The 141,681-nt window shown below is 40.7% G+C and overlaps 14 protein-coding genes and 2 long non-coding RNA genes across 22 annotated transcripts in view; 7 read left to right on the forward strand and 9 right to left on the reverse strand.

The window, feature by feature from the left end:
- Nucleotides 1–13,075: 13,075 nt before the first annotated feature.
- LOC134206470 (uncharacterized) lies at nt 13,076–13,753 on the reverse strand. Its single transcript, XM_062682190.1, has one exon. It carries the CDS (start codon nt 13,751–13,753, stop codon nt 13,076–13,078), a length of 678 nt encoding a protein of 225 aa, XP_062538174.1.
- Nucleotides 13,754–23,056: 9,303 nt separating this feature from the next.
- LOC134205002 (NADH dehydrogenase [ubiquinone] 1 alpha subcomplex subunit 6) lies at nt 23,057–24,885 on the reverse strand. Its single transcript, XM_062679852.1, has 3 exons — nt 24,667–24,885; nt 24,415–24,530; nt 23,057–23,292 (listed from the first exon to the last, which is right to left on the reverse strand). The coding sequence occupies exons 1-3, from the start codon at nt 24,794–24,796 to the stop codon at nt 23,164–23,166; spliced, it is 375 nt and encodes a 124-aa protein (XP_062535836.1). The 5' UTR covers nt 24,797–24,885; the 3' UTR covers nt 23,057–23,163.
- Nucleotides 24,886–25,015: 130 nt separating this feature from the next.
- LOC134205001 (oocyte zinc finger protein XlCOF6-like) lies at nt 25,016–33,360 on the forward strand. The gene is made up of 4 exons (XM_062679851.1): nt 25,016–25,063; nt 25,130–25,221; nt 31,452–32,823; nt 32,939–33,360. Exons 3-4 carry the CDS (start codon nt 31,453–31,455, stop codon nt 33,338–33,340), a joined length of 1,773 nt encoding a protein of 590 aa, XP_062535835.1. The 5' UTR covers nt 25,016–25,063; nt 25,130–25,221; nt 31,452; the 3' UTR covers nt 33,341–33,360.
- Nucleotides 33,361–43,140: 9,780 nt separating this feature from the next.
- Nucleotides 43,141–45,478, reverse strand: LOC134205727 (zinc finger protein 665-like). Its single transcript, XM_062681272.1, has 3 exons — nt 45,030–45,478; nt 44,019–44,600; nt 43,141–43,921 (listed from the first exon to the last, which is right to left on the reverse strand). The coding sequence occupies exons 1-3, from the start codon at nt 45,332–45,334 to the stop codon at nt 43,285–43,287; spliced, it is 1,524 nt and encodes a 507-aa protein (XP_062537256.1). The 5' UTR covers nt 45,335–45,478; the 3' UTR covers nt 43,141–43,284.
- Nucleotides 45,479–48,631: 3,153 nt separating this feature from the next.
- On the forward strand, nt 48,632–52,147 carry LOC134205003 (uncharacterized). 2 transcript variants are annotated; one of them, XM_062679854.1, is made up of 6 exons: nt 48,632–48,683; nt 48,965–49,045; nt 49,110–49,456; nt 50,113–51,393; nt 51,464–51,636; nt 51,691–52,147. In XM_062679854.1, exons 3-6 carry the CDS (start codon nt 49,111–49,113, stop codon nt 52,075–52,077), a joined length of 2,187 nt encoding a protein of 728 aa, XP_062535838.1. In that variant the 5' UTR covers nt 48,632–48,683; nt 48,965–49,045; nt 49,110; the 3' UTR covers nt 52,078–52,147. The 2 variants fall into 2 exon arrangements, with proteins under 2 accessions (XP_062535838.1, XP_062535837.1); XM_062679853.1 differs by lacking the exon at nt 48,632–48,683 and having other exon boundaries at nt 48,889–49,045.
- Nucleotides 52,148–52,339: 192 nt separating this feature from the next.
- On the reverse strand, nt 52,340–55,359 carry LOC134205005 (zinc finger protein 37-like). 2 transcript variants are annotated; one of them, XM_062679858.1, is made up of 3 exons: nt 54,915–55,021; nt 54,464–54,620; nt 52,340–54,154 (listed from the first exon to the last, which is right to left on the reverse strand). In XM_062679858.1, exon 3 carries the CDS (start codon nt 54,142–54,144, stop codon nt 52,417–52,419), a length of 1,728 nt encoding a protein of 575 aa, XP_062535842.1. In that variant the 5' UTR covers nt 54,145–54,154; nt 54,464–54,620; nt 54,915–55,021; the 3' UTR covers nt 52,340–52,416. The 2 variants fall into 2 exon arrangements, with proteins under 2 accessions (XP_062535842.1, XP_062535841.1); XM_062679857.1 differs by lacking the exon at nt 54,464–54,620 and having other exon boundaries at nt 54,915–55,359.
- Nucleotides 55,360–55,502: 143 nt separating this feature from the next.
- On the forward strand, nt 55,503–67,188 carry LOC134205004 (RUN domain-containing protein 1). Of its 2 annotated transcripts, none has more exons than XM_062679855.1 (4): nt 55,503–55,618; nt 61,088–63,037; nt 63,109–63,206; nt 64,203–67,188. In XM_062679855.1, the coding sequence occupies exons 2-4, from the start codon at nt 61,241–61,243 to the stop codon at nt 64,405–64,407; spliced, it is 2,100 nt and encodes a 699-aa protein (XP_062535839.1). In that variant the 5' UTR covers nt 55,503–55,618; nt 61,088–61,240; the 3' UTR covers nt 64,408–67,188. The 2 variants fall into 2 exon arrangements, with proteins under 2 accessions (XP_062535839.1, XP_062535840.1); XM_062679856.1 differs by lacking the exon at nt 55,503–55,618 and adding an exon at nt 58,950–59,189.
- Nucleotides 67,189–76,941: 9,753 nt separating this feature from the next.
- LOC134206471 (uncharacterized) lies at nt 76,942–77,829 on the reverse strand. The gene has a single exon (XM_062682191.1). The coding sequence runs from the start codon at nt 77,827–77,829 to the stop codon at nt 76,942–76,944; it is 888 nt and encodes a 295-aa protein (XP_062538175.1).
- A 1,533-nt stretch (nt 77,830–79,362) lies between these two features.
- LOC134205731 (zinc finger protein 75A-like) lies at nt 79,363–81,771 on the reverse strand. 2 transcript variants are annotated; one of them, XM_062681297.1, is made up of 4 exons: nt 81,613–81,771; nt 80,426–81,543; nt 80,190–80,290; nt 79,363–79,539 (listed from the first exon to the last, which is right to left on the reverse strand). In XM_062681297.1, the coding sequence occupies exons 2-3, from the start codon at nt 81,526–81,528 to the stop codon at nt 80,197–80,199; spliced, it is 1,197 nt and encodes a 398-aa protein (XP_062537281.1). In that variant the 5' UTR covers nt 81,529–81,543; nt 81,613–81,771; the 3' UTR covers nt 79,363–79,539; nt 80,190–80,196. The 2 variants fall into 2 exon arrangements, with proteins under 2 accessions (XP_062537281.1, XP_062537271.1); XM_062681287.1 differs by lacking the exon at nt 79,363–79,539 and having other exon boundaries at nt 80,016–80,290.
- Nucleotides 81,772–82,348: 577 nt separating this feature from the next.
- LOC134205008 (uncharacterized) lies at nt 82,349–93,820 on the forward strand. Of its 2 annotated transcripts, none has more exons than XM_062679860.1 (4): nt 82,349–82,738; nt 83,353–83,944; nt 84,014–84,765; nt 93,593–93,820. In XM_062679860.1, exons 1-4 carry the CDS (start codon nt 82,425–82,427, stop codon nt 93,672–93,674), a joined length of 1,740 nt encoding a protein of 579 aa, XP_062535844.1. In that variant the 5' UTR covers nt 82,349–82,424; the 3' UTR covers nt 93,675–93,820. The 2 variants fall into 2 exon arrangements, with proteins under 2 accessions (XP_062535844.1, XP_062535845.1); XM_062679861.1 differs by having other exon boundaries at nt 82,613–82,752.
- LOC134205007 (zinc finger and SCAN domain-containing protein 21-like) lies at nt 93,760–96,090 on the reverse strand. Its single transcript, XM_062679859.1, has 2 exons — nt 94,447–96,090; nt 93,760–94,286 (listed from the first exon to the last, which is right to left on the reverse strand). Exons 1-2 carry the CDS (start codon nt 95,958–95,960, stop codon nt 93,848–93,850), a joined length of 1,953 nt encoding a protein of 650 aa, XP_062535843.1. The 5' UTR covers nt 95,961–96,090; the 3' UTR covers nt 93,760–93,847.
- Nucleotides 96,091–111,292: 15,202 nt separating this feature from the next.
- On the forward strand, nt 111,293–112,998 carry LOC134205740 (uncharacterized). The gene is made up of 3 exons (XR_009978188.1): nt 111,293–111,370; nt 111,432–111,495; nt 112,828–112,998. It is a non-coding gene; the product is annotated as an uncharacterized LOC134205740 (long non-coding RNA).
- Nucleotides 112,999–117,823: 4,825 nt separating this feature from the next.
- Nucleotides 117,824–120,117, forward strand: LOC134205746 (zinc finger protein 60-like). Its single transcript, XM_062681314.1, has 3 exons — nt 117,824–118,077; nt 118,389–118,594; nt 118,671–120,117. Exons 1-3 carry the CDS (start codon nt 117,940–117,942, stop codon nt 120,046–120,048), a joined length of 1,722 nt encoding a protein of 573 aa, XP_062537298.1. The 5' UTR covers nt 117,824–117,939; the 3' UTR covers nt 120,049–120,117.
- An 8,799-nt stretch (nt 120,118–128,916) lies between these two features.
- On the forward strand, nt 128,917–138,335 carry LOC134205014 (zinc finger protein 700-like). 2 transcript variants are annotated; one of them, XM_062679868.1, is made up of 3 exons: nt 128,917–129,209; nt 134,081–134,283; nt 134,351–136,075. In XM_062679868.1, exons 1-3 carry the CDS (start codon nt 129,075–129,077, stop codon nt 135,663–135,665), a joined length of 1,653 nt encoding a protein of 550 aa, XP_062535852.1. In that variant the 5' UTR covers nt 128,917–129,074; the 3' UTR covers nt 135,666–136,075. The 2 variants fall into 2 exon arrangements, with proteins under 2 accessions (XP_062535852.1, XP_062535851.1); XM_062679867.1 differs by lacking the exons at nt 134,081–134,283; nt 134,351–136,075 and adding exons at nt 136,114–136,316; nt 136,376–138,335 and having other exon boundaries at nt 128,950–129,209.
- A 763-nt stretch (nt 138,336–139,098) lies between these two features.
- On the reverse strand, nt 139,099–141,117 carry LOC134205013 (zinc finger protein 37 homolog). The gene is made up of 3 exons (XM_062679866.1): nt 140,898–141,117; nt 140,630–140,826; nt 139,099–140,570 (listed from the first exon to the last, which is right to left on the reverse strand). Exons 1-3 carry the CDS (start codon nt 141,030–141,032, stop codon nt 139,190–139,192), a joined length of 1,713 nt encoding a protein of 570 aa, XP_062535850.1. The 5' UTR covers nt 141,033–141,117; the 3' UTR covers nt 139,099–139,189.
- A 72-nt stretch (nt 141,118–141,189) lies between these two features.
- LOC134205757 (uncharacterized) overlaps nt 141,190–141,681 on the reverse strand; it is a 1,219-nt gene continuing 727 nt past the window's right edge. The window contains exons 2-4 of the long non-coding RNA XR_009978191.1: nt 141,591–141,663; nt 141,460–141,532; nt 141,190–141,400 (exon numbers count right to left, since the gene is read on the reverse strand). This is a non-coding gene — a long non-coding RNA (uncharacterized LOC134205757). The remainder of the gene's footprint in view (nt 141,401–141,459; nt 141,533–141,590; nt 141,664–141,681) is intronic.

Raw genomic sequence — 141,681 nt, forward strand, 5'->3', positions numbered from 1 at the left:
AAATTGAAGAGAAACGAAGGCAAATAGAGGAAAAACGACAACTGTTAGAAGAAGAAGCGCAGCTGCGACTGCTGCAATTAGAAGAAGAGAAGGTATTACAGAAAAAGCAGAAGAAAATACGGCAAGATTCCTTGGCAAAGAGAAGCATACTGCTTCGACAAATTGCCGAAAGCAACGCAGGAAGCAAAAGTGGGTCGGTCGTTGATGTTCAGGATAACGTTTCATCCTGGTTAGAGGAACAAAACTTCACTGGAGGACCACCGGAGGGCGGTAAGGGTCGAGATGAAAAGGAGGACATCATCGATCAACATCAGTCCACTTTCCGTACCGGCCCAGTGAAAAAGATCGCGTACCCTGTAGCCAAACTGAGCCATCCTGTGGAGGCCCGGAGTTCAGTTGCTAGCTCCGTGCACGGACAAAACGCACCGATTGAAGACCCACCTTGCAGACGACTTGCATATCAACACACATTGGAAGCGGAACAGAAGGTTCATGAACCGTTGAGGATAAATAGCGTATCAGCTGAGCCAATGGCGCAAATTCCCGTAGTTCGGCCCAAAATAGTGCTTGGTGCAGAACATATTGCGGCACGGCAGGTGATGGGGAAAGAGCTTCCTACATTCAGCGGCAGCCCAGAAGACTGGCCTATCTTTATCAGCTGTTTCGAACAGTCGACAACTACGTGTGGGTACTCTGACGCGGAAAACTTGATTCGCCTGCAAAGATGTTTGAAAGGATCCGCTCTAGAAGCCGTGCGAAGCCGTTTGCTGTTACCTTCTGGCGTCCCCTCAGTAATCAATACATTACGCACCCTATACGGTCGTCCGGAGATACTCATTCGGTCATTATTGAGAAAAATTCAACATGCAGCCGCTCCGAAACACGACCGTCTGGAATCGGTTATGGAGTTTGGATTGGCTGTACAAAACTTAGTCGATCATCTGGAGGCAGCACATCAAGAAGACCATCTTGCGAATCCAGTCCTAATGCAGCAGTTTGTGGAAAAACTCCCGTGTCCTCTGAAGCCCACACTTCGAACATTTGGACTATTCATGTCGCAATTAGTTGTTGCGGCAAGTGAAGTGACGTACGACATTCCTGCGTTGTACGGGGCAGCTAAGGGCGAACGGTACAAAACGAGAGAAAAGGTACACATTCAAACCCATGCTGCAGAATCGGTGCCGATGCCGAGTGTCTCGCCCGGCCCGTCTTCATCAAACCGTAAGACTAACAAACCTTGCACAGTATGCGATCGTGAGGGTCATCGAGTTAGTGACTGTTTTAAATTCAAGTCGCTGAACGTCGATGAACGATGGAAAACCGTGCAACAAAAGGGGCTTTGCAGGACGTGTCTGAATAGCCACGGTAAGTGGCCTTGTAAATCATGGCAAGGATGTGGCGCGCCAGGTTGCCGAAATAAGCATCATACATTGCTCCACGCTCCGTCTCCTGTAACTCATTCGATCAATGCTTCTTCAAATGTTTCCATATCAGCACAAAGTACATACACTATGTTCCGCGTGCTACCTGTTGTTCTATACCACAAAAGGCAGGCCGTGTCGGTGTTTGCTTTCATCGACGAAGGATCGGAGCTCACGTTTCTCGACGAGAGCATTGCACAGCAACTAGGCGTAACGGGAGTCGTCGAGCCGTTAACATTGAAATGGACCGGAAACGTAACTCGACAGGAATCCAAGTCACAAAAAATACAGCTGGAGATAGCTGGGAAAGCTGGGTGTAGTGTTCGCTTTATAGAGCTCGCACTGTATGATAGATATACTGTGGTCTGAAAGAAGACAAAATATAAGCTTGTTGGGGCTCACACAGTGGGCAATTTGTCTCTACCTTCACAGTCTCTCCGGTACCAAGAGTTAGCGCAAATATTCCCACATTTGAGAGGTCTCCCATTACAAGATCATACGCTGATTCAACCGAAACTTTTGATTGGATTGGACAATCTGCAACTTGGCGTTCCTCTGAAGCTTCGTCAAGGTCGTGCGGGAGAACCTATCGCTGCAAAATGCCGACTCGGTTGGGGCATATACGGCGGCAAACAGGATGCCATTCACACTGAGACTGTCGCAAATTTCCATGTGGCTGAAGTCACTGATTCGGACCAGTTGATGAATGACCAGCTGCGGAACTTTTTCACGATGGAGAACATGGGATCGGAGGGCACTCAAGAGAAGCTAGAATCCGAAGAAGATAAGCGTGCAAACCGAATTCTTTCGGAAACAACGCGGCGGACAGCAGTGGGTTTCGAAACGGGACTTCTGTGGAAGACGGACTATGTTGAATTACCTGATAGCTACCCAATGGCGTTGCGTAGATTACAGTCGTTAGAGAAAAAATTACTCAAGCAACCGGAGATAAAGATTCGCGTTCAGGAGCAGATAGCGGAATACGAGCAAAAAGGATATGCTCATAGGATCTCTGATGCCGATCTGAGAACATCAGACCTCCGTCGAGTGAGGTACTTGCCACTGGGAATTGTACTCAATCCCAAGAAGCTGGGAAAAGTAAGGCTAATTTGGGGACGCTGCTGCCAAAGCAAATGGAGTCTCTCTCAATTCCCAGCTTCTGAAGGGCCCTGACCTACTAGCAGCGCTCCCTTCTGTCCTTAGTCAATTCCGCCACTATCCAATCGCCATTAGTGGCGATATAAGGGAAATGTTCCATCAGCTTAAAATGCGGCCTGATGATCAACAATCCTTGAGGTTCTTGTGGAGGGAAAAGCCAGTGGAAGATTATATGTCATGGGTGTCGCAACGTTTGAGGCAACATGCTCGCCTGCCTCGGCGCAATATGTGAAAAACAAAAACGCGTCTCAATTCTCCGATAATTATCCACGCGCTGCGATCGCCATTCAGAAGTACCATTACGTGGGTCTCCAGTAGCCTTGCGAGCAAAGGCGTAGGATTGCCAATCCGGAGATGGCGAGTTCGATTCTCGGTCCGGTCTAGGATGTTTTCGGGTTGGAAACATTCTCGACACCCTGGGCATAGTGTATCCATTGTACTTGCCACACAAGATACATACTCATGCAATGGCGGGCATAGAAAGCTTTCAATTAATAACTGAGGAAATGCTAATAGAATACTAAGTTGAAAAGCAGGCCAAGTTCCAGTTGGAATGTAGAGCCATTGAAGAAGAAGAAGAAGAAGATTACGTGGATGACTATCTGGATAGCTTTGCCACTATAGAAGAAGCTGTCCAGGTAGTACGTGATGTTAGGAAAATACATGCGGTTGGAGGATTCGAAATAAGGCATTTTCTATCCAACTCATCGGAGCTTTTGAACAACCTGGGAGAGCATTCTTCGAACTGCACTAAAGACATGTATCTGGAACGGGGACCGGTCACGGAATCAGTGCTTGGGATGCAGTGGTTGCCAGTCGAGGATACATTCACCTACTCCTTCGCGTTGAGAGATGATTTAAGGACTATCCTGGAGTTCCATCATTTCCCAACAAAACGTGAAGTCCTAAAAGTGCTAATGAGCCTGTTTGATCCGCTTGGCTTCATCGCCTTCTTCCTCATCCATGGGAAAGTGCTCATGCAAGATACCTGGGCTACGGGATGTGAATGAGACGAACAAATCAATGAAGTTTTATTCACCCGTTGGAAACAGTGGTCACAGGTTCTTCCTCAACCCGATGCCCTTCGCATTCCTGGAGCATTCCTTGTTGGAGCTAAGTCCAAAGTGGCCCCCTTGAAGACTCTGTCTATACCTAGGTTAGAGTTGAAGGCAGCGGTCCTTGGCGTTCGTTATTTGGAATCTATCGAAAAAATCCATTCCTTCAAAGTGCACCGACGAGTCATCTGGTGTGATTCCTCGACTGTATTAGCATGGATTAACTCCGAGCATCGCCGCTATAACAAATTTGTAGCAGTACGAATCGGCGAAATATTGACCACTACAGAGCAGAAAAATTGGCGCTGGATTCCCTCTAAGTTAAATGCAGCAGACCAAGCCACTAAGTGGAATGGCATACCTGTTTTTCAATCCAACAGTCAGTGGTTCCAAGGTCCTGGATTCCTATATGAAACAGAAGAAAAGTGGCCAAAGCAATCTACAATTACATGCACACAAGAAGAATTACGCCCGGGAAGCAATAATCCTAGCAGTCGTTTACTACATCATAGTTGTAGCCAGCCACTGATCGACGTCGAGCGTTTCAGTAAGTGGAAGAAACTACATCGTACCATGGGGTTCGTGTTGCGGTTCTTGAACAACGTGCGGCAGAAACAGCTCGGCAACCCACTCCATCTCGGAATATTGCAGCAAGATGAACTGAAAAGTGCTGAAAATGAAATTTGGAAATTGGCACAAAAGAATGTTACTCCCAAGAAGTCGAAATATTGAGCAAGACAAAAAGGGAGTTGTAGTGGTCAACATCCTACAGTGGGTAAGGCTAGTGTTATTTACAAAGTTTGGCCATACGCCGATGAACACGGTGTTTTGAGGATGCGTAGCAGAGTCGGTGCGGCAGAATATGCAAGTTTTGAAGCAAAATACCCGGTTATTCTACCGGGTAAGCATCGTATTACCTTCTTACTTGTCGACTGGTATCATCGGCAACTACGTCATAGCAATAGAGAAACCATCGTTAATGAAATGAGGCAACGCTTCGAAATTTCCAAACTCCGATCAATAATTCACAAAGTTGCCGATACTTGTATCGTGTGTCGAATTACAAAAGCAAAGCCATACCCCTGTCATGGCCCCGCTCCCAAAGTGCCGAACAACTCCTTTCCTAAAGCCGTTTACATCTGGCACGCCAACCAAGAAGCTTTAACGCCCAACCATTTTCTGTTGGGCAGTTCTTCTGGCGTAAAAATTCTTCCAATGGAGCCTATAAACTATATTGGTACTCTCAGAAGCAGTTGGAAGTTGGCGCAGAATATAACGGATAACTTTTGGAGAAGATGGGTCAAAGAATACATACCAGTCATCGCAAGAAGAACTAAGTGGTTCGAGAACGTCAGAAATCTACAAGTTGGGGACTTAGTGATGGTTGCAAGCGGGGCTTCTAGAAATCTATGGGTTCGTGGACGAATTGTGGCAGTTATCGCAGGAAAGGACGGTACCGTTCGCCAAGCAATGGTGAAGACATTGACAGGAGTACAGCGACGAGCAACAGTTAACTTGGCGTTGTTGGACGTCTTGGATGAAGCTAAACCTGGTCACGGATTTTCCGACACCCGGAATGGTCACCAAGGTTTACGGGAGGGAGAATGTGACGACAAACCCCTTGTTGCTGCGACGCTGTAGTACTCTCAGTCGAAGAAGAACATCCCTGTTCGCCGTTGACGTAGAATGTCATGTGAGAGGAGTCAGCGTGTTGACGATAGAGGAAAAAATCACGTTGTACAAAGTTGAGTTGGTTGTATATATAAACGTTTCTTTCTCGAATAGTTGAGTAACTAAAAGAGATTCAGACCCTAAAATTAACTGAACTTATTCTTTATCATTCTTAATCCTAGTAAGTAAAAAATCTATATGCACAGTGAACTGAAAAACATAAAAAAGTGTAAAACAATATCAAATTTATAACCTATTGTATTACTTAGGGAATAACATCATCTTAAGACTATTATCACAGACATATCTTTGGTTTGGTTTCGGCTACAAGCTGTAAGTGTACTATGTGCATTCTAAAACAGATTTCAACATCAGTTGTTTATAGGCAGGCAAACAGGCATCGCATCCATAGATCAAGAAACGAATCTCTATAATCGAAGGTTGTCACCAAAATATGTGAGTCATATGTTCATTCCTTATAAAAAACATGCTAAAATAAAATTTTTCATAGCTTTAAGCAATACACCTGTGTTTGCTGTGAGGAATTTGGCGCTCCCCACCCCCACAGTAGGCTTCCTCCATCCTCTCAAAGTTACGTGCCATGATATCAATGTCGTCGGCGAAACCAAATAACTGGACGGACTTCGTGAAAATCGTACCACTCGTGTCAATCCCTGCCCTTCGTATTACTCCCTCCAAAGCGATGTTGAATAGCAGACACGAAAGACCATCACCTTACCGTAACCCTCTACGCGTTTCGCGGTAGTTGCTACAATCCAGCTTATCGCCCTTTTTGTAGATGGGACACACGACACCTTCCATACACTCCTGCGGCAGAACCTCATCCTCCCAAACCTTGGTAATCACCCAGTGCAGCGCTCTAGCCAGTGCTTCACCATCGTGTTTAAACGGCTCTCCTGGTAGTTGGTCAACTCCAGAGGCTTTGTTGTTTTTCAGCCGGCCGATCTCCTCCTGGATTTCCTGGAGATTCGGAGCCGGAAGTCGCATGTCCTGCGCGCGTGCTCCTAGGTTCATTACCATACCGCCACCATTGTCTGTCATATCGCCATTCAGGTGCTCTTCGTAGTGCTGCCGCCACCTTTGGATCACCTCACGCTCGTTTGTAAGAAGGTTCCCGTTTATGTCCTTACACATATCGGGCTGTGACGCGTGGCCCTTACGTGAACGGTTCAACTTCTCATAGAACTTTCGTGCGTTATTAGCGCGGTACAGTTCCTCCGTCTCTTCACGGTCTCGATCTTCCTGCTGGCGCTTTTTCCTCCGGAAAATCGAGTTTTGTCTGTTCCGCGCCCGTTTGTATCGTGCCTCGTTCGCCCTCGTGCGGTGTTGCAGCAATCTCACCCATGCTGCATTCTTCTCCTCAACTAACTGCTCACATTCGCCGTCATACTAGTCGTTTCTCTGATCCGGAGCCACCGTGCCTAGTGCAGCGGTTGCGGTGCTTCCAATGGCGGATCGAATATTTCTCCAGTCATCTTCAAGAGACGCTGCGCCTAGCTGCTCTTCCGTTGGGAGTGCCACTTCCAGCTGCTGCGCGTAGTCTTGGGCTAGTCTACCGTCTTGTAGCCGCCCAATGTTAAGCCGCGGCGGACGACTCCGACGCGTGTTGATCACCGTCGAGAGTTTTGAGCGCAGACATATTGCGACGAGATAGTGGTCGGATTCAATATTTGCACTGCGGTAAGTGCGTACGTTCGTGATGTCGGAGAAATTTACCGTCGATTAGAACGTGGTCGATTTGGTTTTCCATTACTTGATTAGGTGATTTCCATGTGGCCTTGTGGATATTCTTGCGGGGGAAGAAAGTTCTTCGGACTACCATTCCGCGGGAGGCTGCAAAGTTTATGCATCGTTGGCCGTTGTCGTTCGATACGGTATGCAGACTATCCGGTCCGATGACCGGTCTATACATTTCCTCCCTTCCTACCTGAGCGTTCATGTCACCGATGACGATTTTAACGTCCCGCAGTGGGCATCCATCGTATGTCTGCTCCAGCTGCGCATAGAACGCTTCTTTCTCGTCGTCGGATCTCCCTTCGTGTGGGCAATGCACGTTGATGATGCTATAGTTGAAGAAACGGCCTTTTATCCTCAGCTTGCACATCCTTGCGTTGATTGGCTGCCACCCAATAACGCGTTGGCGCATCTTTCCCAGCACTATGAAGCCGGTTCCCAGCTCGTTGGTGGTGCCACAGCTTTGGTAGAAGGTAGTCGCTCGATGCCCGCTTTTCCACACTTTCTGTCCTGTCCAGCAGATTTCCTGCAGCGCTACGACATCGAAGTTGCGGGGATGTAATTCATCGTAGATTATCCTGTCGCAACCTGCGAAGCCTAGCGACTTGCAGTTCCATGTTCCAAGCTTCCAATCGTGATCCTTTATTCGTCGCCCAGGTCGTTGCCGATTGTATCGAGTCGTATTATCTTCTATGTCGTTCGTAATAGTTGTTTTTAAAGGCGGCTTATTGGGCCTGCGCAAACCTCCTGTCTCGTCGGAGGGCCGTCGTGTCAGGGCTGTTTAGCGTCCCACCTAACACCAGGACTTGGGCTTGTGCGCTTTGAGCGGCACACGGTCGCTTTGGCGGAGCCTACTTGCGGATACATGCAGCTTTTTATAGAGGTTTAACAGGGCCCACTGTCAAACCCCACCACATCCTAGGCAGGCGCCACAACTCGCAGATGGCCTGGGGAGGGATCGTCAAGCCCTTGGACATAGTCCCTGCTGCCCCCGCGCTTCAAGATGCAACCTAGAATTAACTGAAGATTCTGGTGTTTTATGATCGGTAGTGAAGATATGTTAGAAAAAAAATCAGTAGGGTTATGTATAAGACACGACCGCCGGACGTAAATTACGTAAAACAGTTTGGTACATTGAGGGCTATAGTGCCATGTGCCATTATGCATGACGATTATATGATAATTCATTTGATTAGCTATGTCATAGGTTTGAGTATAAGCATGAGCGTGATTGACTGCCCGTTATTGCCAGGCCAGCTGTAACTTCAAACAGAACCAACAGATGATATTTGGGATTAATATCACCTTCATATCATCACCAAAGTAATAAAATATCGCGAATCTCGAGACTGTTCTGCACAGGACGCGTACCAATTAATTAACTTTCCTGAGCGGTCCAATGTTACTTCAGTCGGTCGGGCAATCAGGATAGCTCTGAGCTTGAACAGGGACACTAACATGCCGGGGGAGAAGGACCAATTTCTTCAGTCCAATCAGGGAACTCAGGATGACGGCTTGATGCAACACTGCCTTTTGCTGCCTTTCTTCTTCACTACACAAAACCGTAGAACTTCGGAAACCACTATCTAAAAATTCTTTTTTTTTCAGCTGAAATCCGACTTTTACGGTGTGAAAATCAAACTAATTTTATTGATCTGCTCTACACAATGGTTGTTAAGGTATAATGAACATTTTTGTCCAGACGTCTTCATACCTCACTGATCTCCAACATTCTCCAGGGTAGCAACATAACTAGCATGTAACAGTATTATTTTCGAAGTTGGTCCTTTGGTCCGACAACGATGGCTCGGGGTGTTCGTATTGTCGCTGTTCGTACTTTTCCATCTGGTACATAATTAACCTTCTCTATAACACCTTCAGGCGGCTGCCTGGAATGACGGTTGTGAAGGCTTACTTTACGGCCTGAAGCCTCTGATCGCGAGATCGCATGCAACCACTTACACGAAACACTTTCTTGTTGTCGACCCTTGTGCCGGATAGAGATCCACTTGTACCACTTCTCCCTCCTTTCGTCCAAAAGAGTGGCCAGAACGAGGCTACACTATGTAGATTCTATGCGCATTCCCGTCTTTCTGCCTGGAAAGGACTGGGTAATGTCACCTCCATATGCATTAAGTTCGCGCTACCGGTGATAACCTACGGATTTCGGGATATGCACGACCGATACGAACACGTCAGGTACGTTTCGAGGATGGTTTATTACTGTTCTCTCCTACTCAATAATGGTAATATTTTAACTGCCTATCCTATTGTTCGCTGCTCTGCTATCTGCTGACCATCGGCCAGTGTGCTTTGAATGTATTCATTCCATATGCTGTAGGGGTTTAGAGCACTTTCAAATCTACTGTATGCAGAGGAGCGACATCCAATTTTTTTTTTACTATGGATATTGACATGTTTGCCTGTTCGTTCTTTTTTGGGTGATAAATTTATCCCCCAGTGTCAAATTACCCCAATACTGATTTATTTTGCAATAGTATGTGCGTGAATTTTGAATGTTTACGTTTTTAGAGGAGAATATAATGCGAAACGCCCATACCACTCAATAATGCAACATGATACAATCATGAGAAAATAAAGAAAAAATTTAACGAATTATCAATTAAAACACTTTTACACTTGATTCCATGCTTCAAACTTAAGAATTTTCGACTTATTTGCTCAATTATTTAGAATGCTAGTTGCTCAAGATACTGTCTATTCCTTTGTTCGTTTTATATCATTTTCACCCTCGCAATTATTTATGTTGCATTCAGTGCACTCGTATTGGTGATTCAGAAAAGATGTGACAAAGATGGCGTAGCTTGTCATCCCCGTGACTGTATGTGATGTAGGGTACAATTCTGTGTTATGGCTATTGTAGAGTTCAATTTATTGTTTAATTAAATTTTAGGTAGTTCATAGTTTGTAAGTTTATGATTTAAGTGTAAAATTATTGTGATTAGCCCAAACAATCCGGCCACCTAATTAATTTATTACATTTTTTCATACTGAGTATATTTTATTGATTTGTTTAGCAATCTGCTAAGAATGGATAAGTAGGACTAATGGCCTGTTATGAATGAGAAAGGTTTGAATTCAACAGTTACTTATTCGTTAATACTACCAGATAATATCGGAAAAAGGGCCATTTTCACCACCGGACGTACAACATTGTTGGACGATGCTGTTCGCAACGAGACTACCCTTACGATACCATCCGGTCTATGATGAACCTGCGTAATGCGATCAAGAGTCCACTGGGCGGGAGGAAGGTTGTCGTCCTTGATAATAGCAAGTCGGTCTAGCTGGACACTAACGGACGGTTTGATCCCCTTACTTGAGCTACCTTGGAGCTGTTGCAGGTACTCTGTGTCCCATCGTTTCCATTTCGATTGTAACATTTTGGAGACCAACTGCCATCGATTCAGTCTATTGTCGGGAATGTTTTTGTAATCAAGTTCGGGAACAGCTTGCAAGTTTTACCCGACTAAAAAGTGGCCTGGCGTTAGGGCTTCGATAGCTAAAGGATCGCTGGATAGTTCGGTGATTGGCCTATAATTAAGGCCCATTCTAACTTGCGCTATTAGTGTCAGCATTTCTTCTTGAGAAACGATCATATTGCCAACATCTTTGAGGAGATGATTCTTAGCAGATTTGAACGCCGCCTCCCACAATCCGCTGAAATGAGGGGCGCGTGGCGGTATAAATTTCCAAACAATTTCTGTGTTCGCGCACCAATCGAAGATTAATTTGCGGCTACTATCATCAGTTTTCAGCAGCGTGTAGAGTTCGTGTAGTTCATTTGCGGCGCCCTTGTAGTTGGAGGCATTGTCGGAATGGATCTCGCAAACCTTGCCACGCCGCGCGACAAAACGTTTGAGGGTAGCCAGGAATGCTGCAGTCGAAAGATCCCCGACAAGTTCCAGATGAACAGCCCTTGTCGAAAAACACACAAATACTGCAATGTATGCTTTAGTGGCCCTGGCTCGACGATGTGCTCCTCGTAGGTAAAATGGGCCGCAGTAATCGACCCCACAAACGGTAAATGGTCGAGATGGGGTTACTCGAGAGCATGGTAAGTCAGCTGTTTCTTGTTGCAGGAGGATAGGCTTCCTACGGAAGCAAGTATGACACTGCTGGTATACTTGACGAAGTAGATTTCTTCCGCCAAGCAGCCAAAACTTTTGTCTTATGGTGTTCATCATCAGCTGTGGCCCGGCATGCAAGAGGGTTCGATGGTAATAATCGGCTAACAAATGTGCCAACCGGTGCTTGCTGTTGATAATGATAGGATGCTTAACTGCTTCGGGAGCGCCAGAATATCGAATCCGGCCACCAACACGAATGAGACCATCCTTGGAGATTTCCGGCTTGATCCATTTCATGGGCGATGATTTGTCGACAGTTTGCTTGCTTTCCAGAGCCTTTAGCTCCATCGGGAACGCTTGACGTTGAGCAAGCCGACACAAACAAAGTTCTGCGTTGTGCAGCTCAGCGGCGGTCAAGTATGATGATAATACATGTGAAGACCTAGTTGACGCCGCACATGCCCCGCTTGGATGAGATCTGGCTGCAGCTGCATGGATAGCTCCTCTGTAGCGAAGAATGTACGCCACGGTTCGTCGCAGTCGGGTATAAGAAGAGTAACGATTGAATAGTAGCTCGCACAACGGGTCGCTTGGTGGTGTATGGGACACCATACATAATTTGCGTTCATCGATGAACGCTTCAGAAGAAGATGAAGCATCAACGGGTTGATTCGGCCAATGATCCTTGTCCAACTTTAGCCAAGAAGGTCCTGTCCACCAGCGTTCACGTTGAAGAAGTTCGACCGGCGTGAGACCACGAGATATGTCGTCAGCCGGATTTTCCTGTCCTGGAACGTGGTTCAATGGACAGTCAATTGTTGGATACACGGTTCCCGTCAAAAGTTTTCCAGCACGATCGTGGAGATTTAGGCCATTGAAGCATTGTCATGGAATCTACCCAGAAAAACACATTTGTTTTGACTTTGAGCGATGCAATTCATTTGGCATACAGCTAGATAGATAATCGCCCCGCAGAGTTCTAGGTGGGCTACACATAGCCGAGTCTTCAGAGGAGCAACCTTCGATTTGGCTGCCAGCGGTTGGATACACACATTGCGGTTGCTATCTTCGGAGCGCATATAGACGCATGCGCCATAGGCTTTCTCAGAAGCATTTGAGAAAAAGTGCAGCTGGAGACAGATTGTTCCGGCCACCGAAGCAAATCTGGGTATTCGAATTTCGCCACAAAGATTGAGGGTGGAGTGGAAAGCCTTCCAATCTTGCTGTAGGTTTTCGGGAAGGGGTTGATCCCAAGAATATGAATTTCCGTCGCTTGAAGATAGCGGCCACAGGCGCTTCATGTATTGCTTGGCAGAGGATACAACAGGCCCTACCAGGCTTAGTGGGTCGAAGATTTGAGCGATGTAGGATAAAACAATTCGTCGTGTAAGTACGGCCGCCGGAAGTGGAACTAAGATGTTGAACCTTAGGATGTCGGGGCATGGTTCCCAGACTAGACCAAGAGTGGTAACTGATTGGTTATCGGTGAGGTCGTAGAATGGCTGAACCCCGTGATTAACCCGCGATCTCAGCCAATACTTTTGGAGCATTCGACGCCCATTTTCAAAGTGGGAATCCCGCAGCACTAAACGTGTCACAGATTTTCCGGTTTACTTGAACGGCAGTTGCAACGTCTTTGGTGCCGCTTATGAAATCGTCGACATAAAAATCTTCAAGAACTGCAGCCTTTGCCAACGGTAGTCTCGCGCTTTCGTCTTTGGCAAGCTGTGGTACGAGTGGCTAAATACGGAGCGGAAGCAGTTCCGTAAGTAACCGTCTGTAGCTCAAAAGTGGAGATGGGTCTGATATGTTCTGCCGCCAAAGAATGCGTTGCAATCGTTGATCTTCAGGGTGGACCTTTATTTGGCGGTACATTTTTCAATGTCCGCAACGAGTGCTACAGGTTTGGTTCGAAAACGCAAAACTATGGATAGAGATCGTCCTGCACTACCGGACCCACAAGAAGAGTATCGTTGAGTGAGTAACCGGATGCAGTACGGCAGGAGGCGTCAAACACGACACGAGTTTTGGTCGTGGTGCTTGTAGTTTTAAACACCGCATGGTGTGGCAAGTAGCAGTGGTGGAGAGTTTCATTTGGTGTATCAGCTATCTTCCGCATATGCCCAAGTCGCAGGTACTCATCCATAAATTCATGATATGCAGCCTTAGCTGCATCTTCTCTTTGCAGTCGACGTTCGAGACTAAATAGACGTTTTTCGGCGATGCTTCTTGATTCACCAAGGCAGATAACTGGATCATTCGTCTTTGGAAGATGGACAACGTAACGGCCATCTGAGTCTCGCGTTGTAGTGGTTATATATAGCTCTTCGCAAAAGTTTTCTTCAGCAGTGTAGAGTGGGCTTGGCTGTACTGCTTCCAATTCCCAAAATTTGTCTAGAATAATCTCCAAGTTACGTTGAGTGATGGCGGTGTGACAAACTGGCGAGCAGGGTACCGTGGATCCGTACCAGCGACCAATAACAGCCCATCCAAAGACTGTCTCAAACAATACTGGCGATCCTTCACCAAGAAATATTCGTCCATTTTTCAAGTATTCATGAACAAGTTCGACACCCAGCAATAGGTCTATAGGGCCCGACATTATCGTTAAAAAGCAGGATCTGCTAGATCCACGTTCGAGGGAATTTTCCAGGAAGACACATCCACGTTTGTAGATGGGAGAGTTGCTGTTGGTTTTGAAGGACCAGGAATTCCAGCTCATTGGCAAATTCTTCGTTCTTCGAAAGGATGGTAGACACTACAGATTGTGTAACCGTCACAGTAGCTTCACCAATACCAGTGATAGGAATGCTGATTCTTTCGGATCGCAGGCAGAGGCGGCGGGAAAGTTTCTTCGATATGAAGTTCGATTGTGAGCCGGAATCGATCAAAGCGCGGGCGGAGTGCAGCTTTCCGAAGCGATCTTTGATCCAAAGTACAACCGTGGCGAGGAAAACAGTGCTAGGTGCACTTCGATGAGCTGGAACACTTATTTCCATTGACGGATTCCCCGATCCGTTCGGATTGTCTTGATGCACGGTAGCTTGACTGGTTTGCTGCACTACAGGATTGGAAATAGGCTTATTTTGGATGTGTGCTTGGTGAAGAACGAATGGTGCCGCTCATGGCAATGGCGGCAAGTGTGCTTCGAATCACAATTTCGTGCAAGGTGAGAAGATTCGAAGCAATTCCTACAAAGTCGCTTCTGGGAGATAAGTTCTAGACGTTGACTGACAGCCATCCCTTGAATGACGGACACTGAAACAACAAATGTTTCCCGGAGCACACGATGCACGTAGGAGAATTGGGACGAGCATTCGACGAAGTTGCTGTATTGGCAACCGCCCTTGATGAACAGGATTTCTTCAACGATTGAGGGCCGGCTATCTTGGCCGACACAGTTTGAGATCGATGTTGAATTTCGGAAGACACTGTTTGCAGAATGCGCACCCGTTGGTATAAAAACTCAATGCACGCGTCATATCCAATTTCGTTTGCACCAGCTGCATGCTCTTCCCAAGCTCGGAGGGTTGCTGGGTCAATTTTGTACGACAACATGCAAACCAGCGGGGTATCCCATGTCTCCACTGATTCTCCCAGCTTTGACAAGGCCTTCACGATGCGTTGAAATTCATCAACGAGGCTGTGGAGATCCTGGGCAGATTCTTTACGGATTGGTGGGAGGTCATGCAATGTCCGGTACAGCTGTTTTTTAAGAAAGCGTTTATCATCATAGCGTTTTAGAAGGGCTTCCCAGGTGGTGATGTAGTTTCCAGCTTCGATGTCCACCGTTTCGTAGGGCTTACGCGCTTCACCTTCTAATGACTGCAGCAAAAACTGAAGTTTTGCCACCAGTGGAATGTCAGTCACATCATGTACCATCGATCTGAATGTATCTCGAAAACTTAACCATCTTGAGTAATCCCCGTCAAACTTTGGCAAGTCAATTTTCGGGAGCCTCAAGTGGAAATTAGATGGCGCCGGAGCAGTATTTCCAGCGGTGTTGATCGTCGCGTTCATATCCACCACTTGCCTATTCATTAACCAGCCCTTTGCAGCACAGAACCGTGAGTGGAAATCCCGTCTTTCTTGGAGATGTTTCACAAGCGGTGCGTCACCGCAATCAAGCTTTTCCAGATCTCCTTGAATTTTCACAAAATCGCGATAAACTTGATCAACCAGATCTAACCAAACTGGCACTTGCGGGAAATCACGTTCTTCCTCATAATTTTCCACGAACGCTTCAATGGTTTCGAGCGACGAATCTAACGACCGGCGGGCAACCAGCTTGTCTTTAAGTTTTTTATCTTTCAGCTTCCTGGTGGCCATACTTGAGCGAAGTCACTATGCGAGTGACCGAACTCTTCTCTCTCGCAATAAAACGTGGTCCTTATGTTCGAACGATCAAACCGACACGATACAAAATGTCCTTTTCAATTCGGCCCACTGGATGCCAATTGCCACGAAACTACACTTTGTCTTTGTAAACTGCGAACACGCGGTTGCCCGTACAACACTATAGCTTGGGTACGCCGGCGTGGCATTGGTTGAGTACATTCACCGTTTGGCAACAACAAAGCCCACAATTTACGATTGTTCCCAAACTTGCCCAAACAATACACCGTTTTTCTTGGCTTGGTATGCCTTTGTAACCGCATATAAAGACGAACAGTTCACTTTTACACTGTACCGGAGTTTTCGTGCTTAACGTGGTCACCACTTTCTTCGACCTTCGGAATGTCCTTCACACCCGGTTCGAAGGACCAATGTCCAGGCGGCTGCCTGGAATGACGGTTGTGAAGGCTTACTTTACGGCCTGAAGCCTCTGATCGCGAGATCGCATGCAACCACGTACACGAAACATTTTCTTGTAGTCGACCTTCGTGCCGGATAGAGATCCACTTGTACCACTTCTCCCTTTTTTCGTCCAAAAGAGTGGCCAGAACGAGGCTACACTTTATAGATTCTATGAGCATTCCCGTTTTTCTGTCTGGAAAGGACTGGGTAATGCCAACTCCTCATGCACCGCGCTACCGGTGATAAACTACGGATTTCGGGATATGCACGACCGATACGAATGACACGTCAGGTACGTTTTGAGGATGGTTTATTACTACTCTCTCCTACTCAATAATAGTAATATTTTAACTGCCTATCCTATTGTTCGCTGCTCTGCTATCTGCTGACCATCGGCCAGTGTGCTTTGTATGTATTCATTCCATATGCTTTTAGAGCACTTTCAAATCTACTGCAGGTAATGTAGGGCACAATTCTGTGGTATGGCTATTGTAGAGTTCAATTTATTGTTAAATTCAATTTTAGGTAGTTCATAGTTATAAGTTTATGATTTAAGTGTAAAATTATTGTGTTTAGCCCAAACAGTCGGATTTAATATTCGTACTGCGGTAAATGCATACGTTCGTAATGTCGGAGAAGAATTTATCGTCGATTAGACGTGGTCGATTTAGTTTTCCGTTTCTTGATTAGGATATTTCCATGTGGCCTTGTGGGATATTCTTGCGGGGGAAGAAAGTGCTTCGGACTGCCATTCTGCGGTAGGCTGCAAAGTTTTTGCATCGTTGGCCGTTGTCGTTCAATGCGGTATGCAGACTATCCGGTCCGATGACCGGTCTATACATTTCCTCCCTTCCTACCTGAGCGTTCATGTCACCGATGACGATTTTAACGTCCCGCAGTGGGCATCCATCGTATGTCTGCTCCAGCTGCGCATAGAACGCTTCTTTCTCGTCGTCGGATCTCCCTTCGTGTGGGCAATGCACGTTGATGATGCTATAGTTGAAGAAACTGCCTTTATTCTCAGCTTGCACATCCTTGCGTTGATTGGCTGCCACCTAATTACGCGTTGGCGCATCTTTCCCAGCACTATTAAGCCGGTTCCCAGCTCGTTGGTGGTGCCACAGCTTTGGTAGAAGGTAGTCGCTCGATGCCCGCTTTTCCACACTTTCTGTCCTGTCCAGCAGATTTCCTGCAGCGCTACGACATCGAAGTTGCGGGGATGTAATTCATCGTAGATTATCCTGTCGCAACCTGCGAAGCCTAGCGACTTGCAGTTCCATGTTCCAAGCTTCCAATCGTGATCCTTTATTCGTCGCCTAGGTCGTTGCCGATTGTATCGAGTCGTATTATCTTCTATGTCGTTCGTAATACCGTGGACCCCCGGTAATATGACCGCTTTTAATCTGAACACTTTTTAATTTGAACCCCGTTCGTTTGAACATCGTTCAAATTAAAAATGGTTCAAACGTCATTTAACACGTGGAATCGAGAAAAGAAAAATGGAACATCGTGAAACGGAATGCATAATCAAAACAAACCAGCAAAGAGAGCGACCAGAAACCAGTTTTTCTGATGCAAATAGAGTAACCAGAAGTTCAAATTAAAAATGAACCCCGTTAATTTGAATGAGGTACCGTTCAAATTATCGGGGGTCCACGGTATAAGCATGAGCGTGATTGACTGCCCGTTATTGCCAGGCCAGCTGTAACTTCAAACAGAACCAACAGATGATATTTGGGATTAATATCACCTTCATATCATCACCAAAGTAATAAAATATCGCGAATCTCGAGACTGTTCTGCACAGGACGCGTACCAATTAATTAACTTTCCTGAGCGGTCCAATGTTACTTCAGTCGGTCGGGCAATCAGGATAGCTCTGAGCTTGAACAGGGACACTAACATGCCGGGGGAGAAGGACCAATTTCTTCAGTCCAATCAGGGAACTCAGGATGACGGCTTGATGCAACACTGCCTTTTGCTGCCTTTCTTCTTCACTACACAAAACCGTAGAACTTCGGAAACCACTATCTAAAAATTCTTTTTTTTTTCAGCTGAAATCAGACTTTTACGGTGTGAAAATCAAACTAATTTTATTGATCTGCTCTACACAGTGGTTGTTAAGGTATAATGAAAATTTTTGTCCAGACGTCTTCATACCTTACTGATCTCCAACATTCTCCAGGGTAGCAACATAACTAGCATGTAACAGTATTATTTTCGAAGTTGGTCCGTTGGTCTGACAACGATGGCTCGGGGTGTTCGTATTGTCGCTGTTCGTACTTTTCCATCTGGTACATAATTAACCTTCTCTATAACACCTTTAGGCCAACATCCACGATGAAGATTTTCGTCCACAATCAAAACCAAATGGGGGGTCCCGTGGCTTAGTCTGCTACAAATCCGCTTTATATGCGAATGGTCATGGATTTGGTTACCAGCCCCCCATTAACCTCTCGTCAATCACCAGAAGTGTAGCGGTACTACGGCGTAATGGGGAACGCGTCTGACCAACACAGCTACCTGAAGGCGACTGACAAACTAGATACATGGCAAATGGAACAAAGCATCAACGTGGACTCACGATATGGACGAACGAACGGACTATGATATGGACAATAGGTAATCTAAAAGTAGATTCTGTGTGGATTCTAAGAGTCGAGAATACCACAGTAGATCTCGGCACAGTAGCGGTCGTTGAACACAGAGTGCCTACTAAATAAATGAAGGAATAAAAAAAAACCCAGATTAATCCACCTAGCGGTGATGGTGCCTTTTTCGTGCATTATAAAAATAGTATTTTGGCCATTACTTGTGAGCCCATAGTTCGATCTGGCCAATTTTCAATAGGAAACACCGAAGTCGAAGAGCTCGTCACGGCACTGCGGCGACAGTGCGAAGTGGAGGCGTCCACCGCAGCCGTTCGGCTACGGAAAGGTCCGGCAGGGACACAGGTAGCATTGGTTCGGCTACCTGCAGCGGACGCCTCCAAGGTAGTCAAGTTAGGGAGCGTCAAGGTGGGGTGGTCGGTATGCCCTGTGGGCATATATGAGCAACCCGAAGTTTGCTTCAAGTGCCTGGAACCGGGGCACAAGCAATGGGACTGCAAAGGCCCTGACAGAAGCAAGCTCTGTCGACGCTGCAGATTGGAGGGACATAAGGCACAATGCTGCACGAACCCTCCCAACTGTTTGATCTGTTCCAGCAAAGCTGCGAACAGCAAGCACCCCATGGGGGGTTCGAAGTGCCCGGCGTTTAAGCGTGTTGCAAAATCACAGTGCAGGTAACGCAGCTAAACCTGAACCACGGGGATGCAGCCCAGCAACTGCTGTGTCAGACAGTTGCTGAATGGGGGACGGATATCGCCATCATAGCAGATCCTTACCGGGTACCCGCCAGGAACGGTAATTGGGTCACCGATGGGTCTAAAATGGCGGCGATATGGACAACGGGGAAATACCCAGTCCAAGAGTTGGTGTCTTCGACACACGAGGGCTTCGTCATTGCCAAAATCAACGGGGTCTTCTTCTGCAGCTGCTATGCGCCTCCTCGATGGTCGATCGAGCAGTTCGGTCGAATGCTATATTGTTTGACGGCTAACTTGATGGGGCGTAGGCCGGTAGTGATAGCGGGGGACTTCAACGCTTGGGCCGTGGAATGGGGAAGCCGATCCACGAATCAACGGGGGCAGATCCTGCTGGAATCACTGGCCATGTTGGATGTGGACTTGGCTAATGTCGGTACCAAAAGTACCTACAGCTGGAACGGTGCCGAGTCGATTATCGACGTTACGTTCTGGAGCCCTGGCCAAACGAGTAGTTCGAACTGGAGGGTAGATGATGGCTACACTCACAGCGACCACCTGGCGGTTCGCTACAGTATCGACTATACGACCAGCATTCAGCGGACGGAAGAAGGGGCGAGGCCTAGTCCTCGTATGTGGAAGACATCATACTTCGACGACGAGGTGTTTAAGGAAGCGCTCCGCCGCGAGCACAATACTCTCGGTCTGAGCGGCGAGCAGCTGGTAACAGTACTCTCGCATGCATGCGATGCCACCATGCCTAGGAAAGTCCACCCTAGGAATGGGAGACCACCGGCTTACTGGTGGACTCAAGCAATAATGGTGCTTTTCTCTTGCGTTAAGTTTGAGTTTCCCCAGGGTGTTGAGTTTTGCCATTGATCTATACACACAAAAAAATATTGCAGTCGAAACTACCATTCCGAGGGTTATTTTAAGAATATGCACCGACGATTTTCAGCAGATAACAAACCCGTTTGATTTTACCATGCGCGCAGTAAAAATCAACTGTGGCCCATGCGGAATGTTGTCATATGAACTGAAACAGTGGTGAATTTCTCTGAAACCATGGTAAAATTTACTGAAATTCCATGGTAGTTTTAAAAACAGAGCGTAGTCTACAAAATCAAGGCTCGCTCCTAGGTGGCAGCACTACATTGTTTATGTAGTATATGCCAACGCCATCACTTAGTGGAATTGAGTTTTTATGTCGGGCAGCCTGCGTTGGCGGCGCTGAGGTGCGATTTAAATCTTTACACACGTTTTTAACGAAATTTTGTTCGAGCATCCATGTCTGTTCTCTGTGGACAAAGCTATTGTCTTTAGATATATGCCAAGAAATCCGAAGTAAACTCTAGTATAGTTCTATAATAATCGAAAGAGAATGAAAGTCAAGAGAGCCTCTCTTTTGCACATACGACCTATTCTCAAAGCAATCTAGAATTATAATGAAGGGCCAAAAATGGGTGGGGTAGTTCCATAAACAGATACGAGTTTTGTCTGTTTCGCGCCCGTTTGTTTCGTTGCAGCAATCTCGCCCATTCTTCTCTTCTACTAACTGCTCAAATTCGCCGCCATACCAGTGTTTTTTTAATTTCCACATCATATCATTTGTTATAATTATATTTTTAATATTAAAGTGAATTTGTTTCAAATGTCATACATTTTATTTAATAATCCAAGAGATTATTATTAAGATAGATTAAATGCGTAACGCATACGAAGGGAGTTTGACGAATGGTTGGTCGATATGTGTAAAATCTATATTCGATGTGTAGGCAAATAACTTTTAGCGTGCATCCACACAAGATTTTGAGGGGACTGTGTGTAGTGTTCAGAATGCTGTTAATTTCTTCAACAGATGGCTCTGCTCAACGGTTTGCAAGTTTGATGATAATTTCGCCAATAGATGGACTGTACAATGCCATCTACCTGTGAAACTCAAATTGAGCTTTAGAAAATTTGAATTTCGCCACCTGTGAGAGAAATCATAATGAAGATATTATCATGCGGTGCTTAAGCCACAGCGTGACTGTCTCAAAAAGGTTACATTTTGAAAAAATAAACGCGAGTGCTGGAGTTCGCTCGAAATCATCATTGGAAATAAAGTGCAGGCACATGGACTGACGACTTCTTGGAGCCAATTGAAGGTTTTTTTACTTTCCTGGTGCTTTTCTCATGCGTTAAACAAAATCATCTAATATATGGAAAAAGTCGTCTAGTATATCGAAAACTCCAAAATAAGATTGTTATACCTATATTCTGAATGCTTGAAAAAAAAAATTTGTTCAGCAATGTATGCATTTTTTTTCGTTTGTTTGTTATGTGCACATTATGTGCACGCACTTTGAAGAGCAATACCGTGTACGCACCATACTTTGCGCAGTTAAGGAAATGCAAAATTGAATCAACTCGTACAACTTACAGAAAGTAGCTATTTGCCTGAAATAGTTTTCATGCTGTAGTATTATTATCATATTATTGTTTGAGAACTAAATTTGGTACAAAAATTTAAAATAAATAGTAAATTGAACTTCAAAGCAGACCCCTTATTATATGCCTAACTTTGCGCACATAACTTGGAAAATTTCTAACACGAAGCAAGCGTCTATTATACAATTTTTCATCTAAATTTTGTTTTTTCAGCTAATACGTCTATCACAATTCATGTTCATTGCCTTTGTAGGCATATTTGAGCGTATTTGAGAATATGAGGATGCCCAGCATTATTTTCTTATGATTTGACATACTTAGTCTGTTTTCACGTCTCTTGATGTATGTACACCCTCATCTATGTACATTGGCCACAGCAAACAAAAGTTCTTTTTTGCGTAAACCCTATTCCGACGAGGTATATCATAAATGTTGAAAATATCGAAGAAATACGAGTTGTGCGCAAAATTAGGTACACTGTATTGAAAAATTGTTCCTAACATTGCGCATCATATATTTTAACAAAAAATGTAAATAACAAACCAAATTCTCATGAGATGGCTTCAACAATATTATAATTATTGGGTCCATGTGTAATCAGTTGTCAGCGAATGTAAAAAAATACAAGAAATGCAGTTTTTCGGTTTGACCGTCACTTGTCATTCGTGCTAAGAACACGCCATTTTGGTCATTTTTACTGTTTTCAGTACAAGTTTCGACTATTAAAATGAAAAATGTGTCATTTAACAACGAAAAAATGCATGCACTGTTATGATAACATGTATATTGTGCTGACAAGTTATAATTTTATTTCGAAATTCAATTTAAACGCATTCTATTACAAAAATAACCGCAAAATGCGCAAAGTTAGGAGCTGCGCAAAGTTGGGTGCGTGCACGGTAGCAATTATCGGGGTCTTGCTTACATTTTTCGCACTAGAGGGTGTTGAGTTTTGCCCAAAACTTTTGATCTGTATCGAATAAATCGAACAATTCGGTGTCAATTTGTTCAAAAACAGTTTTTTTTTGTTTTCTATAAATTGTGTAAAATGGATATATGAAGTTTCACAAACAAATGATTCAGTTATGTCGTCTAACGCAACATGTTTCGAGCGATGCAACACGCTAAAGCTAGAACTTTTGTTTTGTCCTGTTGGCCAAATGTGTTTGTGGGCAAAAAAAACTGCGCCCTCAAAAAACATTTAATCGATTTGCTCGTAATAGTTTGCATTCGACGGGGAAGCTGGTTCCATTTTTCCCGTTAAGATAAATCGATCATAGTCGGTATCCCAGAAAATAGAATCATTTTCCTGTAGCTTCGCGAACTAACAAAATGGGCTTAGGTGACATGCTGCAAATAATGCAAAGTTGCACATTGTTTTTTGTCGTAGTACTTTTTTATTCCAACTAATCATATCACGTGCCACAAACCAACCTAGAGAGGTGTCGATTGTTTGATGTATTTACAACAGATTGCATTCTCTAGTTATGACCAGACAAGAATTTGGACAGGAAATCGGTTGGCTTAGGTTCGACGCTCTCCTTCCAGTAGCGCATGATGTGACCCTTCTGCTTCCAGATCGAAACCGATTCCTTAAGCTCCATTTGACCCTGAGAATTGGAAGAATGAACGACTATAATTACAAACATACAAGGTATATTGAGAACAAATGATTTTTTATTCAAATGTTTCCAAATGCAGTTAAGACTCATAGTTTTAATCGCATTCTAGAAATGTATAAGTACCACACTGCCGGTGGACGCATAATTCCCCCATGTATTAGGATTAGTATGATCAAGCGTCTTTGTTTAAATGGAAATTTGACCGTTTGAGTATTCTAATAACCTTTTCAGAAAACGCCATTTATTTATTTATTTATTATAATAATAATTTATTATTATTATTAAATAATAATAATAATTAATACGATAAATTTTATCGTGCATCTTTTTTTTTAATGAATTTTTAAAATTTTCTTTATCATGATATTTATTATCATAAACAGCGTAATTTGAATAGACTATAAGACTGAGAATGGAGGATGGAGGATGGAGAGATGCGTCCTCGAACCGTGTATTGTGGCGTCAAATTGTTGATTCAGTGTTACCGTGACCTGCCCTAATTCCGCGCATCGCCTAATAGCGTGATTTTTCATCAAAAATCAGAACCTGGCTATCACCGTATTATTTGTTGAAATGTTCAAACATATTATGCGCGGAATTAGGGCAGGTCACGGTATCTGTTTAGATGTAGACTAAATAAATGAATGAATAAGACTGAGAAAGCTACATCTACAATTCAACTGCCGGTATTTAACGGTTCTATAACATTCCCTAGAAAACAAATTGAAAAGAAATCATGTTCTTCTATATATCCTGGGGAATATTTGTTTGGTTTGGTATGGTTTTCTGGGGATTAGTATAGAATCGTTGTTAACAATTGTTAACTGTTCTAAATTAATTAACACTGGCGATAGACGCATAACTGACCCATACGTAGTTCCCAGCAAAAATGGAACATTTATGCGTCTACCGGCAGTGTACAGTCAAAATTATCCTCCCCTTTTTAATGGAAATGACATGAAAATCGAAAAAAAAAACATTTCATTCAGTTGAGATGAAAGATCCCATTACATCCCACCACTAAAAAACCCACTCAAACAAATTTAAAATCTTCCAAGATTAATTATCCTAGATTACTAAAATATTAATCCAAATTTTAAATACACCAACCTTAATAACAAGCATATCGATCACACGAATGTCCGTCACGTTCTTGTGCTTAAGGAACTCCTCCCGGAGTTTCTCGCGGCACTGCTCCACCGATTTAGGGATATCGTAATCCATCACTGAAATCAAACATAATATGACAGCATGATTGTTGGACGAAAACGGAGAACCACCTTCGGGCAAACCATTTTAAACTGCTAGCAGCTAGGCTGCTAGTGCTATGACATAACACACAATGTTCTCCAAGCAACTTACCGATGTAAGGAATCTGACGGTACCATGCCTTGTACAGGTTTAGCACACGTTTTCGGGCTTCTTCGCGGTCCACCGACAGAATCGGACGAACGTTCTGCACGGCACGGCGAACGGCTTCACGGCTGGCCATATTTTTCACAGGTTCTCTGGAACTTTTTCCCCCAAACGGAGCGCGATCGTCTACAACAGCAGAGCGCAGCTGTTTGTTTTGACAGATATAGATGTCAAAATATAATGTCTCGACTCAGCACGCAGTGGTGTTCAATAAAAATAGAAAAAATCGATTAAAAAAAGCTCGATCTGAAGAGGGGGTGACAATAAAACAAGAGTCGTTTAGGTTTCAGTGTAGGCTCGATATATTTGACACCTTAAAAATTATAAAGTTTACGTTCAAAGGGCAAAACTGGCAAGATGGACCAATCGTGGTCTTAGCCAGTCAAAAAGACAAACCCAAAGAAAAAAGGCAAAACTGCTATTTAAATTTAGCTTTTTCCGAACAAAAATAGCAGGTTAAAAGGTTTATCAAATTGCAACACTTAAATTATAAGGAAAAAGGTAAGAAAATCTAAAAGTCTTACAAATTTATACTTAAATCAATTTATGTTTTGCATATTTATTTATATTTATTTTTATTTGTTTTTAAACTGTGGAAAATACATTTTGTGTTTAGTTTTCTTGACTGAGATTTGGAAAACCCTTGCAACAGTATATAGTTCTATGCACAATTTGTTCAATTACATTCAACTTAATAATTTAGCTATGAAAGGAAAATGTTCTTATGAAAAAAAAAACCTTCGAATTTGATTTAGTTTAAGAAAAACAAAAAAGGGAAATGGAGTATTCTACTTATAAACTAATATCACAGCGAGCTAAACTGCCAGTTCTTGCAGTAGCGGGTTCGTTGACGATGAGCAGCTTAGGTTGAATTTAGGCAGCAGTCTCGTAAACCAATCGTTCAGTTGCTCGACTCCAGCAATCCTGTGGACGTCCACCGTTGGATGGGATGGTTCAAGATCCACTATCATCTTAAGCAGTCGGTTTTGCTTTACCTGTATTTTATTCCTGTGGCTTTGGGCGCAGTTATACCAGGCTGGAAATCCGTAGGTAATCGTTGGTCGGAATACGGTTTTGTACAACAAAAGTTTAATATTTTTGTCTAAGCGCGATCTTCTTTTCACGAGTGGATAGAGTGCTCTAGTGAGCTTGTTAAATTTCTTGATGCAGTTGTTGGTATGCAGTCCAAAAGTTAACTTTTGTCCAGTGTTAGTCCTAGATATACTGAACTTTCTGACCATGGAATGTCGATGTCTCCACATGTTATTTCATTCTGCGGCATATACCGAGGACTTCGCCGACGAGTAAAGAAAATTGCCTGACATTTAGCTGGATTGGTCTTGATTTTCCATTTACGCTGATATTCAAGAATAGCATTTTGAGCTCTCTGAAGTTTTTCGATGATCTCTTGTGGTTCCCGATGGGAAGCGAGGAATCCAGTATCATCGGCGAAGAAATAGTACTGGACCCCGTCAACCTTGACAATGTCCGCCGAAAAGATAAAGTTATACAATGTGGGGCTCAGTACAGAACCCTGGGGTACCTGAACGGTACACGTTTGTGTTCGGATGAACACCCTTTTACAGAGACTTCAAAGTTCTGTCCTTCAGGAAGCTCCGTATAATTTTTATGATTCGAACTGGGAAGTTTGCCTGGAGCATTTTATACAGAACCGCGTCATGCCACACCGAATCATAGGCTTTCTCCACGTCTAACAAAATAAGCCCAGTAGAGTATCCTTCCTCAAATCTTTGCCTCACTTCTTTTACCAGTCTTGCAGTTTGGTGATTAGTGGAGTGACCTTTTTGAAACCCAAATTGCTCATACGGTATGATGCGATTGGTATCCAGGTGACTTTCAATGCGAGTTAAAATGATACGCTCAAACAGTTTACTTATCGATGAGAGTAAACTGATTGGTCTGTAATTGGACGGTAAGGTGGCATCTTTGTTTGGCTTTGGAATTGCAACTATTACTGCATGTTTCCATTCTTGTGGAAAGTAACAGAGTTTGATACAAGCAGAAAATAGTTTGGAAATAAATACTCTTGCTTTCCGCGGAAGTTTCTTGAGCAGACAATTTCTAATTTTATCAATTCTGGAGCTTTTCTCGGCTTCAGTTTTCGAATTATTTTATCGACTTCTTTTGGTTGTACCAGCCAAGAGTTGTCGGTTGGTACAACTGATTGGTCAATCTGTACGATTGAGTCTTGCACGATAGCTGCAGTGATAGGATCATCAGCGAGCTGGTTGTCATGTGACTTTTCAAAATTTGAAGCTAGTAAGTTTGCTTTTCAGCAGGGGAAGCAATCAAGAACTCACCGCTGCGAAGAGGAGGGCTGTACTTACAGTGTTTTTAAAGCTTTCGTTATACGCCAGATCTTGTTGTCTCCTCGTTCTAAGGACAGTAATGTACTTTGGAATTTGCTGAAACGTGTCCGGGTACAGTCATAGCGAATTCGCTCGTTCAAAGAAGAAACAATCTCCTTCAGTATGGGATCCCTCGTTCTCATCCATTGACGTCGGCGACAATTGCGGAGTCGAATTAGTTGCTGAGTTTCATCTGATATGCGGGCAACTTCATATGGCTGATAGACGGCTACTGGAACGGCAGCTGCTTCGGCTTCAGTGATGGCGTTCTTAAGGTGAGTGAGGGCCGCATCTACTTCATTTTCGGTGTTTATATTGCATATCCGCGGATCTGTCAGGTTTATTTTTGCATTCATCACTCTCTGGAAGGTAATCCAATTAGCTCGGCTGTAGCAGCGAAAAGTGTTAATTTGCTCTTCAGTAAATTCAGTAAGTGTGACCTCAAATGAAACTGGCAGGTGATCCGAGGAAAGCTCATTGAGAGTCACTGGCTTGGTCATGTTGAGTATGTTATTTGATAACACTAGATCAAGGGTAGACGGACGCCCTCTACCATGAGAGAGGAATGTAGGAGTGTCCGGATAGTGCACGGTAAAACCACAGTGTGTAGCTTCTTGCAAAAGAAGATTTCCTGCTCTATTATTTGTGGCGCAATTCCACTGATTATGTCTGGTATTAAAATCACCAACAATGAGGAAGGGGTTGGAATGGTTGGAGAGAGCTCGGATGTCTTGACGGAAAGATGACCAGTCAGAACCTCGTCTGCTACCCGGAAAGTAAGCAGCAATGATGTTTAATTTGTGCTCGCCAAAGGGAATGGAAATACCGACCGTTTCGATTACTTTACTTTTTGTTCGCAGTTCCTGGAATCCAATTTCCCTTCGTATTGCTATTAGAACGCCGCCGCCTCTGTCGGCGTCGTTATTTGTGCCACGATCAAATCGGATGCAACAATAGTTTGGGTGTAGGAATGAAATGTTGGGACGTAGCCAGGTTTCTGTAACTACCGCTACATCTATATTGTGGCTTTGTAAAAAGTCAAAAAATTCTAGTTGCTTGTTTTGGATGGATCTACCATTCCAGTTGACCACACGTAGAGGGGACGAGTTAGGCATTATACACAAATTTGATTGCCAGCTCGTGGAGAGCTAGAAATTGCTGTTGTTTGCTGTTGCAACTTTGCAGACGCTGGAACATTTCTTCCGCCAAGCATAGAAATTCAGAAATGGTGAACAGCTGGGAAGTTGACTGTCCACTGATCTGTGGCCTAGGGCCTTCCAGAACTTGTGCGTAGGTGGCACGTCCGGTGTTTACTCGGTTGCTGCCCTGGGTAGTATTCGATGTGGCACCGGTAGATACACGTATCGGACCAGAGTACCTGTTCGACTTTTTAGCCACTCGTTGACGATGGAAATCCAGCTGTTTAATATAGTCTTTGCGACTTGGGCATCCATGGAAATTAGCCGTGTGGTTGCCACTACAGTTTGCACAGCGGACACGATCCCGGTCGTTACCTTCCTTCAAAGTGGCCTTGTTCGGAGGCTGCAATCTTTTGTGAAGTGTTTTTCTCCACATTTCACACACAGTGGGGCGACATTACAATTTCTCAGCCCATGCCCAAATTTTTGGCAGCGATGGCACTGCTCCACGTCATTAGGGCCGCCTAACAAAATATCTCCATTTCACTATCACGTTGAAAAGGGCCTTGACTCGTTGCAGCTCAGGTAACTTTACGGTGTTTTTTTCGAAGTAAAGTAGATACAGAACACTATCTTCGGGGCCGTGCTTCTTCTGTGAGAAGATCTTCAATTCCAGCGGTTGAATGTCAAACGAATTAAGCTCTGCTTTCAGCTCTGACAAATCATAAAGCGACAGACCAGATAGAATAATTCTAACTGGTTGTTTATTTGATGGAGTGTACGAAAAAAATTCCGTGTTAGAATCTTTCAAAGTTTTTATGACATCATCGAAACTGTTTTCTGCATTCACCGTAAGCTGGGTGCCAGACTTTACCGCTTTCATGTGGTAGCTGCTTTGTGGAATACTCGCCAAGTTGAATAATTCCCGAATGTGTTTGGTACCTTTGTTGATAATAGAAATCGGAGGTAGTCTGTTTCCCTTTGCTCTGTTAGACACTGTTTTCTGCTGCGTGTGTGCGTTGTTCGGTCCAGCGCTGTCTTCGTCCATGCAGGCTAGGGATTCATACACATTGTGCGTCTCGACCATCGGTTGTGTCAGCTGGCTAGAGCTGCTAGCGGAAGGTGGCAGGTTACCATTCGAGTACTTTCGTCGTTTTGCTTGGTCACGGTCTGCGTCGTTCATCGTTGAGGTTAGGGATGGCTGCGACGAATTAGATTTATCATAGGCCCGACGGATAACTATGTTGGATCCACCATCGGATACATTATTTGATCGCGCGCGATTATCTTTGTCCACTTTTATGGCTAAGATAGTTAAATTATCGATAAGTAAGTTTTCGAAGAAAAATTTGGTAAGCTTCCTAAGAAAACGTCTACTCTAGCTGAAATGACAGCTCGAACTGGGCATGTTTTGCATACGTTCGTAAATGAAAACAATTGCTTGACAGTGTAATCATTTGATGAAAAAGTGTCCAGAATACATACAATCAAACATAAATCTATTTACTTTTTAGTTATTTCTACATTTTCTGCTAAACGTAAACAAAAATATGAGTGGAAAAGTCTCGCTGAATGCTAGACATTCACCCAAAGACGAACTGCATCGTTCGAATCGTTTCCCCATTTGATTTTGCTGGTGTAAACGAGAATGCGCATTATCTTTCGTTCGAAGAGCGTTCGTACGTAAACAAGAATGAGGGTGGTTAAATCGAGACTTTTTCACTCATATTTTAATTTACGTTCGAATTCTCTTTCAAACGAAAGTTAATGCACATTCACGTTTACACTAGCCAAACCAAATGAGAGAATAATTCGAACAAATCGGATTCATTCGAAAGTATCGTCTTTCCGTAAACAGAATATGTACACGTGATTAAGTATGTTTAAATCTCACCAGGGATTTAGTCGATCCCTCAGCAAGTAACCCTGATATTCTTATCATCATCAAACTCCGCATTATATGAGCACATAGATGTTTGTAATAATGGATTCAATATTTTCGACACATACATTTCATGCGCCCACATGAATTGCATGCATACCTAAAATAAATCGCAGATTTTTGTGAAATTTCTCCGAAATCTCAGCAAAATTTCGGTAAATAAGTTTACAGATGTTCGATGGTTTTGTAAGTGGAACAAAAGAAAAAATCGGTTGAATAATTATCGAACAATTCTGCTGTTGAGATTTCAGTGAATTAAAGCAGTTGTGGCAGAGATAGCAGTTTTGCTGCAGTCCAATCTTATTGGTTTAAACCGATTAACTTATTCTGCGGCAAGTTGGACTTGCTGACAGTGATATCTAGTGTGATGTGAGCTGCAACATAAATACAATCATCCAACGATCAGGCTCATTGTAGTTTTTTGACAGCTGATCCGTTTTTCGAATTTATGTGATAAACCAAGTCGTCGAGGTAAAGTAAAATATACATTCGTAAGGTTCTCTAATCAGTTACACAAACATGGGTCCAGCTTGAGTTGTTGGAATCTCACACACTGGTAATAATCCTGTAGTATGTAACTAGTGGCGACATGTTGATGAATTCCTTGTCATTATCGATGCGAATGGCTTTCAATTTGCACCATGTATGTCTTTCTACAAGGTTGAACACATCTAGAAGCTTTGGACTTCCTCCTCCTTGCCTTATCGTCCGTGAACGACACGTGATCACCGACGGTGATGGTGACGTTATATCCGATTCCACAAATAGATGTTCCCAAGTGTTAAGCAGTGTTAAAGTCTTTTTCTTCTTATTGGCATTACATCCCCACACTGGGACAGAGCCGCCTCGCAGCTTAGTGTTCATTAAGCACTTCCACAGTTATTAACTGCGAGGTTTCTAAGCCAAGTTACCATTTTTGCATTCGTATATCATGAGGCTAACACGATGATACTTTTATGCCCAGGGAAGATGAGACAATTTCCAATCTGAAAATTGTCTAGACTGGCACCGGTAATCGAACCCAGCCACCCTCAAAATGGTCTTGCTTTGTAGCCGCGCGTCTTACCGCACGACTAAGGAGGGCCCCATAGCATAATAGCACACATCAAGCTGTTTCCGATTTCAGGTTGCTTAAACTCCACACCTGAAACCGGGCCACTTTTTAATTTGTCCAATATTTGCACGTTAAGGTGGCCCATCCGCCTATCACAGCCATCTATATTATCTAGTGGAGACGCTAGCGACAGTGCGGACTAATTTTTGTTTCTCTATATCTTCAAGGATGCCACGAGTATGCTTCATTCGAGGATGTCGAACCCACAAGGACTACTACGAACGCGGTGTAGCAATGTTCTCCTTCCCGAAGGAACCCAACAAAAGGGCGGCCTGGAACGAGGCTTGTTCACGGGAAGCGAACTATGAACCACCCGGATATGCGTGCATTTGTGAGAAGCACTTTGATCCCACTGCCGTGTTTCGTGCCAAAACCTCTGCTGGTAAAACCTTGAGAATGGATGTCGCTCCAACCCGGTTTCTCGATGGGTGGAAGCCGAGTGTAGATAAAAACTTGGAAGTCAATTTGTTAAGACCAGTTGTGGACAACGTGTTACTTGCAGAAGAACTTGATGAGGTTCCCCATGTGGAGGAAGTTCTAATCAAGGAAAATCCATATGTTGTGCCCGAAGTTCCAACTATTACAGCAAATATGTTTTGCCGAATGTGTGGTATAAAGCATGAAAAGAGTCACGAATACGATCTTAACGAGCTACAGAACGATCAAAACGATTCAATGTTTAAATTCTTCCTTCTTAATTATGATGAACTCTTACCAGCAAGAACGATTTGTCCAGAATGTCACGATCAAATTGATTCAATAATTCGTTTCTCCCAGAAGTGTCATGAAGGACAACTCAAATTGCTGGAACAGTTAAGTGAACTGAAGCAAATACCAATCCCCGCATATGAAGACGATGCAATTAGAGCGCTGTACTGCGACACTGAATCGGAAGACAGTGAATCCAATTATGATGCACCGAAGCTTACTGATGAGGATTTTTTCGAAACTGAGGAAACGAAAAACGCTCGCATGGATAAATACATTGACACACTGATGTTGAAGTACAAATCGGCCAAGGGTAGGTCCCGTGTAGCGAAGAGTTGGGAATGCCTCGACTGTCGTCAGGTGTTCCAGCATCGAACTCACCTGAGGAAGCATCGTCGCACATGTTCGCTAGTCGGCACAGCAGATTCAAAGCGGCAGGGACCGTTTCGCTGTGAATTGTGCGATAAGCTAGTGAACACGTTGCCCGGTTATCGATACCATCTTCTACGGAAGCACGATAATAAGGAAGATGACAATCATCCAGATGACTTGCGCTTGTTGAAGTCCAACAAAGTACTCACCTGCCCAATCTGTAAAGACAGCTTTGCAACGGCATACAAGTTAAGGTACCATTTGCCCAGTCATAGGAGTACCAACCAAGGACGTGGATACGAATCCAACCGCTCGAGTATGCCAAGGGATAGCGCCTGCATGTGCAGTGTGTGCGGCAAAATGGAGCGCTCTCCAGCTGGTCTACAAATTCATATGAAGTTCCATTTGAAGCAGAAAGATTGGCAGTGTGATCAATGCGATAAGCAGTATTATACTAAGGTTGGTTCAATTAAATTAATCGTGGTATCGCTTAAAACGTTACGTTATTCCAATTTTTTCGAATAGTTTTATTTTATCAAATTATACTAAGTACAAACGTTTTCCACTCAAACAGGCGGATCTAAAACAACACGTATTGGTGGTTCACGATAAGGTGACTTATCCTTGCGAAATTTGCGGTCTAGTGCTGAAATCACAAGCCACCTTCACGCGCCACAAACGAGTACACGACGTATCGCTGCAGAAGCAGTGTAGTTTCTGCACAAAAAAGTTTACCACCACAAATGCGCTCAACAAGCACGTTCACGCTAGACATCAGGGTTGGAAGAGGCCCCAGATGCACGACATCGAACTTCCTGAGGATATGGGAAATCACGAGGAAGGACATACGGACCTAGAATCCGAGGAGATCATTGAAGAAGTTGTTATCGTTGAGACGTCGAATTTTACTTCAAGAGATGACATCAAGCTAGAACCAATTATGTTCGTTCCAACAAGCAGTAGTACAGGTAAATAATGTGTTAACCATCAACAAAATTGTATATATCGTTTTAATGTTGATATTGTGAACTTCCATTCGGAAAATGCATGTAGCTGGGTTTAGGTTTATTCCATAGTTGAAGAGATACGTCCACATGGGTCGCTTTTTATGCGAATAAATTTAATCAATTTCTTGTTTTATGTACCACCGTTTTTGTTTAATTGTTCATATCAGGCTTCGGAATTCTCACTCATATGAATAAAAACCTGCGATTAATCCATTTAGCGGAGTGTGATTTTTCATGGTTTCCCTGTGAGGAAGTATTCGCACACAACATTTTTATCCGGATAGAATGGCGGGTGATAAATTCGTGAGCGCCAGATCGCCGGATAATTTAATTTTAATCCACAAATTTTCCTTCTCGTCGCCTCATCGGATAAATTTTACAAGCATATTTACAAAAATTTAGGACCGCAACGGCATTCGAACCCAAAAAATTTTTAAAATGTTCAGAGTGCCCACTAAAACCACACCGCCACATGAATTGATTGACAGCGAACGGAAAAACTCCTGTATTAAACCTTTTGCTTATCGTGGCGCATCGTTAGATTCAATCAGCTTGGAGTGGCAAAGCAAGCGGCATTTGATTTTCGCGAAGCATGGGAAGAAGGATAATAATTTTTCGCACCATCGCTTGTGCCGGAGTTTATCGCACTGTAATTTATCCGGATAAAATGCATGGTGGAGTGATCAGTTGTCGCGTGAGTGAGTGAGAAATCCGAACCCTGGTTTATATGATACATCAACAGGCTGTATTGGCTCCAATGATGCTTACTTATAATTAATTACAGAATGCGAAATTACATTATATGGTTAAGTATCATTATCAACTATTCCTAAAAAAAGAACTGAACCTTTGGCGAACTAGTTGACGAATGACGGGACAAATTAAAATCAAAAAGAGCCCTAAGCATCCCTTAGGAATAGATCGGGGTTGCACGTGGTAGTTAATTTGTTCCACAAGAGAAGGGCAGTCGAGTCGTCCTTGTAGTAGATCTGCTATCAGTAATGCCCTCGTTGTGCTTCGGCGGACGGAAAGGGGTTCCAGATCAATCAAACGTTAACGGCTTTCATAACTTGGAAGACGGAAGGGGTTTTGCCACGGTAATCGGCGCAATGCGAATCTCAGAAAACGACGCTGGACGGATTCAATACTTTCGGCACCGTTATTATAGTGTGGAGACCATACGGCCGAGCAGTATTCCAGAACGGAAAGAGTCAGGCAACAGTACAACGACAGACAGTAATAAATTAAATGCCCGTGAATTCTTTGACAATTCTGAAGATGAAACCCAAAACCTTTGATGCTTTGCTGACAACGTAGGAGACATGCTGCTTAAAAGTGAGTTTTGAGTCTAGAATAACTCTAGGACCTTAACTTGATTAACTCGTTCGAGTTCTGTGTCATACAAGATATACTTGTGAATTATTGTTTCCCTTTTCTGCGAGAAAGAGATTACCGAATATTTAGATGGGTTAACATCCATTCGGTTAAGCACGCACCAACTTGCAAAGGCATCCAGTTGGCGTTGCAGAGAGTGACAGTCTTCAATGGAACCAATTCGGAGATACAGTTTGAGGTCGTCTGCGTAGCAAAGCCGTGGTCCCTTGATTGTCAGAATGGCGTCGTTGAAAAAAATCATAAATATCAGTGGTCCCAGGTGACTACTCTGAGGAATGCCTGAGGTAGCGGCAAAATGGTTCGACTGATGATCTCCAATAACCACGGTAAGGCTGCGACCGGTTAAATACGACTGAAACCATCGCAAGAGAGAACCATTGATTCCGAGACGATCCAGTTTAGCAATAGCTATGCGGTGATTCAATTTGTCAAAGGCTGCTTTTAGGTCGGTATAGATAATGTCCGTTTGACTGCGATCCACCATGCTGCTGTTGATGTGGGAGGTAAGGCACAAAAGATTTGTGGCAGTTGAACGTCCGGGCATAAATCCATGTTGGTCGTCACTAATGTATGGTTTACAATGGGCGAGTGATGATGACTAGCTCGAACAACTTGGCAACAGCAGACAATGAGGTGATACCACGGTAATTTGCAACGTCCCGTCTGTTACCTTTCTTATGAACAGGGAACATGTGCGCTATCTTCTAACAAGACGGAAAAATTCCTGACGTAATCGAAAGTTGGAAAACATGGAATAACGGAGTGATAATGCCATCGATGTGCGTTTTCAGAAATACGGAAGGAATTCTATCTGGTCGGGGGTTGTAGGATGTTTTCAGTTTCAATGCAGCTTCGCGAACTATTCCAACATTGATATCAACCATGTTCATAGCTTGGCCGGAGAAAGGAACGGAGCTCATAGCATTTCGTATAGTATTTCGTCTTCTGATAATCTTTCATTGCTGAAAACACTGGCGAATTTTTCAGCAAACAGTCTACTGATGTCCTGAGAATTAGACGCCAAATCCCGTTAAGCGTCATTCGCGAAGGAAGGCCAGATTCATTACGTTGCTCTTTTACGTACTTCCAGAACTTTTTAGGATGTGTTTTCAGCTTCCTTTGCAGTGCACGCTGATACTGCGAGAAGCAACTTTTGGCAGTCCGTTTGGATTCGTGATGGAGTTGTGCGTAGTGCCGTTTCAGTGACAATGTACGGTATTTTGAGAACTTCCTTAACGCCGCTCTTTTATACGACTTCAGTCGTCGCAGACCACTTGTTTGCCACGGTGCGTGGGGAGGGTTATGCTACACTATTTTGGGTCCATGTATATCAACGATATATGACAGTACATAAGAGAACGTTTCAGCTGCTCGGTCGACGTCGTCATGGTCCAGAATATTACCCCAGTCTAAACTAGATATCAGATTTGAAATACTGCGATGGTCAGCTTTTCTGAAGTCAATCAGTTTTCTAACTTTCGGTGTAGAGAAACCAGCAGAGGAGGATGGTGGTTAACTAGTTTTACCAGCGGTGATGGAGCCTTGCATATGAACGGCGCGACATCTTGAACGCTGACAAAACATATGTCTAAGCTACGTCCAGCTACGTTTTTCTTCAAATTTATGTGGATTTTTTCGTAGATCATCTCATTGTATCATTAAATCCGAAGGCCGAAGAACAATAAAAAAAACTGCGTAAAAAGCGACCATAGTTCTTGTTATTCTTGTTATACACAACGCATCCCCTGCCGTCCTCAGTCTACGTTGTATGACACTAGGCCATAGCTTCCCAAAGTTGGGGGGTCGCGACCCCCTTCCATAAGATTTACACAGGCTGGGGGGTCGCGACCCACCACTTTGGGAAACTATGCACTAGGCAATACATTTACACTGCTGTCTTAAATTTTCAACGTGACGATTACTATTAAATATCGAACTCATGAAATCAATGTGAACTCGACTCGTGAAAAACTTATTCCAGGTTATCCGAGGCTTGTGATAGACCCTTTTTCACAACGGACCTTTCCATCCACTAACTGGTAGGCTCCTCTGCTTCAGACTCATAAGGGGTTCACTTTCAGGGTATTAAACTTGTGAGAGAATAGAAGATAGAGGAGGAGAGTTATAGGCACGACGACACCGGTCATCACGGGCCAAGTTCTCAGCAAATCGCATATTCAGAACTAGCTCCATCAGGACTTGAAATAGGTTGTATCGGAGCACACAATAAAGCTCATAAAAGAATTGTACAAGATGTTCCTCTCAGCGAATGCGAATCAAAATTCTATGAACGACAAAATATTTATAAGTTAGGTATAATTTCAATAATTGAATTTAAGTCCGTCTTCTTTTAGTGATCCTCGTTGTTGTTCTCAGAGTTTCATGGCAAATATGCTGGCAACTATAGAGCAGTAGATATATATTCGTGTACATATTTATATTAGGCTTTAGGATTATGGGGCTACGAAATGGTGAGTTGACATCCGGGAAGGAACGCCTAACATAGCTCTGGACCTCACAAGTTCCAATACTCACGCTTCCATTGGTCTTCTGATGACAATTGACCGCCAGCGAAGGGTTATGTTCTTAGCTGGTAGTTTATCCTGGGCACTGTTCTCTTTCTGACATTGGATGGTACTTTAAACAAATTTGACCCTACTGATCGAGCGTTTGTTCACCAAGGAGGTGCGGCTCCAACAGCGTCTGTTCTGGCATCCAGCGTCTGAGTGTGAAATACTATTCCCCGGAAGCTATACCTAAGATGGCAACCCATCCCGGTGGATAGGGAATCTTGGGCCAATAACCTACTGTTCCTGAAACATCAATTTGTTCGAGAATCCGATAATTAAAGAATACGGACTGATTTTACGGCAACGACTTTTAGCGCGAAACAACGGACACGAATAGGAACATGGAACGTTTTAACCCTAGCCCAGCAGGGTAAATTGGCACAACTTGCCAATAAGGCATGCCGCATGAAGCTTGAGATCCTGGGACTCAGTGAAGTCCGTTGGCCAAACTTTGGAGAACACAGAATGCCGTCGGGACAAATTCTGCTGTACTCTGGTTTACGAGGTGAACACACTCCCCGGCATCGCGGAGTTGGCCTTCCAAGGCATATTCTGCGATTATGAAGTGGGAATCTATAAATGAAAGGATAATCGTCGCCATATTTAGAACACGGGTCCAAAACCTTACTATAATCCAATGTTATGCGCCAACCAATGCAACCGATCTGCAAGACAAAGAGAACTTCTACAGGCAACTCAATGTCTTCGTAGATAGTATAAAATCTGTATGAGAGACTTCAATGCAAAGATCGGGTCCGACAACTCGAACCATGAGCGCATTATGGAACCGCCATGTTCTCGGAGAAATTAGCGAAAACGGAATTCTCTTCACAGAATTCTGTGGAAATAACGACATGGTGATCGGGGGATCTGTCTTTCCTCACCGACCGGTTCACACGGTCACGTGGGTCTCCCGTGATGGCTTAACAGAAAATCAAATCGACCACATCTGCATCAGCCGAAAATGGAAACGAAGCCTTCTTGATGTACGGAATAAACGTAGTGCCGATATCGCGTCTGATCATCACCTCCTCCTCGGCGAAATACGCCTGCGCATTGCGCTGATTCGTCGGCAGGAGGAGAGAGTTGGATGACGGTCCGATGGACGGTTGTATGGAAGATCCAACGGTGAAACGGTCCTTCGTTGAAGAATTGGAGACGCATGCTGCAGATATTCCGGAAGGCAGCGTGGAAGACCAAGACCAGCGAGAATAATCTGGGCGAACTGCGCACCCAGATAAAACAATGGATCGCCGATGAGACCTGGAGGAAGAAAAGCCAAAGCCGCGATAGAGCGATCAAAAACCAGAGGAGCCAAAGGGCCAAAGTCTTAGCCCGTCAACGATACGATCAATGAAGTGAAACGCTCTTGTCAATGGGACAAGCGAGCGTGTGCGGACTCGCTGGCCGACGAAGGAGAGAGAACCGCAGCAATCGATATCGCAAACAGCAATCGATGAATGCAACGATGCCTGTGAAAGACGTGAATGGTCAGTTATTGACCGACCTAACTGACCAGCTGAAACGCTGATTCGAGCACCTCGAACAACTTTTTCAAGTGCCAGCCAGGCCACCACCAACTCGGCATGATCTGCCTTAGATCCGACGTATAACACGCGTCAATACCGAAGCTCCATAACTTCTAGATATTCACACAGCCATCCAAAGCATCAAATCGAATAAAGCCCCAGGGATCGATGGCATATCAGCCAAGATGCTCAAAGCTGACCCTATGACATCCGCTCAACTACTGCATCGTTTATTTCGTAATATCTGGGACACCGCAACTCTCCCGGTCGACTGGATGCGAGGTGACCTGACTGTATACGATAACTTGCGAGGCATTACGTTGCTTTATACCGTTCTCAAAGTTCCATGCAAAGTTATTCTAGCCCGGATTCAGGAGAAGATCGATGCGACTCTTCGGCGGCAGCAGGCCAGATTCCGTGCCGGAAGATCCTGTGTGGACCATATTGCACGCCCCGTGTCATTCTGGAGCAGGTCAATGCATTCCAATACCTAATCCATTTACTTAGTATTCATTGACTACGAAAAAGCTTTCGACCGTCTCAATCACGAGAATGTGTGGCACCCTGAGACGCAAGGAAATCATGCCTCATCGAGGCACAGTTCGAGGCGTTCTTGTGTAGAGCCATGCACAATGGAGTCTTGTGTGCTGGTGTGAGGCAAAGATGGATTCTATCACCGTTGCTGTTCCTCATCGTAATTGACGAGATTCTGGTAGGTGCAATTGACCGTGAACCAAACCGCGGGCTGCTATGGCAGCCTATAACCATGGAGTACCTAAACGACTTCGAATTGGCTGATGACGTTGCACTCCTCGCTCAACGGCGTTCTGATATGCAGAGTAAGCTCAACAACCTTACCGTGCGCTCCTCTTTGGCAGGTTTAGTCATCAACGTCAATAAAACCAAATCGTTGGATGTTGGATGTAAACACGGTGCCCCCTTCCAGTTTCACAGTAGCCGGGCAATCAGTGGAGAATGTTGAAAGCTTCCAATCTTGTTATTTATTCGCATAACAGTCACATTCCAGATTTCAATACACTTTTGCACAATAAATAAATATAATTATGGTTCATTCCATTTAGCAATGTATACAGATAAAGAATATTATGCCAAATTTTAAAAAGAACTGAAGTTTTAATCTAGATTTTTTTGAATTTCTCCATGTAAAACGAGTTTGAAAAATTCAACGGCATATTTCTCAAGTTGAAGAAAACTGACATGGGACGCTTATACGAATAGGGGCAGTGCAGCTTAGTCACACTTAGTCGACAACTAAGAAGCTTTAATTGCATATCGGCTATTTGAAAATCTTTTTTTATTTGATAAATATCTTGGCGACAGCATGCGTAGAACAATCACACTCATCAAATGCTTTAGTCAAGCAAGGCTTTGGCACAGAGAGTGATGTTCTCGATAATAAAACAAGATGCGCTTGCTTGACTGTGGATATACAACAGTAAAGCACATGCGAAGATTGGACAAATCAAGCATCCAAAAGATATTAAAAAAATAGCTAACCGCGGTGGAGGTTTCTGATGGCTTTTCCGCAAACGTGACCTTTAGGGACGATGCCCACGTAGCGGTTTTTCAACGCCACGTGCACGCAGCGTTAAAATACCGCTGGTGTGCATCGGCGTGGTGACGCTGCGTTACCGCTTTTTCGCGGTGCACATCTGTGTCTTTTTGACGCCACGTGCACTCTGCGTTGAAATGACGCTACGTGAGCATCGAGCCTTAAGTGGTGTAGGGGTTATCACGTCTATCTAGAGAGTAGGAGGTTGAGGATTCTAGTCCCTCCAAGACATGTGGAATCGTTTTCGCATATTTCATATCAATTTCTTTATTTCGAAACATGTAGCCAAGGTATTTAATAAGGGGCCGTACACATATTACGTAAGCACTTATGGGGGGAGGGGGGGTCTGTCAATATCTTACGCTCCATATAAATAAAAAATCTTTTGTGTGAAAAAAATCTTACAAGGGGAGAGGGGGGTCGAAAAACCCAGAAAAATTGCTTACGTAATAAGTGTACGACCCCTAAGAAACTTTGCCCGACTGTAAAAAGAAATCGCCTGTTTAAGCATTATGTGTGGATGTGAACGTGAGCTCCATCGGAAGATGATAAAGATAAAGAGAGTAGTTTTAGCACAGACAAACAGACATAACACTCGTTAAATTTCCATCTTTCACTGATTTACTGGTCAATTCAAATAATCATTAGTTGGCCAATCAGTCACTAGTGGCGCGCGCATCGGATTTGCTCGAGTTAGACATTTGCTCACTACCGCCATCTGGTTCGTGATTTGTCCAACCAACTGAAATCAACAGATGTCGTTAGTGTTTAAATGACGATGAATTTGATGAGTGAATGTTCAATGTGTTACGTCTGTTTGTCTGTGGTTTTAGTGTATGAACTTTGAATAAATTTAGTAAACGAGCACTTGCCAATAATTCACTTCAGACCTTTTGATTTGTTTTGTTTTTAATATTCTTCGTGCTTTCTACCCGAGCAGAAAATTTAAACAAATTGAAAGCTCATTTTGATACTTTAATTTCTAATATCAAAAGTTAACAGTAATCACATACAAAATTGAACTTTTTTAGTTTGTTTTACATAATGAGTTGATAATATGAAGTAAATTTAATTTCATAATATTTTGATATTAGGATCATATATTGATATCAAAATACTGATATCTTGGTTCAATAACTTGTTTGATCAAACTCATATTAGGTATATGCGATAGAACTAGATTAGTTATCATTTAGTCATTTTCTAAATGCATTGAGAACAAAAAAATGTTATTCAGTTCTCAACTAGAGGAAAAGACGGCTTTGGCAGGTTTTGTTCTATTATTGTGGGGGGGGGGTTTTGTCGACCGAATTTTATGAAATTTGGCCACAATATTCTTATGCAAAGAATGTTTAGGCCAAATTTGAGCATAATCAGTTATAAAAAAAAACCCTGACAATAATAGAACAAAACCTGCCAAAGCCGTCATTCCCCCTATTTAAGATGATATCCAAACAAAAATATCAAAAAAAAATGATATCAAATCAATTTATTTTACTATTGTAATAAGCATATTGATAAACCATTCGCGACTTATAAACAGTGATGAACTAAAAACAGGAAAACATTCTTATTTAAGACTAGCAGACCCGACGAAATTGATTTCGCCAAAAATTGATTTATTATCTGATTAATTCTCGAGTTATGAAGAAATACTTTTTTACTTTTTTGCTCTTAGCGGCTTCAATTTATCATCAATCACGTGACTCAATACGTTGGCATATAGTCTGGAAGATGCCGAAAGACTTTGTCGAAGAAGGTACGTAGCTGGAAGGTCTACAAAAAATGTTATTACGTTTTGAAAATTGATTGTTTAAACCATATGCAAGAAATCGATGTTTCTGCCAGCACTACCGAACAATCTATGGTTATCGAAGGCCAAAACCCATCTTCCTTCTTATCGGATTTTTTTCTTTGTGAAATAATTCCGGATAGCTCCCATTAGCTCTAAAGCCCTATGAGATTAATTATTTTGAAATAACACTCAGTTAAATTATTGGTCTACGTCGTCTACGTAGTACGGCAGTGCTGGCAGAATAAACGATTTTTTGCATATGGTTTGAACACTCAATGTTCGAAGCGTTATAACTTTTTTCGTGGACGTTCCAGCAATGTGCCTTCTTCAGCAAAGTTTTTCGGCATCCTTTGGGTTATACTTTAACGCAATGTGCCACTTGGTTTACGATGAACGGAAACCTCTAGTAGTAGAAATGCAAAAATATACGTTCTCCCATACTAATTTCCATACAAACTTCAAACGCGATGCGGAAAGCGAGGAAGTAACCAATCGGTCACAAATTCTGCACAGTTGTTCAGGACCCAGAATGGCTTCAAAAAAGCATTGATTTGAAAAAATGACCATGATGCCCCACTCTAATATATATAGTTTTGAAAGCAACTATTATTATTTTCATCATCAAAATGATATCAACATATGATTTTGGCTTTTACCCTTGCAATTTTGTATCAAAATATGATATTGATATAATTTCAAAAACTCGATTTGTTATCATTTTGATAATATTTTGAAAGTGGTATCTGCTCGGGTATCGTGCGACGATCCCGTGCATGTCAGCAGGTGTGGTTGATTTCAACCGTTAACTGCTAGATTGACAGACAGGCAGATGCTGAACTTGTAGACGGGGCACAACCAAAAATTTTACTTCAATAGATATGATTTCTCATGAATGAAAAGTCTAATACTTGTTTGTGCTGTTTAATTACTATGATAGCGCTACGATTATTTGCCTTAATTCTTCTTATATAAACACGAATCTAGTTTCTCATCAACTTCGATATTCATTATATACTGTTATCTCCCTGCTTTTATTCATACTTACACGCAATTATTGACCGGTTCCTCTACTGTTTGCCTGGGCTAGTTTTTTACGGGCAGCTGCCGCAGCTCTTTCGGCTTCTCTTTCTGCCGGGTGCGCCTGTTTGATGTGATGTCGCATGTGTGAGTCATACATGAAATCTTTCTCACAGTAGTTGCACTTGAAGTTACGTTCCCTGGTGTGTACCACGTAGTGTGCCTTCAGCTGATTAATGAACGTAAACTTCAAATCGCACTGATCGCAGCGTACCTCCTTGAAGTGTAGCCGCACGTGACTGATGATGGTGTTGATGTAACCGGTGGCAGTCTTTCCACACAAATTGCACGAATACATTTTGCTACCGTCAGCGGCCCTGGTTACGGTATAGTGGCCAGTCCAGTCCTTTTTCGGCTTGTAGTTGGCGTTCTTCTGATGGACGCGTTTGTGCGTTCTGAGGTTTGCGGCAGTGTAGAATTTAAGTGGACACAAGTCGCAGCTATAGTTTTTATCTTCGTTATGCAGCTTTAGGTGAGAGTTGTAACTTGTCAACGAGTAAAGGACCTTGTTGCAAATGTTACACTGATGCCTCTCAGACTGTCCATGGAACCACTTTACGTGCTCTTGTAGTTTGTGCTGCTTATGAAATACCTTGCCGCATTGATCGCATCTAGTAGTAAAATAAGAATCACATCAATAATCATAGAAAAATAGAATTTTGAATTATATTATACTGAACGTGGTAGCACAAAACATGAGCCACATACCTTACATCCTGTTTGTGGTTACGCATGTGACTTTTCAACGCTGCCACGGATTTGCAAATTTTTCCACACTGCTGACATGGCGAAGGACAGGGAGCGCCCTCCCCCAGATGGTACAGCCGGACGTGCTCATCGCGTCCATGATAGTCACCGTAACGCCGATCACAGTATTCGCACTTGATCGGTTGCGAGTGCATTCGTCTGTGAGAATTTAATGCTCGAATATCCCGCAGCACAATCGGTTCTGTAATACATTCAGTGCATGTTTGCGGCACCAGTCCGGAGTGCACCGATAGATGGTCCGTGAGGGCTTTGGCCGTACCCAACGAGTCGCTTTTGCAGATGTAACATTTGAAGTCCGGCTTCAAATCGGTTCGCTTTTGACCGTTTGCGGCGGTGCCTTCACAGTCCGTGTCATCATCGGAACTTGAGTCCGAGTCTTCTTCTTCTTTTATTTCAGGTAGAGCATGGTTCTGGGTGGTCACAGTTGGAACCAAGCTAGGGGCATATTGTTGAGCTGGTTGTGAAGTAATACATGGGGTGACGCTGTTTACTGGTACTTCTTTGAATATCAACCCAGTGTTCCTGAAATGATAGCAGTATTTTAGTAGAAAGAATTATTCCAATTCACAATTTATCATAAACTGAATTAATTGGATTCCGAACAAAAAAACAACCAGATGGGAATAACGATAAATTAATAAAGAAATCTAAAACAAAGTCGAATGTTCATTTTTTGGCATTTTCTACTAGGAGGAAAGGCAACACAAATAAAGTAAGCGTATCTGAAGAGCAAGACACTATGGATCGAAACGATAAGCGGAAGATCAATGTTTAGGTACGTCGTGTCTAACGCAACAAAAACAGCTAAGCATAATTTTGGCAATTTATTGAAAGAATTTAAAATAGTAGGACGCAAAGCTATTTGAGGAAACCTATGAAACATCGGAGAAGCTGTGATAATTGAATCCGAAGAAGAGGGTGGAATAGTTGCCTTCATCTATAATAACTTACATTGCACCGGCTGCATAGGATGTATTGTCGCCACCGAAAACAATTCCAAAAATCCTTTGTCGCAGCGCCCGTTCATTCGCTCGAAACTGGTCCACTAGGTGCTTCATTTTGGTCAGGATTCCCACGCACGGTTCACAGATATTTGTCGGCAGTCCATCGGCCAGACTAATCTCCAGCCGCAGGACCTCGCTGATGGTCTGCGGTAGACGCAGTTCTGTGTAGTCGTAGAAAATAGAACGAACCGGGACGTGCTCCGATGAACACATTCGGCAGATTTTGTTCAGATCCATGATTGGATAGGCCATCCCTACGGCCAGAGAACTATTTTTCACTAGCGATTCTTGAATACAGCACTATTTTTTACCAAATTAAGCTTACGTATTTTCTGCTATCACCGAACGCACGCACGAAAAATATGTTTTGTTATGACATCGACGACATGACGCTGACGCATTCGTTGAGTGACCGTGCATGCACTCACGAGCGAGCCCGATTTCAAATGCAATATTGTCCGAAATACTTTTACCCGATAGAACATTACCCAAATTATTTCCTGATTATTATTATGTATTATTTATTACTTCCAGACCCGTTGAACTTCGTCTCTCCCAAATTTAATTAGTTTGCACAAACGTTTATCTTGTATTTAAAATTTAAGTTTTAATATTTGCTCTGCGATTCGATTTAATTTGGCGCATGCCATATTGAATTCCATTTGCATCCTTCTAGAGTGGGGAGGGGTCCCGGGCCATCATAGAAACATTTATTGTCTTTGAAAACCTCCACATGCCAATTTTGGTTCCATTTGCTTGATTAGCTCCCGAGAGAAATGTGTGTTCCATGTGTATGGGAGCCCTTCTAGAGCGAGGAGGGGTCTCGACCATTCAACATTTCTTGTCATAAAAAATCTCCACATGCCACATATGGTTCTATTTGCTAGATTATTTCCTGAGTTAAGGGTGGTATGGACTTCTTAAGTACTGTGTAAATAGATAGGGCAAGTAGTGGTCAAGGAATGATTCCGCTGCTAAAATTCCTTTTACAGTACGGAGCTGACAAGGAAAATGAATAATTCTGCAATAGCAGGCGCGTGGCAGTCAAAAAAAACACAGACTGACATCTTCTCTTGCGGAATAATGCACTGATGCATTATTCCTCAAATAAAGTGACGTTTGTTTTCCAGTTTTTTTTTCATATTGCTTTTGATTTTTTTTATTCGCTATTTTTTGAAGGTATACTGTCTTTCCGGGTGTGCAGCAATAAATAAGACAATGCTGGAAAAAGGTGCTGCGAGTGGCCATGCTATTGGAAGGCAGTTCTTGTTTGCCAGCAGCCGTTGGGCGCAGAAGTATCCAACAGTCAATCAAATCAACCTGAGCGTTCGAATATCCCAATATAATTATGATAACGTACCTAAAGCAGCTGCCGTACTAGCATTTGATCTTTGCTTTTTATCATCAACAGTGCTTGTCAAGTGTATGTATCTCTGCATATCATCCATCGCTATCCAGCTTTTTACGCTAGCCATAAATTTACAAGGGGTGAATCAAATTTGACATATACCGTGAACTTATTTTAACGTAAAATATCTTGGTAGCCATGAAATAGTTCTACCTAACAATCTGTCATATTTGCTTACATCAAAATATGTTTCGAAAAACCAGTGCAAGTTTTGATGATAAATTTGTACTTCGTTGCTTTTGAGTATCAAACTAATCACAGTATTTCTAGGGATCCGGTTGTACGGCAGTGCTTAAAACACGATTCAACGGCTGAAACTTGAAAACTCTATTGGATAACAAGAATGCACGGAAATCGTGAAAAGAAGAACAATACCTCGGATATATTGTCCCATGATCCCGCAGTGGACGATCTGAATGACCACTTCAAAGGATACACAGAACATATAACCGCCATAAAGCCTGCTCTGTACTACAGGAACGAGCGGACTTCAGAGTGGTTCATCAGCGATAGGTTGAATTGTGACGGTCTTGAGGTGATATGTTCAAAAGCTGCAAGCACGGAACAAATAAAAGGTCTTGCAACGGCCAATTAACTACTATGAAAACACATTTGATCTGGATGTTGATTGTACAAAGTGGGGGAGTTATCGTTTCTACATTGGTTCTGAGAATTGAAGTTTAGATGAAGATCCGTATCATAAGAACAATGCAATATCATTTCGACCTGCATGATTGTCCCCATGTGACGCCATCCTTGATTATCCTTGACTACTATTGCCATAAGACTAATCACTTTCTCTTGTAGATATTGTTACCGTAATGCTGATTTTAAATTGATTTGCATTAGGTATTGTAGATCCAGTTGACAACCGAACAGAGCTCTCGCGACAAAAGCATTTTCTTCCATTTTCAAATGCGATGGTGATACCGTGATACGCCAATTACATTTTAATTTTTCTGAGGTTTCATCCCATTATTCTTCCCATACTATGATTTTCTCATACATTGGAGCTTGAGATAATGTAAGACTGTTCCCTGAGATGTTAGTTTATTTACCAACAGGTCATTCAAATACTTTTAAAGGTAACCCCCGGCAATAAAACGATATTCATACACTTGCTGTTAAAATCGATTACCAGTCGAATATCACTTAAAGTGAATGACAGATAATTGTTGATATAACACTCCCAGCATATGAGTACATCAGAGAAATAAAGGTAAATGTCTATCGGGTTGCCACCCAAGGTAATTAATGTGATATTAATAATCCCACTTTTAAATTCAGTCGCAAGCCTATAGAAGGATAATTTAATTTGCAACCTTGTATTTAGGTGAGAACATCATGTGGTCAAAAAGTGGGAAACAACTTTTTCTTTTACATTCCAATTACTATTGGATATGATTCATCAAAACCGCCCTGGTCTTGGGCGAAATCCTGAAGATTATTTAGCGAAAGATCGGAACAAACAACTTTACGCAAATAATTTTGCATGGTGTTGTATGTACACCAGGAGCATGCCGAGCTTGCTTTTTCATGGACACCTGAAATAAGTAAAAGAAATGAAAATGTGTTTTGTCTTTTCAGTATTTAAAGATAAATTGATTAGAATATTCTACCATTTTTGGAGCATACTCGCATCTCGAAGAAAATTATGACAGTTAAATGTTTTCATTGAAAATTTTTACTACCTACTCATAGATTGCTAAGATCCATTTAATAAAATTATACTGCAAAATTATAGTGTACACAGCATGTGTCAAGAGGGGTTATTCAAAGCATTATGGCACTGTTGCGTAAAAAGATGGATAAAAGCTATTCTCAGCTAGTGCGTTTTTTCACAATTCACAGTTGATGGTACGCACCTCCTGCAGCGCTACGATGTGGAATATGTATGCAAGATATCATCTATAGGAATTGCTTCATGAAATCTTTCAGTAACTCCTTCAGATTATCAAAAAAAATTCCATCGTGCATTTCTCCTGAAAAAGCAATTTGCTGGAATAGTTTCTGGAGAAAACCTTGAGAAATTTCTGGAGAATTCCAAAATGAATGTTCGAAATAATTTGTGGAAAATTATCCGAGGGAATTTACAGAGTGAAATGAAGGAAAAATCGAGCATTTATCAACGGTTGTTTTCGCTCAGTGTCCATTGAAAAACTTTTCGTGAGATACTTGTCCCGATAATTTAAGGTAATAAAACACAGTTTTTATAATAAATTCTTTCAAAATATACATTGTTGTATGAAGCAACGACTTATAAAATTTAATAATTATTTTATGCTTTGTGCAACCCATGTTTGATGAAGAGAAATTTATTTCATTTATTTTACCATGATGATGAAGCCAAAACTGGAGCAACTCAGCTCTGGTAACTCACGCAGCACCCACGGTTCGCCATTTTTGACACCATAAACAAAGTCTTTAGTCTGTACAATGTGTACCTATAATAATTCCTAACTTATTGTTTTCAGTCGTAACTATTCGTGAAATTTGTATATTTTTTAAACTCATATTGATTTTTTGGGACTTTCTAACTGAAAATAATTATCGAGGTAATTATCGACGCTTTTTTATTTACCTACCCAACAGTAATAAATCTTTTTCTCTTGTCGCCAGGATGGACAACACCCCGAAAATCCATACGATTAAACCGTACACGAAGTACACACTTGATTCATGCCTGGAATTCATCAAATCCGGTCAGATGACCTGCTACGCGGCCAGCAAGCGGTTTGGTATTCCAATTGGTACACTTAAATACCGACTAAGTGGTCGGTGGAAAAAATGCACCACATCGGGACCTGGCACTGTTCTCTCCCCGGCGGAAGAGCAAGATATAGCTGACTGGCTGATGGATATGCAAAGCCGAGGATTCTTGATGACACGAGCCGAATGTGTATCAAAGGTCAGCCACTATCTGGTGTCGGCGGGGCGCGAAACGGCATTCAAGAACGCACAACCAGGTGGGTTGAACTGATGTTTGTCTATTACACGTTTCGTGTTATGTAGTTTGAGCAAGAGAATTGAACTTGAAAAATATCTCGGGACAAGTGCTCAATTTCGTTTGAATTCAAGTTAAATTGGATGGAGGTGTGATTTGCTCAACTTCTATTCGAGGCAATGGTACACATTTTACTTTTTATTTCTTAATTTTGTGCGGAATTCATACTGAAACTTTTACTCTTTTTATTCAACATATTTTGTTCAAATACCTAATGTCATTACTGGAAAAAAAATATCTTTTTTTTCTTTTTGCACAATTGTTGGCTACAGTTTGAAATAAGAGCATAATCGCCGTTCCAAAAACCAAAGTCAAAATGAATGAAAACGCTCGCTTGCGGTGTCAATCGAATCTGTATCTTCATTACTTTCATCTACTCCCTTTCGCTTTGAGTAGTATAATTATCACCGAAAAAAGCCAATAAATTAATTACGAGAAAATGAATTATAGTCTATAAATATATTCAACACAATATGGCGGCAATTGCTTAATATCTTCTGGAAAGTCTTGCCTTGTTGATAAATCCTAATAGTCTTCTAGCCCAAACTTACAAAAAATCGATATTGAATTTATAAAATTGCAATTGTATCACGAATTCTTATATTCTTTTTTTCTTAGGACGAAAGTGGTGCGACCTATTCTTACAACGCAATCCTGACTTTACACCGTCAAAGGCAGGGCTCTTGCCCAGTGCCGAAAGCATCCGTGATTGGTTCAGATCAGTAGAAGATTGGTTCACCCGGATGGATCTACACAAAGTGCGAGCAGATCCAACCAGAGTTTTCATACTAGATGAAATTACATTCATATTACCTCTCGACTCCAAGCGGCCGACTACAACTACCGAGAATTCTTTAGCAGACATTGCGGTAATGTTTACCTTCGGAGCTTCCGGGATAACAGTCCCTCCGAATATTATCATTTCTACTGAACGTGCCGCTCCTGACTTTGGTATGCGTAACCTCCCTGCAGGCTGGCGCATAGAGCGAAGCAGTAAACGTTGGATGGAAACGCAAACTTTTCGAAATTATATATTGAATATTTTTCATCCATTCCTCGTCAAACAAGGCGTTGTTTTTCCTGTTGTATACTTTGTCGATGGACACGCTTTGTCTCATGTGGCAGAAGTAGAGAACTTGTGTCGTTCATTAGGAATAATACTCGTATCGTCATACCGCTTAACAAGCACCAAAAATGTAACACGACCTGCCAGCTTAGGCATGGCAAATGAACTGAGAATGGAGTGGGAAAACTCACTGAAGACATGGCGTCTGAAAAATCGACATCAAACGCATACATTGCAGTATTTCGGAGCTATTCTGAATTCTACTGTGAAGCAAGTTATTACGACGGGTGCAATTCATAATGGCTTCAGGGCTTGCGGTCTGTTCCCCTTCGATGTGGAAGCCGTAGACTACAGTGATTATCCTATTCCTACACCGGAAGTCATAACGCAGCTCGATGAATCGTCAGAAGAACCATTCGACGTGCTAACACTATGTGAAACGTTTAAGGAACCGGAACCGGAACCAGAACCGATTAAGGAACAGGAACCGCAACCTCCGCATGATCATGCTGTCATTAGTATCGATAAAATCTACGAGGCGTACGACTTGATCGATAGTAATTTGAGAGTACGAATTCAAGGAGACATACGTAGTCTCACACGAGAGGAGCGAATCATACGATTTTTCTATCGCGAGTTCGTTCAACCTCATGTCCATCTCAACGAGAACCCACCTGATCAGGATGCTATGAGTCAAACGGCGCCTATCATTGACGATGTAAAAATTGAAGAGGTGGATATCGTGAAAACTGAAACACCTGACTCCATTTGCGGGGAACAAGAATACGATTTGCAACCTGCATCCTCTAATATGAAAGAACTTGTTGAACGTCGTAAGTTTATTGAAAATACTAAAAAAAATATGGAATCGTATAAAACAATTCGTATTATGTTTCATTCTAGCTGCTAACGACAACGCGGTCAAATTTTTTGGCAGCATTGAACAGCAAAAGAATCACGAGAGGCAACGAAACTTGGTCGAACCAATTGAGAAACTTAAAACCCCCAGCGTACAACCAAGTCCCACAATCCAAACTTGGTCATGTCCACAATGTGATAAATTTTACGAAAACAAGGTAAAGTGCAAAAATATTATTTCACAACACCCGCAACATGTGCATTCTCCACAGGTCGATCTCCATCAGCACATCGTGAACGATCATGGGGAAACAAGTCACAGCTGTGATATCTGCGGTGCAGTTCTCAAGTCTAAAGTAACACTGTACCAACACAAACGGCTCCACATTGTGTTGAAAAAGTGCACATACTGTCGGAAACGGTTCGCCACCGATAAAAAGTTTGAAATGCATCTTCAGTTGCACCGTTCGGAAGGGGCGGGGGCTGATTCCGGACAATGGAGTGAACCTGAAAGCGGTAGGACAAGTCAGGACGAAAATGACGCAGCAGACGAGTTCATATTCGGCGATAGCCCACTGGATGCAGATGAAACCAATGATACGATGAAATTTGAAGTTGAATTGCTCCAAGTTAAAAATAACCTCAACGCAAATGTGTAATTAAATGTCACTAAAAAGAATAGGTAAAAATAATATTTACGTCCAAATAGGTTGTACCTCAGAACTGAAATTATCAAATAAGGGTAATATTTTTTTCAACCGAACAATCTACTACTGACTAACCAAATACGGGAATCTTGCTTCAAAATAAATAGAATTTCTACACTCCAATTGAACCATTCAATCCCTTGGAATCCTAAAGGTACGTCCCATCCCAGTAAGTCCTCCCAACGGAATTAATTTTAATGCATTTTTTCAAAAAGATAGAAGGCATTTCTCTATAATATGAATGGATACCTATAACACAAAATATTTGTGGAACCCTATACAAAAATTGCTTTATTTATTAGCTACATTCATACCCGAATTGGTCTCGAAATTAGGAACCATTGACACCGACATGGTCCCCATAAGCGGTGGCGGTCCAAGATTAATCTGCTGTGGTGGAGGTTCATGTTCCGCCGTAACATGTCTATCCAGCGATGCATTGTCCACGAACTTTCTCCGGCATCGGGTGCACTCGTACGGACTGTCCCGCAGGTGATGATTGCGGATGTGTGCCTTCATCCCCTCTTTGTAGGTGAACAACTTGCCGCAGAACTCGCAGGCGTAATTCTGCTCATTGCGATGCAGTTTCAAATGTTGGGTTAAATTGTTCTTATGCAGGAAATCCTTCCCACAGAAGCTACATTTGTGCTGCCGAATTCCGGTGTGAACCACGTAGTGTACCTTCAACTGGGATTCGTTCACAAATTTCAGCTCACAGCGATCGCATTTGATATCTTTGAAGTGATTCTTCAGGTGATTGTTGATCTTCATAACGGTTCTTGTGTATGACTTTCCACAAAGTTTGCACGTGTAGACTTTATCTTGCCCAGGTTCTTGGCTTACGGTGTAGTGGCCGCTCCAGTCTTTGTGTGGTTTGTAATTTGCATTAGTAGAGTGAATCTTCTTATGCAGGCCCAAATTACCCGCCGTGTAGAACCTCATCGGGCAGAGATCGCATTCATAGGTTTTCTCGTTCGTATGCATTTTCAGGTGTGAGTTGTAACTATCCAAGGAATGCACTACTCTATTGCATATATTGCACTCAAAACGCTGGGCTTTTTCATGTACCCTTGCTATATGGTCCTTCAATTTACTCCTACGGTGGAATACTCTATCGCAGTGATCGCAAGCCAGGTTCAGTCGGTGATCACGCATGTGGCTTTTGAGGGCCGATATCGACTTGCACACCTTCCCGCACTCGTTGCATTTTGAGGCACAGGGAGCACTTTCCCCTAAATGAAATGTCTTGACATGGTGATCTCTGGCTCGATCATCACAGTAGCGACGGTCGCAGTATTGACACTTCATGGGCTGGGCGTGCATTTTCAAGTGATAATTGAGCGATCGCACACTTTTCACAACCACTGTTTCCATTATACAATCCGTGCAGGTGTACGGCGTGCGATCCAAGTGAGTCGTCAGATGCTCTAATAAGGCTTTTGCCGATCCCAAAGATTGACTACGACAAATATAACATTTGTGATCATTCATTTTCGGTCGATTAGAATCGTCGCATTCAAACTTTGGACTTTTGGTGGACTTTGCAATTCCTAAATGTGTCTTAACAGTTTTATTCGCACGTAGCCTTCGACGAGCTCGAATTTCTTCGCCAGAAAATTTTTCTTTTGATTGGGAATTGGGAAGATTGTTTTTATTACAAATAACTTCACCCGATGGTATGTAATCATCGGTATTATTATCGTCATTTAGATCTGTCTTGTCTGTCAGCACCTCATCATCAAGTTCGATCTGTAAAGCTTCAATTTTATAATCTTCTGGAGAATTGTCATCCGACTCACGAGAAACTGAATTAAATTGATCAGATTCAATTTTTGTTGTTGCATCAATGTTGTGAGCAAGTTTACAGACTTCTGCAGTTTCATCAGGTATAGCAACATCTTTGGACTGATATTTGCAAGAAGTTTGCTCCATACCGACTTCGTTGGTATTTTTATAGCTGCCCTCGTTTACATCCGTTTGAGAGATACGACTAACATCTGTATCTTCATGTATGGCCATTTGGGAAATGCTGGTAATGGAAATAATTATGTCTTGTAATATCGAATCCCGATGGCATAAATTGAATTTTTTGTGAAGTAAATTAGCCAAGAAGTAAGTGAAGTAAATAACCCAATGATCGCCAGCACATATCGAATACACCTGAAGGAACACTATTTGTGACAAATCTACGTGTTCAGATTATTATGAGCATTTTATGCTCATGAATTTTGGAGAAATCCATTTATCTAAGAGTAATGAAATGAAGTGAATGAGCAAATTTAGAATGAATCGAGAATGGTCGATATTCCTATAGAAAGATGTACCATGAAGAACGTACCTGGCTATAGGATTTATCAAATCATTGAGTTGACACCACGAGAAAATTGACAAAATCCAACCTAGGCGACCCCAGTGTAGGCACTTCCCGACAGTTGTTTTTTAGCGATATACACACCCAGTTTTTTATGCAGCTCATTCATTCAGTTAGCTTGCATCTAAAACAGTTAACATTTAATCAACAATTTGTCACAACAATACACAGTTCGAGGCCACATCTCTACATCTTCTACATCAATTAACTAAAATCAAACCACGTGGGTGTATTATTTGCTCGCAAGGCTAACTGAAGCCGACAGTCCCATATTTATCTCAATTAAAGAAACCCCCAAGTTAATTTCATATTCGAGTTCTACAATGAGCACGTTTTCAACATCACTTGATTGAATCCTTCAATTATTAAAAACATAGAATTAAATAACAATTCGATATAAATTTATTGTATTATTTACCTCGAGGGTAAGGAAAGCCCATTCTCCAAAGCTATAGTCGGCTTCGTCTCGGTATTATTGCCCAGAAGCCTACTTCGCAGATGGCGGTCGTTCTCCCGAAATTCCTCCAAATTATCCTGGATCCGTATCAGCGTGGTGGCACAGGGTTTGCAAATGTTCCACGGAAGACCGTCACCCTCAGACACTTCGATCTGAACTACATCCTTTATGATGGTGAGCAGCCTCTCGCGTTTGTACGCCTTGAAGATCGGTCGGATACGAGTCTTTTCCGAAGAACACATACGGCAAATTTGTTCTATTTTCATTATTTCTAGTGAAGTAAAGTCATTATACGTGAAAATGTAACTTTGAATGAACTTATATTATAATCAAAACTTTCATCTTTTTGGAATTATGCGATCTGGATCTGTTTGTTCGTCCTGTCCTTTCAAAAGGTAAACATAAACACGACAGCATGACACGCATACGCATCAATGTGAGTACCCAAGAGAGAACACCCACCATCCTCTATCTCTCTGAGCGCCACCGCTCGCGTAATGCACTTTCCGACAGGGCGCATGAAACACATTGTAAAAGGAAAACCGTGGAAAACGTCAATAATTCGTGAGTTTTCCATTACCATCAGTGTTGTTTTCGTGGTGGAAAATATTCCTTATAAAAAGCAGGAAAACCTTAGTTTTTCCACAAAATATACATCCCTATTAGTAAGTCACCAAAGCGCGCCATTAGTACTGTTACAGAAACACACCGGAAGTGATCGTGAGGCGCAAAATTCAAACGCATATGGTGATGCGTATCGGACAAAAACTCGTCGCAATGAAAGACCCGAGAAAATTTTCTTCTTGCATTTTGCACTAGGGTGTTCCTAAAGCAATGCGAAAATAGTCATCGTGATCAAGCATTGTTACACTAAAATGAATGTAAATGCTCCAAGTAAAAAGATTAAAGGGCAAATAGGTCGTGTTTATGCTGTGTAACTTAATCTTGATAGTGAAGCTTTTAAAACAAGACATTTTTCCAGGACAGTAACATACAATAGAAATGCAGATCTGTGTCGATTACAACTTGTCATTAGTGCTGTCCAATGAGCAGCTCGGAGTAGCTCAAAGTTGTTCCCGTCCTGCTCGTTCTTTTTTGTCAACAAATGGGCATGAGCAGGACAGGGCGAAACTTCGAGCTACTTCAAGCCCACTTGAAAACAACAGAATCGGGAATCCGGAGGGCAATTCTACGCTTTGCTCGTAATGGGCCATTCAGAATGGTGAGCGCAGCGGCAGGTTTTGACAGAAAATATAATACATGGGTTAACTGTCAAAACGCGCCGCTGCGCACATCATTGGGGGGGCCCTTATAAGGCTAACTGGAGATCCGTCATAATACTTTTCTCATTTTTTTTTCGACATTATTCCTTCTGGACTTCCTTCCTCCTGGAAATTTTCTTCGGGGATTTATACTACTTGCTGTCAAAGAAATTCCTCAATTCCTCCTGCAATTCCTCATGTTTTCCTACAGTAATCTCTTGACTAGACAAAATCCTGCAGGAATGCTTCCACATTTTTTTCTCTGAAGAATTTTGTAACAACATCCGAAAGAATCCAAAGATTTTTTTTGGTTTTCAAATGAAATCACAAAAGAAATTATAGGGTAGTTCCAATAAAACTGATAGATTCTGGAAGAAATCCTAAAACTTAACTGGGACAACTGCTAAAGATTCTTTAAAAAAAACTCAAAGATTGCTTGGGAACTCCCGGAGAAATCTTCCAGGGATCCTATGATGAATTTCCAAAGCAAATCATATTCAAATGAATGACAGAAAAGAGAAACTTGCGGTAGATTTTCTGGCGGCACAACTTGAAGAAAATACTGAACAATCACTCAAGCAACCTTTTGAGGGATTCCTGGAAGCACCTGGAAGACCTCCTCCTTGGAACAATTTGCTAAAGAAAAACAGTAAAATTTTCTTTAGCTAAAATCCATGAAAATTTCGGACTCTTTCGGACGTCCGTGCGCATCGCTCCTCATCATACATGATCCACTAGTATAATTACTTCTTCGCGGAGTTGAACTGGGGCGCTAGATCAAAAAAATTGAATATTTCCCTTGCTATTTTATTTACGCCGGAATTGTTTTGAAAAAGAAAAACAGATTTTCTGCAATTTTTTTATCTATACCAAAGTGACGTTTCACGAAATATTTAGCAACTCTGTATGGAAATTTAGCAACCCAGTATGGGGCGCTAAATTTGGAAACTCACGGCTAATTTTGAGTTGCGTTCTTATTTTACATTCCCGTTTAGATACCGCCGGTGTAGAAGTGGGTCTCTATAAAGGGCCCGGAAATAGCGATAGGGACCCAGATGGGGACTCCCGTGGAGGTGCTCTAAGAATTTCCGAATGTTTATGATAATTCTGTCGTTACTGAAAATATGCAAATCTGTGAGCATTCCAGGAGCTACGTGTAAAGTATTCAAGTTGGCTGAGATTGCTGAAAGTTATTTATAATTTCCGTATATCTCATAATTATTTCCACTAAGGTGCATTTTTTGTTACTTTTCCAAAGATAAGACAAAAATATTGTGCTGGAATGTGATAATAAATCGCATTAATCGGGGGCATTTTAGTAAATATTTACTAAGCCACATCGGTTTCTAATTTTTCCGTTTGAAGAAAATTGAAATTCAGTCTAAATTGAAGTAATTTCCGAAATCTATGTTTGTATTACCTACATATTGATATATTGGTAAAGTAATAAGTCTCAGGTAATAGACCAATGCAAACTCTAACTTAACCTCACTTATTTTGACAGTTCACAGAGCTTGTTTACAAAGTGTTAGAAGAAAAATCGATGAGGGGAAAATTAAAATTCATATTTTTAGTTTAAAATTGCTGTGATCCGAATATTTCAGTGATATTCTTTGCATTCAGTATGAAATCAATCGCAAAGGACATCTACAGCGGATAAAATGGCGAAACAATTTTATCGGAAGCTTTGCCGGAGGCTAAGTCTTGTTGAAAAAGCTTTGTGAACTGTCAACCTACGTCATCATGCACTGATCTATAAGTATTGGTGCTGTAGCAGCCCTATCCAGGTAGGCTGTGCAATTCATGTTATGGGATTTGCCATTAGTTAGCCTATTGAACATTGATCATAGCAACATGTTATCATAGCAAAATAATCATAGTAACTTGAATCAATGAAATCTTCATTAATTTGTCAACCACTGTTAAAGACAGACGTATAATTTCAATTGGTTATTGGCCCAGAAGAATTGAAGATGGATAGTCTCGGAGTTGAAAAGCTGAACAACCAAAACTACGGCAGCTGGCAATTTACCATTGAACTGCTTTTGGTGAAGGAGGACCTGGCGTTTCGTAGACCCAGGACGACCGCCAGCGGAAATAGCGCCAACGGAAGGGAACCCAGGAAATTCTGCAGTAGTTGCTGCTTGGAAAGCGGGAGATCAAAAGGCGAGTGCGACTATCGGGCTGCTAGTGGAACAACAACAACATGTTCTTATCCGGAACACTACTTCAGCGAAACAAGCCTGGGAGCATCTACAACGTCATCATGAACGGATTACTCTTTCGGCGAAGGTTGGACTGTTTTATCAGCTGTGCGAAATGCGGTTCATAGACGGTGAAGATATCGAGCAGCATTTCTACGATATGGAGCGATTGTCCGTTGGCTGTTTGATAAAGAAATCCGCTAATGTAAGTTTCAACAAGGCTGGCTGTATAGTGTCAAGTGAATGACATACAGTGAAACCTCCATGAGTCGATATTGAAGGGACCATCGACTCATGGAAATATCGAGGAGTGGAGAAGAAAATCCTTGGAAAGCTGTTTGAAGGGACCATCTCAGTAACCCAGAAATATTTTTTTAGTATGGCATAATTTGCTTCCATGAGTCGATATCGAGTCATAGAACATCGACTCATGGAGGTTTGACTGTATAGTGGCTGAAGCTTTACTGAAAAATGGGTTATATGAGTTGAAATTAGAACGCAGCTCAGTTGTAGCAACAACCAGAAGTCATAATCACTAGTGGCACAGACGTTTAGGACATCGTGATCCTGAGGCAATTTTGGAAGCAGAAAGACATAAGCTAGTGAACGGTATCAAGATTCATCCATGTGGTATCAAGGCAATTTGTGAATGCTGCATAGAAGGGAAGATGACAAGAAAACCGTTTCCAAAGCAAAGCAGAAATTTAAAACAATCATGGATCTCGTACACAGCGACCTGTGTGGACCGATGAAAACGAAGACTGGTGGTTGTAGGTATTTTCTGACATTCATCGACGATCATAGTCGTTATTCGTTGATTTATTTCCTGCGCAACAAATCAGATACAGTTGATTGCATTGATCATTATGCCCGATTGATGAAGACGCAATATGTAAGTACCCCTTGAAGTACCCCGAAAATGTTAAGATCGGATCAAGGAGGCGAATTTGTAACGGTCGTGTTGATGATTTATGTAAGCAATTCGGCATGATACAACAATTTACTACGGCATATACCCCAGAACAGAACAGTGTAGCGGAACGTAAAAATAGACATGTATGGATATGGCGCGGCGATGCATGTTCATTTCATTTCATTTATTTAGTTTACATCTAAACAGATAACACTGAATCAACAATTTCTCTTTCCATCCTCGGATACGCCCCACGCTCGCCAAGTCGTTTTGCACCTGGTCTGCCCATCTCGCTCGCTGCGCTCCACGCCGTCTCGTACCTGCCGGATCGGAAGCGAACACCATCTTTGCAGGGTTGGCGATGCATGTTATTAGATGCGAAAACGGATTACCAGTACTGGGGAGAAGCTATAAGCACAGCAAATTATCTTCAAAATGTTTTACCAACAAGACCCAAGACGATGACACCGTACGAATCTGTGAATGGATACAAACAGGATCTATCAAGGCTTCACGTGTTTGCTGTAAAACCATACGTACACATTCCAAAAGCAAATCGTACAAAGCTGAAGCCGAAAGCGTATGAGATGACCTGAGATTCTTGACGGAAGAAGAACAGAACATATTTGCTCCACCGGAAGAAGATTCAAATATTGTTGAATACGATTTCCAAGATAGTGACGTTCAGGAGATACCGCAGCAGATTGATACTTTAACTAATAATAAACTGCCGCTACTCGCATATCAGTCCCACTTCGGTTTTCGTCACTTTCGAGTTAACACCGCGAATAGCATTAAATTTTATTATACTTCCACATAACATGATAAAAAATGAGACTTTGTTCGGGAGAAATGTGAAAAAATACCAAACCAACCTTGTCCTATATTGAATGTACCCGCATATCAGTCCCATTAAGAATTTACATAAGTGGATTGCTCAAAATTCAATTATTTTTCGATTGATTTGAATCGTTTTGCATTAACTCATTGAATGAGGAATGACTCTGCAAAATTTCAACCGGATCGCAGAACGTTTGAATTTATTAGATTTTTTTAAAGTTTCGCATGGAAAATTCGTTTTGAGACTTCATCGGCTATTATCTCAGTATGCGAAAATATGGGACTGATATGAAAGTACCGGCAGTAAAGATCAGATGCAAGACGAATCAGACGAAAATGATACGTTATTTGAAGACGCGAACGAATTTGAAGCTAATGATGACTTCGACATTAATAACGACGCAGATTCAATACATGAGGAGCATGTAGTGGAGGTTCGATGATCAAAGATAAGTACCAAGGGAAATCCACCGTTGAAGTACAGAGTAGATATGTTGAAAGACGAATCTTCCACACAAATTGAAGAACCCCGTCATATCAAGATGCGATGTATGTGTGATATTTGCGATATTTTGTGTATGCTCTTTAGTACTCCCGGTTGAATCCACCGCCCAGCCCTAGTAACATTTTGGTTTTATGCTGGTTTTATAACACTCTTGAAGAGTAAATTATGGTCTTCAAGAGCGTTATAAAACTTAAAATGTTTCTTGGGAGCAAAGGTATTGAGTTTTTACGATTTTAATTCACGGGTCGTGGACGTAGATTCAATCCCTATCCAGAGAGCAATGAATTGGACGTCGGATGATTATACTTTGATGATTCATACTTTGAAAGTTAATGTATATGTATATTGTACATTTTCCATTTTCAATAAATTATGACATTTCTGACAATGATTTTTTTTTACAATTCTAGCTTTCACCCTCAACAAGACTTTATATCGCTAGATAATGTGAAGGGTACATCCACAGCAATAAGAAAGCATGCAGTCTGCGTGGGACGATGATGAGTATGCTCTATCGCATATTATACCCAACTGTCTTGCAGTGACTAAAAAATAATGTGAAAATGATCAGCGAAATTGAAATCAGCGAATGTAACGACAATGTCTCACATAATTTAAGTGGGAATTGTTCGCAGAAAAATGAAGAATCGCGCTTGCAATCCGGAATGCTCTTTGTAGAGAACGAACAGATGTTTCGAAAAACCGTATCCGACGACGAGTTTGATTTCGATTCAGCCTTCAGTTCCGAATCGAACAACATGCTGTCAGATGAAAGCACCAATGAAGTTGGTGCCGTTGGAAACGACGAAGGCACCGAAGACTGCGAAAGACTACGGTCACTGGAGGACGAACACGAGGCATTGTCATCAAACCTGATAGCACTCACATCACACTTTGCCCAGGTTCAGCTAAGACTACGTCAAATAGTAGAAGCGCCTCCAGAAGAACGCGACAACCTTTTGAAAAATCTTGAAGAGTTCGCCTTCTTGGGTATACCAGAGATGCAACAAGACCCGATAAAAAGGAACATTCCAGAAATTGTCGCAGATTTGGACAGAAGTCCCGAGTCGGTCGAACATCTCCGTGAAAAGCAACATGCATTGATAGACCAGCTCAAAACCCAACTGATTGATTTAGAAAAGTATGCCTACGAATCCGGAGGTGGCATTCTTCCCCATACCATCCTTCTCGAGAAGCAAAAAGTCATTATTGATGAGATCAAGAACAAAATCAACCTGAACCTGAATGAGCTTGATTTACCACAGTTAACGACTGAGGATCTAAGGAATCAAGTTGATACAGCCCTAGACGAGCAACTGGTCAATCCGCTTAAAATGAAGGAGCAATTAGTATCACAGCTCAAGACACAGATTCAAGATCTGGAACGCTTCATTAGTTTCCTCCAGACTAACGAAAAAGAAGAAATCAAAAAGCGCTTCTACCAACAGCAAGAACTAGCTAAAGCCGAAGCAGCCGAGCGCACCGAAGCCCAGGAACGGGCCAAATCGCGATCGATTTCTTCTCACAGCAGCAAAGAAATGAAAGCAAACAACCAAGCCGGTGAGCGCGAACCCGGCCCGCAACGAGAAACATTCAACACCAAAGCGTTTGGACTCATGGACAAAGCCAGTACGATATTGCAGATGTTTGCCTTATCGCAGTTTAATTGCGGCAGCGAACGCAATCGGGAGAGCTTCCAGCGAAACATGATGAAAAGATCGAAAGAGAACTGTTGGGGTGACATACGAGCGAAGCTGGAAATGGACGTGCAGGAAGTGACTTCGTTGGCTATGGGTACCCAAGAAGATTTCCAACTATCGGAAACAGCGAGTGAGTGTGGAGAACCTCGAACTGGGAGCAGTCGTAAAAACTTCGAACTGACCATGGTGGTGAGGAAACAACTGTCCAAAACTATCCAAGGATTGATGCAACATGGCCTGAGAGGATTGGCAGAAAGTAGTGGAAGTCTTGTTCCATTCATTTCTGGTTGCTTCTCCGGTGGAGACCATCAAAACCAGGGACTTCCGAAAGGTGGTGGCGAAGAGCGTTTCTATGGCGGAGATAGAAGGAAAAGTACTGGTGGTTTGAATAAAGCGGCTACCACACCTCCAAAGCGCCATTCAAATTCAGTGGACGAAGAAGAACCTATTGAGATGAATCTGTTCACACAACTTGAAGAAGACGAGGACGACGAGGTGGATTACAGTGGCGCAGTCAGCTCGGAAATGCATGCTTGGGAGTTGTTGCTACTGTACTACAATATCAAAAACGGCGACCGATACAATTCTACGCCCGCTAGGAAACTCTCCGAGAGCTTCAATCTCGATTTGGTTGACGGACGGCCACAGTCAAATAAACAGGTATATACTATCAAGAAACCAGAACCAGCTAACGAAACAATAATAAATTCCCTTGACTTCTGTGATTTCAGAGTCTGTTGAGTACGATCGGTACAATCATCGCTCTACATAACCCATACAAAAGAAGCTACAACTCACAATTCAAAGCTTTTATATGTGCCGCACTGAAGTAAGTACTTAAGAGATCAATAATAACGTTTAGAATACTACAGTTGAATTTAAAACTATAAAAAGTAGGCATTTCGCTGTAACCATCATAAAGTGGTCTAGTGATTATAATCGGTATAAATATGAGTTCGCCCCAGTAACACTGGTATTTTATTATGGTTTCATAGGATATTTGAAAATTCAATCATTGTTCTCAAGAGCATTATAATACCATTATTATTTGCGGGGTGAGGCTGTCCTTTAAAACACAAGAAAGACCAGCAGCAATCCTCTGGTACAGCTTGCATATAAAATTGCTTTGCACTTTTCCTTGCAAACAAACCAGGAAACGATCCAGAACAATCTACTATGCTGCCTTTTCCGCTTAAGCACTTCCATATTTGTTAAATGTGAGGTTTTTAAGCTAATTAACCATTTCTGCATTTGTATATCATGACGCCAACACGATGATACGTTTATGCCCAACCCGAAAACTTCCTCGACCGGACCGAAAATCGAACCCAGCCTTCAGCATGATCTTGGTTTGTAGCCGCGCATCTTACCGCACGGCTAAAAAAGGCCCCTATTTCATAAAAATCGTAATACATCTCAATCTGCAACAGTAACTGTAAATGCTTAACTAGTGTGAGGAATCACTCAATACGGAACAGCTTTGGACTACCAAGTGTCTTCACTGCTGACAGGATATGAACTGACTGGAGGATACTGATACTACTTTGAAGCTTGGCCGTACTGACGTTTTGACGAAGTAGTTCCATGACGCTGATACAATCAATCTGCCATCATCGTCATTATCCATCATGCGCGAGGAGTAGGACGCCCAGTTTTGTATGCACCTCACAGTAACAATGTTCGTTTGGCTCACATTTTGATAGTTTTCGGTGCTCAATTGGCTCAAAACGGGCGCTTTCGCATATCTCTCTTTATAGGATCCCTACACTAAATAATTCTATGTAACCATTTATAGAAACGTTCATCTCTATTTCACTCTTTGCAGCGCTCAAAAACTCACGCAATGGCTCTATCTGATTTACCAATGCAAGGAGCTGATCAGTTCTTACTACACGAGCTGGAGCTATGTTGCCAACACGGGATTTCGCGATGCACTGAAAACGCTCGATCGTCTGACGCAGTACCGGTTCGATTTACCAGTGGACCTTTCTGTACGACAGTTCAAAAATATTAAGGATGTTTTTATGTAGAACCGTTTCCGTTCAACCCCCTTTCTACAAATCGAATCAATAGTCTTCTCAATCAACGCAACACTGGTACAGGGGCTTATTCTACAACTTGGATGAAAAGTTCAGGGCGTCGTGAAGAAACAAGACACCTTAATTCACTTCTTATGTAGGATAAACCGAAAAGTTGTTTTACTCAGAGTCAAAACTACGAACATTCCGTTCAAACAACTTGCCTAAAAACTAGTCTAGTAAGCACCACGCTATTTGAAACAAGCACATTCCATTCTAGATCTTTGAGACTAACAAACTCCCGAGCTTATTCTGACGAATATGTATTTAACACAACTATCTTATTCTTCTCAAATCAATCATTTCCATATGACAATTCCACAAACATCTTATTGAAGATAAAGGGCAAACATGCGTAGGTGATAGAAAACTGAAATCGGTTGCAGCCATATCAAATTTTCGAAATTTGAAAGTGCGTATTGATTTGTTTAGATAATACAAAACCAAGTGTTAAAAGAGTTTATTTCTCCTCTAACTCTAGTCAGATTGTTATTACAAATTAGTTCAAGAAAGAAGTTATAAAAAGAAGAAAAAAACATTTTTTTCCATCAAATATGTACCAATGGTGTAATATTTAATTAGACTAAAAAAGTTCGTTTCTCGCTCACTTATTTCAGAAGCTGCATGGGTGGTAAGTGGGTTGTCCGACATTTCGCGGTTTACCATTTCGCGGTCTGTATCATTTGGCGGTAATCTGTTTCGCGGTTTATACAATTTGGCAGTATCCCGTTTCGCGGTATTCAAGCTTAGCTTATCTTTTTAACTTTTTTTTTATATTTTTAAGAGTTTTCCATTCTTTTCTACCAATTCTTAATTTTCTCTTCTTTATATGGCCGTTTCTTTCATTGCGTTTCCCTTTCAAGTATTTTTCTCTTTCCTTTTACGGATTATTTAATGTTATTTTCAAAAGTCAAAATGATAATTAGATGTGTAAACTTTGTCATCAAGATACACTATTTCATATGATAAAGGTCGCTGCCTTAATACCTTAAAAGGCTATGGTATTCTGGTAGAACTTAGAAGATGGAATGACTGAAAATTATTCATAAGGCAATAAGGTATCTTCCTTAAATGTTAGCCGGTATTAGGCGAAATACCATGTGCTGTCTTCTTCAAATGTTCGCATTTGCCCGGTATAAGACAAAATGTGTTGTTTCCTCTTCTTTAAATGTTTGCATTTGCCCGGTATAAAGCAAAATGTTATGTTTTGCTTCCTTTAAATGTTTGCATTTGCCCGGTATAAGGCGAAGTGTGTTGTTTCGCATTCTTCACATACCGTCGTCGGGGGTGACAATGGGTCAAATGGGGGTGACAATGGGTCACTGTTTTAACCACTTAGAATGCTTGTAGATTGGATTGAATGCATCTGGAGGCAAGAAGACTAAAACGTAAGAGATCTTTTTGGACGATTTTGCTCTTCGACCTTCAGACCGCCGGTGAAAGCGATGACCAATTCTCACTCCCAGACCCATTGTCACCCCCGGTGCGGTGGCGGTAGTCGTATTTGCAAATTTGTTTTGCTTAAAAAAAATTTAGTAGGGATTTGAATTTATATAAGTCTGGTGTAAACTCAATGATTATTCGCTTTACATGATAATTAGGTGAATTTTGAGGCTTTTATTGAACTACTTGTAACATTTGTAAAATTAAACCTGCAAATTGGTATTGCCTGATTTTGTAAAAATTGCACGCGGCGAACCCTTCATGAAAGGTACCGCCGCGCTTTCTGCACCCCGTTTACTTGATTCTTATGGGTGAATAGCATTGCGGTGTATCCTTTGGCGCGGCCGTACCTTTCGACAGTCATTCGCCGCGTGAAGTTTTGTGCAAGTACCCATTTGGGAACACTACAAACGCCGCGCAGTGTGTCATATCCAGAAAATCTGACAATATTGACCGCGAAAAGTTTCACCGCGGAATAGTATACCGCCAAAAAATATAAACCGCGAAATGTTATACCGCGATATGATACTGAACGCGAAGTGGTTGACCGAGAACTGGTGCACCGTGAAATGGTTAACCGCGGAATGTTTTACCGCGAAATGTCATACAATCTTTCTTATATACAAGGTACGCATTGCAGTTAGTTATCCCAAGAACTACACTTGTAGTAACTCAGAGACGAGTATCCACAACGTATGAACGAATAAATCAAGTCATAAATCAGTTTAAATTGTGTTACTCGTGTATGTAGAACCACTCAAGCGCTAAAAGTTCATCCTTGATCATATTTATAAAATCAGCTTCTGAAATTTGATATTGTTTCACGGGTATATTTTAGTCAGATTCAATATTACAGCACTGCTAAAAATACACTATTGGAGTCCATATTTCACTAGTAATAACCCTAGGTTGATCATATTGGTAAATGTGCGAAAGACTTCTTTTGAAATATGTAGTCCAATACATTTTCACTATATACCCAGCACTAAATGCGGATTGTTATAGCTAAAAGACAGATAAATGAACCAGAAGTGGAGATTTGTTTTGCTAAACTTAGCCTACATAATAATCAAGGAAGCAAACAATACCAACAATAAAGAAACAATAATATACTGAATCTATGAAAATGTGACTTGTTGGAAGACGATTGAGAATAAAATGAAAGATGGAAAGAATGTTGAAGTAATGAAAAGAATACATATGTTCGAAACAGTTAGTGAAGATTGCTATACACCTAATAAAGTTACAATAAGAAGGAGGCCGCAAACCAAATGTTTTATTTGAAACTGATGGAGACATCGGTAATTAGTACCTTATCTTATGTATGTGGTATCAACGGTATGCAAATGTGAACCACTTCTTCTTATTGGCATTACATCCCCACACTGGGACAGAGCTGCCTCGCAGCTTAGTGTTCATCAAGCATTTCCACAGTTATTAAACTGCGAGGTTTCTAAGCCAGGTTACCATTTTTGCATTCGTATATCATGAGGCTAACACGATGATAATTTTATGCCCAGGGAAGTCGAGACAATTTTTAGTCCGAAAATTGCCTAGACTGGCACCGGGAATCGAACCCAGCCACCCTCATCATGGTATTGCTTTGTAGCCGCGCGTTTTACCGCACGGCTAAGGAGAACCACTAGGGATGCTATAATGAAAGATATGCACACACTTTTCCAGACGCTTTCGCATATCTCTTTATTATAGGATCCCTAAGAACGGCTGGCAATCGGTTGATTCCGTTACTTTCAATTTACAATTAGTCTGCCAGTAGTACGCATGTGTTTCGTTATAGACAGTGTTGACCAACTACGAAGAAAACGGCTTCGTGGCCGTGCGACGTCAATCGTCTAAACGCATGGGCTATGTAGCGTGGGTTCGATTCCCGCCCCGGTAAGGAGGAAACTTTTCGTTATCGAAAAATTCTCCACCGGTCCACTGGGTGTTATGTGTCCTGTCCGTTGTCTATGTGTAAGTTTTCAGTATGTACGACCTCTGGTCGAAGACGGTGTTCCTGTCCATCTTTCTTTAAAACCGGGTCAGTAAATGGAAGTGATTATCGACGTTACGGACGTAATCATGTCCTTTCTGGACAGCCGCTTTGAATATAATAGGGACCTAAAATAGGTCGTACTGATCATCTGTGATTTAGTCGTGGAGGTAAAGTTAGGGGAGCATAAACTGCTGGGGACCAGCGAGCATAAACCAACAACCTCAGGCCTGTTATAAGTTCTTCGGTTATGGACACAAGTCGTATGACTGCAAAAGTCCTGATCGGAATAAGCTTTGCCGACGTTGTGGAGCAGAAGGCCACAAAGCTCACACCTATCAGACCGCACCGAGATGCTTGATCTGTGCTTGCGGCGCAGACAACAAACACCCATCCGGTAGACAGGCTTGTCCAGCCGCCAAACGGGCTCGAACATGCGGGTAACCCAGTTGAACCTCAACCACTGCGAGGTCGCGCAAGCGCTGCTAAAACGTTATGAGAGTGAGATGGATGTTGCCTTGCTCTCCGACCCGTGTTACCATCTACCCATGAAAGCTCATGTCAAAAACGAGCAATGAGTAATGTTTTCAACATAACCGCGAGTAGACGTAGGACTTGTATAAACGTAACGTATTTACATTTCACTTCTAACTTTTGGATCTATATGGAGTTTGATTATAATATTGATATTGGAAACGACAACTTCCATGCTGTGTAGAATTATTAGCAATTTGTGTATTCAAAACTTCTGGAAATAAAACTAATAATTAAATACATAATTAGTAAAATGTGCTATTTTAGGGGAACTGTCTTGTTTTCCAAACAAAGAAATGCAGCACCAATTTCGTTGCTTCTATTTGCTAACATGCGTGCTTACTGATTAAAAAATCACAACAATAAGAAACAAGCAAGGAGCAGTAACCCTATTAAAATAGAGAGGTATGTACTGCTAATACATCAACGAAAAATTATATTATGTTTTGATTCCAAACTCCGAGTCTACGTCAAGTTTAATAATATAATTTCTCAGAAAATAAAAAACAAAGTATAAGATAGTTTATTTAAATATTCTTCTGGAAATTACTTTTTGCGGACTAACATTAAAACATTTACATGTAATACAGCGAAATTTTCTAATCTAAAATGAATATTAACACTATTGCTGATTGTGCATCTTTAATTGCTAATGCCTTCTGCAAATAAATGAAAGTAATTATTTTAATCAAATTTTTATTTTCATCAGTGTACCGTCGTCGGGGGTGACAATGGGTCAGGTGGGAATGGGTCACTGTTTCAACTACTTAAAATGCTTGTAGAATGGATTAAATGTATCTGAGGACAAGAAGACTAAAATATAAGACACCTTTTGGAACGATTTTGCTCTACGACCTCCAGGCTGCCGGTGAGAGCGATGACCCATTGTCAAGTAAATAAGTAAAAAGCGAACGGAACGAAAATGCGCGAGCAAAAAGCACATCAGTACGCGCTGCTGTCACAAACTGGAATGACTCGCACACGGCAGGCACTGCTTCTTTTATACACAAAGAAAATCTTCCGGTAGACCCGAAGGCCCGTGACATACTGCCGTCCGTGTTAGGAATTCACGGGATTGGTTACATATTAAATTTTTACTGGCTTTGACAACAATTGAAATTTTCAATAGCTTATCGTTAATAATCTTAAGTTTCAATGAAATAGACAAAATGGTGGAGAGTGTCCGAGTCGATTGATATATAAATCTTAAAAATCCATCGAAAGATAAAGGCGCTAGTAGCGTTCAAAATCTTCCCTTCCAGCGTAACGCTCTCGATTTCTAAAAATCTAAATGACACCCAGTATAGTAAAGAAAGACGTAAGTCCTACGTCAAAACTGACACTTGAGGTGCTCTGCAGCATAAATTTATCGCTCAAATGATTTACGGCGTTCAAATTATTAAAATTCAATAAAATGCTCTAACATTCTCCCCCTGTTGAGGCCTTTGGCTCAACAGATGCAAGGAATGCAACCTTAGTTATTGCCCTTTTGTACTCTCCAGTCGTAGTTTGAACAGTCACCATCACCACTCGTACGCTCCGTCGTCACCAGGATGAGCTGCAATAACCCGTCCTCATCTCCATTGCTGAGGGGCAGATTTTCGTCCAGTAGCAGAACTAATGCGCCAATATGGACCTGCTTCACACCGCTGTTCCAGTTGTGTCGGGTTTGCAATTGATGCAGATATTCCTTGGACCATCGGGACCAAAAATGCTGTTGCATCAATTGAATGTGTTGCCATCTACTCAGTCGACCCACCTTCTCGTCGTGTAATGCCGACTCCGGAACTGTCAATCCTAAACGCTCAATCGGAAAATGGAATGGGGTTAGAACCGACATGTCGTTGAGATCATCGGATACTGGTATCAATGGTCGCGAATTCAGTATCGCCTCCGTTTGCGCCAAGAATGTTGTCAACTCTTCAAATGTCAATTTCACTTCACCGACAACTCGTTTGAGGTGGTATTTCATAGATTTAACAGCAGCCTCCCAAATACCTCCGAAATGAGGACTTCTCGGTGGAATGAAGTGCCAACAAATGCCTCTCACTGCAAAAAAAAATCCTCGACCTTCTTCTGACGCTCTCGTACGATGGCCAGCATTCCTCCTTGACCGACGTGATGATTCTCTTCGTGTAGTTTCCTTGTTTTTTTTTTTTCTTTTTTTTTTTTAACTGATTTTATTTGCTAATTATCTAATACATGCATTCATCTCTTAGACTAGGTGTTCCGTGTTTTCTTAACACTATCATCCTTATTTGCTATGTTATATTTTTAGTTATTATTAATACATTTCAATTGCCTCTGGCAGTTAGAATTTTTCCTCTGGTTGAATTGAACCATTTAGGAATTACAATGTTTTCAACTTAAACTAATCTTAACCTATTTAATCTAAGGGTACAAGGAGTTAATCGTTGCAATAGAAGATTGCAACGATTTTTGTCTAAAATTGGAAATTATTTTGTTGGACATTTGTTGCAATGTCTCAATATTAGAGATTCTATGAAGTTCATTGGTACTATACCACGGTGGCAACTTCAGAATCATTTTCAGAATTTTGTTTTGAATCCTCTGAAGTGCCTTCTTTCTGGTATTGCAGCAACTAGTCCATATTGGCACAGCATACAACATGGCAGGTCTAAAAATTTGTTTGTAAATCAAAAGTTTGTTCTTAAGACAAAGTTTTGATTTTCTGTTTATAAGTGGATATAGACACTGAATATAATTTTTACATTTGTCTTGAATGCCTTCAGTTTCAAAGTTAGTTTTTGATCTAGCAGAATTCCTAAATAATTAGCTTCGCTAGACCAATTAATTGAAACCCCATTCATAGTGACAATATGTCTACTAGAAGGTTTCAAATAAGAAGCTCTCAGCTTATGTGGGAAAATTATATACTTTGTTTTGGAAGCATTCGGGAAAATTTTCCATTTTTGCAAGTAAGTATCCAAACTTTTTTGCAATCTACTACAAATGCCACGAAGGCTTCGCCCTTTGGATGAAAGGCCCGTGTCATCTGTAAACAAAGATTTTTGACACCCTGGTGGTAAATCAGGTAAGTCAGAAGTAAAAATGTTATACAAAATGGGCCCCAATATGCTGCCTTGGGGGACACCAGCCCTTACAGGTAATCTATCAGATTTAGAGTTCTGATAGTTTACCTGCAGTGAGCGATCTGATAAATAATTTTGGATCAGTTTAATAATGTACAGAGGAAAATTAAAATTCATCAATTTTACAATCAAACATTCATGCCAAACACTGTCAAATGCTTTCTCTATATCAAGAAGAGCAACTCCAGTCGAATATCCTTCAGATTTGTTGAGCCGAATTAAGTTCGTAACTCTTAATAACTGATGAGTGGTTGAATGCCCATGGCGAAAACCAAATTGCTCATCAGCAAAAATAGAATTTTCATTAATATGAACCATCATTCTATTTAAAATAATCTTTTCAAACCGTTTGCTTATTGAAGAAAGCAAACTGATTGGGCGATAACTAGAAGCCTCGGCTGGATTTTTGTCCGGCTTCAAAATTGGACCAACGCGCACTTGGAGTTTTCGAAAGGAAAGTGCTGCGTACCATCTATGGTGGGGTGCAGATGGCGGACGGTACGTGGAGGAGGCGAATGAACCACGAATTGCATCAGCTGTTGGGAGAACCATCCATCGTTCACACCGCGAAAATCGGACGACTGCGATGGGCCGGGCACGTAGCCAGAATGTCGGACAGTAACCCGGTGAAAATGGTTCTCGACAACGATCCGACGGGCACAAGAAGGCGAGGTGCGCAGCGGGCAAGGTGGATCGATCAGGTGGAAGATGACTTGCGGACCCTCCGTAGACTGCGTGGTTGGCGACGTGTAGCCATGGACCGAGCCGAATGGAGAAGACTCTTATATACCGCACAGGCCACTTCGGCCTTAGTCTGAATAAATCAATCAATCAAAATTGGAACAACTTTGGCGTTTTTCCATTTATCTGGGAAGTATGCCAATTGAAAACATTTGTTAAATAAATTAACCAAAAAGGATAAAGAGCTCTCAGGAAGTTTTTTGATAAGTATGTAGAAAATACCATCATCACCCGGGGCTTTCATATTTTTAAATTTTCTAGTAATAGATCTCACTTCATCCAAATTAGTTCCCAACGAAAGGTCAAAAACATTATCTTGGTTGAGAATGTCTTCGAAGCTTCGTGTAACCTGATCCTCAATTGGACTAGTGAGACCTAGACTAAAATTATGGGAACTCTCGAACTGCTGAGCAAGTTTTTGAGCCTTTTCGCCATTTGTTAATAAAATTTTATTTCCCTCTTTAAGCGCTGGAATTGGCTTTTGAGGTTTTTTAAGAATTTTCGCCACACAGGCCACACAGCTCACTTGAATCCGTTAAAACCAAATCAATTGTCGAAGGATTTCGAGTGGATGAAAAACAAGTTGGGCCATTGGGATATTGAATAGTATAATATCCCGCAGAACAATCTTCAAATAAAATTTTGCCGTTGGAATTGCTTTGAGCATTATTCTATGAACGGTGTTTGGCATTGAAGTCACCAATTACGAAGAATTTGGATTTGTTGCGAGTCAGAATTTGAAGATCAGCTTTCAACAAATTCTTTTGCTGCCCATTGCATTGAAAAGGCAAATAGGCTGCAATGAAGGAAAATTGACCAAAATTTGTTTCAACAGAAACTCCCAAGGTTTCAAAAACTTTGGTTTCAAACGAAGAAAATAATTTATGTTTGATACGTCTATTAATGACAATGGCGACCCCACCACAGGCGCTGTCAAGACGATCATTTCTGTAGATAAAATAATTTGGATCTCTTTTAATGGAGAGTCCTGGTTTTAAATAAGTTTCTGTTATAATGGCCATATGCACATTATGAACTGTTAGGAAGTTGAATAATTCATCTTCCTTACCCTTTAGAGAGCGGGCATTCCAATTTAGAACTTTCACGCAATTATTTGGATCCATTGAAACGGAGTCCGATAACAATTTTTTGTGTGAACTTTATACCAACCTGAACAGCTTCAGGAATGGTATTTGCTTTGAACATTGCATCAATCATGTGATGCAATTGTTCAGTTAAAAAATCAAAATCGGAAGCAGTCATGCTACCTGAATCGGCAACATGACCATTATTTTCCGTTGGGACATGGGTATAAACATCATTTTGAGAAGAGAAATTTTGTCTACCAGCAGCGATGTTTGCATACGTAGGTACATTCGAAAAATTGGAATTTACTGAAGTGCTTGCTACCCGTTGACGAGCGGCAAAATTTGTTTGTGAATTGTGGTGGGTATGAATTGCTCGACCGGTAACCGGTTTCGAAATTTGAGCGTTTGAAAAATTTCTACCCGTCGAATCTGGGATCCGATTGGAATTTCCCGTCATCAATTTTGCACGGGAATTCAAAACTTTTTTGCGTGAAGGGCATTCCCAGAAATTGGATTTATGATTGCCCCACAATTTGCACATTTAAATTTATTGGAATCTTCTCTCACAGGACATGCGTCCTTGGCGTGAGAGGTTCCACCACAAATCATGCATTTAGCATCCATGTGACAATGTTTGGTTCCATGACCCCACTTTTGGAACTTACGGCACTGGGTGGGGTTTTGGAAAGCCTGCGGAAATGTTCCCATGTAACACGGACATGGGACATAATACAGGCCTTTTCCAAACTTTTCATATTATTTAGTTCATTTTTGTTAAAATGAACTAAATAAAATTTGAGAAATGCCCTCTGGGAAGTACCAGAGTGGGATTTCTTTTCATCTTAATTACTTGGACTGGTGAAAATCCAAATAATTGAGAAATTTTGACTTTAATCTCATCCAGTGATTTATCATCACTGGGGAGACCTTCAAGACGACTTTGAACAATCGCTCAGTTTTGTCGTCGTATGTGAAGAATTTATGGCGCTTCTCAGTTAAATACTGAAGAAGACGTTTGCGATCGTCAAAACGCGGCAGTCACCCTTCCTAGCAATCTGAAATGAAACCTTGATCCCCTGAAGGTTACTCAAAATCTCATTCCGGAAGCCAGAAAACTCGGCAACAGATACCACAATTGGCGGAATCCTTTGCTTTTCGCATGTATCGAATCACCTGGGCTAGAGGTATATTCGATTTGCTCAATTTCATCATTAATCAAATCGAACTGATTGCTCAGTTCGATTGGAGAAGAATTATTTCCGATATTAGAGTTAGAAGGAATATCTGAATTCTCCAGCTTCCTTCTATTTTTCCGCGCTTTGGCAGGACGGTCTTGAAACCTTGTTTCTTTGAAGGAAGTGGAGAATTCAGAGACTCCCCTTCCTCTTGTTCTATTAATGCTCATGGCTGAGCGTGGAGACGTGACCTTCTAAGAGGTTTTTCCCAGAACGGTGTCCCTGCAGGATTACCACCGCTTGTCGGAATTTTACTTCCGCAAACGGGTCCAACGTAAAACGAAGGCACGGGTCCTTGCAAAGATCGTAACGGGATCAGTGGGTACAAATAGCGCTAAGAAGCACCGTTGAAATTAAAATAGCTTCGGGTAGTATTAAAAACTTCCTTCCGCAAAGAGAGAAAGAACCGCACAGCACGAAAGCACGATGCGGTCTGGAGTTTCCTTGTTAATATTACTGTCACGTGATGCTTCTCCGGAATTAGCACCTGATGTTTACTATCATATCTTCTTCTTCTTCTTCTTCTTCTTATTGGCATTACATCCCCACACTGGGACAGAGCCGCCTCGCAGCTTAGTGTTCATTAAGCACTTCCACAGTTATTAACTGCGAGGTTTCTAAGCCAAGTTACCATTTTTGCATTCGTATATCATGAGGCTAACACGATGATACTTTTATGCCCAGGGAAGTCGAGACAATTTCCAATCCGAAAATTGCCTAGACCGGCACCGGGAATCGAACCCAGCCACCCTCAGCATGGTCTTGCTTTGTAGCCGCGCGTCTTACCGCACGGCTAAGGAGGGTTTACTATCATATGGTATCGCCGAATATTTGAATATTTGGCCAGGTTGGACAGACAATGTCGCCTGCCTGACCTCGATCGTAACAACTTCAACAGTTCAAAAAACACTTCTTGCTGAACAATTTAAATATAAGGTTAAAATACTTCAAACTTCCATTTACTTCCGCTATATTCACTTATGTATCAACAGATACGTATTTCGTTTTCTACTTGAAAACTTCTTCAGTGTTTTGTTATCAACTGAAGAAAAACATTGATTTCTAACTTTGAATATGGAGTACAGAATCCGTTTCCTTGATCTTTGTTTATTGATTTATGATGTACATCAACAGATTGTTCGTAATCCTAATGATGATTTAAAACTAGTATGGTCACTACAATAATAACTAATTAACAAAACAGTAAAGTCACAACGAAAAATAAAATTGTCATGGGACTTAAATACACTTATCTAGCATATGCGCGTCAGCTACTACGGCGAAAAACATTTACAAAACTACGGCGAAGCGCATCTCTTGTCAAGTGGTAGTCAAATACTGATGCCACCCTATTAAAAACTCTCTGTAGCCCGTTCAGTGCGTTGCCCAAACCATAGTTGGTGCGGCGAAGGGGAAGTCTCAACATTATGCTATTCTGCAATAGCCGATGTTGCACGTTAATGTTAATTTGTTTCAAAATGTCTGGACAATCGATTCTTCCTTGTAAAATATCAGCGACGGTCAGTGCTCTGCTTAAGTCCCTGCGGATACGCAACGGAAGAAGGTCGATCAGCTGGCAGCGGTCCTCGTAACTAGGGAGGCGAAATGGATCTCTCCATGGTAGTTTGCGCAATGCAAATCGAACAAAACGGCGTTGTATTGATTCGATGCGCTCCGATCCGTTGTTGTAGTAAGGACACCAGACCGCCGAGCAGTATTCCAACGTCGACCGGACGAGAGAGCAGTAGAGTGCCTTCAAGCAATGTACGTCGGTGAAATTTTTCGCCACCCTGAACACAAAGCCAAGCGTTCTGGCCGCTTTATCGACAACAAAGGATATGTGCTGGTTAAATGTAAGTTGCGAATCCAAAAGAACTCCCAAATCTTTCAATAATCTTGATAAGGATTCCAAATCAAACCAAGAGTCTTGATTGTATTCCCAGATTCCTCAAAACAGACTTGTTGCTCTTGAAGCTTTTCTGGAATCGCTGCTAGTACTTCCTGGCTGTTCGAGCAGAATTTATGAACACCAAATCCTCCTCGGCTCAATAGCATAGAAAGCTCTTTGTACATGGCTTTTACTTTCATCACTGTTTCGTCAGAAAATCGTCAACATAGCCGTCCTTCTGAATTACCGCAGAAGCGAAAATAAACTGCTCGCCTTCATCTGCCACCAACTCCATCAGCGCCTACGTTGCGTGATACGGTGAACTTGCTACCCCACACGTAACTGTCTGCAGCTCGAATATCTTCATTTCGTTCTGTTCATTACACCACAATATCCAATGATAGTATCATCTTCTGGATGCATACCGACCTGTCGGTACATTTTCGGAACATCAGCTGTCAGTACCACTTGATGACCACAGAATCGCCACAGGTCCACCCATTATAGTGTCATTCAGCGACACTCCGGAAGTCGTTTTAGCCGAAGCATCGAAAACAACTGTCGTCTTCGTAGTCGAACTAGATGCCTTACACACCGCGTGGTGCGGTATATAATACCCGTCTTTACTAGGATCATCCACTTCCTTCATATGACCAAGAGCAAGGTACTCTGTCATAAACTCGGAATACTGCATACGCCTTTCAGGATTTTTCGACAAGGAGATCATCAGCCGCTCGTAACGATTCTTCGCCCCAACGAAAGAATCTCCAAGTTGACACTTTTTGTTGTTGAAAGGAAGTCGCACCACGTAACGGCCGCACTCATTCCTGGCATGAGTCTCCTTGAAATGTTCTTCGACGACTGCCTCTTCCTCTGATAAGTTAGAAACAAGACGAACATCCTCGATTTCCCAAAATCTCGCCATAGTTTCACACAACGCTTGTTCTTGGTGACCAAACAGGCTTATGCGTGCACGCGGTGCACTCTTCCTCATTTCCACTGATCCTGCAACGATCCAACCAAACTCCGTTTCTGCTAATGTAATCGCACAGTTCTCTATTTTCACCAAGTCGAAAAATATCTTGTTGCCGATGATGAGGTCAATTTCTCCTGGCGAATAGAATGATGGATCAGCCAGTCGCACTCCGGTTGGCAGTTTCCAGGACTTTGTGTTGATTTCCACTACTGGAATACTCGATGTTATGCTCGGCACAATCAAGAAATCCAACACGTTCGTTGCGTACGTGCTGATTCGAGAAAGGATCTTCGTTGATAAAAAATGTTTCACTTTCGTTTGCATGTCGTTGAGACCGCTGGTTGGCACGTCGACACGATTCATCTCCAGCATCAGTTTGTTTGCCAATCACTCTGTGAGAATGTGACTGTCAGATCCTGAATCCAACAATGCACGACACTTGACGGTAGAACCACCATTTCCAACCATCTAGACCTTTGTCGTTGAAAGCAGCACTTGCCGCTTCGCTGATCCCAGGCCTGGTAGCGAGTCACTTTTTAGTGACTTAGTCACTATTTTGAGTCTAGTCACTAAAAAGTCACTATTTTTTGCATCCAAAAGTCACTAAAGTCACTATTTTTCGGAAAATGGTCACTAAAGTCACTATTTCTGCATTGCCTATAAAAAAGTTCAAAATAAAAATCATTTGTACCTACTATTATTATCAGCCAAATCAATTGTATATCTGGAAGCAATATATTAAATTTGGGAAATATGTACCAAAGAAGTTCCAAGTGTGTTGTAAAAATCGTGAGGCTGTTTCCGATTCATGTCAAGTATGATCTTTTTCTTCACGAATGGAATTTGTTAAAATGCGAAAGGCTGATCTCGAGTATAGAGTACAGAATTGGGGAGCATGTATTGGAACCAGAACCATGTCTGTTGGTGAGCGTTAATACCCTCCGGTGACAAAGATAGTGAACAGCCTCAGTTTCATCACATGACAATGAGACACCATAATTTAGATGTTAGTTTTATCGCAAATGTGGATGAAAAAAATGTTCACGTATAATCGTGTTTTAAGTTCACATAAATTATGTTCCGCTTCCAAGGAAGAATGCGACTTGGATGACCACACCGATTCATAAGAAGCATACGCATTTTTGGGATGTAAAAGGTTACCGCCGCCGGGGGTGAGAATGGGTCACTGTTCCAACTACATAGAATGCTTGTAGAAGAGATTTAATGTATCTGAGGACAAGAAAACTGAATTACAAGCGACCTTTTTGAACAATTTTGTTATCTGATCTCCACACTGTCGGTGAGGGCGCTGACCCATTCTCCCCCCGGACCGATTGTCACCCCTCGACGATGGTATTAGGAATAAAGCGATTGAATTGTATTCCGTATATATTGGATCCGCTCCATTTTATTACAAAACATTATCCGGAGACTTCAATATTATCCGATGACAAACTTATATACTGCCGTAATCTGGAAAAGTGACGTAACAGCCATTTTATAACATGCATGTTTTCCATTTTTCTGTTAAAGAGCTCGATGAGTAGTACTCGTTGGAAAATGGCGTATACGTCACTTTTTCAGATTACGGCAGTATAGTCGAAATAATTAAACAAATAACATCTTTTCGGAAAATTTAGTTAGTAATATTCTTTGTTTATTAGATTAACATAAGAAAGATACACACAGCAGAATTAATTCTAAAGATTGGCGGAGCCACGGGTGGCACCACTCGCCGCAAGCACGCTGCTGTTTTCAAAGGCAGCGTTCTTGCGCCGAAGTGGTTTTCTACCAATAACAATATCTCACTCCGCAACAATATCTGATATCAGTTAGGTGGTGATATTTCATTGCTAGATGAATGCAAAGAGCATTAAAACAAAAAATACACTTTGCATTTTCAGACGACAAAATGATTTACATAGTTTTGGCCAAATTTTTACACTGCGAACTTATAATAAGGAGCGATAAGGGCGTCGATGACAAAAAGTACATTATGACTGTTGAATGGTTGTTAAATCCGTTTATGAAAAAATAGTGTGGAGGTGAATGAATTGGTCGAATTTTCAAAATCTAAAATAAAACAAAAACTAATTGAATTCATTATTTGGCCACCCATTTTTTTTAACTTTAAAGCTAAAGTCTCCCATTTAGAAATTATAGTTTATTTAAATATATAGACTTCTAATAAGAGACCATGGTTCTCAGAAACTGCCACGTCGTGCTCAAAATCTCAAAAACTTCATTTAAATTTGTTATTAAACCATAGTTCAAATAGTATTTTTAAAATTTCATTATTTTAATTACTTTATATTTTCCAAACAAATGGTCCTACCAGATTTATAAGCTTAGTGAGTCCAAATAGTTCTCCGTCTAGAAATCAATAAGATTTTATATTATTCTTTAATAATCTAGCTGCAAAATTTCGAAATGGAGCTCTACAGCTACCATGGGAAGGAAAGAGTTAAATTTTACGAAAATGAACATAACATTAAAAAAAAACAGGATCTCAATGGACTTCTTCATAACTATAGTAAAACAAATCAGGATTGTATTCACTGCATTACGTTAATTATTGGTAGTAGTCAGAAAACTTATTCAATTCTTAATTTAACCTATCCTACTTTTATGAAAAATTCTCTTCAGCCACGACATACAATTTAGCAAAACACACATGTCGTACTTGTATACTGATGCCATTATAAGTAATCAGGGAAACTTACCTCATCTTCACCATTTTTGCGCTTGTTGAGCAAAGGTCTTGGCCGTTTCTTGATCCATATTATGGGCTTTGATCAAATGCTCCCCCAATTTGTAATTATCACTGCAATAGAAATGAAAGTATATTATATAATAGAGTGCGAAATGATAGCGAAAATCAAATTAAAAATAGAATTCGAATAGAATGCTACAAGAAAGCTTTTGAATCCCAACTGCTATGGAAAATAAATCTACTTACCGGTATCCATTCTGGCACAAACCGCAACGGACCTTTTGTCCGGTATGCTTGACCATGTGCAACCGTAAATGGCTGGGCCGACTGAAGGATTTACCACAAACATCGCACTTGTGCTTCTGGAAGTTCTCCTCGTGACTCTTCATATGTCGCTGTAGTGTCTTCCGCCAGCCCATAACCTTTCCACAAATGGGACAAGCAAAGGTTCTTCCCTCGTGAACCGACTCGATGTGCGCATGGAGTGCCACCTTGCGGTTGAAGGTGCGACCGCAAATGGTGCACCGGATTTCTCCCTGCTCATCAGTTGATTTTTGTCCTCGCTTCTTAGGCTTTTTCACTTTCTCGATAGGTATTTGGTACTTTTCACTTTCATTCAATGGATCATCATTTTTCATTTCGTGATACTCATAACTTTCGTCTTCGAATTCTTCCGGTTCTGGAGACAGTACCTCTTCTTTCAAGGACACAATGGCCTCCGGCATTTCGAATGAGTATTCCGTCTCTGAATATCCCTGTTCATTAACCAACGAGTCCTCCATTTGTTGTGTTGTTCCAAAAAAGATTTTCTGCAGCTTTTCCTGAGCCTGTCCACAGCTCTTGATGAATCTAGTCGTTACTTTTAGAGTCTGAATGCATGGCTCGCAAACTCCGTTAGGAAAACCTTCCAAAAAGCGACCTCGCCCTAAACATAGCTGCAATAAGTCCTCAGATTCCACCAAATCTTCCAAATGGTTCTTTAGTGGATTTGCTTGCTTTTTTCCGCAGAAACGACAGTAAATCAACACCAAGGTTCCATATTCAGTTGCTTGTGGCAAAGGAAATTTGAACTGCTCATGAACCGCCGAGATCACAAAGGAACCGGGAAGATTTATAGATGGTATAATGTTACTAAGCAAGCGCAGCTCAGATTGGCTTTTGTCAAATTGATCCTCACGGAAGTGAAGAATACAGATTTTGTGGTCCCGCGGTTGGGATGCTTCCATTATTTCGTCGTACCAGGATGTCGTAGTCCACCATTGGGCCAAGCTCGAGTATTCGCTGACACTGAAAAGGGTGGTGTTTTGCAACTGAGAACGGCAGCCGGGAATAGAGCAGCACTTGGACATAATAGCGGCAAAACACTATCAAGATGAATAACAATAATTTTAACATTCAGGCAAATCTCGGAACTATCTATTTCATAATTTTACCTGTTTTTTAGTCTTCGAGAATTGTAGAAAAGTATAATCCAGATGGGATTGGTATGAAAACGCAGTCAAACAACCACAAACAACGCTAGCCGCGTAATGTTTATTTTCTTCTGCGCAGCCCAGCCGACCGTCATTTTTGTTTCATCTGTCATCAGAGAGGTCGTCTTCAGACGAATACACTCAGGAAAATCGACACATACTTTATGGCAAAAATCCATGCACTGTGAAACTAAACTATCCAAAATCGAGTGTGAAAGCATCCAAAATTAAGTATTTTACTAACACTTCCTTTTTGGATAGTTTTTTGTTCCCATTGATGGGTGATACTAACTTTGTTTCGAAGTCCAGTCCAATAACTCACGCCTGAGTTATTTTGGTTTATATGTTAATATCCAAAATAAAGTGTTGGGACTTCACTTAGTTTCGGTTGAAAACTTACTTGACGCCATTTTAATTGATCGTTTGTACCACCAGTGTGTCTTTAGTATAAGAAATCGTCTTCTCTTTTGGGAATAAATAATTCAGGAGTAAAAAGTATACATTTTACCTTTCTTATTTGCAGTAAAAAATACGCATTTTTCAGTTTGAGAAAAGGAGTAAAAAGTACGCATCGTTTGACGTGTAAGCAGTATACTCATAAATGAGTAAACGAAATATACTCCTTTTATGCGTAGTTCCACTTTTCCAGCATTATGCGTACTTTATAGTCCTAAAAGAGTATATTCTGGTTACCGTGTAAAGATATCAAGAACCATCCGAAACCAACACTGGCACTGCAACAAGTTTTGTTGTTTACGCGATCGGTAATAAAAATGGATACACCTTCAAACTTAAATCCAGGAACAACCGAAATTTATACAAACGTGGCGACGTCGGACAATCAAGAAATGATTAACGGACTTCCTGCGGAAGATGGAATTGCAAACGCCGGTAACGACTCGGATCACCATTCTACGCAACATCCGTCATCTAGAGTCGAGTTGGTTCGAGCTTTCAGTGCCGCAAATATACCCCTGCCAGCGTTGAACATCACAGGACTGGTGGAATTCCTAGATGGCAACGTCGCTGATCCGGTAGCAGCATCATCAAGTGATCAACTTAAGCAATGCTATCAACGATTCATAAGGCAAGCATGTTCAGGTGATACTTTGTAGGCTTCTAAAGAGGGGTTAACATTAGGCGCAAAGGACAAATTCTTCTCAAACTATATGTTCAAATTGTTATAGTAGGTTATTTGGCCTGATTGTTGGCTGATCTAATTTTTTTATGTTTTTATTAGAGATTTTCAGCCCTAGACTGGCTCATCTCTTGATACTGCTCTAATTGTCATTTGGCATAATTTTAACAATATGAAATTATAATTCACTATCATACCCGACGAACCTAATTCTCGAGTTACTAAGAAATTTCTGTTTGATGTGTATGGGAGCCTCCCTTTCCAGAAAAGGAAGGGGTCTCGACCCATCTTAAGAACCTTTCCCGGTACCAAAAACCTTTGCATACAAATTTTGACGCCGGTCGGTTCAATAGTTTCCGTGTCCATGTCCATACACCGTTACACCTTATTTCATGTTGTGGAAATAACAATAAATTTGACATTCCTACTTTTAAATATTCCCAGTTCTTTAAGAGATGTTCTGTATTATGTATTATCCAATGAATGAGATTTAGTTAACTATCTTGTTAACCACAATCCGTAATTCGCATATTTACCTGAATGTCCTATTTTGTAATTCGTAGGCAGGAGCTTGAGTCGCCTCCTTTCTGTGCTGTACCAGGTTGCAATACATCATACGTTGATAAATATACGATATTTGAATTCCCGGACTGCGAGGAAGCCGCTAAGCTTTGGAACCAGGCACTTGGCTTAACCCATCAAGGCAATCAGATGCAGGGTGAGGGCGTTTGTGAGTTACATTTCGACGAAGCTTTTATAATACGCGATTCAAGCAAAACACGGGCAACACTGATACCCGGTGCTAATCCGAAGAATCAGAGCAAACCAGTTATCAGAAAATCTACTCTGGTGTCCAATAATCACTGTCGAATGTGCGGTCTAACGATTAAGTATTATATGCAGCACACCGTTCCTGAGTTGCAAGCTATTCAACGTCTGAAACCAGTACTGGAGATGTGTCTCGAGCTGCACGACTCAATGCATCAGCTGCTACCGGTTACTGTTTGTGATGGATGTGCAAATATGGTGCGATTCATCGGAGAATTCGCCGAAACCTGCTGGAACGCTCAGTTAAAGTTACAACAACGCTATACTGGCAAAGATAGTCGGAAAGTTGAACCATGGAATAGAGTGTATCACTATGTGGAACATGAAGTAAGTAAATTTCCTAGAACATTATTTCTTGCTTTATTGTCTAATTCCATAATTTGTTTGTCATTTAAGGTTAACCATACGGAAGTTGTACATGAGTCTTCTTCCTCCGAACATACTCTGAACTCACAGCAGAATTTTGAAAATTCGGGGGAATTAATCACTGGAGACGTTGATATGGTTGAAATTGCCCATGTTGGTGAAGAAACAGTAGAACTTCTTACTGAGGAGCACACCGAAAACCTTGTAGAAGATTCTACTGAACTCCTGCCATTAGAACCTACAAAAAACCTCGCTGAAGAGAACATTATAAACCCCTTAGAAGTCCCAGCGGAAAAACCCACAGAAATCGTGGTAGAAGCACCCAGTTCCGATAAAGAAGACACACCACAACCCGCTCTAGTTTTAGTGAAAACAGAACCAATGGAGAAAATAGTCACAGGCAGTTCTACATTCAGTGGCGATGAAACTTACGAACGTGAATTTAAGAGACGATATTATCCACCTGCGAAGAAATCGCGTCGCAGCAAGGAACCGATCGCAAACATAAACATTTCCATCAATCAAAGTGAAAAATTTACATGCAAAATATGTTTGCAGCAATTTAACAAACAAACGGAGCTTGTTATACATAACCGGAAGCACGTTAGTGAACGTGAACAAATGGATGTTAAACCGAATGTGCTGCTGGGAGGCTGGATCATCGAATCCATCAAGTGTTTGCAGTGCAGAAAATCGTTTCCAACGCCGGACGAGCTCAAAGCCCACACAAGCCAAGAACATAAGTGTGACGCACACTGCCCGATATGTGGAATGCGATTCAGGTAAGCGTAATTTGATGTCAAAAACAAAGGAATAGTCCATTCTGGTCTAACATCACACAACAGATCAGCTACTATAACAAAAATTCAAGATAAATCATGCTGTCTCGGTGATGCATCATAAATGGCAGCAAAATTACATTTTCATGAAGAATTAGAAATTTTCCATATAAAATAGGAAATTGCCAATAAAGAAATCAGGGTATGAGCAATAAAGAAATATAAAATTTCCAAAAATAATGCAAAATTTCCAATAAACAATTAGGTATCTCCTTATTTTTCTTTCTTTCTATATATAAAAATTAGTTTGCATTTCCTTTGAGGCAATATAACTCACGAATGGTTGGACGTTGGACCGATTTTCAAAATTTGCTCACTGATCGATTTTTCTTGGGGTCAGCTGTGTTTATATAGGGGAAAAGACGGCTTTGGCAGGTTTTGTTCTATTATTGGCAGGGGGTTTTTGTCGACCGAATTTTATGAAATTTGGCCACAATATTCTTTGATATGCAAAGAATGTTTAGGCCAAATTTGAGCATAATCAGTCATAAAAAAAAACCCTGACAATAATAGGACAAAACCTGCCAAAGCCGTCATTCCCCCTATGCATAAAAAGTAAAAACATTTCGCTGGGAAAGTTGAATAAATACTGCGTTTTTATGAGTACTGAAGAGAACCATTTGGCTCGAACTAAAATCGATCTAGAGTGTGACGCTGCAATCAACTAATAGATTGACATGACACAACCCGAGCAAGATCAAAAAGATTCGTCTAGTTTTGCTAAAATAGATGGGCACTTTTGAAAGCAAAAATTGCAATTATAAAAGAAGAATTTTCCATAAAGAAATCCAAATAAGGAAAATAAATATATCAATATTAGCAATAAATAATGAAGTAAACAATTTTCCACATTTTTTTTTTCATAAAAGAAATAAAATTTTCCACAAAATAATCAATAAAAAGCAATAAAAAAAATTATTCTTGCAAATTTTGCTTTTAAACGTGCTTATTTATTCCTTATTGCTTACGGAAATTTAGCATTATTAGTGAACAAATTATATTTATGCTCGTACCTTGATTTTTTTTATAATTTTTTTAGGGAGATTTTCGTAAACGAGAAAAGCATATTTGGTGGGCTACATGGCCGTTCGGTTAGCGACGTCAATCGTCTAGACGCATGTGCTATGGAGTGTGGGTTCGATTCCCGCCCCGGTAAGGAGGAAACGCAACGGTGGATGGTGTGCGAAACTGTGTGAAGATTTCGAGCGAATCGAAAGTTTGTTCGAATCGCACTGGGGACTTAGACAAGGTGGTGGACTTTCATGCCTGTTGTTCAATATTGCGCTAGAAGGTGTCATGCGGAGAGCCAGATGTAACAGCCAGGATACGATTCTCAACAGATCCAGTCAATTCGAAAGTTGGACTGGTGATGAATGGTGATGGTTTCGGAAAAGTCTATGAAAGTCTATTATGGGGGAGGGGGGTTAAAAATGTGAAATTTCGGTCTACGTGGTTTATGGACATTCCCTAATAAAAAGTCTACGAGGAAGAGGGGGAAGAGCAAACCGAGCTGTCCGATAACGATGTGCAAAATGAAACTCTACTGCCTGATGAGCAAGTCTTGATCGAAGATGACACTGATTATGGAGAAGTTGAAGATGCAGTGGAATGCGATGATATGTGGAATGCCCAATTGAATATAAAGTTTTTGGATTAACAGGATCTTGAGCATGTACATGTCGTCAAGCGAAGCCGAATATGTTGCGCTGATCGCAGCTGTGTCTGAAACAATATGGTTAGCTGGACTTCTGGGAGACCTCAACTGCAAGGCCCCGACGGAACCTATTCTAATTGATGAAGATAATAGAGGGTGCATAGGACTGGCCAAGAATGCTGAATCAAAGCGAATTAAACACATCGATATCGAGCATCATTTCATCAAGGACCACGTGGCTGCCGGGAACATCAAGCAATCGTTGGTCACCAGTTGTTTATACTAGAAATACTAGAGTAAGAGATCGGCGAAGACGTTTCCATTCATACCGTCAAAAGCGGTACCAATTCGACTTGTTTACATTTTGCTTCCATAAGAAACAAGCAAAAAGTTCGAGTGCTTCAAGCATTTTCATTTATTTATTTATTGTTGCTACATCAATAGACTAATTTGTCTCAATAATGGTGTGATAAAAAAACTATAAAGCAAAACTAAAAGTTATACATTTTAAAACAATTTCCAAAAACATATCAGTCTTCACATAGTCTACTGTGCTAAAAAGAACTGGTAGAAACGGCGGCGCAGCGTTTGTCGGGGAATGTTAAAGTCGAACAAGGCTGAGACACGATTGAAGTTTCTCTGCAACCAGCTGATAGCACCATGCATGATGTAGTTAGTTCGGCTGAAAGGCATTCTTAGAATTGCGCCGATTCAGAGTGCTCTGGGACGGACGTTGATGCTAATTTGATCCAGGATAGAGCTATAGTCAATTCGGCCTTGCAAGATGTCAGCAACTAGAAGAGCTCGAGTTGTCTCCCTACGGTGTCGAAGCGGTTCCAAATGTAGCAACTGACATCGCGATTCATAGCTTGGAAGACGTTGTGGATCCCTCCATGGAAGTTTACGTAGTGCGAAACGTAGGAATCGGCATTGCACCGACTCGATTCTGTCGGAACCGCGGAGCCGTATTCCAGTATAGAACGTACCAGCGAGGAGTACAAGGACTTTGTAGTGCGAAAAATAAATCCTAATCATCCTAACGCTCTGGAAGCGTTGTCCACGACATATAAGATGTGCAGCTTGTACGTAAGTTGGGAGTCGAGGATAACCTCCAAATCATTCACCTGCGTCCTCCGTTCGATCGTGGCGTCAAGTAGCATTTTATGGCGACATTTTATTTAGTTTTAGCATTTTATCGGGTTGACCACTATTCAGTTGATGCGGAACACCAGCCAGAAAATAATAGTAGTTGATTCTGCAAAAAGCGACAATCGTTTATCGAGTTGATCCGGAGGAACATCTTCAAATCGTAAGCGTATGAAAGCCTTGGACATTTAATTATGAAGTTCACGTCATTGAAGTATAATAAGAAAATCAGCGGTCCTAGGTGGCTTCCTTATGGTATTCCCGATTAAGCCGGGAAATCGTCGGATGTGCATTCTAAGAAAGAACCACATATTCCAAGCCTTTGGAGCGATAGAGTGGTTCAGCTTGTCGAAGTCGGATAAGTCGGTATACAGGGTGTTTGTTTCCTGAGTGTGCATATTTTGGGGGCAGCTTGGGGACCCCAAAACATGAAAAAGTGCCCATGGAACATAGGGTCGGAAATCACTGCTAAGTGAGTTATTCAAAATTCTATGTTTTAATTTTTGGTCAACTTTACCAACCTCTATCTCATTAACCATTGATCGTATAATCTCAGTCAGCACACAGAACGAAAGCTTAAAGTCTAAGCTTTTTTAGCTTCGTTGACCTTATGTTGATAAAAGTGGTTTTAAGTACAGTAATTATGCAAACTTTCGAAAAAGTGTCAAAAATAACGTGCTTTTTTCTTATAATTTAGTGATTTTTTCATCAATACATTCGATATTATGAAAAAAATTCTTCTACAAAACATTCTTATGCTTCTTTGCTTCCAAAATGTCCTTTGGTGGAACATTGTATGGTTTGTAGTTTACCCGTAATTTTCAATTTAAAATAATTAAGAAAAATCATCGAACAGCAATTTTCATCGCGATGTTTGCTTCAAAATGTTGGTTGGCAACCCTACCTGTTCGGGCGTTCGTTGCTTGCACGTGGTGCGATCGTTTGTAAACACCATGCATGCCACTAATGCCGTGCAGAAGTGAGGTTCAAAAAACAATGGATCAGCTGATAGAAAAATTGGTTATTTTTTAACCAGGGCGTAAATTGTTTAAAAAAATCGCACGTTTGTGTGATTAACTTTGAAGAGCATAAGTGTTAAATTTGCAAACTATCCACGCTGTCTGATGTAAGGCTTATCTGTTAGAAGCGGCCATAATTTATTTACAGATAATGCTTTTTCATCAGTAATTAACTATCATTTTTATTTTGTTTTCGCCCAAATCGGATGATACCTTGATAATAAAATCCGACGCATGTAGGCAAACGATTGACGAATGACTTCGTATTTGACTTGGTTGCTTCTGGTAGGGGGGGGGAAAATTTTCATTCAGTGGTATTCGTCCTTCGGGGACTATATGGCATGATTTGTTTATGCGGGTGCTTTACTTTTTTGGAATTATTTTAATTTCAGTGATTCCGGGTCATGGACATTTTAGTGTATTCTTAAACTAAACAAAATGGTATTTATGGGAATCCGATTAAGAGTCGTCCGTGGGTACTTTCGGGAGGAGTGATGCATGAGAATTCGACTAATCAATTTATTTTTAAAATTTCTATGAATTTGTGGGGTTTTTTGGGCTCTGGTAAATTTCTGTGAATTCGGTTGTTCTAATGAAACTACAATCCGCTTTTTAGAAATACGATTGAATCTCCTGAGAGTCTTTGTGGGTTTTGGGAATCCGGGTGCATGTGGATAGATAGGCTCTGGATGGATTCTGGAGAAACCTGCGTGGATTCGTAAAAATCCGGAAACAATGAGTTTTTGGTGACATTTTCATTTTAAAATTTCCGCGTTCAAAAATCCCGGAGGATTCTAAGGAATCCCGGAGGATTCTAAGGAATCCCGGAGGATTCTAAGGAATCCCGGAGGATTCTAAGGAATCCCGGAGGATTCTAAGGAATCCCGGAGGATTCTAAGGAATCCCGGAGGATTCTAAGGAATCCCGGAGGATTCTAAGGAATCCCGGAGGATTCTAAGGAATCGCGGAGGATTCTAAGGAATCGCGGAGGATTCTAAGGAATCGCGGAGGATTCTAAGGAATCGCGGAGGATTCTAAGGAATCGCGGAGGATTCTAAGGAATCCCGGAGGATTCTAAGGAATCATGGAGGATTCTAAGGAATCGCGGAGGATTCTAAGGAATCGCGGAGGATTCTAAGGAATCGCGGAGGATTCTAAGGAATCGCGGAGGATTCTAAGGAATCGCGGAGGATTCTAAGGAATCGCGGAGGATTCTAAGGAATCGCGGAGGATTCTAAGGAATCGCGGAGGATTCTAAGGAATCGCGGAGGATTCTAAGGAATCGCGGAGGATTCTAAGGAATCATGGAGGATTCTAAGGAATCGCGGAGGATTCTAAGGAATCGCGGAGGATTCTAAGGAATCGCGGAGGATTCTAAGGAATCGCGGAGGATTCTAAGGAATCGCGGAGGATTCTAAGGAATCGCGGAGGATTCTAAGGAATCGCGGAGGATTCTAAGGAATCGCGAGGATTCTAAGGAATCGCGGAGGATTCTAAGGAATCGCGGAGGATTCTAAGGAATCGCGGAGGATTCTAAGGAATCGCGGAGGATTCTAAGGAATCGCGGAGGATTCTAAGGAATCGCGGAGGATTCTAAGGAATCGCGGAGGATTCTAAGGAATCGCGGAGGATTCTAAGGAATCGCGGAGGATTCTAAGGAATCGCGGAGGATTCTAAGGAATCGCGGAGGATTCTAAGGAATCATGGAGGATTCTAAGGAATCGCGGAGGATTCTAAGGAATCGCGGAGGATTCTAAGGAATCGCGGAGGATTCTAAGGAATCGCGGAGGATTCTAAGGAATCCCGGAGGATTCTAAGGAATCCCGGAGGATTCTAAGGAATCCCGGAGGATTCTAAGGAATCCCGGAGGATTCTTAGGAATCGCGGAGGATTCTAAGGAATCGCGGAGGATTCTAAGGAATCGCGGAGGATTCTAAGGAATCGCGGAGGATTCTAAGGAATCGCGGAGGATTCTAAGGAATCCCGGAGGATTCTAAGGAATCCCGGAGGATTCTAAGGAATCCCGGAGGATTCTAAGGAATCCCGGAGGATTCTAAGGAATCCCGGAGGATTCTAAGGAATCCCGGAGGATTCTAAGGAATCCCGGAGGATTCGAGGGAATCCCGGAGGGTTCTAAGGAATCCCGGAGGATTCTAAGGAATCGGAGGATTCTAAGGAATCCCGGAGGATTCTAAGGAATCGCGGAGGATTCTAAGGAATCGCGGAGGATTCTAAGGAATCGCGGAGGATTCTAAGGAATCGCGGAGGATTCTAAGGAATCGCGGAGGATTCTAAGGAATCGCGGAGGATTCTAAGGAATCATGGAGGATTCTAAGGAATCGCGGAGGATTCTAAGGAATCGCGGAGGATTCTAAGGAATCGCGGAGGATTCTAAGGAATCGCGGAGGATTCTAAGGAATCGCGGAGGATTCTAAGGAATCGCGGAGGATTCTAAGGAATCGCGGAGGATTCTAAGGAATCGCGGAGGATTCTAAGGAATCACGCGGAGGATTCTAAAGGAATCGCGGAGTTCTAAGGAAGGAGTTCTAAGGAATCGAGGATTCTAAGGAATCCCGGAGGATTCTAAGGAATCCCGGAGGATTCTAAGGAATCCCGGAGGATTCTAAGGAATCCCGGAGGATTCTAAGGAATCCCGGAGGATTCTAAGGAATCGGAGGATTCTAAGGAATCCCGGAGGATTCTAAGGAATCCCGGAGGATTCTAAGGAATCCCGGAGGATTCTAAGGAATCCCGGAGGATTCTAAGGAATCCCGGAGGATTCTAAGGAATCCCGGAGGATTCTAAGGAATCCCGGAGGATTCTAAGGAATCCCGGAGGATTCTAAGGAATCCCGGAGGATTCTAAGGAATCCCGGAGGATTCTAAGGAATCCCGGAGGATTCTAAGGAATCCCGGAGGATTCTAAGGAATCCCGGAGGATTCTAAGGAATCCCGGAGGATTCTAAGGAATCCCGGAGGATTCTAAGGAATCCCGGAGGATTCTAAGGAATCCCGGAGGATTCTATGGAATCCCGGAGGATTCTAAGGAATCCCGGAGGATTCTAAGGAATCCCGGAGGATTCTAAGGAATCCCGGAGGATTCTAAGGAATCCCGGAGGATTCTAAGGAATCCCGGAGGATTCTAAGGAATCCCGGAGGATTCTAAGGAATCCCGGAGGATTCTAAGGAATCCCGGAGGATTCTAAGAAGTCCCGGAGAGGATTCAGGAACTCAGGAGGATTCTAAGGAATCGGATTCTAAGGAATCCCGGAGGATTCTAAGGAATCCCGGAGGATTCTAAGGAATCCCGGAGGATTCTAAGGAATCCCGGAGGATTCTAAGGAATCCCGGAGGATTCTAAGGAATCCCGGAGGATTCTAAGGAATCCCGGAGGATTCTAAGGAATCCCGGAGGATTCTAAGGAATCCCGGAGGATTCTAAGGAATCCCGGAGGATTCTAAGGAATCGGAGGATTCTAAGGAATCCCGGAGGATTCTAAGGAATCCCGGAGGATTCTAAGGAATCCCGGAGGATTCTAAGGAATCCCGGAGGATTCTAAGGAATCCCGGAGGATCCTAAGGAACTCGGAGGATTCTAAGGAATCCCGGAGGATTCTAAGGAATCCCGGAGGATTCTAAGGAATCCCGGAGGATTCTAAGGAATCCCGGAGGATTCTAAGGAATCCCGGAGGATTCTTAGGAATCCCGGAGGATTCTTAGGAATCCCGGAGGATTCTTAGGAATCCCGGAGGATTCTTAGGAATCCCGGAGGATTCTAAGGAATCCCGGAGGATTCTTAGGAATCCCGGAGGATTCTTAGGAATCCCGGAGGATTCTTAGGAATCCCGGAGGATTTCACGGAGGCATCACATATTATTATTGTGTTTTTTTATAAATCGATTCCAAAATTTGAAAAGTTATCGCCGATTACAACTCACTCACTTTTCACATCTAAGAAGTTATCAAATGATAATTCCAATAATTATCGTATTAGAATGATTCAGCACAACACTGGCTGATAGTGCACCGCTGCAACCATCACCGACGCAAACTGGAACAGAGACTAAGCACCCGCCCCTAAGTCAGTCTAAAACCCCGGTGGCCCATCACAGAACGGCGTTCGGTGGTCATCCTATGGAGGACGTCAGAAGCGACAAAAAAGTTTGACAGTTTATTTATACTAATTATTATTCCTTCACGTCGGACTTTGCGTTTAATCCGGCAGATCTAGGAATCAGCAAAAAAGGGCCGACGAAAGTTTCCCAGAACGCATCCACTGCAGCAGAAAAAAGGAGATTCCGAGCCCTTCTATTGATATCAATAGACGTAAGCGAGAAGCTGCCATCAAACGCCTCCAGGTTTTCAAGAGAAAACGCGCGTGTAAGTTAGCAGAACCGAACTGCACAAGCTAAAAGCGCAGAATCCGGAGATGGCGAGATCGATTCTCGATCCGGACGGGAAACATTCTCGACTCTCTGGGCATAGTGTATTCATTGTATTTGCCACAAAAGATACATACTAATAGAATGACGGGCATAGAAAGCTTTCAATTTATAACCAAAGAAATGCTAATAGATTGCTAAGTTGAGAAGCAGGCCAAGTTACAGTTGAAATGTAGTGCTATGGAAGAAGAAGCTTGCGTTGCACTTACGAGATTGACTGATTCACCGAAACCGATTGCTAAACTGTTAGCAAGTTTTCAACAGTAAATATTATCATACCTAAATATTGTAACACACTGGAGTCGGTTTTTACGTGGAGGATAGTCTATCATATTTTCGTGAAGTTTTTCGATTTTTTGCAATCGTAAAGTGTACCCCAATATAGAAAAGACAGACGTAGTTCTACGTCAAAATTACAGTCGTCACTGTCACCTAAATGTCGTCCCAATCATACCTCAGCCGTAGTGACTAACAGATAACGTCTAACATATTTCTAAATTTCTTTTTCCAGAAACAATGAGGTCCTTAAGCAGCACAGAAAGCGCGCCAAGCGTTGCCTGATAAAAGAAAGCGAACCCAATAAGGTCTCATGAAATAGAATCGGACGTAATTTTACATTCTAACATCTACATTCCTCACGGCCAAGTTCTCAAATTTTCATTCATTAAACTGTATTCGTTTTGCCTACTTTAACGCGTATGAAAGTTTTATTAGCAAATAAATCGAGAAAAGTCTTATACTCACTATTTTCTCACTGACCCTGTCTCTATTCATGATATCCGCCAGGGGGAAGCATCATGGTCAGCGGTCCACCCCCCGGATAAACGAAACCCGGTGGATAATGTACGCGTTCCGAATGGGCCGCAGCGATCGGATGTTGATAATGCAGAGGCTGCTGTTGGTGATGTTGCTGCTGAATTGGATGTGATTGAGACGATTCGGAGGAATGGATTGAATCGTGGCTGGGTTCAAGCACATGAGAAGATACGTGACCGACAGAGTGAACTGAACTCGGTTCAAGGCCGTGAATTGGAGTGCTGGCAGTTACCTGGGGAGCGATAGAATCTACTGCTAGAGCAGTAACATCCACTTCCGGTTTGATGGGTGCGGTCTTGCGTGATCTACCACTGGGTTTGTACAGTTTAACGCCCTTGAACTCCATGCCATGCTCGCGTATTTTGTGCTGCGTCAGCATGTAGTTGAACCTGGCAAATGAAGGAATATTTGTACATTCATTTTGTGGTCGAGTTTTGAAATATTTGATCTTAAAAAACTCCCTGATAAAGCTGTCATGCATCCTACATCATCTTATACGTAAATTAGCATATAAATCAAATGTACCTTATACAAATAAAACAAACCTACCTGTATCCTGCTCCACAAATCTCACAGGTAATTCGATCCCCTGTATGCTTCATCACGTGCAACCGCAGTTGATTCGGTAGCAGGAACGCTTTTCCGCAGTACGTACACTTATGCTTCAGCGAACTCTCGTCGGAATGTTTGTTCTTCATGTGTCGCTGCAGTCCCTTCCGCCAGGCGCATTTAATTCCGCAGATGTTGCAAACGAAAGTTTTCTTCTCGTGCAATGACTCGATGTGCATCTGCAGCTCTCTCCGAATGTAGTACTGCTTGCCACAGATGTTACAGACGTAGTCTTTCTTCTCGCTGTGTATTTTCAGATGTGAAGTAAAATTTCCCTTATGAACCAGAGTTTTGCCGCATATCGGACAAATTCTACTGGTTTCTCCTGGACCGGTTGAGGATTTACGCCCTTTCCGTTCCTGACGCTGAGCGGGCGTTGGCTTCTTCTTTTCCTTTTTCTTCATAACTGGAAACTCATCAACAACATCCAGTGTTCCAAGATCTTCTCGTATTTTGATTGTCTGTCTGGGCTTTGGGCCGCACCTTTTCTTGGGTTGTTTTTTCTTAGCAAGAGGTTCATCGTCGGAGTCCGTGTCCGAATTGCTGAAAGAACTACTACTAGAACGAATATCGTAATTTGGTGATTTTCTTATGTCCTCGTTATCATCAAAATCTTCATCCTGATGTGAGGAATCGGAGTTTTGATCCGGACCATCATCCATAGCAGAAAAATCGTTTTCATTCTCCTCACGAATGTCTGTAACTTCTTCAGACTTAACTTCCGGTATCTTATTTTCTGGATCTTCTACTATTTCTATAAGATATTCGGTTTGATACTGTTCTTCCGGCATTTCTTCCATTGACTCCTCTATTTTCTCTTCCTTCCAGTTCATACTCTCCAATAGCTCACAATGCGGCTCCATTTTCAGCGCTTCATCAGAACTGAATATGGCATCCAATTTTTGCTGTGCCTCTTCACAGGTTTTAACAAAGTCAACAAACGATTCTGCGGATTCCATACAGGTCAGGCAAACTCCACGCGGGAGATCTTCTCTCTGATAATACTGCCCCATGCAGAACTTTAACACTCCCTCCCCGTCCTTCAAGTGATCCAACTGGAGTTCCAGCGATCGTTTCTCTTTCCTACCACATAAGCGACAAAACGCTTTTGGATTAAATTCCAGCTTAACTTCCCGCGGCGGTCGTCCTCTCCCATCGATTCTGTACTTCGACAGTTCCTCCGATGTTGGCTCAATCAAATTGAGCGTTGGCCAAGCGTCAGGAAACAACCGTGGCATTTTGTAGCTGCGATCGATGTACTTCTCCTCAAAATGTTTCTCACAGACCCGTGTGTTCTTGGGAATAGTCGAGTTTTTCCTTTGTTTTGACCAAGCGGATTCGCTCCACCAACGCTGCAGGCCGTCCGATTTATAGGCGCTCAGAAAGATTACTTGCCCAACTTGGGACGGGCATCCCGGAATGAAGCAAATCCGACGGGAGGCAGGTTTCTGCATTTTGCAGCTCCGTTCACGATCGACAAAAACACAAATATCTGCTATATCTTTCCAAGAAAACCTTAAAATATATTTTTCTGCATCAAAATTTGCTTGTTTTCATTTCAGCAACGGCGACATGACTGAAAAAGTTTGCTATAAAACTGTCAAAGTCAAACCGACCCCCATAAATATCCTATAATATACCGACTTTTCCCCCGATTAGTCGGTTTTCGTCGGTTATGAATCGGTCTACTTTAGGGCCGATGCCCACGTAGCGTTTTTTCAACCCTGCGTGCACGTGGCATTGAAAAAACGCTGGTGTGCAGCGGTGCGGCGACGCTGCGTTACCGCTTTTTCCCGATGCACACATGCGTCCTTTTAACGCGGTGTGCACACAGCGTTGAAAAGACGCTACGTGGGCATCGGGCCTTACTCGCCTCTCTCGATCTGAGGCTGTGAACCATTCCACCGATAGACGAATCCAAGTAAAAATAAGAAGAAGACACACGACGGTGTTAACTTTGACAGATCCTACAGCACAGCATATGAAGATCATTTTAAAATGCTTATAATAAATTCTATAATAAATTCTTGTAATTAAAATCTGATTGATGTATGATACGGAAAAAGTTCCGAAGTTTATGATAGATACATTTTTGGAAAATATACAAAAAATGAGATAAGCTTCCAAATAAGTACCTGAGAACTTTTTCCGTATCGTACATCAATCAGATTTTAATTACAATTTGTCTAGAATTTATTATAAGCATTTTAAAATGATCTTCCTATGCTGCGCTGTAGGATCTGTCAAAGTTAACACCGTCGTGTGTCTTCTTCTTATTTTTACTTGGATTCGTCTATTCGTTTAACTTTTAGTTAAAATTTGACACTTCGATGGTTATTTTCCCATCGTGGTTAAAATTTTACTCCGAAGTCGACCCATTTGAGTTTTGACAGATTGATAGTTATTCGGAACGAAATGGATTTGGCACCAATTTTCTCGCGAACAAAGTTTAACTATTGAACTGTCAAATCTAACCATGCTCCGGAGCAGGGTTATTTTTAACCACGGCGAAATAACCATCGAACTGTCAAATTTTAACTAAAAGTTAAACGAATCGGTGGAATGGTTCACAGCCTGAAAGGGCTCGCTCCTAACAACGCGTGCTGCACGCAAAAGTTTCGTGCCGCACCATATCCCTGCCCTCCTGTTAGTCGAGATTATTCTCAGGCTTTGGTCTGACTCGAGAATTAAAATCAAATTAAACTTAAAAATGACAGTTCAAAAATTTGCAAATAACCCTGCTCGCAGAGCAAGATTATTTTTGACAGATATTGAATCATTTTTGATAGATGTTTTGTTGGTCTTGCTGGGTAGCACCAGCCAGAGTCTATATATAGATATAATAGAATATATAGAATATTGCTCTTTTCACAATTGTTTAGCTTTCTGTGATAATCCTTCCCACCCCGTTTTCGAACTTCGCACTGTCAAACGCTTTGAGACGATGATGAATGACGATTAATGTTGACTATCGAATTTGCTGACTTACAGACGCAAAGCCAATAAAAAAAGGTATTTCGAAATAAATATTGTATGGAAAAAATAGATAACCTTACTGTGCAGTAACCTTGACGCACTGCGAAATCGTGTGCGAGATTCGACTGTGATAATCATTTATTCAGGGTTAGTCTAAATAGGAGTAAATGTCGCAATATATATATAGAATATAGAGTTGCGCAAAGAGTGAAGCCAAATCTACACTGAACGAAAGCATCCGAAACAAAAAGAATGATTCATCATTCAGTTGGATAAAAATTGGCAACGTACACTAAGAAATTAATGAAACCATCTATAGGATAAAATCTATACTATTTTAGTAATAATGAGATTTATTCATTGCTCAGTTTAAATTTTATACTATCATAGCATACAAATAAAACTAGTTAAGATTTGCGCGAAGGTATTTTCTCTAGTATATTCAGATTTGACAGTTCGTTTCCAGCATGTAAAATAAGTGCTCACTAAATTTAAATTTAAACCTTATTTTAAATTTAAAAATGCATGGCGATGATGGTAAACGCGCATTACTTGCGTGAAAGGTAAGTTGTGCCGAACAAATATTTCTCCTGTCCACGCTTCTTTTGCGTTCAGAACATAAGTTTGAAATATTGCTTTGTAGGCAATGCCGGAGAATCGATCATGTCGATCAATCAAGCCGCCTCCGAAAACCAGAATCGACGCACACGGATAAATGGTTCCTTGAAACTACCTGGACTACGAATAAAATAAGCAATGATGCCGCGGCAGGATTAATCAGGATGCTACCGATGATGAAATCCAACCGCAACGCGACAGATAATTCCGTATTCTACGTAATTTTGAGCGAGCTTAGAAGAGAAACCCACCAAACGGTATTTATGAGCCTGAGCCGTAATTTAGTTATAAGACGTGTTATAAAATTATGTGAACGAGAAATAAAAACTAATATTATTTATCATATTATTATTTCCATTATTGAATAATCAAAACAACACATTTGTTGAATGCAGAATCCAGCAAAAAAATCCAGCCAAATGAAGTTAAACTACTGTTGATTAAAGTCAACTTATACATTACTCCCTATAAATCCAAGTTATACTATTGCGGTATAGTCCGCATCTAATCTAAGCCGGGGTCAACCAGGCGAATAGCCAGTTAGTATGATTTTTAACCTATTTGGTATTTATTTATTTCAGAGTGTACACTTTTTGTATGATTGATCAGATTGGATGATTTTCGGCACGATTGAACCTAATTGTCATTTAGATGATGCTAGAATATTGTTTTATTGATGAAAGTGTCTCATGTAGATGAGCCCCTGACATACTTTCTTTCAAAAACATAGTCAATTATCATTTTAGGAATCATTGCATCTTTATCATTTACTTTTTAATTTTGTTTGAATTACTGTACTGAAAAACTAGCAAGCTGCAACTCCGATTCATCACAATTTCAATTTTTAGGACGCTTTATAATACACGTAATAAAATTTAATGTTGTTTATTATTAATATTTCTAATACTTTTTTGCCAAAGCAGGCGCTTAATGACATGTATAAGAAAAAACTTATACATCGCATTAGTCACATACATTCGGAAAATTATACTTTTCATTAACTTATGAATGTTATTAGCACAGAGAAACAGACGTCTCACTCTACATATCTTCCATCGTTCATCTTTTTAACGGTGGATTCAATTTATTGTAGGTGGTCGATCGGCCACCGATGGCGCTTCTATCGGTTTTGCTTGAGTTTGACGTTTGCTCACTACCGCCACCTGATTTCCGCTTGCCAACTACAGTGCATTTAGCATTGGGCGATAATGTTTTCGTGACAATGATTTTGGTTGCATTTTGTTCTAAGTGAGACGTCTGTTTCTCTGTGTTATTAGCTTTCTGATATGGGATCATTCATTATAGCCTATTCAGATTACGCCATTAATGACATAATAATTGGCGTTTCAGGGTAAATACGCTTTATGATGTCATTATTTACGTAATATTCCATACATTTTACGCTGTCAAAAGATACCCACTAAAAAGAATTTATTACGAACAATTATTACGAGAGAGCTTTCGTTCTAACTGGAATGCAGGGAGAAATTCAACAAAACAAAACTGACAAGCGTCACGCTCTCTTTGCCAGAGAGAAAATTCTCTCTGTTTTCATTTCGTAGTTGACAGTCATGCTCTTTCTGTCGCAGCAGGGTCGAATGCATGTTAGATGGAAATCTTCTGAGCGCTGAAGAATAACTCGGATTGTGATGGTTTTGTGGAAAGCATTTTATATGATGAAAAATAATGATGATAATTATTTATTCTCCACTTATTCAACATGAATTGTTTAAAAAACAGATGCTCTCTAGAATTAACATGAAGTATTTAACTTAAACCTAGATTTAATAGAACAAATCGAATAAATTTTCAAAGTTCAAGGGCCAATGCGGTAGACAATTTAAAACGTAGGAATGGTTGTAAAACGAATATATTTGATGAATAAACATGATTTCATAAATTGTTTCAATTCTGCTCCTTGAATGGCTTAATATACTTTGGATTTCAACATTTTTCACGTGGGACAACTGTACGATTTGAATGGGATGTATATATATAAAGTAGAATAACCTTAAATAAAACATGGATTGGTAATGCATTAATTCATCCAAAATCCAGTTTAAATTATATCACATTCACACGATTCGATTTTGTTAGAAGCTGTATCATTGATTGTCGAGTAGAACGCAATGGTTCAGTTTCCATTTTTGAAAAAAAATAAATTGCTGAGTTGCCCTTCATACATGGAGATACTGGTGGAAATACATTTTAGTTCGATAATATTTCTTGAAAATTGGTCCAATCGTCCTTTTTTTATTTATTTGTGAGAATTCCCAAAAGTATCTAAATTTTTCTATCTCCGTTCGATCATAGTACAGAATCAAAATACTTTTTAAACTTAAAAATAAATTGAGGAATAGTCTGATTGCCCGAAGAACGACGCACCCAACTAATGAATGTTGCTTCGCTCATTATCCTTCAAATATTCTTCAAAAATCCCTTTTCAAATTTTTTTTTTAATTTTTTTTTCGTAGAAACTTTGTTCAGAAAAAAATGTTCGATTGTCGCCACACAAATGCTTGATTTCGCAAATTAAATTTTAAAACTCTCCTTGAGTTCAACCCTGTATTAGCGTGCAAATGAGGAAACATGGAAACGTCAAGATATATTATCTTGCTGCAGTCTGAACACCTCGTAATAATTGGATACCCTCTCACTTAACAAAGTCATAAATAGCCCAATCTGAATAGGCTATTAGGTGGCATAATGAAGAGTATAAGTATTTTCGAATGGTTTTTTGCCATAACATATAAGGTTATTTTTTTACGTGTAGGTAAGAGCAATGAATTTTCATAAACAACCGTACAGCGTGTTGTGTCGGTGAGCATGCACATATGAAATATGATGAATGTCATTAAAAACTTTTTTTTTCTGTAGACTACTCACAAGAAATCGTCATTAGACCGCACCATAATTCCTTCCCGCATTCGATTTATTTTGCGACCTGGAATTCGGTAAAACGAACCTCTTTGGCAGCATCATTGCAGAACGTGAATATATACCCGCACCTTTGAGTGGGAGCTCTACTTTGTACACGTAAAAAAATTTAATGTTATTTATTATTAATATTTCTAATACCTTTTTGCCAAAGCAGGCGCTTAATGATATGTATAAGAAAAACCTTATACATCGCATTAGTCACATACATTCCGAAACTTATACTTTTCATTAACTTATAAATGTTATTAGCTTTTTGGTATGGGATCATTCATTAGGTGGCATAATAAAGAGTATAAGTATTTTCGAATGGTTTTTTGCCAAAACATATAAGGTTATTTTTTTACGTGTAGGTAATGTTTGCTGAAATATTTCTTCGTTCCATGAGTGACATTTTTCCCTTCATTTTACCAGACATCAATTTCGAAATGATGTGCCACGACAAGGGTACACGTAAAAAAATAACCTTATATGTTATGGCAAAAAACCATTCGAAAATACTTATACTCTTCATTATGCCACCTAATGAATGATCCCATATCAGAAAGCTAATAACATTCATAAGTTAATGAAAAGTATAAGTTTCCGAATGTATGTGACTAATGCGATGTATAAGTTTTTGCCTTTCTCGTACAACAAAGTTGTACCTGAAAGGCTTTCATTTCACTCCCAAAACGTACTTTTCATAGAGCGCTTGTAGACCCATAGTATTATATACCATTCGATTCAGCTCGACAAACTGAGCAAATGTCTGTCTGTCCGTGTGTGTGTCCGTGTGTGTGTGTGTGCGTATGTGTGTGCACATTGAAACATTAGACAATTTTTCTAGTACTAAACCTGAATCGATTTTGCTACAACAAGTTGCATTCGATGGGGAATGTTTTCTTCTTGTTCGCTATTGAATTTCATAATGATGGCACGGCTCAAAAAATAGTAAATATTCAAAGAGTTATGAGACATCATTATTTCGTAACAAATAAGCTATCGATTTTCTAGGTTATGTTCTCCCAAGACACAATTTATTCGAAACCGGCACACTGACAGCATAGAATACACAGCTTACACGGAAGAAAAAAAAAACTTCACTAAGAAACATAGAAACCCATTAATGAGTTAAAAAGTACCTATTTTAAGATTTCATGTATACACTGAAAATTCTAGTTTATTTTTTCTAAATGACCTAAGAAACATATTTTCATGAATGAATTTTAATAAGGCTTGTACGCGACAAAATCTGGACACCTTTAAACACGTATAACTTTTGAAATAGAACATCAACGAGTGAAATATTTCGTAGATTGATGAATGTATGTGTGTACTTTCTGAAAATATATTTCTTATAAGTGTTACAAGTTCGTAGTGAATAATGGCGTCGAAGAAATTGTAGGTTCGGAAAGAATTGTGTGCAGTCGCCATTGAAATTCGGGTCTCTCGATCCAGAAACTGACTAAAATCATTTTGTTTTCATGTGAACACTGCTCAAAGCGTTTTAAAATATGTCGATGCTTGTTTGACAATATCTAAAACATCAGAGAGTGGATCAAAAACGGATTTTATGAGCCACCAGAAGGATACGAGCTCGAAACAGATTCTACTGAGGATGTCAAATCATTCGGCACGTATTGCCAGATTTTCTCAAAATTGCACGCGGCGAACCCTTCATGAAAGGTACCGCCGCACTTTTTGCACCCCGTTTACTTGATTCTTATGGGTGAATAGCATTGCGGTGTATCGTTTGGCGCGGCCGTACCTTACGACAGTCATTCGCCGCGTGAAGTTTTGTGCAAGTACCCATTTGGGAACATTACAAACGCCGCGCAGTGTATCATATCCAGAAAATCTGACAATATTATTTCTTAGAAAATTCAAATGTCACCAAGTTTCGTGCATTCATCGAAGCATCGATAAGGAATGAAGCCATTTGAAGTGAAAAACGTACCGAAATAAACCAACAGCAGTTTATTTTTATTTTTAAAGTTATGTGTCCAGATTTTGTCGCGAACAAGCCTTATTGCGATCAACAGACCAATAGGATAGCTTTTGATTGCGGTACACAAATTCCTAATTCATGAAAAAAAGGTGACATATGTTCTTTTTAAAAGTTAAGCGTCATTTCTGCCATTTCTTTCCCCTATGGGCCGATGTGAGCAGTGAGAAGTGAAAAGTGAGACGTGAGAAGTGCGAAGTGAGGAGTGAAAAGTAAGAAGTAAGAAATGAAAAATGAGAAATGAAAAATCACCAGATGATCCGAAATGAAAACAAAAATGTTTTTCCAAATTTAATCTAGACTATCCTTTGAAAAGAGCTGAAATTTTTTTGCTAATATTTTCAAATGGATATAATAGAAAAACGACGCATCCCACAAAAAAGTGTTGTATGGGTGATCATCGCAAAATCAGTCAAAATTTCTAGTGAAAATATCGGAAACAATCCAAATTGAGCCCTACACTGAAAAAAATCAGTTTAAAAATTTTAAAGTCGATTTGCGAAAAAATGCTCTTTTTTATTTAAATGAAATTTTGTCTCAAGATAGGTGATTATGTTCCCTACCAACCGTCCATACATCGCAAGCTTGGCACTCTTAAGGAAAAAAAGTTTTTCTAACAAAAACTTTTTCTTGTCGGAATTATTTTCAGTGTATTTTCATCTGAAACTAAACCAATGAAAGCCATCGTTATAGAACCCCAAGCAAATCTATTTTTATGATACATTGTCTAATTTAGTCACTAAATAAGTCGAGTAAGTAAAGTCGAGTCAAGTACGAGACACTGAAGACGGCCTTACTGTTGAGGTCGAAATACGTATCTGTCAAGATACAATTAAGTGGTGGAATTCAATGGGATTGTTTAAACTCGTCTTATGACAGGTGAAAACATTCCACTAAAAAGCTCAACATAATTTTCTTAACACTAAATATAGTTTGTTTTTAAATTAAGAGTAATATTAAAAAGGGGTTTATATCTTCAAAAAAATATTATATTCCATTATTAGCTTCTTTAGTTACGACCAGTTACGACCAAAACATTGTACTCTGTCTGAAACTTGATTATGCATATGTACAACATGTGATAGATTTAGTTCGGAAAAGGTATTGGAGGATAACCGCCCCTTCGGTGGGGTTTGATCCCACGACCCCAGTTCTCTGACGACCCAGGGATCTGACGACCAAACTGGCACAACCTCACACAACCCTACTTCATTGAGCGCCGTTGCTGATGAAGCAAGTGTGTAGGAGCCGGACAATACTAAATACTCATCCTACTTGGTTGACATGTGTACAAAAATACATTTGAGAGAGTTAGTTCTGAAAATGTATTGCGAGAGATCGGCTGGTACCTGGTGCTGGGAATTTGGTTTCATCAGTACCCGCTAAGCTGCGGTGGACGACGGAGGTCCTTCGTAGCTTAGTAGGGAAAGCACCTGTCATGCGAACTGGGGTCGTGGGATCAAACCCCACCGAAGGGGCGGTTACCCTCCAATACCTTTTCCGGACTAAATCTATCACATGTTGTACATATGCATAATCAAGTTTCAGACATAGTAATTAATTTCCACTCCGGGTGGCTTAATACCCGGCATATAGGCAATTAACTTTGAATGTACTGATCTCGAGTGGCGATCTCTCTTCGCTTGTGTGGTCGTGTTGGGATCTGACGACCAAACTGGCACAACCTCACACAACCCTACTTCATTGAGCGCCGTTGCTGATGAAGCAAGTGTGTAGGAGTCGGACAATATTAAATACTCATCCTACTTGGTTGACATTGTGTACAAAAATACATTTGAGAGAGTTAGTTCTGAAAATGTATTGCGAGAGATCGGCTGGTACCTGGTGCTGGGAATTTGGTTTCATCAGTACCCGCTAAGCTGCGGTGGACGACGGAGGTCCTTCGTAGCTTAGTAGGGAAAGCACCTGTCATGCGAACTGGGGTCGTGGGATCAAACCCCACCGAAGGGCGGTTACCCTCAATACCTTTTCCGAACTAAATCTATCACATGTTGTACATATGCATAATCAAGTTTCAGACATAGTAATTAATTTCCAACCCGGGTGGCTTAATACCCGGCATATAGGCAATTAACTTTGAATGTACTGATTGTACTCTGCCTGACTGTACAGGAATACTTAATATGAGTATATATGTATACATATGTTAAATCCACCCCTTTAAAGACACTGAAAAAATCAATTCCGTCAAGAAAAAGTTTTGTTAGAAAAACTTTTTCCCTTAAAAGTGCCCGGCTTGCGATGTATGGACGGTTGGTAGGGAATATAATCACCTATCTTGAGACAAAATTTCTTCCAAATCAAAAAGAGCGTTTTTTGCAAATTGACTTCTATTTTTTAATTGATTTTTTAGTGTAGGGTTCTATTTAGAGTTTTTCAAAAGTTATATTAGAAAGTTTGAATGATTTTGCGACAGTCACCCATACAACACTTTTTGTAGGAAGCGTCGTTTATCGATTATATCCATTTGAAAAAATCAGTAAAAACAAGTTTGACTCTTTTCAAAAGATAGTCTGCATCAGATTTGGAAAACCTAAGTATGCACTTTTTCTTTTTACAGCACCTTTTAAGTATTGACCAATAAATTGACAAAAAGTCAACTTAACAATAAGAACACTTGCAAGTTCTATTTGGCTTCATGCATTTCTATTACATTTCTCGCATAGCTTTTCAAAAGACCCTAAGTAACATTTTTTCATGAATTCTCTCTTAACTTTGCAAAAGCACCTAAGTAACATTTTTCATGAATTAATTTGAATACTGCAATTAAAAGCTTTCAAGTTGTTCTGTTGATTTGCAGTACTCAAATTAATTCATTAAAAAATGTTACTTAGGCCCTTTGAAAGTTATGCGAGATTTATAGTACAGCAAAACGCCATCTAGTAGAAAATCTAGATGGATTATTCCATTGCTGACAAACGTTCATTTCGAACCAAAAACCGCAAGTTGCTGGTTGATTTTTTTGTCATATACTCTGTCTCGCTCAAACCAACAGCGAATAATCTAACCACTACTTTCACGAACACTTTATTGTCAGATTTTCTGGATATGATACACTGCGCGGCGTTTGTAATGTTCCCAAATGGGTACTTGCACAAAACTTCACGCGGCGAATGACTGTCGAAAGGTACGGCCGCGACAAACGATACACCGCAATGCTATTCATCCATAAGAATCAAGTAAACAGGGTGCAGAAAGCGCGGCGGTACCTTTCATGAAAGGTTCGCCGCGTGCAATTTTAGAAAATCAGGCAATAAGGACCAGCCACTTTAACCGACCGTGTCCATTTAGCAAGTATGGTGTTGAATATAATCTGTAGATTAAAAAAAACAGTTTAATAAAGTAAAAAAAAACTCAGCAAGTAACCGCACAATATTGAGTAAAACAAATTAAGTGTGTAGCATTTCCACATTCAATGAATAAATTTCGCACCGTGTATACTGACAGCATTAAAGTTTGTGTTGCTTCTTTCGTGCTTTATTGATGATGCTAACCTCTCAAGCAAAGCTTTCCAAAGCTTCAAATGTGGAACACGAAAACTAACACACGCGCTATAGAGACCGAAGCCGATGACTTTATCCGCTCGCATCAACACAGTTGTAAAAATTTCATCGTTGGAAATTAAAATCGCATTCGTACATGCTTTCTCGTGCGCTCGTTACGTTTGCTGCCATTTTTTCCTGCTTTGGAAGGAAAGAAGAGGCGTGTCATTGAGGCTAACTGCTTATTGGGTTGGGTGGTTTGGGTGGAATGATGGTGTAGTTTGGGCATTTGGGTGATTTGAACATAACGTTCGTTTTCATACACCTCATTATTTCCATATTATGCGGCTTTTTTTCATTGATATTTATGTGAATTGTGTTGTTAATTTTCACAAATGTACTTGTACAATTATTACACAAAGGCATGCAAAATCAATGTATGACATACAACTAGTTTTATTGAACTTTAATATTACATTGGTGAAAAAACACTACGTGGAATCGGCCCTAAAACAATTGTAGACGCGCTGTCTGGACAGTTAATCCATATTGTATTTTATAATGTATTTTTAAAACGTGCCGCTGTGCTAATCATTGTACTATTTACCCACGATCGCATATTAAATACAAATTTTGTAACATATGCATTTTTTCCTTTCTCGTACAACAAAGTTAAACCAAAAGGCTATATGATTGCTCCAAAAAAACTTTTGATAGAAGGCCCGGAGACCCATAGTGTTATATACCGATCTACTCAGCTCGACAAACTGAGGTGACGTCTGTTTTTTTTTGTGTATGTATGTGTATGTGTACAAATTTTGTAGACACACGTTTTAGAACTTAGAATTATCCGATTTACTCGCAACAAGTTGCATTCGACAGGGAATTGGGTTTGCTATTAAAAATGGGCCCGATCATTGCTTTTCGGAATTATTGAAAAATCATTGTTTTTTCCCACAGGTCCCCCTTGGAAAAAAAATCAAAAAACAATTGTTTTTGAATGGTGGCAAGGCAAAAATATTAAAAATGATCGAAAAAATGTGATCTATTCACCCAAAGAGCTTTTTTGACCTTTTTAAAGTGATTTTTTCAATATATTTTATAATGCACGAGAAAGGCATCATCACTGCTAGGTGGATTAATCTGGGTTTTTCTTATACATGTCATTAAGCGCCTGCTTTGGCAAAAAAGTATTAGAAATATTAATAATAAACAACATTAAATTTTTTACGTGTACTGATGACGAGTGGAAACAACCAGCGCTGTCAGCAAAAATACGGTCGCATCGCATGATTGTTTAAATCGCATTAGCAGATTAACATAAAGAAATAAATGAAACTGATTGAGATTGATTCTTATTCACTTTATTTTGAAAATAGTTTTATAACCAACAAAATCCCTACAGAACTATATAAACATCGTTGAAAGCGGATCCCATTTTCACCTACACTACTAAAAATCCACACACACTTAAAAGACTATTTTCATCTCGGTAAAATAAATTGACGAACTTGGTCGTAAAAGCTTATTTTTACTGATCTCTCGTCAATAAATATGACGTTTACATTAGTTACTGAAACTCGGCAGTCAAGTTTGCCATCGTCATCGGTAGTTTGGAGTTTGACTGAGTTTCGGCAAACCCATCTGTCAAACATTTAAGCTCTAGCGTGCTCTGTAAAAAAAACACGTGAAGAAGCAAGAGCAATGGAAAATAGAATTTTCATCTTCGAGTTTTTTGGTAAGTATTCATTCTGATTTCAATTTTCCTGTACGGGAAGGACACTAAAATCTGTTAAAAATTCACGCAACATTTTACGTCGATTTTAACATTGGAAATAATGAAAGTCATGTCCGTTTTAATTTCAGCTCCAGCTGTAATTCAAACAAAAAAACAGAGATACTTGCTGTATCTGGATGGATGGATGGAAATTACTTACCCCACATGAAGAAGTCAACAAATAACCACATTAAACATCGTTGGAATAATCAGGAACCTACTGACTTGTTCTGTTCTTTATGGAATCATGGAACAAAAACTTTAAATGGCTGCCAAAAAGTATCCAGCTTTTTACGCGACAGTGCCATAATGCTTTGAATCACCCCTTTTGACACATGCTGTGTCCACTATAATTTGTATTAGTTGATCTTAGCAATCGATGTTTAGTTGAAATTTTCAGTGAAAACATTTGACTGTCATGAGTTTGTTTGGAATTTTCACGTTCATGAAGCATGGTTTCATATTTAAACAAATTGTTTCTTTAAGACCATAATTATTTTCTAGGTTTGCTTCTTCTAGGTGCCGGATTTAAGATAACTTTACAGAGAACTTGAACAGAGCGTTCAGTGAGTGAGTTGGAAAAGTTATATGCTTAACACGCTTCTGGGGTTCCTACGCATTTGGATATTTTTCACGATTTTCGTGCGAAGACTCGTGCATTGAACAACAGTATGGCAGGGCGTTTTATCTAAAACTGAATTTCTTTCAAGATCCTTAATCAATTCGTGGTCACAGAATGCTCAAATGCTGAAAAATACAAGCTGAAAAACAAATTATCTAAAAACCTCTGAGATACGGGAATAATTTAATTCATTCATTCATAATGACTTATATAGATCGTCCTATGTCCTATTGCCGGGCCAAAAAGTGTAGAAAGGGGAAACGATTCGAATTCCCACCCGAATAAAAAATATTATAGAAAAACAATACAATGTATTGTAACATCACTATAAAACACAATAAATTTACAATAAATTTGAATGTAGATGAAATAATAGAAATACATTAGAATGTATTGTTATGAACCATTCATTAAATTGTAAATGAAGTTTTCGCATTAGACCGTACGGGTTGTTAAGCATCGTAACTATACAAAATTTGATATTTTTTCATACATATTTTTTTGTCAAACAATAGAGTGTATCGTAAATATATTGTTGAAATATCGGAAGAAAACCGTTCAAATTACATTAGGTTGAATTGTATTTTTATAGTAAAACAATACGATATTGGATTTCTTAATTATGACAGCTTTACCGGTCAAAAATGAAGTTTTAAGAAAAATAATGCATATTTGCGGCAATAGGATAAATATTGTTATATTGCTAATATACAATTTGAACAAAATTTTCAGAAGTTATCAATGATTAAAATTTATGCACTAACATCCCGCATAATCATAGACCATACGTAGACCGCATCTGTTATAATTGAAGAGAATAACTGTTATTATAGCGATGGTCTCACTAATAGTAGTTAACCATAAATGGACAGTCTCATATACTGTTTCAACAGTAGCTCAGATGGTAAACGGACAAACGACCATATGAGTAATGGGCGGTTAAGTATAATTAACATTTAAATCCGATGGTTTTTTCGAACAAATTTTTCGATGTACCATACATCAGTTGGTAGATGTACAATTGAATAACTATATAATTACACATCGACAGCATATTATGTATTAACAGTAAGTTTTGATGTAGGGTTGGTATGGTGAATCAAGCTTAAAATTGTATGCCAACAATGAAGTGAATAGTGACAATATATCTTAAAACGCATATGTAATTTTTACTGCATGGTATGTCGTTTTTCATTATGCGGGATGTTCTAAAAACAATTGGAAGTATTGTTACATTAGAGAACAATGTTAATATATTATATCCACGGTGTTGATATAATATGGACAACTATCGAGAAACAATATATCCTATTGTATACCGTAGAGCATATGGTAATTCAATTGTTTACACTGTTGAGCCTATGGTACACTTTTATCCGGGCAGCTAAATATAAATATGTATTAATGCAATATTTAGAGAAGGAATAGCGGTTGGACATTTTTCAAGTTCCATACAGAATAAATGTACCAACAAATCGTATTATAGGGATAATAAGAAGATATGCATCACTCCTACTCCTCTATACGAAATCATCATACGTATGTTAGGACGAACATTAAAATTGACAATTTTTACGCACGCATTCATCAATATAGAATGATGTTGTCGTAACTTCCAGATTAAAATAGTTCAGTTACCAGCCAAGAAATATCATTCGCTTCATGCTAAAAAGTGGGAAACGTATTGAGAGTCTTGTCTTACTAAAACTAATTACCTCGTGATTTGTGCTAGGTATTATCTCGTGGTGTAAAATATTTTTTAGATATGAGAGACAAGCAATCAAAAAAGTAATACACAGTCCACTTCCGTCTCCGCACTGTCCAATTCCGCATTGAATCGAGAGTCTTACATGCTCACAAAGAGCCGGTAATACAGGGTAAGCTTAACGCCTTTCCGGTAAGCTGTGAAGAAAGGAATGGTCATTCAGATCATTCGATATGGGATCATGTGAAGATGTCTCGTGAGTATGTCGAGGGCGTACGAGACTTCATTCCAATCTTCTCAAAATCTACGAATTCTTAAAAAAAAATCCAACTGATAGCTATTGTGTTCTGATACGACCCGAATAGAAATAAATTGTACGCCGAATAGTTGGTATTATTAGTGTTCCATTCGCCTTATAATCATCATATACTGTATGATACATGTACATTTATAAGATTAACAAAAATAACGACCCAATCATTGAAAATGTTTAACGTATCATACATGCTGTAGTAAGGATTACCTGCTATAATTTTATTGTAAACGTATCTTATCGTAAATGATTTCGATAGCTATTTCCCAATCCAAAAGTTAAGTGTTTTCTTTTTCAGTGTATTAGTGACAATGCTTTCGACAACAGTGTTTGGGCCAACCGCCATTTAAACTTTTCTCTAAAAGTCGGTGGCGATGTTAATTGAAAGAGTAAAAAGTTTATTTGCCAAAAAGGATGAAAATGCATGTAAGTGGAAACTTAATTATAGGAAATAAAAAACTGATTATATTAATGGTTTATTTTCTAGAAAGAGCACGATATACACCTCAAATTGGGAGATTCAACTGCGAACCACAGAAATGCTTCAAAAGGTGAGAATAATCTATGATGTGCTTTCTTTAATGTATGTACACTGAAAACCAAAACTACCCAAAAGTGGGTTGTTTGCACTCAAAACCGTGGTTTGGGCCAATAACCCAAATTTGAGTAAAATGACTTTTCTGGCACTAGGTAGTTTGCCTTTAATCCCATGAAAACAATTTACCCAAAGCTGAGTTTAATTTATCCAAAGCGGACCTTGATCAACCCAAAATAGAGAATATTGAATTTACTCAAATTTGGGTTATTGGGCTGAGCAACCTCGGTGAGGTGTTTGCATCTTGCTCTAGTTTTGATAGCAATCATGTGGGAAAGAAAGGAAAACTACCCAAATTTGGGTAAATTTTTCTGCGATATTCTCAATAGTGCGTATATTGAACTCAAAGTTTGGGTTGATTTATCTGTCCGTGTAAATGACCTACAATCCATCCAATAATTGAACAATGTTGCAACTGGCCATACCATTATGGATATATTAATCCCCTCAGCACAAACTATCAAGTTTTTCCGTATGGCGTCAGAACCTACCGCAATGCCCTTTCAATCGACCTTTCTCGTCAAAAACTTTTATTGCGTAATCGAGTAATTTATTCATTTAATGCAAGTTTAAAAAAAAACATCTTTTAGTGCCTCAAACTATTATTAAAGTTAAAAGCAAAAACCCAGATTATTCCCAATTTAAATAAAGAGCAAAATCCCAGATAATTATTGAGAAAAACATTTTAGCGAGTTCAAAATACCATTTTAGGGGGATAGATTCCATTATTTCCATCAATTTACATTTATTTGCACTCATTTTATTGCATTAATTGATTTAATGCAGCAAATTGTTTCAAATTTTTGTACACACACACACACAGTGATTTAGGGCATAAAAGTATCATCGTGTTAGCCTCATGATATACGAATGCAAAAATGGTAACTTGGCTTAGAAACCTCACAGTTAATAACTGTGGAAGTGCTTAATGAACACTAAGCTGCGAGGCGGCTCTGTCCCAGTGTGGGGATGTAATGCCAATATGAAGAAGAAGTGATTTAGATAATAAATTTTTTTGTTGGGATAGGTCAATCAATATAGGCTGAATATAGGTGCTTATTGATATGGGTCGCCATTCACCCAATATTAGAGTTGAATTAGTATAGTGATTCAAATTGTTTGAGGCCACGCGTTTTGAAGATGAATCACGAGATTCAAATGTTTTGCAATTGTTTTAGTTCAGGTGATAATCATATTGTTTGTTGTTATCAAGAAGTCAGGGCATAGCTGTCCAGGACAACAAATTAATATTGCAGTCATTCATTGTTTTATTTGACTTATTTTCTAGGAACGTGGAGCCCCTTCGAAACATGCGAAAAATAACTGATGAGAGAGCAGCATATCCTCTGGACATGGACAAAGCGTCTGCATCATACAAAAATCGTTTGAAAGCTTTTTTTTAAATTTTACCTACCCTTGCCTACCAAATACTTGTGGAGAAAATGAAAAAAAAACATTGAAATTGAGACATTACCCATAGTGATATTCATGATAACAGAGTTTCAAAGAAAATTCGTTGTTCTTTTTGAATAGATTAGAAAAACTATTTACTATAAAAGATGTTGAATAAAATACGTTTAAAACTTGTTTTGTGCTCATTTATTGTACCATGAACTGAGAATAAATGCTATATCAATCGTAGCAGGAATCATAGTGTCCTTGAACTATCATATCATGTATCGTAGTTTGTAAAATAGAATTATACATATTGTGATACTGCTATCGTACAATTAAATGTTTATTGAACACCTTTCAATTTGGATTAATCATGGAATCTTTATTTGTATTAACAAAAATCATTCTATTCATCTTCGTTGATGAATACAATTATAATCCGTATCATCTCATGATGAAAAAATGATGATAAACTAATGATTTCTGGTAAAATTGCTTGTCGAAAATATATGGAAAAATTCACCTTTTTGAATGGTAACGATACTTAACGACCCATTCAGTGTATCGTCCAAAATGGATTTATTATAAATGCAATCATAAAAATTGTTCATGGTATAATTATCGTAAAATATTTTTATGATTCCGTTAAAATTAAATTACAATTCTCTATGATTAAAAACGATAACTAGAAAAATAGTTGAATAATATAATTCTATTCAGGGAGTTCCCGAATAGAAATAAATTGTACGCCGAATAGTTGGTATTATTAGTGTTCCATTCGCCTTATAATCATCATATACTGTATGATACATGTACATTTATAAGATTAACAAAAATAACGACCCAATCATTGAAAATGTTTAACGTATCATACATGCTGTAGTAAGGATTACCTGCTATAATTTTATTGTAAACGTATCTTATCGTAAATGATTTCGATAGCTATTTCCCAATCCAAAAGTTAAGTGTTTTCTTTTTCAGTGTATTAGTGACAATGCTTTCGACAACAGTGTTTGGGCCAACCGCCATTTAAACTTTTCTCTAAAAGTCGGTGGCGATGTTAATTGAAAGAGTAAAAAGTTTATTTGCCAAAAAGGATGAAAATGCATGTAAGTGGAAACTTAATTATAGGAAATAAAAAACTGATTATATTAATGGTTTATTTTCTAGAAAGAGCACGATATACACCTCAAATTGGGAGATTCAACTGCGAACCACAGAAATGCTTCAAAAGGTGAGAATAATCTATGATGTGCTTTCTTTAATGTATGTAAATGACCTACAATCCATCCAATAATTGAACAATGTTGCAACTGGCCATACCATTATGGATATATTAATCCCCTCAGCACAAACTATCAAGTTTTTCCGTATGGCGTCAGAACCTACCGCAATGCCCTTTCAATCGACCTTTCTCGTCAAAAACTTTTATTGCGTAATCGAGTAATTTATTCATTTAATGCAAGTTTTAAAAAAACATCTTTTAGTGCCTCAAACTATTATTAAAGTTAAAAGCAAAAACCCAGATTATTCCCCATTTAAATAAAGAGCAAAATCCCAGATAATTATTGAGAAAAACATTTTAGCGAGTTCAAAATACCATTTTAGGGGGATAGATTCCATTATTTCCATCAATTTACATTTATTTGCACTCATTTTATTGCATTAATTGATTTAATGCAGCAAATTGTTTCAAATTTTTGTACACACACACACACACACAGTGATTTAGGGCATAAAAGTATCATCGTGTTAGCCTCATGATATACGAATGCAAAAATGGTAACTTGGCTTAGAAACCTCACAGTTAATAACTGTGGAAGTGCTTAAAGAACACTAAGCTGCGAGGCGGCTCTGTCCCAGTGTGGGGATGTAATGCGAATATGAAGAAGAAGTGATTTAGATAATAAATTTTTTTGTTGGGATAGGTCAATCAATATAGGCTGAATTAGGTGCTTATTGATATGGGTCGCCATTCACCCAATATTAGAGTTGAATTAGTATAGTGATTCAAATTGTTTGAGGCCACGCGTTTTGAAGATGAATCACGAGATTCAAATGTTTTGCAATTGTTTTAGTTCAGGTGATAATCATATTGTTTGTTGTTATCAAGAAGTCAGGGCATAGCTGTCCAGGACAACAAATTAATATTGCAGTCATTCATTGTTTTATTTGACTTATTTTCTAGGAACGTGGAGCCCTTCGAAACATGCGAAAAATAACTGATGAGAGAGCAGCATATCCTCTGGACATGGACAAAGCGTCTGCATCATACAAAATCGTTTGAAAGCTTTTTTTTAAATTTTACCTACCCTTGCCTACCAAATACTTGTGGAGAAAATGAAAAAAAACATTGAAATTGAGACATTACCCATAGTGATATTCATGATAACAGAGTTTCAAAGAAAATTCGTTGTTCTTTTTGAATAGATTAGAAAAACTATTTACTATAAAAGATGTTGAATAAAATACGTTTAAAACTTGTTTTGTGCTCATTTATTGTACCATGAACTGAGAATAAATGCTATATCAATCGTAGCAGGAATCATAGTGTCCTTGAACTATCATATCATGTATCGTAGTTTGTAAAATAGAATTATACATATTGTGATACTGCTATCGTACAATTAAATGTTTATTGAACACCTTTCAATTTGGATTAATCATGGAATCTTTATTTGTATTAACAAAAATCATTCTATTGATCTTCGTTGTTGAATACAATTATAATCCGTATCATCTCATGATGAAAAAATGATGATAAACTAATGATTTCTGGTAAAATTGCTTGTCGAAAATATATGGAAAAATTCACCTTTTTGAATGGTAACGATACTTAACGACCCATTCAGTGTATCGTCCAAAATGGATTTATTATAAATGCAATCATAAAAATTGTTCATGGTATAATTATCGTAAAATATTTTTTATGATTCCGTTAAAAATTAAATTACAATTCTCTATGATAAAAAAACGATAACTAGAAAAATAGTTGAATAATATAATTCTATTCGGGGAGTTCTTTGTGGTCAATCAGAGTCCTAAAAAGAATAAAATCAGTCTTGACTTGAACTAGTTTTTAAAAACATACCTATTTTGATGTTTTACCAAATTTGACAGGGCAATAAATTGATCTAATTCATGGCTACCAAGATAGTATCATGAATTAGGTTCACAGCTAATGTCAAATTCCATTCACCCCTTGTTAATTTATAGCTAGCGTAAAAAGCTGGATAGGTTTCATTTAGCATTTCCATATCGTTTTTAATACAAAAACGACCAAAAATAAAATCTACTTTCGTATTGATTAACGCTTTTTATTTCTATTTTGATTCATCTGAAAATAAATAAAAATAATTTATCACTGAGTTTCGTCAAATCCCTTTACCGAATTGATCGGCAACGCACTACCGAACAGTTAATTAATTAACTTTGTAATTCAAACTTTGACCGAGATTTTTACCGAGATATCAGCTGTTGGATTCTCGGCAATTTATTTTGCCGGCCTCGGCGAAAAAAATTAAGTGTGCACATATTTATTGGCAAAAATCCATAGATTTAACTTATGATGTATATCAGCGCACACATAACCATTCTCCACGCGAACTACTAATAAAATATATATCCAAATAAACTTTATGTGTGGTCTCGAATTAGCAATTATTTAATTTATGTGTGGTTCTATATCGATTATATTAGGGTGGAGCTATTGCAAAAATCTATAACGGCGACACATATATCTTATATAGATATTTTTGGCAGTGTATAAAATGACTGTTGCAATAGTTGAATTTTGAATGATAATCATTCCCAACGTTTTTGTTTTGATTATGGTTTGTGTGATAATAATACGAAATAAACATGATCTTCTTTCAATTAATTTGGCTTTCTGCGGATCGGATTGAATGATTATCTTTTAAAAATCATCCGATAATAGGCATGGGGCTTGGGTGAGACAAAAATCATTCATTATGCGCCGGAAGTTTTTGTTCAGTGTACCTATTGAACTGTCAAACCGTCTACCTATCGAGCAAAGTAAACAAATGCTTGTTGGTGAGGCGGAAGTATTGTTATCGCCTAATGATTATTATGGCGAATTAAAACGCACACATTTAAATGTATTAGATTTGATCTAAAAACAGCTTCAAAAAACATCAATACATTCCTCAATAAAGTAGCAACAAGAAACTCACGTGTTTGCACTCTGTGGGTGACTTTGTTATCGAATTAAAAAGCTTTAGAAGTGAACGCTCCCGTGAAGTCACTTGAAGGGTTGAACAAAAGTGAAAGTTGGCAACAGAATAACAAGAGCATCTTACAGAATAAGTGTAAGAAGATCCTCTTTGCGTAACTCTATATATTGCTGTTTGCATTGAAACTTTTCGTTTCGTCGTTCAAGACAATGACATTTGTCTCCAGCGACAGCTTCCCCGATAGACCTTTTATACATGTTTTTCACTCATACATGAATAATACTGTCAAAACTTGCATTTGACAATAAAAAATTCAGCTAAAAGCTCTATTTTTTGACATCGGTGCACTCTCACAAACAATCGACATTAATTGTCAAAAATCAGGGTTACCAACTTTATAACTTTCCCCTTGTCGCCGAGTCTTGCGCTGAGTGCTCGGCGCGGAAACCGAAAGGTGGGAATAAAATTTTGGGATTTATGCGCAATAATAGACTCTGGCACCAGCCATTCTTATGAGCGGGGGATTTCATAATTTCCGAACTGTCACTTTTAAGTTTAATTTGATTTTAATTCACGAATCGGACCAAAGCCTCAAAGTGTTCAACAAACGACGTCGTCGGTGTAAAAATATCTATTTACATAGAATTCGTAGGTACCCAATTTCGTCGGGTGATCGTGAAATTTCTGAGCTGTCAAATTTTTTATGGGGCATCAGTTTTGTTGTGGCGATTTCTGGCGTGCGAATGCGAATGCGATTCGGAAAAAAATAAATTTATTGGTATTCCATCCGTTTTCACCGGTAAAATAAAGGAATGGGTGACTTGGACATTGAAAACATATGTCGTTTGTGCTGTGATAAAAGAGGTCGAATGCGGTCTCTTTTCGAGCAGCGATTATCCGGATATGCGACCTCCTTGCAGCAAATCATTTTTGAAGTCACACGACTGGAAGTAAGTACAAAATCAAAACACAGCGCACTGGGTTGAAATGAATAAATGCTATTATATTTATTCAATAGAATCTGATGTCGATTCAAAGCAGAGTTTTTATGATTGGGTATTTTGGCATAAAACTATATGTACACATATACGTCTTCGTTTTTGATTTATTTATCACGGTTATATGGGGTTACATTTTACAAATTGAGTTTTATGATTTTATCTATGAATTGCAAATTTATCTATGAATGTTCTGTTATAATCGTTGCAATCAATTCTTGTTTTGGTTCATAATACGATTACATTGCCTTCATTCTACACAGGTTAACCCTGCGGATGGATTGCCACAGAAAATCTGCAAAATATGCACCACTACGTTAGTAAGGATGCATGAAACCATCGAAGATTATCGAGCAAATGATTTGAAGCTCCGACAGCAGTTAGGTGCAATGCAACTACCACATCAGGTTGATATAAAAGAGGAAGAAGTGGATATAGAAGTTCTGGAAAAAACATGCCAACAGGACATGTAAGTATAATTAAATGCGATAATTAAATAAGTGGTAAAGGAAGCTCAAGCGATTATTGATTGTAATTCATTTTAGGCTGATCGATAATATTAACATTAAACCAGAACCAGAGGAAGAAGAATATCTCGACTACGAACAGCTAGACGAGAGCAATGAAAATGAGTCAAAAAATAAGTTTTCAGAAATGAGTGGATCTGAAACAGATACTGCAGATGAAGGGATTCGAAATGATAATGATGTTGATGATGAAGATTGGAAACCGAGTGAGGAGGACAAAGAAGTATATCCTAAGAAGGAAAAGCTGTCAGTGACAAAAACACGAAAAAAGATAGATTCGTATGATTTACCGAAACCAGTCTACAAACGCTATCGGTATGTAGATCCGAATCGTCCGCGATACCAAGATTTCAAATGCTACGTTTGTATGAGCCCTTCGCATGGAACGGCTGAAGCATTACTAACTCATATGAACAATTCACATGCGCATATACTTCCGTATACTTGTCCAGATTGCGTAATGGAAACAATTGTTATCAAAACAGTTATGTCATTGAATCATCATAAACGGCAACATCTAAATCCCGAGAAATGCCCGTTCTGTGATAGGAGATATACCAGCAAGAACAATGTAGCGCAGCATGTGCAGATGTACCATATGGGTGACAATGAGCCGAATCCTTCGCCATGTGAAGTATGCGGAAAGGTGTGTTCATCAAAATTGGCGTTAAAAGCTCACATGCGACTGCATACTTCAGGAATAGCATGCGAAATTTGTGGAAAAGTGTTTCAGGAAAGACATAAACTACAAAGGCACATTCAATCCCGCCACGAAAAGCTCAGGAAATTTGAATGTCACATATGTAAAAAGAAATTAAGTACTTTGTCGGCTGTTCAGATCCATATCAATACGTACCACTCGAATCAAGAATTCCAGTGCAGCTATTGTCCAAAGAAGTTCACTGCTAAACTGACTCACAAACTACACGAAAAGAAGCACGTTGAAAATAGAAACTATGTTGCAACAAAGGAGTGGAAGGAATACTATACTGTTTGCGATGGTGAAGAAGGCAAGGTCAGTAAACTAAAGAAATGCAATCTCTGCGGGACCCTCAGCAGAAATATGGGAAACCATTTAAGCAAAGTGCATTTTCCAACCGAGTATCGCTGTGAGATCTGCGACACGACTTTCAAATCCAAGCAAACCCGAGATGCTCACGTACAGGAGCACGAACATGGGAAAGCGTATCAGTGTCCGATATGTGGCCGACAGTTTTCCGAACGAAGAAATCTTATTTCTCATCTACGAACTAAGAAGCATCGAGATCATCCCATTGCTAAAAAATGGCTCGGTTCCCTCAAAACGGCAGTATTATCGAAAACGGAAGATTCCGATGAAGATCAGGATACACAGGAAAATAGACAGGCTGTAGAAGGCATAGAAAGTTTTATGTAAACTAGTGACACGCAGAGACAGGCAGATTAATGGTAATAATAAATGGAGGTGATAAACCATAGAGAAAGATTATCGGTGTCGTCACTGGAGAAACCTATTTTGCTGGGAACTATGGATGCCATATACAGATGGGACTGACTTGCAGTTAGGGTCAGTAAACCTTAATAAAAAAATATGTTTGGGTTGTATACAAGACACGACCGCTCGACGTAAACTACGTAAAACCAAATAGGGTAAGACGGTATAATATGCCCCCTAGGGCAAAACCTTGATAACTTTTTTCTTTTCATCGCAATTTATGCAAACTTTGTGTTATTTGGTAGTGCAAGAAGTTGCAAATGCATTGCCCGTGAGTAGTCATATAAAAATATTACAGATAACACGGGATAATGCTTTTTTGAAAAGTCGTGAAGAAATGGATTTCAAAAAGTGCCTGGGCAATACGCACCACCTTAGCCAAAGACGTATTTTATCAATCCCATAATAAAAAGGTTACAAATCCTTATGTACTTGACATTAAAAAACCAACATAAGTCCATTTAATCATTCCACGTCGAGCATCCGTGCGAGACGGTTGTAAGTCCGCGTACGGTCTGCTTCTCATTCGGTTTTTTTCCTGAAGTACAGGTAGTGGTTTTTTTCCGAAAGTGTTTTGAAGCATAGTGCTTGAGTGGAAGTGGTGCTTAGCTGTAGCAGTTAAGTAGCCATTTCGTTGGTTTTGCAACTACGCAAAACTTTGCAGTTTATTCGGCGTCCATCGCAGGCGCAGGCATCATCGTCCCACGCCGACAGTCATCATCCATCGTGCGTCTCCACCAACACAGACGCTGCCGTCCTGCCACCATCCATCCACCCAGTTGCAGTGTTGGGTGCGGCGAGAACACCAACAATAGCGTGGTTCGCTTCGACCGCACCACCGGCGAGTGTCCATCGAGCTAGTGTGTGCTGCCAGAACTGTTAGCCGGCAACACAGCAGTGTGAACGCAAATATTTAATTGAGCTCCCTCTCATTGTTCCCCTCTCTTCTCCATCTTATTGGAATAGTTTTTTCTTTCTTTTTTACTCGTCTTCCCCTCTGTCCCAAATCATTATTTTGTTTGTGTGTGTGTGTGTTTCTTTTCTGCCCTTGTGATAATTGTTTAGTTTTAAAATTTAAAATTTTTAGAATAGATTGCAGCGGCGCATTTCGTGTCCGCAATGCGCGAAGGCGAAGTTGGCGGGGGTACTTCGTATTCCATGTCAGATGTTTCGTTGCATTCGGGTGTTTCAAACCAAAACGAAATGGACACCAGCAACGCTAAAACTTCCTCTACGAGCCCCCGTCCCAAGGTCTACCCTCATGACTCTAGTGGGCCGTATGTTGTTTTCTTTCGACCCAAAGGCAAACGTTTGAATATCAGCCAGATCAGCAAAGATCTGGAAAAGCGATTTTCGTCTGTCACGACCATTGACATGGTTGGGTCCAGTAAACTCCGTGTCACGGTCAGTGATCGCAAACAGGCCAACGAGATTGCCACCTGTGAGCTTTTCACTCTCGAATATAAGGTGTATTTTCCGTCAGCAGTCTGTGACATTGCGGGGGTGGTGACGGAGGAAGTATGACATGCGACGATTTGAAACAAGGTTTCGGTCGTTTCAAGAACGTTTCTTTGCCTCCTGTTGCGATACTGGATTGCAAACAAATGTATTCGGTGTCGCAGGAGGGAGAGAAGCGGAGTTATTCCCCGTCTGACTCTTTCTGCGTCACTTTTTCCGGGTCCGCATTGCCTGACTACGTAGTGATTGGCAAACTTCGTCTACCTGTTCGGCTGTATGTACCGAAGGTGATGAATTGTGTTAATTGCAAGCAGCTGGGCCATACCGCTCAGTACTGTTGCAATAAAACCTCGCTGTGCATCATGCGGAGAGAAGCATGTGGAGGGCGCGTGCAAGACGGCACCGAAATGTGTCTATTGTAACGAAAGCCCTCCACATGCTCTTGAAGCTTGCCCAACGTACATACAGCAGCGAATCCACCAGAAGCGGTCTCTTCAGCAACGTTCTCGGCGAAGTTACGCCGAAATGTTGAGGAAGGCCGCTCCTCCACTCGTTTCTGACACCATCTACTCGTCTCTTCCTTTGGACGATCAAGGTAGCTCTGACTCCGAGGTTGGAAATGGGGTTCCCTTTGTTTTCAATGGCTCAACGAGGAAGAGAATAAAACAGAGCCAGCGACCCTCGAAAAAGCCTAGAAAACAGCCTCAAAGTGAGCCCCAATCCAACATGGTCAAATTCAAAGCGGGAGGAAATACTCAAAACGATCAACTTTTGTGGCTTCACATCGGGATGCTCGAGAGTTTCCACCGCTTCCGGGAACATCTAAAATCCCAGATGCCCCATTTTTGCGATTTCTCAGCCAGAAAGAGAGCATACAGAGCGAGCAGAAGAACTCCTGAGCGCTCCAATGTTCACACTTTCTGGCATCGTGGAGCTCATCCTCAACTTCTTTGATGCTTCCGACCCCGTGAAGAACATGGTCAAAACTGTTCTTCCTATTCTGACTCCTCTTCTGAAGCAGCTGGCTTCGAAAATGCCCCTCCTCGAGTCATTTGTATCCTTCGATGGCTAACTTAGTCAATAAGGGTAACATAATTTCCATTCTACAGTGAAACTGTTGAAGTATTCTTCCAAAGGTAGATATTTTTAAATTTTTAGTTAACAAATTACAATGCGATGCTTTTGCTTTATGTGAAACATGGCTAACACCAGATGTGAACCTTCATTTTCCTGATTTCAACATAATCCGCCGCGATCGGGCAAATCGATATGGAGGGGTGCTTTTAGGGATCAAAAAACAGCACTCCTTCTATAGAGTCGATCTTGCGCCGATGTCTGGCACCGAAGCTGTCGCATGTCAGATGACTATTCGAGGAAAAGACCTCAGTATCGCCTCGATATATCTTCCTCCAAACACCGCGATATCTCGAAGAGATCTCTCGCACATCTGCTCGGTTATGCCCGAGCCACGGTTGCTCCTGGGAGATTTTAACTCCCACGGAACAGGCTGGGGGGAACTGTACGACGACAACCGTTCATCAATGATATACGACCTCTGCGACGACTTCAATATGTCAATTTTGAATACAGGAGAAGTTACACGAGTGGCTCCTCCAGCAAGAGATAGCCGTCTAGATCTTTCCATTTGTTCGAGCTCATTATCGTTGGACTGTACTTGGAAGGTGGTCCAAGATCCCCATGGTAGTGATCATTTGCCGATCGAAGTTTCGATTTCCAATGGACATAAGCAATCTGCTTCCATCGATCTTTCATATGACCTCACGAAGCACATCGATTGGGGCAAATATGCGGACGCCATCAGCGATGGCATACAGTCGATAGAAGCACTTCCCCCGCGGGAAGAGTACAAGTTTCTATCGCAGTTGATTCTTGAAAGCGCTCTTCAGGCACAGCGTCGGCCGGTGCCAGGAGCTTCGGTTCGTAGGAAACCACCCAGTCCGTGGTGGGACATCGAGTGTACGCAACTTTATCGCGAGAAATCCGCCGCGTTCAAAGAATTTCGGAAACACGGGGCGATCGTTCTTCACAAACGATACACCGCGCTCGAAATCCAGTTCAAGAAACTGGTCAAAGTGAAGAAGCGCGGATATTGGCGCACTTTTGTTGAAGGTTTATCGCGCGAGACTTCAATGAAAACTCTGTGGACCGTCGGGAGAAGAATGCGCAACGCGTCGTCCGTAAACGAAGATCGTGAAAGCTCGTCGCGGTGGATACTTGACTTCGCAAAGAAAGTTTGTCCGGATTCGGTACCGGTGAGGCAAGAGCTACGTGATGCTTTTGCAGACAGGGATCATATGGATCGTCCCTTTTCGATGATTGAATTCTCACTTGCTCTCCTTTCATGTAACAATTCCGCTCCAGGGATGGATAGAATCAGGTTCAATTTGCTCAAAAACCTCCCAGACGTCGCGAAGAGGCGCTTATTGAACTTGTTCAATCAGCTACTGGAGTGCAACATTGTTCCGGATGATTGGAGGGAAGTGAGGGTGATAGCCATCCAGAAGCGCGGAAAACCCACGTCGGATTGTAACTCGTATCGCCCCATCGCGATGCTGTCATGTCTTCGGAAGCTGTTGGAGAAGATGATTCTCTTCCGGCTAGACAAATGGGTTGAATCGAATAGTTTGTTGTCAGATACACAATTTGGTTTCCGCAGGGGCAAGGGAACGAACGACTGTCTTGCGTTGCTTTCTTCAGAAATTCAGCTTACTTTCGCTAAAAAAGAGCAAATGGGCTCAGTGTTTTGGACATTAAGGGGGCTTTTGATTCAGTTTGCGTCGATGTCTTATCTGACAAACTCCACGAGTGTGGACTTTCACCAATTTTGAACAACTATTTGTACAATTTGTTGTCAGAGAAGCGTATGAGTTTTTCTCATGGTGACTCGGCAACTTCACGAATTAGCTACATGGGTCTCCCCCAGGGCTCATGTTTGAGCCCCTTCTTTACAATTTTTACGTCAGAGACATTGATGAATGTCTCATGCCAAATTGCTCGTTGAGACAGCTTGCAGATGATTGTGTTGTATCCGTTTCGGGGCCAACATCGGTTGATCTGCAAGGACCGTTGCAAGATACTCTGGACAATTTGTCCACTTGGGCTACGAAGCTGGGTATCGAATTCTCTCCGGAGAAAACTGAGATGGTTGTCTTTTCAAAAAAACACAAGCCGGCAAAGTTCCCGCTCCAACTGATGGGTAAGACAATCACTCATAGCATATCTTCTAAATACCTCGGGGTCTGGTTCGACTCGAAATGTACCTTCGGGAAGCACATTGTGTATCTGACACAAAAATGCCAGAAACGGATCAACTTCATGCGATCAATAACCGGAACATGGTGGGGAGCGCATCCCGAAGATCTTATGACGTTGTATAGAACAACCATTTTGTCGGTCCTCGAATACGGTAGTTTCTGCTTCCAGTCCGCGGCTAAAACACACATGCTGAAGCTTCAAAGGATTCAGTACCGCTGTCTCCGTATCGCGTTAGGATGTATGAATTCGACACATACAATGAGCTTGGAAGTACTTGCGGGAGTACTGCCACTAACAGATCGTTTCGCGGAATTATCGCTCCGGTTCCTCATCCGCTGTGAGGTTCTCAATCCATTGGTCATTGATAACTTCGAGAAGCTGCTCGAACAAAACCCTCAATCTCGATTCATGAGTATTTACCACTGGTACATAACGCTGGAGGTAAGCCCTTCTTCGGTAGATACCAATCGTGCTAACTTCTTAGACTCTTACAGTTCCTCTGTTACTTTTGATCTGTCCATGAAGCAGGAGGTTCATGGAATACCAGACTTTCTGTGTGCGGAGGTCATACCTCCATTATTTGCAAGCAAATACGGGCACGCCAGTGAGGAGACTCCACTGGTTTCGGTGTTTTCAACGTTTTTCATAGCGCCTACTTTAAGCTCAAAGAGCCTTGTTCCGTGTATACTGCTGAGCTAGCAGCTATACACTATTCACTCGAGCAAATCGCATCCCTACCTCCTGACCACTTTTTCATCTTCACCGACAGTCTAAGTTCCTTGGAGGCTGTTCGGTCAATGAAACCGGTTAAGCACTCAGCGTATCTTCTAAATGGGATACGGAAAGCTTTGAGTGCCTTATCACAACGGTCTTACACAATCACCATGGCTTGGGTCCCTTCTCATTGCTCGATCCTGGGAAATGAGAAAGCGGACTCTTTGGCTAAGGTGGGCGCTATGGAAGGTGATACAGTCGGGATTCGCTGGTTGGGATTTTAATACTTGGGTCACTTTTTAGTTGGGCCTCCGCTGGTTGGGCCATGGCCCAACTACGTCAAAATTCAATGTAAACACGGAAAACGGGATTGGGCGTCACTGGACATCATTTGTGATGTTCAAGTCGATATACACGTGTTCAAATGGCTGTCAGTTGGCCCAACTAAAAATCCGAATTCGTTAGTTGGGCCGAGGTCGTGGCCCAATCAGCGAATCGCGACTGTATTGCTGTTTGCATTGAAACTTCGTCGTTCAAGACAATGACATTTGTCTCCAGCGACTGCTTCCCCGATAGACCTTTTATACATGTTTTTCACTCATACATGAATAATACTGTCAAAACTTGCATTTGGCAATAAAAAATTCAGCTAAAAGCTCTATTTTTTGACATCGGTGCACTCTCACAAACAATCGACATTAATTGTCAAAAATCAGGGTTACCAACTTTATAACTTTCCCCTTGTCGCCGAGTCTTGCGCTGAGTGCTCGGCGCGGAAACCGAAAGGTGGGAATAAAATTTTGGGATTTATGCGCAATATTTACGATCGGAAAATCACCTTCGATGAATTTTTCACATTAGTTCGTCAGGAAACCTTGAACAGCTAGCAACAGAAATGGACAAATGGGGAGTTGGGTAGATGGCTGTATTCAATTCGCCCGCAGGTGTCGAAGCGTCCATGGTTCAAAAAATTGAATATGGGACGAGACTTCATTCGAACCATGTGTCGTCTAATGTCCAATCACTACACTCTAAATGCACATCTTTTCAGAGTGGGGCTCTCGGAAGGAAATCTCTGTGTTTGCGGCGAGGATTATCAGGACATCGATCATGTCGTGTGGGCGTGCGAGGAGCATCGTGGCCCCAGATCTGCGCTAACTGAACATCTCCGGGTCCGAGGAAAACAACCAAAGCCTATTAGGGAAGTGTTGTCGGGCCTTGATCTCGAGTACATGTCCCTGGTCCACCAATTTTTGAAAGTTGCTGATGTAAAACTGTAATTATTGCCTGCCCATTCCCTTGTCTGTCGTACCCCATATCGAATGTCTTCCTCTTGTTGTACATTTCCATGTCTGTTGTTAATCCCTTCCGTATGTCTTCCTCTCGTCGTTGTCTCCCAAAAAAAGTTTGTTTGTCCCGTTACAGATGTAAAAATGCGAGGAATGTCAACTTTGTGAACATCAGCATCGTAATTACTTAAGCACCCTAAAATCCTTTCCTTTCCTACTGTATTATTGTATTCCCTAACCTCGACTAAACCGCGAGTCTTTCGGTTCCCCAAAACTAACACTATGTATAAGAATCAAGAAATGTATTGTTAAACTTGATTTCGGCTCCGTAACGCTTCACGGCAAATGAGCCTTCCAAATAAACGAAAGATAAAAAAAAAAGTCCATTTAATCAGGTTTAATTACATTTCAATGATTTCCTTATCATTTGGAAGCAACTGCTGCAAGCTCGCCGCGCTTGTGTCCAGTTGGTAAGGGCGTATCGTCCTGCTTGCAGGGCTTTTTGGCCAGTGAAACATATTTTCGAAAATGGTTACGTTTTCGAAGATGGAAGCAATTTTATATCATATTAACCACTGGGAAAAGTTATTTTGTTGCCCAACTGAGTATTCCCGTGCAAGTTTTGTGGACAGTATGCTAGCGTCGCTCCAGAATGTTGAACAAACAAACATGAAAAGTTACATCAAAACTGTAACTTTTTGTATTTTGCTATTATTTTCATTAGGTATGTAATAGAAAAATACTTCCACATTCGCATAGTATTTACAAATATTTATAGGTACCCACTCATTTTGACCCTTAGTTTGTTATAGTTTTCTAGAAATCAAAGGGGGGCGTTTTGGCCAGGTGGGGCGCATTAAACCGTCTTACCCTACCTATAGTACACTGAACCAATTATTCCGCTCTATATAGGAGAAAAGGAACCATCCCACCGACACTACTACCCTACTCTATGAGGGAGTAAGGACCCCTGTCTAGCAGCTGGGCCACCCCATTAATACACCCCAGTTGAACAATTGATAATACCCTAAAAGTAGGCAATTACCAAGGATTGGAACGCGCGGGGATGCATGATGCCTGAAAGAACTAAAATTTTCAATAGTTTAGCATTGATACTTAAAATTTGCAATACTACTGGCAAATTGGTAGAGAGTTTGCGAATCGATTGATATATAAATCTTTAAAATCCATTGAAAGATAAAGGACCTATTAATGTTACAAATCTTACATGATTTCGTGACGGTTCCCAATATTAAAATTTTAATTTTACACCCTGTATCCGTGTCTTCAAAAATCATTACGTTTTGAGTTTTGATAGATATGCACAAAAGATATTTTAGTTACACGATAAAGATTGTCGCTTCGGTTCCTTTTGTTCTGCCGTCCGAAACATGTTGGGTACCGAACTGTCAAATTGTATGAATCCAGCTTTCCACGCTCGATAATGGCGGCTTGTCGGAGTGTAAAAATCAATCGGTCACTGTATTTTGACACTAGTTGGAGGAAAACTCACCGGCGAAAAGGCCTTTTCTCCCTTCCCCACATCCATGCGCGGGTGATTAAAATGCTCGCGACCGATAATGATGCTCTTAGAGCATCATTATCGGTCGCGACCATTTTAATCACCCGCGCAGCGCTTTCATTTTAGTTTCGTCACTCGTTTCCGTATCGGTCACTATTTTCGGCTCTCTATTTGGTTGCCGTATTCCGTACCGGTGACGTTTGACAGTTGACAGTTCATCAAATAGTAGCGCTCTTATCGCGCTACCAAATTTGGTCACCTGTCAGTCGCGCTACTGTCTTAAGATAGTATTTTTATAGTATTTATAGTACATTTATAAATATGATTGCTCACTTTAATACACATCATGAACTTCCACGACTTCCACAGAATAGGGACTTGTTCTGATTTTCATGACTGCACTTTTAAAAATAATGAATAACTTATCTAATAAATTTTACTTGTTCCAGAGTAATAACATTTACGTTTGCACTTTTATTAGTGGCAGTGTCTCGATTAGACTTCATTTTGGGTAAATGTATTTAACCGTGTTTATCTCATGAAAAAAAAAATTACCGTGCTAGCGGACGTCAAAAAACCGCTTTTATGAGTGATGCTTTGTTGATTATTGGCAGATGTTGTTTGCAAATTGTTTATTTTGATCCTAAAGTTAGAAAATATTAAATTTTAATCGGGAAAATTGTGTAAAAATGAGTGATTTGGATATCGAGAATATTTGCCGTCTGTGCTGTGAGAAAAAGAATCGTATGAGGTCTCTTTTTGATCTAACAGTCAACGATTCGACATCATTAAAGCAAGTGATTTTGGATGTTACTCGTTTGGAGGTAAGTTCAATTAGACTGGTTGGAAATAGTTGAGGATTATCTGCTTCGATCAGTAGTATGTAATTGTAATTTTATTGAGTACGATAATTAGTTTACGCCTGAGATCTTTACACTGTGTATCAGGTCAAGAAAAATAATTCAAAATGACGGAAAATATCAGGGATTTCGGGATCTACGCGTTTTTTGTTGCGTGGTACCTATCCCCCGCGTTAAAACTGACTCCAGTGTGGTACACACATCATACAGAAAAGCTTGATGCAAATTCTATAATCCAGAATGTAATTCAAAAAGTTGAAATACTAAAATAATGTTCTGACACCGTTCTACAAGTTAAACGTGGAATTAGTCTTCATGCCTGCCGTATCCTAACGGAACTATCAATTCTATACTTTCGCCTCTAATTCTATTATGAACATGTGCGTCTAAGTTTGGAAGATGATATTAGCATTTCCATATCATTGTGGAATTAGTGTTTTTATACATACACAAATTATTGGTCGCTTGTAATAATGTAAAAAAAATCTAATTATTTTTAAATTATCTTTGTAATCTCTTTTATCAGTACATATTACAATTATCCATCGTCATGGTGTAAATAGTTTTTGCACCTTTGCAGCGATATTGTCCTACCGAATGAAGCTTAATAATCACTAACTATCTATATGTGTTGTCGATAGAACCGAGTTGTACCTATTGATAGTAAAGAACTTATTAATTTAAAAAAAATGGGGTTGTACACAAGACACGACCGCTAGACGTAAACTACGTAAAACTAAATATAGTACACTGAACCTTTTATTCCGCTCTATATAGAAGAGAAGTAACTATTCCACCGACACTATAGTGTCGGTGGGATAGTTACTAGTTAATAGAGCTGAGTACAGTAGACGTTCGATAACTGCAAGTCATTTAACTGCAATGCTTTTTAACTGCAATTCGATAGTTGCAACAGTTTTGCAGTTATCGGACTGCTAAACTTCAAACTGATGTCAGACTCAATGACAGCTGCATTGCGCTGCACATTTAGATGCACTTTTATTGCATCTGACGTCGATTGACAACCGTTTGACGTCTAGAATGCGTTGCAATTATCGAACGGCATTCGTTAACTGAAAAGTAAACATTTTGCAGTTATCGAACGGCTACTGTAGTATATACTACCCAGCTTTAGCAGCATCTCGCACTCTGTGAGGGAGTAGGGACCGTCTAACAGCTGGGCCACCCCAGTTCAACAATTGATAATACCCTAAAAGTAGACAATTACCAAAGAATGGAACGCGCTGCATAGGACTCATAGGAGAGGTATGATGCATGAAAAAACTAAAATTTTCAATAGCTAAGCGTTGATACTCAAAAGTTTCAATACTACTGGCAAATTGATGGAGAGTTTGCGAATCGATTGATATTAAATCTTTAAAATCCATTGAAAGATAAAGGACCTATTAATGTTACAAATCTTACATGATTTCGTGACGGTTCCCAATTTTGGAATTTTAATTTTACACCCTGTATCCGAGTATTCCCCTTAGACGTAGTTTACGTCAAAAAATACTGATTAATCCACCTATACACATCATAAATAATTGCCTACATTACGGCTTCTGCATAATTGAATTATACCCTAAAAGTAGACAATTACCAAAGAATGGAACGCGCTGCATAGGACTCATAGGACAGGTATGATGCATGAAAAAACTAAAATTTTCAATAGCTAAGCGTTGATACTCAAAAGTTTCAATACTATTGGCAAATTGATGGAGAGTTTGCGAATCGATTGATATTAAATCTTTAAAATCCATTGAAAGATAAAGGACCTTTTAATGTTACAAATCTTACATGATTTCGTGACAGTCCCCAATTTTGGAATTTTAATTTTACACAATGTATCCGAGTATTCCCCTTAGACGTAGTTTACGTCAAAAAATACAGATTAATCCACCTAGCGGTGAAGTTGCATTTCTCGATTCAATCGTCGGTTTCGCCTTAGTGTAATACACATCATAAATAATTGCCTACATTACGGCTTCTGCAAACGCTGTATAGCGAATCAATCCACCAAGCTTATTTATATGGTTCAATACACCATTTTCTTCATTACTTTTGAACGCAATGACCGATCGTGATGATATTCAATAGTGATCAACTAGGGTGAATGATTCGATATCTGTCAAAAGTAATATTGCTATGCGAACAGGGTTATTTCATAATTATTGAACTGTCACTTTAAAGTTTGAGTTTAATTCTCAAGTTAAACTTTAAAGTGACAGTCTGTATTACTACATGAAAAAGTGGCTAATGTTTTTTTCAGTTTTCGTATGCCAACACACTAGCACACGCACACAAACGCACAAAATACACACGGACAGACAGACATTTGTTCAGCTCGACGAGGTGAGTGGGGCCGGATTTAGCCGGAAGGGGGCCCCGGGGCCGACGGTACGTGGGGGCCCCAAAAAATACAAAAAAGGTCGGTTTTGGTACATAAGACCGGCTCCCACGGCCCCCCCATAAATCCGGCCCTGGGTGAGTCGATTGGTATATAACATCATGAGTCTCCGAGACTGCTATAAAAAAATTGATTTTGGATTCAAATGATAGCCTTTTGGTACAATTTTGCTGTACGAGAAAGACAAAACGTTAATAAAGAAAGAAAAACGAGTTGTTTAGACATAGAATATATTTACTGGTGGATTCTGAAACTACCAAGATTTTCCGATTTCATCGCACGGACAACAACATCCATGTCTTCATACTGTGGTTCTTGAATTTATTTATTTGTTCACACTCGTCGGATCTATGGAGATATAGTGCAGTTTCCTACAGCTTGATCAGAATATCCCGTAAATATTTGAATCTGATTCTAGAAACTAAAATAAATCGCATTGTACCGGTACCGGTGAAGGAAAAAAAATGTTTTTTCAATCTAAAACATAAAAAAAAAACGATGTTACCTTTTAGATTTTGATTTGTTCCGAAAATCTCAATTTCCTCCTATTTTATCGAGTTCTCGAGTGGTCTATTCTCATTGAAGTACATAGATGTCTTCTATGTGAACTGTTCAAGACAATGCATCGAATCCCGCACAATTGAGCTGCAGCAAATTTTACCGGAAATCCTGAGAAACTGATTCCGAGGATGAACGAACCTTTAAGCAGGCGAGACAAACCATTGCTGTTTCACCATTGCCTTAAACCGGGGAATTCAATCTACCGACTAACCGTAAGCCATCGGAAGCCGTTAAACTCGCTTTCACGATGCAAGCAAAGTATAAATCTCGCTTAACTTTTCAAAAGGACCTAAGTAACATTTTTTTTAAATTAATTTGAGTACTGCAATCAAAAGCTTTCATATTGGTCAGTTCCAGGTTCCAGGATTTCGAGCTTCATTTGCCGCGTCTCGCTGGATAGTTGTGCGAACTTGTAGCTCTGGTTCCCACAAGATCCTCTCTCATGATTCCATTGGTCGACCGATGACAGACAAGACCGCCAGCTAAGGGTTGCGTACTTAGCTCGCAGTGCAGCCTGGGCACTGTTGTCCTTCTGACATTACCTAGAGTGGATCAGAGAAACGTCTAGAGCATCTATCCACCAGGAGCTGCGGCTCAAACAGCGTCTATCTGTTATCCAGTTTCTGATTGACGAAAAATTGTATCGCGTAAGCCATATCATAGCTATAATGGCAGCCCCACCTGCGCGGTGTAGGTAACGCGACCTTGGTAAGGTAGCTTACTGAAAAATAGAGAAAAAACCAACTTAATTCACCGAGTAGTGACACTGCCTTTCTCGCATTTAGCCAAGACACCAACCTTATATGGTGCTAATATGGTTCGATGTACTATTATATTTATAACTTTTAAACGCAACGGTCTATCGTTATCAAATTCAATAGTGATCAACTAGGCTTTGCCCCCTGTCGAATGAAACTTGTTGCGAGAAAATCGGTTGAGGATTACTATATGAAAAGTTGTCTAATGTTTTTCTTAGCTTTTGTGCACACACATACACACGGACAGACAGACATTTGCTCAGCTCGTCGAGCTGAGTCGATTGGTATATAACACTATGGGTCTCCGAGGCTTCTATAAAAAGTTCGTTTTCGTAGTGAAATGATAGCCTTTCGGTACAACTTTGTTGTACGAGAAAGGCAAAAAGATAAAGAGAACCAGCCCGGCAACGAAATAAGGACTATGATTTTAAACTCGATACCTGGAATATCTGGACCCTAAATGAACCACGTGGAATCAGCTCGCGATCTATATCTGTTGATTTTAGATCGGTTTGTTTAATTCGGCAACTGTTTAAGTTGTTAGCCGTGATAAAGGGCTCTCATCTTATTTATAATTTCTAAGGGAAATGCATCTCGTATTCGGTCGCTGGATGCCAGTGCGTACGCTATTTGAACCACGCTTTCTTGCAGAACAAATTCTTATTCATTTGTGCGATAGTGCGCTTTGAGCGGCAAACAGTCGCTTTGGTAGGGCTTGTTTGCAGACACTGGCAGCTTTTTACAGAAGTCCACTGTCAAACTACACCTCATCTTAGACAGGCCCCCCGTTCGTACCCCCTTGCTCTATCTGATATCAAAAGCTGGGAGTCAAAAGGATAACTGTATTTATGCTACACACTACCAACTAAGTACGGAACTCTTAACTGACGGTCGATTGTCATCGGTAGACCAGTGAAAGCGTGACTATTGGAACTTATGAGGATCAGAGCTATGTTGAACGTCCCTTCCCAGATGTATTCTCACCACTTCGTATCCCGCATTCGCTCTTTGCGATGCCAAAATATAGCCTGTTTAGATTTAACATTTGAATCGTACATGGAACTGATGTGACTATAGAACAAACATTGTTCTTTATACGGAACTAGGTTGAAGCCGAAGATGGAATGCCACAAAAGATCTGTCGAACGTGTACCTCTACTTTGGTGAAAATGAGGGAAACGATTGAAAATTATCGAGCAAACGATGTGAAGCTACGCCAACAGCTGGCAGTATTGCATCCACTACAGATTGAAATTAAGGAAGAAGAGGTGGATTTAGAAACACTCGAGAACACAATCCAACAGGACATGTAAGTACACAATGTGAATAACTCGAAGATCTCGTTCCATTCGTTAAATTGTTGCGATTCGTTTTAGTATGACTGATAATGTTACCATCAAACCAGAACCAGAAGAAGACGAGTATCTCGATTTTGAGCAGCTGGAAGAAATCGAAGAACATGATCCGGCGAATGAGGCTCAAGATGTAGATGAGTCTGAAACAGAAACCGCAGATGAAGAAATTCGGCACGATGGCAAAGTTGTAGATGATGACGATGGTGATTGGGTGCAGAACGACGTAGCCAAAGATAAAGCTATAAAAAGAAAGTCATCGAGCAAGAAATCACGCAAGAAGAAAGGCTCAAGTGATCTACAATTACAACACCCTTCCTGCCAACGGTTCAAAGAACATGACCTGAATCGTCCGCGTTTCCAAGATTTCAAATGTTACATCTGTATGAGTGATTCTTATGGAACGGTTGAAGCTGTGATGGCTCATCTGAACAGTAGTCACTTGGATATACTGCCGTATACGTGTCCAGAGTGCGTAATGGAGACGGTCGTTATTAGAACTGTTGTTGCACTGAATAGCCACAAGCGGCAACATTTGAACCCGGAAAAATGTCCGTTATGCGATAAGCGATATAGCTGCAAGCGTGGTGTGGAGTTACATATGCAGATGCGTCATACAGGTGAAAACGAGCCAAACCCATCGCCATGTGAAATGTGTGGGAAAGTGTGCTCATCAAAACTGACATTGAAGCAACACATGAGAGTACACACCTCCGGCTCGGCGTGCGAAATCTGTGGTAAAATCTTCGAACAAAGAAGCAAATTGCGAAGGCACATTCAGAACCGACATGAGAAAATCAAGAAATACGAGTGCCATATCTGTAAGAAGAAATTAGCCACGTTATCCGCCGTTCAGAACCATATCAATACGTACCATTCGTCCCAGGTGCTTACGTGCAGTTACTGTCCAAAGAAATTCAGCTCCGAATTGACTCACCGGTACCACGAGAAAAAGCACATCGAAAATCAGAATTATGTGGCAGCCAAAGAATGGAAAGAATATTACACCATTCTGGAGGGAGAAGAAGGCAAAAAAGACAAGCTGAAGAAATGCAAGCTCTGCGACATCGTGACAAGAAACATGGGAACACATCTGGGCAGAGTGCACTTTCCGACCGAGTATCGATGTGAAATCTGCGGCATGACTTTCAAAACTAAACAATCCTGTGACATCCACGTGTTGGAGCACAAGCATGGTAAAGCGCACCGGTGCCCGATTTGTACGCGAGAGTTCTCCGAAAGGAAGAACTTGCTGACACACCTCCGGACCAAAAAGCATCAAGATCATCCACTTGCTCGCGCCATGCTCGGTACGATGAAAGTAACCAATTCGGACTAAGCGGAGGAAGCGACATCGAATGTGGAAAAGCAGAACGAAGAACAGTTTGGCTTTGAAACACTTTTATTTGGAAGATTTTTTCACTAATAAAATATTGTAAGCTTATTGCTGGTAGTAATTGAATTAATAGTTCTGTGAATAAAACACCGTCTGCGAGCAAATAATTTTCGTAAATTTAGTTAGTAGGGTAGGGGAAGAAATGTTAGAAATCGCGTCCTAAAACATTGACGTACATAACAATGCAATAATGACAACAATTTTAGCATTGCTTGCCAACAATTTGTGCCACAATCATCGTAATCCAAACATTATAGAATCAAATATAATGTTCAATTAGTAAAGCTTCAAATTATCAGCTGATTTATTTCTAGTTATTAAAAATGAACTGGAACTCCTTATGCATCAGTGAACCATCTCTTTTTTAATAAACTCTGTTTTCCTCACCCAGGTTGATATCGGTGACGGTATGCCACAAAAGATCTGCCGGATGTGTACCTCCACGTTGATGAAAATGCACGAAACGATCGAAAACTACCGAGAAAACAACTTGAAGCTCCAACAGCAAATAAGTGCGGTTCTACAGCAGCAGGTTGAAATTAAAGAAGAAGAAGTGGATGAAGAAGATCTGGAAAAGGCGTGCCATCGAGAAATGTGAGTACAATGTTCAATGAGTTTGTTCATAATGTCAAATAAATTGTTCTTTATTTTAGGCTAGTTGATAATATTGACATTAAAGAAGAACAAGAGGCAGAATATATCGATTACGAGGAGCTAGAGCAAACTAAAGAATGTAGTGACAATGAAGTAAGTGCGAATGTAAAAGCTGATGATTCAGAAATTAATCCATTCGATGAGAATGATGAAGGGATGCCCGAAGAGGAAAACAAAGAAATTGATCCCAAACGTGATAAGCCAAGAGTGAAAAAATCTCGTAAACCGATTGGCTTGAGCGCTCCTTGGAAACCCGCGCCGAAACGCCCCAAAAAAAGGAATCCTGATGCCCCACAGAAAAGTGATCATAAGTGTTATGTATGCAGGAGCGACTCCCACGGCTCAGCTCAAGCTCTCTTGGCCCACCTAAACAGCAATCATTTGAACCTACTGCCATATACGTGCCAAGAATGTGTAATGGACACGGTTGTAATTAAAACGGCTCTAGCATTGAACAGTCACAAACGACAACATCTGAATCCTGAGAAATGTCCATTTTGTGATAAACGATACTCCTGTAAAAACAATGTTGATATGCACGTGCAATTGCACCACGCAGAGAACACTTCTGAATCTGAATTGACTTGCAAACATTGCGGGAAAGTGTTTGCCACAAAGACGTCACTCAATCATCACATGAAGCTGCATACAACTGCCACAAGTTGTGAGCTCTGTGGTAAAATTTTCGCGGAACGAAGCAAACTACAAAGACACATCCAACGGTTTCATGAAAAACTTAGAAACTTCGAGTGCCACATCTGCAAGAAAAAGCTAGTTTCACTGGAATCGGTCCAGAACCATGTCAAAGCATACCACTCGACTCGGAAATATAAATGCAGTTACTGCTCGAAAACCTTCGGCACGGAGTTGGCCCATCGTTTTCACGAAAAAAGACATGTCAACAATCCAGATTTCGAACCTAAGAAAGATTGGAAGGACTACTACACGGTTATTGAAGGAGACGACAGTGATTCAACGCTGAAGAAACTGAAAAAGTGCACTCTCTGCGGAGTGATAACGAGAGCAATTACAACACATCTAAGTGCTGTTCACTTTCCCACGGAACATCGGTGCGAGACTTGTGGAATGACCTTTAAAATTAAACAGATTTACAATATCCACGTGCGGGAGCATGAAAATGGGAAGGCCGAACGATGCCCGATTTGTGGGAAAGAATTTTCCGAAAGGAAGAATCTGTATTCGCATCTCCGGACCAAGAAACATCGGGATAATCCACTTGCTCAGCAGATATTAAGCACGGTCAGACCAAAAAAATTAACCGGATTGTGGGGAATGAATTTTGATAGCGTTGAGGAGCAAACTCATGAATAAGGTCAAATTTTAAACTGTTTTCTATGGAAGGCTAAATTCTTAAGGCTCTGGGATCAGGCTTCGGAATCCTCACTTACACTTACGCATTCTCGTTTACGCCAGCAAAATCAAATAAGCATATTTAAAGGAGTCGGATTTTTTCGAAAATTTTAGTCGTCCTTAAACAAGAATACGGATGAAAGTCTTGTTTTGACTCTCGGCAACTAAGGTTTAAAGCCGCCGAGTTAATCTTTTCTCTCTTTCTCTGAATTGTTTTATAAAATGCATTTCATTAGAGGATCTTATGGAAATCAAAATAATTGCTTATGGTGTATGTTCAGAAAAGAATCCTATTGTTTCTTGAGTGTGGGAAGAAGGATAAAATGTCTTTGAAGGAGTCAATGTTTGTCGTATAGTGTAGGTTCTCTGAACAAAATACAATATGCTGAAGAATTGTGTTGTAGGGTGAGTGAGTGCGAAATCCGAACCGTGTTGGGAAATGCTATCAACTGCTGGAATTTACGTCCTTCTGTAACACTCCCACCAATTTAATCTTATTTAAAAACATGGACATTACAAATTAGGTGAAAACATGTGTAAATGTTTCCTGAATAATTTAATTTAATAAAATGTGTTTTGTGTGTCAAATTTACGTTAACGAGAACATCTGATCACATTCCATAATTCTTTTTCAGGTAGTTTTTATCCTATAATCGAACAATAAAAAAAAAGATCAGGGGTCAACTTTAGCCTCTTCATGTGCTCGGCTTTCCCCGCTTCCTCAAACCGAAGGCACCGACGGCACTTACCACACTGATAGATCAAACAATCTGAACTTTTAGTTCTGGCATCTCTTTCTTTCCATCCGTTGATATGATATCACAGAGGAAAAAAACTTCCAAACGATAGCAGTTCGATGGGGAATGCAAAGTTAGGTTAAAGGGGTTGAACTCAAATTTACGGTTCTTGAACCTATTCGTTCGGTGGAAATCGGAAGTCCTCCTTTTGCGCTGAAATGTCCTTTTTGTAAATATTGAGGAAACAATCAACGCTAGACGTTAATTTCTTGAAAGTTTTTTTCTTGTTATCGCTGAAAAAAATATTCAACAGAGATCCATCCATAAATATACATTTGGGTTTTATTCCTTTCCAGTTGGGAACATTATGTATCTTTTGTGGCAAGTACAATGGGTACACACTATACCCAGAATGTCGAGAATGTTTCCCATCCGAAAACATCCTAGACCGGACCAAGAATCGAGCTCGCCATCTCCGGATTGGCAATCTTACGCCTTTGTTCGCAAGGCTAGCTGGCGACCCCAGTGGAAATATTAATGCTGAAATGGGAGAATGGTTGCACTTAACAGCATCTCATGGCATGTTTCTTTAGTTGTAAATAACTAGAGGCGGATTAGGGACGCATCTTGATTCCTAAATCTGAACGCTAGGACAGTGACGTAACGGAATTTGCATATTCTCCTTTATTGTACAAGCGATCCATCTTACACGAAACCATCTTCTCCCACATCAACCAAACCATCATCTTGGAAAACAGCATCCGGGTTCTCGTCCGTGTTCGCTTCCTTCGGTTTGCTATTCTTGGTTCTGCGCACAGTGCTGAGCACCGACTTGGCTATCGGATGATCGCGATGCTGCTTGGTGCGCAGATGCGCCAACAAAAGTCTACGATCGGAGAATTCCCGATTGCAAATCGGACACTGGACAGCTTTACCATGTTCGTGCTCCAGCACGTGGATATCGTAGGTATTTTTACGTTTGAATGTGGCGCCACATATTTCACACCTGAACTCAGATGGAAAGTGAATCGAAGTCAGGTGGGATATCATGTTTCTGGTTACTACTCCACATAGTTTACATTTTTTCAGTTTAGCTCCTCCTTCCGATTCGCCCTCGACATAGTCGTAATACTCTTTCCAATCTTTTGTGGCCACATAATCCGGGTTTTCGGCATGCTTCTTCTCATGGAATTTGTGTGTCATCTCTGATGTGTAGGTTCTCGGGCAGTAACTGCATTTGAACACTTGATTTGTGTGATACGTTTTGATATGACTTTGAACAGAGCATAACGAAGTAAGTTTTTTCTTGCAGATGTGGCACTCGAAAAGTTTAAGATTTTCATGTCGGCGTTGGATGTGCTTCCGAAGTCTGTTCCTCTCTTTAAAGACCTTTCCACAAATTTCGCATGCTGCGCCCGATGTATGCAGCCGCATGTGGTTTTTCAGGGCCAACTTAGAAGGATAGACTTTTCCGCATTGGTCGCACGGCGATGGATGTGGAGCATTTTCTCCCATGTGATGTGACTGCACATGAAACTCAACACTCTTTTTATTGCAGTAACGTCGGTCGCAATAAGGACATTTTACAGGATTCAAGTGTTGTCGCATGTGGTAGTTTACACCTTGAATACCCTTGAGTACAATCGTTTCCATTACGCATTCGGGACATGTGTAAGGCAGTAGATCCAAATGATTACTGTTCAGATGAGCCAAGAGTGCTTCGGCTGTACCTTGGGATTCACTTTTGCAAATATAACATTTGTGATCATGCAATCTAGGACGGTCAGGATATTCATCCTTTCGGCGACGGCGACCGGGAATCTTCTCCTTGTCATCTTTTGTTGTTCTTCGCTTACGACTTCCCTTTACTGATGATTTTTTAACCTCTTTATCGTGGTTTGACTGGGGCTTCCACTCCGCGTCGTAGTCGTCTTCATTTGTAATATCATTTTTGATATTGTCGTTTGAAGTGGAAATTTTCGACTCCTTGTCATCTGACGACTCATTGAGGTTTTCCTGTGAAATTTCCGATTCAAGATACTCTATTTCCGTTACTTCCTGTTTTATAGACACATTTCCAACTTGTCTAAAATAGATAATAAAGCATTTATTAAACTCGCAATATCGTTCAGTCCATAAACCTACAAATCCTGTGTAAATGCATTTTCCAAAAACTCTATGTCCACTTCTTCTTCCTTTATCTCCACGGGAGGTTCCGCGCTAAGCAGTTGACGAAGCTTCAAATCATTCGCTCGATAGCTCTCAATCGTTTCATAAATTTTCACCAATGTTGTAGTACACACTCTGCAGATCCGTTGCGGCATTCCGTCATTTCGCTCCACCTTTGATTACAATGTTCCGGTGTTTCGAATTTACTCAATTGCACGGTAGACATATTTTCCACTGAACTTACCTGCAGCCGAGAAACATCGCTGATAATGTCCGGCAATGGTCGCGCATATTCTTGCCGATCGTCGAAAAGATGCCTCAACCGACCTTTTTTTGTGCAGCAAAGTCGGCAAATTTTATCGATGTCTGTTTCGCTCATTTCAAAACTGCTTAATATTTTTACTATTTTTAATTTTATTCAAATATCAAAACATTGATGTTTTTACAAAACTGATGCAATGTGTCTCACCAATGAGAATTTATGAGTATTTATTTTCATTGGTGTCTCACTGAGCTCACTCATCACATCAGCATAAAAACTCACCACACTGCAAATAAAAGTTCCCACACAAAAGACTTTAAATTAATTCTATTTTGACTATTTTATACCCACAAAAAGTAATAAATATTAAATATTTCATTTTCATTTTGCAATGAATTGGTGTTGCAGATGCAACAAGAGAAACGCTTTCCGAAAATTTTCAATCCGGTTTATTTGCAGTGTCGAGCACCGAGATTAAATTTTTCCTACAATAACATATAGTTTTAATTAAAGTTACATTTTAGGTTAGACTGAACAGACTCACGTTTGTAGGTTTCCCTGTTTTTACTACGGTTTCTCTTCTAGCGACGTCAATTAGGATTAACAGAATCTCAAATCTTTAGTTTAAGGCAAACCATTAGTTTATGTTTCTTTAAATTATTTAGGCTTAGTTACCGTTAATTTGAGGAATACTGACTGTCTGGATCCTTCGCATGCAGGTCCAGCTTGTTGGCTCACTTTCACGTCTCTGCATATAATATTTACT

This window comes from Armigeres subalbatus, chromosome 1 (genome assembly GCF_024139115.2).
Source record: "Armigeres subalbatus isolate Guangzhou_Male chromosome 1, GZ_Asu_2, whole genome shotgun sequence".
Lineage (NCBI taxonomy): Eukaryota > Metazoa > Arthropoda > Insecta > Diptera > Culicidae > Armigeres > Armigeres subalbatus.

Coding starts and splice junctions, on each gene's coding strand:
- LOC134205005 (XM_062679857.1), bottom strand. CDS start 55,219: ATGAAAATAGAACAAATTTGCCGTATGTGTTCTTCGGAAAAGACTCGT. Junction 54,155..54,914: donor GGGCTTTCCTTACCCTCGAG/GTAAATAATACA, acceptor TTCCATTACCAG/CATTTCCCAAATGGCCATAC.
- LOC134205013 (XM_062679866.1), bottom strand. CDS start 141,032: ATGAGCGAAACAGACATCGATAAAATTTGCCGACTTTGCTGCACAAAA. Junction 140,827..140,897: donor GCGATGTTTCTCGGCTGCAG/GTAAGTTCAGTG, acceptor TTGTAATCAAAG/GTGGAGCGAAATGACGGAAT. Junction 140,571..140,629: donor AATGCATTTACACAGGATTT/GTAGGTTTATGG, acceptor TATCTATTTTAG/ACAAGTTGGAAATGTGTCTA.
- LOC134205004 (XM_062679855.1), top strand. CDS start 61,241: ATGATCAGCGAAATTGAAATCAGCGAATGTAACGACAATGTCTCACAT. Junction 63,038..63,108: donor GGCCACAGTCAAATAAACAG/GTATATACTATC, acceptor CTGTGATTTCAG/AGTCTGTTGAGTACGATCGG. Junction 63,207..64,202: donor TTTATATGTGCCGCACTGAA/GTAAGTACTTAA, acceptor CACTCTTTGCAG/CGCTCAAAAACTCACGCAAT.
- LOC134205014 (XM_062679867.1), top strand. CDS start 129,075: ATGAGTGATTTGGATATCGAGAATATTTGCCGTCTGTGCTGTGAGAAA. Junction 129,210..136,113: donor TGGATGTTACTCGTTTGGAG/GTAAGTTCAATT, acceptor TTCCTCACCCAG/GTTGATATCGGTGACGGTAT. Junction 136,317..136,375: donor AAGGCGTGCCATCGAGAAAT/GTGAGTACAATG, acceptor TCTTTATTTTAG/GCTAGTTGATAATATTGACA.
- LOC134205746 (XM_062681314.1), top strand. CDS start 117,940: ATGGGTGACTTGGACATTGAAAACATATGTCGTTTGTGCTGTGATAAA. Junction 118,078..118,388: donor TTGAAGTCACACGACTGGAA/GTAAGTACAAAA, acceptor CATTCTACACAG/GTTAACCCTGCGGATGGATT. Junction 118,595..118,670: donor AAAACATGCCAACAGGACAT/GTAAGTATAATT, acceptor AATTCATTTTAG/GCTGATCGATAATATTAACA.
- LOC134205003 (XM_062679854.1), top strand. CDS start 49,111: ATGGACAACACCCCGAAAATCCATACGATTAAACCGTACACGAAGTAC. Junction 51,394..51,463: donor GAAAGAACTTGTTGAACGTC/GTAAGTTTATTG, acceptor GTTTCATTCTAG/CTGCTAACGACAACGCGGTC. Junction 51,637..51,690: donor ATAAATTTTACGAAAACAAG/GTAAAGTGCAAA, acceptor CATTCTCCACAG/GTCGATCTCCATCAGCACAT.
- LOC134206471 (XM_062682191.1), bottom strand. CDS start 77,829: ATGAATCGTGTCGACGTGCCAACCAGCGGTCTCAACGACATGCAAACG.
- LOC134206470 (XM_062682190.1), bottom strand. CDS start 13,753: ATGTCGGGCCCTATAGACCTATTGCTGGGTGTCGAACTTGTTCATGAA.
- LOC134205727 (XM_062681272.1), bottom strand. CDS start 45,334: ATGGCCTATCCAATCATGGATCTGAACAAAATCTGCCGAATGTGTTCA. Junction 44,601..45,029: donor TCCTATGCAGCCGGTGCAAT/GTAAGTTATTAT, acceptor CTATCATTTCAG/GAACACTGGGTTGATATTCA. Junction 43,922..44,018: donor AACCACAAACAGGATGTAAG/GTATGTGGCTCA, acceptor TTTTACTACTAG/ATGCGATCAATGCGGCAAGG.
- LOC134205007 (XM_062679859.1), bottom strand. CDS start 95,960: ATGCAGAAACCTGCCTCCCGTCGGATTTGCTTCATTCCGGGATGCCCG. Junction 94,287..94,446: donor ATTTGTGGAGCAGGATACAG/GTAGGTTTGTTT, acceptor TTCATTTGCCAG/GTTCAACTACATGCTGACGC.
- LOC134205008 (XM_062679860.1), top strand. CDS start 82,425: ATGGATACACCTTCAAACTTAAATCCAGGAACAACCGAAATTTATACA. Junction 82,739..83,352: donor TGCTATCAACGATTCATAAG/GCAAGCATGTTC, acceptor TGTAATTCGTAG/GCAGGAGCTTGAGTCGCCTC. Junction 84,766..93,592: donor ATATGTGGAATGCGATTCAG/GTAAGCGTAATT, acceptor TTCTTTTTCCAG/AAACAATGAGGTCCTTAAGC.
- LOC134205731 (XM_062681297.1), bottom strand. CDS start 81,528: ATGTCCAAGTGCTGCTCTATTCCCGGCTGCCGTTCTCAGTTGCAAAAC. Junction 80,291..80,425: donor TTGTGCCAGAATGGATACCG/GTAAGTAGATTT, acceptor TTTCTATTGCAG/TGATAATTACAAATTGGGGG.
- LOC134205001 (XM_062679851.1), top strand. CDS start 31,453: ATGCCACGAGTATGCTTCATTCGAGGATGTCGAACCCACAAGGACTAC. Junction 32,824..32,938: donor ATAAGCAGTATTATACTAAG/GTTGGTTCAATT, acceptor CCACTCAAACAG/GCGGATCTAAAACAACACGT.
- LOC134205002 (XM_062679852.1), bottom strand. CDS start 24,796: ATGGCCAGCCGTGAAGCCGTTCGCCGTGCCGTGCAGAACGTTCGTCCG. Junction 24,531..24,666: donor CCGTCAGATTCCTTACATCG/GTAAGTTGCTTG, acceptor GTTTGATTTCAG/TGATGGATTACGATATCCCT. Junction 23,293..24,414: donor TCGATATGCTTGTTATTAAG/GTTGGTGTATTT, acceptor TCCAATTCTCAG/GGTCAAATGGAGCTTAAGGA.